At 43.3% G+C, this 144179-nt stretch overlaps 1 protein-coding gene and 1 pseudogene across 1 annotated transcript; one reads left to right on the top strand and one right to left on the bottom strand.

Annotated features, from left to right (window-relative positions):
* Positions 1 to 45316: 45316 nt before the first annotated feature.
* LOC124803397 (facilitated trehalose transporter Tret1-2 homolog) lies at positions 45317 to 130278 on the bottom strand. The gene is made up of 3 exons (XM_047264581.1): positions 130189 to 130278; positions 85060 to 85273; positions 45317 to 46722 (listed from the first exon to the last, which is right to left on the bottom strand). Exons 1-3 carry the CDS (start codon positions 130276 to 130278, stop codon positions 45317 to 45319), a joined length of 1710 nt encoding a protein of 569 aa, XP_047120537.1.
* On the top strand, positions 101295 to 101411 carry LOC124803970 (annotated as a pseudogene).
* Positions 130279 to 144179: the final 13901 nt, after the last annotated feature.

Raw genomic sequence — 144179 nt, 5'->3', positions numbered from 1 at the left:
AGGATACCGAGCAGGATAATGCGAGCCTTAACACAGCTGCTCACAGCAGAAACATTGTTGGGGAATGTAGGTATCTTTGAATGGCGTACCAGGTCCCCTGATTTGTTCCCTAAAGAATATATCTAGCATGCAATGAGATGCAAACATTTAAAGCAGCCTCCAGTCAGCAATCTTAAATCCGGCTAGGTCATTCAAGAACCTGTATACTGCTCACCACGTAAGTGGTTTGAACTGAAATGCTGTGGTGTGAACTGCTAGAAAATGCCATATGTTTCAGGAACAGCGAGAAATTCCTTGAGACGACTTCAGGCGGCTGATTCCTTCCATCCCACAATGAATAGAAGAGTGTATTCCGCTGGTAGTCACACCTCAACACCTGATACTGATCTTGATGGACATCAGTTCCAAGTGGTATGGAAGTTTAATAAACCAATATAATCATGGAATAAACATCACAATGTTTGGTAAATATCGGACTGCTGTAACACTTCAAATTTTCATATGGCAATGTGGAATAAGAGTATGGATTACGAAATAATAGCGATAGCAGTAGCTGCTGCTGACAATAATAATAATAATAAATATGTAATAATAATAATTAATAATAATTATTATTAATATTAATATTCATAATAATAATTATTATCGCTTATGTCACCAGGCTTGCTCGACAGGGAGCTAGAATAAGATGGTGAAAACTTTGCGGTACCTAAGCCTGTCTGTAATCAAAAACAAAGTTATTAGCTTTACTATTGTTATATCTTCATTTTCATAACAAATTTAGTCAATAAGTCTTTAAGAGAGTCGAATAGAATAAAAATAAACTGCCCAGCTTTTGCCTACGATTTTGCAACAATTTCAGAGTATCTGACGGAGGCAATTAGAAAAATAAGTCTGGAAAACATAGCCACTAGAAATGTTCAAATTTTTAGCTGAAAAAATAAAATATATGACGAAAATTAAAAACAAAATGCACCATTATAATAGAAACACAAGTAAGTAAAATAGAATGAGTTCTTGGAAAAACTATAGAGCAGAATGTCTAGAAAGATTTAGAGTAGTCGCAGGAATAAGTACAATGGACAGAGACCATGGGATAAGTAAAAATATCTACGGCAAGAAATTAATCTCTAGAAATACGAAACTAAAGTACTATACAGTAGCAGTAATATCAGAAAAGGCTGGAGAGAGTAGAGATAGTCGATACACAGCTTTTTAAAATACGGGTGCTACACGTACAACAGAAGAGTCAGATTATCGAAACATCTAACGAACTAGAAAGAAACAACAGCGAAGAATTGTAAACAATAGAATACAACTATTGTAATAAAGAAGCCTGCGTAGAAGAAGGGAAGAGATAACATGAGAATATGATGGATGAGTGCCGGAAAACAGGTAACGACAGAGGAATAAGAGGAATTTAAATTGTCCCAGGACCTAAGTGGTGAAACTGTAGTCGGAAAAATAACAGTAAGACGTGAAGATTTCAAAATGAATACATGGCTGTAAAAAGTCGGATGTTATTAAACCGGAAGTTCTAAGACATAAAAATTCGAATGTACTGCACTAACTACGAAATGAAGAAATAGTGGAAAATATGTAACAGAAGCCATGTTCTCTGTGCTACACAGATGAATGTAGAAGCCCAGTATCAAACGTAAACTACCGCAACTGCCAGAGTGGAATCCGCTCACACACAGAGTTCCATTACACAGCCCACGGAATACCTTTGAAACGGTACATATTGTGGCTTCCATTTGATTAAGCAAGCAGCGTCCTATAACTCGTTAGCGGTGCGACGAATTACGCACTACATTGCCCGCGGCGACTCTGCGTCGGCGCAGGCTTTCCGTCGCGCCGCTCACAGTAATTCTAATTACACCGGTACGTTATGACGTCCTTAATTGTAATAAGAAATGACGGCAGTGGGTCTGTCAAAAGTCAGTTTCGCGTTGCCCGGAGCTCAGCACAGACCTGGTTGTGGCTGGAGAGGCTTTGAGATGCATTGTGGCCACCACTCCGGCGACACACAAAGGAGAGGAGCAACAGCCCAGGCGGAGACTACTTTACGGACTGTGGGAAAATTCTGCGGCAGTGTGGAGTGAGCTCTGTTTGCATATTCTCTGCTGTTATGAGCGCTGCGAAATAGCACTGCCAAAGCGAGCTCCCGTCGTAGGAAGGGAACCAAAAATATTTAGAGACTACAGTGAAAGACAGTATGCAATCTAATTAACGAAAGAGAAACTGGCGTTTAAAGGAGAATTTCGTCCTTTTTGTCTTACTTCTGTGTACTTAAATTATATCGCCAGGATCAGATTGCATGACGGCAGAATTAGTTAAAAATGGTGGACGGAAATAGGTGGAAGTAGTTCACAATGTGATAACTAAAGTGTGGAACTCAGAGATGGTACCTGACGAGTGGCAGGAATCGATTCTGCTCCCAATTTTGAAGAAGGGCGACAAAATGGATTTTAGTAATTTTAAAGGGATATCGCTATTACCAGTATGTTCCAAAATTTTCCCGAATATTCTGCTAAGCAGGCTTGCACCATATGCAGATGAAATTGTGGGGGATTACCAAGCTGGCTTTCGGAAGAACAGATCAACTATAGACCAAATATTCACCCCTGCGTCAAATTTTGGAAAAGAAATGGGAACACAATAAACCAGTTCATAATATTTTCACAGATTTTACAAAAGCATATGATTCAGTATTGCAATCAAAATTGTACGGAATTCTTTTGGAACTTCGAATACCAAAGAAGTATGTTAGGCTTATAGAAGCGAGTTTGAAAAACACAAAAGGTAGAGTACGCGTGGGGAAATTGGAGTCAGAAGAATTTGTAATAAAGAACGGACTTAAGCAGGGAGATGCCCTGTCTCCGCTACTTTTTAATTTAGTCCTAGAATATATTGTACGAATGGCAGCAGAAGATTCAGAGGGTGTGGAGTTAAATGGAAATATTACGATATTAGGGTATGGAGATGATCTAAACATCATTAGCGATAGGAAAGAATCTGTAACAGCAAACGCGAATGCGTTAATCAAGGCTAGTGAAGATGTAGGTCTAAGGATAAGTGAATACAAAACTAAATACATGGTTACTACCAGAATGCCAACAGCAGTAGATCAGGAAAGGTTAAGAGTTGGAGACACGCAGTTTGTAAAAGTGAACACATTTAAGTATCTAGGCGTGGACATTACTTCGAGAAATGAGATTGAACCCGAACTGAAGAAGAGATTACGGGCGGGAAATGCGTGCTACTTCCCACGGAATAGATTACTTTCATCACGGCTATTGCCTAGGTATTTAAAGATTAGAATATACAAAACTATTGTTCTACCATTTATGCTGTATGGGTGTGAGACTTGGTCTCTCACTGTGCAAAATAAAAAGCCGTTTCGAGTATTTCAAAACAAAATTTTGAGGGTAATTTTCGGAGCAAAAAGGGATGACATTAGCGGAGAGTGGTGAAAAATGCATAACGACGGGGTTCACGAACTTTATTCAAGCCCTGACATAATCAGTATTATCAAATCACGTAGGCTGCGATGGGCGGGTCACGTAGCTCGAATGAATGAGGGCAGGGCAGCGCGCAGAGTACTGGTAGGGCACTTAGAAGGAAAACGTCCTGTGGGGAGACCGAGGCGTAGATGGGAGGACAATGTGAAGGCTGATTTGAGGAGCCTAGGTATTGAAGGGGAATGGAAGGAAATAGCCCAAGACAGGGGCAGATGGCGAAAACACGTTGCTGCGGTAATGGACTCTCGAGTCCGGTATGACCAGTGAGTAAGTAAGTAAGTAAGTAAGTATATACACTGGTGAGCCAATACACGCTTAAGCGCTTGTTTGTCCGTCTTTGGAACGAAATACATCACTAATTCTGCGTATCATGGATTCGACAGTTCATTGGTAGATTTGTGGAGGTATGTGGCATTAGATGTCTACGCACAGGTATGGAGATTGCCCAATAGCGACACAGGTAGGTTCCATGGGATTTACACCAGGCGAACTTGGTCGCCGAGATGTCAGCATGAGTTCACTATAACGCTCCCCAAACTATTGTAGCACAGTTCCGGCTCATGACATCAAACATGGAAGGATTTAGGTGGTTCGCAGCTGTCAATACATCTTCGATTACTACCACAGATCCCATGCAAGCGCAGCGGAATGTCTCCAGTAGCATAATACTGCTCGTACCAGCCTGCGTCCGTGGCGCGCTGCACGTTTCGAGCCGCCGTTCACCTCAATGACGGCGCTTGTGGAGACGACCATACACCTAATGGAGCAAAAATGCGATTCACCCGAAGAGCCAACATGTTTTCGTTGATCGCCGGTCGTTTCCTGATGGTCTCGTGCCCACTGCAATCGTAATTGATGATGTCGTAGAGTCAACATGTGAACACGTAGGGGTGGTCCGCTGCAGAGCTCTATGTTCAACAATGAACGATGAACGGTGTGCTCCGAAACATTGGTGCGTGCACCACCATGGTGCTCTTTCGGCAGAGATGCCACAAATCGCCATTTACCCTACTTTAAAGAGCAGATAATCCTCCGAACCCCATGTTCTGGGAATAGTCATGGGCGTCCAACCACTGAGAGCTTGGTGGTAGTTTCACTGTTCTTCTATCTCTTTCCGTAGATGCTCACGATAGTAGCACGTGAACGTTCGATCAGCTTCGCCGTTTTCGAGATACTCGTTCACAGGCTCTGCGTAATAATAATCCGCCGTTAGTTAAAGTCGCTTATCTTAATGGATTTCACTATTCGTTAGGATGATCCTCTGTCCATGTCTGCTCGGCTTACATACTTTTGTTACCGCGTCACGTGCCCGCAAAGCCACCATGCAGCGTCGAACCTCGTGGTGGGCAGTGGTCATAATCATCTTGGGTACAAATAACCGCTTCAACAGTATTTAGTACTTTATTATTAGGCCACTACCGGTTTCGTGGCACCAAAGTCCACATCTGCATCCGAACATACAGTATTACAAAACCATCACAGCGGAAAAGCTCGGAACCTTTTTATCTAACCTTCGTTGTCCCTAAGAATAAAACACCACTAAAAGGCGGTACGTCATAGAATAGAACTGCCGGATTCCATTATAGTGGATGGGTCCATTTCCTCGATCTATACGGAATTGCGAAGAGGTTGAAGGGGTACAGTAGTTTCCGCTCCATAAGCAGCAGGTTTCGCTGCTCGCTCGCAACGAGGAATACAAACAGAGGCGGCTCTGTCGCCAATTTTATTGCACGACGCGGCCGGCCGCGGGTGCAACAGAACCCATGTGGACGGGTGGAAAGAAATGTGTCAGGCGTCATAATACGTATTTATATGTGACGTGTATTATGCATTTCTTGTACGTGAATGTGAATCTGCACATGAACTTTCCTAATCCTCCTCACACCTTTCCGTAAAGCGTGGCCAAATCTTTGTTGGGAAGTAGTTCTGTAGAATAGTAGTGCCAACCTCACTCCTGGCTAGGGGATCAGAGAGATATCACAGGCAGGTAAAAGTCAAAGACGTTCCAGTGTCACAAGATTTGGGGTGGAGAGGTTGGTCACGGCCAAGTGGTTCGACCATCCGCTCCACCGGGGGCCTGGAAGACCTCCGGGTGCCCGCCATATTCGTGGGGTGTGACAGAAGACGGATAAGCAGGCGTGCCCTCAGTGCGTCTGTCTCAATGTTCAAGCACGGAAGAGAGGTATTTGAATATTTGTACTAATTCTTTTATTTCCAGCTTTGGATTGTGTAAGTAAATGATGTTCTCGTTTAATTTCGGAAATTTGAACCCCTGTGTTAATGTATCTGGTCCCCAGTTTGCCCGTTATCCTCCTCACATAGTGGATGTCCTATGTAAAATATTGGGAGACGTTGGTGGTATACATTTGACCAACGCAATTCCGTCTTGCCCGTAGAAATGTGCGTGCAGATTCGTATATAACATACCCGAGATATAAGTTGTAAAATTGTAATATCTGTAAACTGGAACAATTGCTGCAATCGCTGTAAAATTGAGTGATAATGTACAAAATAAATAGATAATCAATTGTCATCAGTCTTTAACATACCTCAAAAATCACAAAGAAGTCATGTTAAAGGAATTCATTTAAAATAAAACATATAGAATGCAGGGACCCACACATCAGCGTGTGAGCCCTCCAGCCCCTTGTCTAGTATCGTACAGAAAGGGCACGCTCTTTAGGTAGCGCTCTCAAGCTCCCCTCCCCAGCTATCCGTTGCGCAATTTTCATTCAGGGCTTCATCTGGCGTCCCTAGGCAAAGGAGGTTAGACGGGATACTTTCAAGGTGACGCGGCCGCGTACTCTGTCCTAGTCTCCACTATACAGGAATGCGTCTGTCTATGACATACCGCCTTTCAGCGGTGTTTTGTTCTGACGGACAACGAATGTAGGGTAAAAGGGTTCCGAGATTTTCCGCTCTAATGTTTCACTCACAGTAGCCGAGTGGGCTAAGGCGCTGCAGTCATGGACTGTGCGGCTGGTCCCAGTGGAGGTTCGAGTCCTCCCGCGGGCATGGATGTGTGTGTTTGTCCTTAGGATAATTTAGGTTAAGTAGTATGTAAGCTTAGGGACTGATGACCTTAGCAGCTAAGTCCCATAAGATTTCACACACAGACACACACACACACACACACACATACACACACATTTTTACTCACATGTGCACCTGAAGCTGTGGCTTCTAGGGACATGAAACCTTGAACCAATAATAATGAACTAAATACAGCTGAAGTGGTTATTAATACCCAAGATGACTACTCATAGTTGCGGTTGCCCTGCCTACAAGGTAGTCTGCGGCGCTCATAACGCTTAGGCTTATCAGTGTATCAAAACACAACCTGAAATTTGGGTGATTAGTGCCGCACAGAACAAAAGGTAACAGATGTTTCACATCGTCATGTATCACACACTTCTTTGTTTTTTGTTTAGTGTTGAAAGACTACTGCACGAAGGTAGATAACCTGTTTATAAATTTCAGCTCATATAAAATGTCCATGATACCATCAATTCACAATCATCAAAATGGCATCATATTGCTTCTACACAAACATTCAATGTAGCCGAGAAAGATCTGTATGTCTTTCCTCTCAGCAATAATTCGCATTGATGTCACAAAAATTATATTAGAGTCTATAATTGTCGTTTTGTTTATTTTTCTTCTACAGATATTTTTGCATACTCATTCTTGTAGAAAATTTCTGACAGTAATTATTTCTGAGAAAACTAAGAAATATGGGCATTGTACTTCATGCTATGTTCTGGGACGTTTGAGTCCCCATTTTATTTAAATATAAGGGACAGTGAAATGAAAGCGAGAGGAAATAAATAAGAGTTTAATATTCCAAATGTAATTGTCATAACTGTTAATAGATCTATCTCGTTGTGAGAAGAGATGGCCAGTGCTTTCATGGAAGAATGTTTACGGTTGCTTCGTCCGAAGCAAACCGACTGCCACGAATGCCTTTCTTCAGGGCTCCAAACATATGTAAATCATCTAGAGACATATCAGGACAATATGGAGGGCGTATAAGAACTTCCCACTGAAAGTTATGTTGTGTACTTGAAACAACCTTGGCAGTATGTGAGTGGGTGGTAATCGAACAGTCGCGGGATCGAATCCTTGTCGGACCATGGCTATTTACCTCTCAATGAGGGGAGATTCGGTGGTTCGGATTACACTTCAAACTGTAGGTCTAGCTGGATAACTGGGACATGTTAGGGACACGCAAGACGCTCAAACAGCATACAAATGAAACACTTGTACATGGACATTGAACCACATGTAATTATTATTACCAGGCTCTACAAGTCTACTCTCCTTCCTCTTCACATATCAGAAATTAAAGACTCTCGGGTACCGCGCGCCGCGGAATTTGGATCCCCGCCAGATGTTATGGACGTCGAAGACCCCAAGAGGTCTCTGCGCCATCAAGCCGTAAGCTGTGGCGGCGCGCGCCTCCTGGACCGCATTTAGTGTGAGGGCGCCACAGGGGAACACGCGGTACCAGCGGTCAATAGCGGCGCCCCCGGTAGCGTACTTAAGCCCCTGTCTCTCTCTCAGCCAGGGGTCTGGACCCCTCCACCATTCTCCACACCTATAAATCCCTCATCCGCCCCATCCTTTGTTATGCCCATCCGGCTTGGATCTCCGCCCCCCCTGTACCTTTTACAAATCCCTCCAAATCCTTGAACGCCATGCTCTCCGCCTCGCCTATCGCATCCGTCTCCCCTCCTCTACGCGGATCCTGTACGATCTCATCCCTTCCCCCACCTCCTCCTTTTCCTTGAAAGGATACGGATCCTGTACACCTCCCGTAAACTCGATCCTCGTCACCCGCTCATCTCCCCGATCCTCTCCCACACCCGGCCGCTGCCGCGCCTGTATTCCCACGTCCCACCCGGTCTCCATCTCTCCACCATCCTTACCCTCTCCCAAGGTGGCTTCCGCTAGCTCCCCCTCCCTGATGATGTCCTCCTCCCCTCCATCTACCCCTCCTATCAACTTTGACCCTGCCCCACCCCCCACTTCCGGTGTCCTTTCCTTTAGGCACCCTCCCTCCCTTCTCTTCCCTTCCCTTCTCTTTCCTTTTCCCCCGTCCCCTCCCTCCACCCCTCTTCCCCCGGGCTTACCCCCCCCCCCCCTTTCCTCCCTCCCCCCTATCTCCCCTGCCCGTGGCATCTCTGCTCTCCCCTCTCGCTCTCCCACTCACCTTCCTCCTCCTCCTCCTCTCTTGGTAGGTCCCCGGACTCGCACACGCATAGTGAACATTCGCGCGCCGGAGATCATCGCCATCAGTGTCTCGTGTGTGTGCTTCGTTTTGTGTTTCGTGTTCTTTCGCAGTTACAACTCCACTGTTCACATGTGCCGTCGCCGTCCTCCGTGTTCTGTGCGCTGTGTCAACAAGTGTTAGTGTTTTTATCGTCCAGCGTGCACCGCTTCATGTTTACTGTTTTTTGTCTCTACTTTTTTTGCCCGCCATTTTCATTGTATTGTCTATGTCGCCTCTTTGTCATATGATTGTACCGCTTAAGGCTGAAGAGCGGCGTACTATACTGCTGACTGCCCGCCTGTATGAGGTGCTAAAATTACAATAAAGAAAAAAAAAAAAAAGCTCAGCCAGCTAGTCTAATCTTGCGTACGTCTCGGACACATCACCTCGGCTTAGGCAGCTTATTTACTTTCTTGTTCTGTGTACAAGTGGACATGGTTGTTACGTTTTCTTGTGACTCCGTTGCTTTGATCTTGTTGTTGTTCGTTCTGTCTTTCGTTGGTCGCGTCCGTCCTCTCCCGTTGTGTTGTTCTTCGCAGGCCTCTCCGCTGGTCCCGCCGCGCTTTCCTTCACTTCAACCCCGCGACCGTTCCAGTCGCCGTTACAACAGACTCGACCACGTTATTCTGTCTGTATGTAAAGGCTAGAGTCAGGAACTACTGTAGAGATTTTGATTCCGTTCTCAATAACATACTTACCGGTACTTACTTTGCGTGCCCACGTCACAAACTCCACTGCATATACTGAGGTGACACAAGTCATGAGACAGCGAATGCACATATACAGATGGCAGTAACTCCGCGTACACGAGGCATAAAAAGGGCTGTGCTCTGTCGGAGATTTGCACTCAGGTGGCCCATGTGAAATTGTTTCCGACGTGATTATTTCGGATAACATTAGGAACTTCAATAATCCGTGATCCACAATGCCGAGAATGTCATATTTCAGATATTATCTCTCGCCACAGGTAAAGCAGTGGCCAACGGCCCTCACTTAGTGACCGAGAGCAGTTAACAGACAAGCAACCCTGCGTGAAATGACCGCAGATATCAGTGTGGGACATACGACGAACGTATCCGTTAGAATGGTGCTGCAAAATTTGGCATTAATCGGCTATAAAGGCAGACGACCCACACAAGTGCCTTTCCTAGCAGCACGACATTGCCCGCAACCCCTCTCCTGGGTTCGTGATCATATCGGTTGCACCCTAGACGACTGGAAAACCGTAGCCTGGTCAGATGAGTCACGATTTCAGTTGGTAAGGATCTGCACCCGTGATCTGGGAGTAGCGTCTTTCATCCATAATCAAAAATAATGAGCATTGGCGGCCGAAGAGTTCCGGTATAAGAAGTCACCCCTCAGTCTACCAACGGCCTTGCAAAAGAGGGCTGAGTAGCGGACAGAGGTTCAGGGCACTCTCTTGTCCTAGGAGTGCGAAACTGCCTCTAAAGACGGAAGAATCAGCAATGATCAAAGGCATGAGGATGCAGAAGGCAATGGAAACGACTGCACTAAAGATACTTAAGTGTATCCACAGGACATGTGGCCTGTAATTGAAGAAGTGTCATGATGATCTCTCCATTGGCAAAAGATTCCGGAATAGTCCCTCCATTCGGATCTCCAGGAGGGGACTGCCAAGGGGGAGGTTACCATGAGAAAAAGATTAAATAATCAACGGAAGGATAACGTTCTACAAGTCTACAAGTGGAAAGAAGACAAGGATTTCTGGTCAGATGAGTATAAGGTAATATTATCACTAGCAGAAAATGGTATAACGGGAATATGATTCGTTTCGAATAGGAAGGTTAGGCAGAGAGTGTGTTATTGTGAACAGTTCAGTGATAGGGTAGTTGTTATTAGAATCGACAACAAACCAACATGACAACGGTAGTTAAGGTATGCATGGTGACGTCGCAAGCTGAAGATGAAGAGATAGAGAAAGTGTACGAGGATATTGAAAGGGTAATATAGTATGAAGTCAGTCATGGGAGACTGCAATGCAGTTGTAGGGGAAGTAGTAGAAGAAAATGTTACAGGAGAATACGAGCTTGGGACAAGGAATGAGGGAGGAGAAAGACTGATTGAGGTCTGTAACAAGTTTCAGCTAGTAATAGCGAATACTTTGTTCACGAATCATAAGAGGAGGAGGTATACTTGGAAAAGGCCAGGTGATATGGGAAGATTTCTCTTAGATTACATCATGGTCAGACAGAGATTCCGAAATCAGATACTGGATTGTAAGGCGTACCCAGGAGCAGACATAGAGTCAGATCACAATATAGTAGTGATGAAGAGTAAGTAGGCTGAAGTTTAAGACATTAGTCAGGAAGAATCAATACGCAAAGTAGCGGGATACGGAAGTCCTAAGAAATGACGAGATACACTTGAAGTTCTCTAAGCCTATAGATACAGCGTTAAGGAATAGCTCAGTATGCATTACAGTTGAATAGGAATGGACATCTGTGAAAAGGGCCATCACAGAAGTTGGGAAGGAAAACATAGTTACAAAGAAGGTAACTGCGGAGAAACCATGGGTCACAGAAGAAATACTTCAAATGATCCATGAAAGGAGGAAGTACAAATATGTTCCGGGAAACTCTTGAATACAGAAATACAAGTCGCTCAGGAATGAAATAAATAGGAAGGGCAGGGAAGCTAAAACTAAATGGCTGCAGGAAAAATGTGAAGACATCGAAAAAGAAATGATTGTCGGAAGGACAGACTCAGCATACAGGAAAGTCAAAACTGCCTTCGGTGACATTAAATGCAAGGGTGATAATATTAAGAGTGCAACGGGAATTCCAATTTCAAATACAGAGCAGAGAGCGGATAGGTGGAAAGAATATATAGATAGCGTCTGTGAGGAGGAAGATATGTCTGATGTGATAGAAGAAGAAACAAGAGTCGATTTAGAAGACATAGGAGATCCATTATTAGAATCAGAATTTAAAAGAGCTTTGGAGGACTTAAGATCAAATAAGGCAGAAGGGATAGATGACATTCCATCAGAATTTCTAAAATCATTGGGGGAACTGGCAAAAAAAAACGACTGCTCACATTGATGTGTAGAATGTATGAGTCCGGCGACATACCATCTGACTTTCGGAAAAGCATCATCAACACAATTCCGGAGACAGCAACAGCTGACAAGTGCGAGAATTATCGTACAATCAGCTTAACAGCTCATGCATCCAAGTTGCTTACAAAAATGATATACAGAAGAATGGAAAAGAAAACTGAGGATGCGCTAGATGACGATCAGTTGGGCTTTAGGAAAGGTAAAGGCACGAGAGAGGCAATTCTGACGTTGCAGTTCATAATGGAAGCAAGACTAAAGAAAAATCAAGACACCTGCATAGGATTTGTCGACATGGAAAAGGCGTTCGACAATGTAAAATGGTGCAAGATGTTCGAAATTCTGAGAAAAGTAAAGAGTAAGCTATAGGAAGAGGCGGGTCATATACAATATGTACAATAGCTAAGAGACAATAATAAGAGACGAGGACCAAGAAGGAAGTGCTCGTATTAAAAAGGGTTTAAGACAAGGATGTAGCCTTTCGCCCCTACTGTTCAATCCGTACATCGAGGAATCAATGATGCAAATAAAAGAAAGGATCGAGAGTGGGATTAAAATTCGAGGTGAAAGGATATCAATGGTACGATTCGCTGATGACATTGCTATCCTGAATGAATGTGAAGAAGAATTACATGATCTCCTTAACGCAATGAACTGTCTAATGAGTACAGAATATGGATTGAGAGTAATTCGAAGAAAGACGAAGGTAATGAGAAGTAGTAGAAATGAGAACAGCGAGAAATTTAACATCAAGATTGATGGTCACGAAGTAGATGAAGTTAAGGAATTCTGCTACCTATGCAGTAAAACAACCAATGACGGACGGAGGAAGGAGGACATCAAAAGCAGACTAAGAGAGGCATTCATCTTCATGGACGACAATTCGCGCCCCTATCGTGCACATCTTGTGAATGACTTCTTTCAGGATAATGTCATCGCTCGACTAGAGTGGCCAGCATGTTCTCCAGACATTAACTCTATCGAACATGCTGGGGATAGATTGAAAAGGGCTGTTTATGGACGACGTGACCCAGCAGCCACTCTGAGGGATCTACGCCGAATCGCTGTTGAGGAATGGGACAATCTGGACGAACAGCGCCTTGACGATCTTGTGGATAGTATGCCACGACGAATACAAGCACGCATCAATGCAAGAGGACGTGCTGCTGGGTATGAGACGTACCAGCGTGTACGCAGTCTGGACTACCACCTCTGAAGGTCTCGCTGTATGGTGCTACAACGTAATGGTTGGTTTTCATTACCAATAAAAAGAGCGGAAATGATGTTTATGTACAGGTTCCGGAACTCTCGGAATCGCGGTGATGCAAAACTCTTTATGAGTATATATATACAATATATGGATTGGTATTTTATTAAATCATCAAATGAGCTGTGTTGTGGCGCCTTTTGGTAAGTTTAATTATTTGATATTTAAATAAATTTGGCCCACTAATCAGAAATTTTGTGTTCGGTACTTGTTGCAGGGAGCAAACATAGCCTGTACTTGCTGAGTTGTTCTTTGGATTTAAGAAAGCAGAAAAGAGAGATTTTGCGTAGCTTATCTTACCAGTACTTTGCACAAGGAAAATATGACAGGTATCATTCAATTTTATAACATTCGACGCGCACCCGTTGTTTGTTGATGGTAACACATGCAGCCGAGAAATCTATAAAAGCGATTTACCAGGCATAAATCCTGCTTGTTCTGGTGTGTTTTTGGTCTCTGCTGTGCCGAAAATGCTGCCAAAAACCATTTTGTCAAGTGCCTTCTAAAGACGATCCAAAAGTGAGACGGGACTGAAGTTTTGTAGATCTCTCGGTTCTTTCCCTGGTTTCAACAGCGCTACCACCTTGGCTTTCCCCCAGAATTTCGGAACGTGCATGACAGTAACACAACTATTGACTGACTGCACAATACACTTTATGGCTGCAGGCCCAAAAGGCTTTATGTATTCACTGCGGACGTCATGTAAGCCAGAATCTTGGTGTTTTTCCATTCGGTGGATGGTCCTTAACTCTTCAAAACTGAATTATGTGGCGAGTGCGTCCACTTTATTACTCATTGGATTTTCACTCTTTTCATTTTACAAGGTATTTTACCATTTAACAGAAGGAGGTGAGTGATTCTGTCGGGCGTTACTCCATTCACATCAGCTGCAGGATGGTTGCATAGACTCTTTATTAACTTCCACGCTCGCCGGCTGCTCCGCAGTATGTCGAGACACATTATTAGTTTGGACTATTGGACTACCTTTCCGTTCGCGCTGCTGATACAGACTAATCAAAAACGATACCCACAGACCATGCGTCAATCATTAGATATGAAATATTTGAAAGTGTATAAAACATAGTTAGTCAGTTCCTTGTTCCACGGGTCATCCATACAATCAATTATATTGACGTGAAATGAGTCAGTTTCCTTGCACATTCTTATGGTACATGTAAATATAGCTTCATCGTGCCCATTAACGACATTTTAACATGTCTGTGAGTTAGTAATTGCTGCCCATCAGCTTTTACACTTTACAAAGAGAGAAATTTTTCTACTGAATAAAAGGAGTTGCCAAACGGAAACTTTTTTCAGATTTAACTTCACTGTGTGTCACACATTTTATGTTATTGGGTAAATGATCAAAAACTTTGTGGCAGCAATGTGCACCCTTGTTTGTGTTAAAGATAATCTTAATGTGAAGTAATGAGTGCTATTTGTTCGTTCTGGTATTTTAATTATGTACAACATAGTTCATTTTGAACTACAACGAATTATCTGCTAAAAACTGTAATCTCCCCCTTCCTAATCGGCCTACTGGACTACAATAAATGACGATGATCGCATATGCCTAATGAAATTTTGCAGTGAGTAAGCATATCGTTACCGTAGGTAAATAACATCGTTTAATTGTAAAAAAGAGTATGAATCTATTTAAGCCGTGTGCAGCTCACGCGATGCCGTTGGTAGGTTGGCGTCTTGTAATAGGGATAGTGGCGTCTTGTTTTCTTCTTCTATTTACTGGCGCCACTACGTTTGCTAGCGTTGTCTGATGGTTCAGATGGCTCTGAGCACTGTGGAACTTAACTTCTGAGGTCATCAGCCCCCTAGAGCTTAGAACTACTTAAACCTAACTAACCTAAGGACATCACACACATCCATGCCCGAGGCAGGATTCGAACCTGCGACCGCTCGGCCACTCTGGCCGGTTAGCGTTGTCTGTCTGCGAGTGGCAGCAGCAGCGTTTATCGATATCTAGTACCCGTACTACCTTTGGAAGGATCTGAAGGGTTTTCAGGGTCGGGTGTGTCGGTAGTTCAGTTGGGACGGAGCAGCAGAGAGGTCCGGCAGCGCGAATACATGCCGGGACCGCTGTCGGCATGCAGGCATTGCCGGATCGAGGGGCTGTAGTTTGGTTACCACACGTTAGGTGGAATTGGTAAGAGGATTGATCAGCATTTAAACTGTTCCTAGTTTGAGTTGGCATCCTTTTAGGTGAACATAGCTCTCGGCTGCCTGTCCCACCGCTTATACAGCTGTAGGGACTTTTCTCTGCTCGATCCTTGGAGCACTGTCTGGGGATTACTCCCTTCTTTGTGACTATGTGGACTTTCCCGGCGTATTAGTACATCAAATTCTTGTCGGGTTTCCAGCTGGCTGGCAACCCGACAAGAATTTGATATACTAATACGCCGGGAAAGTCTACATAGTCACATCAAGTGCCTCTTTGGGGAGCAGATGGTTCAACTCGTCAGTAAGTTTGACAAACTTCTCAAGAAGGAAGGGAAGCTGCTGAGTGCCCTCGCCTTTCTACTGAGATGTGACGAAGGTATTATACCAAAATTTGACAGATTTGTCCATTACATAGATACAAAAGCGGCCAATAGTATTAACAGGCGAGGTAGTTTGGCCTTAGTTAGAGAACGCATCCGTTCTACTCGTAGACGACTGGATATTATATCCAAAGATTTATTTCATCTTCACTTGGAGATTTCATCACTGCTAACTACAATATCTTGGGAGTGGGTTGATCTCTCTTCCTGGGCTTTATCAGATTGGGTGCACAGGAGTGCTTCTAGTAGGCAGTGCTCTAAATTTCAACGTCTTTGTCGTCAACACTTGATGTCGGGAAATGATGCTTGTCGACGGACTGTGATTAATCTTGTAAGTAAGGAACTGGATGATGTCACGGTTTCGGTGTTGGAAAAACGTTTAAACTTTGCACCCACGCCTAGATGCATTCCCGCCATGGAATTAATTTCTTCTGTTGAACAAACTGTGTTTCTCTTCCGGATGAACATACAGAAGAAATTAGGACGTTTCTCACCTTTTGCATCGGGCTCGGCCTCCACAAAGTAACATTTCTTCAGCAGAACAAGCAGCCATTAGGTCTATTAGAGAGGACCCTGAATTGTTAATTTTACCAGCAGACAAAGGTAATGCTATCGCTTTAATGTCAAACGCAGATTATGTGAATAAGATGTATGATTTACGTAAGGATCCATCATATCGTATAGTACAGAAGGATCCCACGGATCGCATAAAACGGACTACGATTTCACGTCTGAAGAAGAGTTCCTTACCTGAGGACACTATCAAAAAACTACGACCTGGTGCGGCGTTTCCACCTAGATATACGATTTCCCAAAGATCCGTAAGGATGGGGTCCCATTGCGCCCTATTGTTTCTAATTTGGGTGCACCAACTTACAACTTGGCAAAATATTTAGCGTCGGTTCTCAGCCCTCGCGCGGGTAAACGTGAACACCATATTTCCAACTCCATGGATTTTATTCAGCGCATAAAGTTGCTTCGTCTTGGTCCCTCTGATTTACTTGTTAGTTTTGATGTGGTGTCACTTTTTACTCGGGGCCCTCTTGAAGAGTCATTGATTTTAATTAATGAAAAACTTGATATAGAAATGACGAAGCTCTGCCATCATGTTCTGACGTCCACCTATTTTTTATTTGATGACAAATATTTTGAACAAACCGACGGCGTGGCTATGGGGAGTCCTTTATCCCCCATAGTTGCTTTTTTATGGAGGAATTTGAGGATATAGCCCTGAAAACTTCTTTTTTGAAGCCTTCGTGTTTTTTAAGATATGTTGACGATATGTTTCTTGTTTGGCCACACGGAATAGACTCTTTGCACCGGTTATTGGAACATTTTAATAGTCTTCATCGGAACATCCAATTCACGATGGAAATTGAAAAGGAGGGAAAGTTACCTTTTTTGGATGTACTAGTTTATAGAAAAGAAGACGCTTCTCTTGGACACAGTGTTTACAGGAAACCGACTCATACCGACAGGTATTTACATGCTACCAGTTGCCATCCACCTTTTAAACGTACAGGAGTCCTTCGGACCTTGGTTAAATGATCATACGCTGTCTCGGATGCTGAAAATTTATCGCAGGAGCTGCAACATCTTAAGGACGTGTACAACAACAACGGCTATACAGACCGACAAATTCGACGTGCTTTTGAGTTTGGACATCTACCTGAACCTTCTGAAGTCTCCTTTAGGTCTGTGGCTTTTCTTCCGTATGCTGGGAATGTGTCCGCCAAGATAGGAAGACTTTTGAAGAAATATGAGATCAGATGTGTTTTTTCGTCCGCCAGCTAAGATTCCAGCATTTCTTGGCTCTGTCAAAGATGATTTAGGTTTAAGGAAGTCTGGCGTTTACAAAATACCGTGTGAGTGCGGGAAAATTTACATTGGCCAAACTATTTGTACCGTCAACAACAGGTGTATAGAACATTATCGCCATACGCGATTATTACAACCAGATAAACCTGCAGTGGCTGAGCATTGCCTTTCAGAGGGACACAGGATGCTATACAATGAGACGCAAGTAGTTGCAAATGCTTCTCAGTATTGGGACTGTGTTTTAAAAGAATCTGTCGAAATCAGACTAGGAGATAATATCATTAATCGTGATAATAGATACCCGGTAAGTAAAACGTGGAATCCTGTTTTATCAGACATGTAGAAACAACGACATCTGAATCGGCCGGCTATGAATAATCATTTGTAACGATATATCGTTTTCAACAGCACTCACCACCAGAGGCGCCAGGGGGCAGCAGGAATGATTGAGTGCGCGCGCTCTGTATCTAGTGCATGCGGCGTTGTACTGCCGATGCATATAAAGGTGCGGTCATTTGCGAGTGGAATCAGTTATCAGTGAGAGCAGCGTAGCTCTTCTCACATGATGATGGCGGCCAGGTGGACCGCTGAAATATTGTGCTCAGATGACAGTTTGATCCGGCTGGAAACCCGACAAGAATTTATACACTTCCTTCTTTATTTGGTTTGATTGTGTCAATTGTTTAAAAATAATATTTTGTTTACATTATTCCTATTGCTTGTGGCGTTCAGCCGACAAGTAATTTGAATTTTTTTATAATAAGGCCTTCAGCCGTCAATGTTGCTGGTGTTACAGACAAATTTTTTAAATAGTTGTTTATAAAATTATATTGGTATTTTTAACGTGTAATTGTCTGCCTCATTTGTGACTCAGGCCTACAGCTGTAATTGTTCTGGAGTATTGCTTGTGGTCTTCAGCCGACAAATAATGTAGAATTCTTTCTTAATAAGGCCTTCAGCCGTCAGGGTAGCTTGTATTAGAGTCAGTTTTTTTTTAAATGATTGCTTTTAAAAAAATATTTCCTTAAATAAAGTGTATGTGTTGACTGTGCATCCAACGATAACGGATTAGGCCCCATCCACACCTTTTCCTCCTTTCCGTAAGTCTCACGTCTCACTATTCTAAACTTAAGCTAAATACCGATGATAATATTGAAATGGGTGGAATATAGTGCAGTTGCACACGAACCGCACAGGGGGAAAAAGGATACCACATAATATTTACTACAAAAATTACTGATAATACAAAGAAAACACTGATTAGCTAAAAAGGGGATAATTAAACAGTCGCCAGCCAACTAGTGCAACCAATCTCCAGAATATTAAGAAAGGCAGTGGCAAAGAAATTTAAGCACATAATCAATGGCGTGGCAACAGAAGGTTGTTACGCTTTTTCCAGGTACAACAGTTCACGAGAAAATAAATGAAGCAGAAAGCACTGAGTTCGCAGTTACTTTTGAAAGTAAAGTTAAATGGAATTGCTGGGTAAATAAATGACTGACTTAACTTAAACTCTGTTATGTAAAAAAGACTTTCAGCAACCTCAGGGTAACGTAATGCAAAATTTAGAAAAACGCAAGCAATTTACTTTTGATTATTGAAAGGTTGAATTGAATTTACTTTAAGGAAATAAGCAATTGATTTTACTTTTAAAATAACAACAATAAAATACTTACCATGCCAGTAGAAGTCACTCGCTAAGCTAAACAGAGAATAAATGAAATTGCGCCCTCTTAATGCGTGCCGTTATTAGTTTTGCTAGTGAAACTTTACGTCACTTTAAGTGAATGAAGTTAATACTCAAAATTGCAAATTATTTAGGCCTGTGTTATGAAATACAAGAATGAATAGTTACTGAGACAGAAATTTTAGACTGAAACTGGTCATTAGCAAACATAAAAATCCGGCAGTAAATAGTTCATCAATTTTCATATTCTTACGACACTCGGTGATTGCATGGACGGGAAGTGAACCCCACCTGGTAATAATGTCTGAAGACAATGACAAGACAGGTTCCCTACAAGTTTTACCTATTGCAGGTTATTATTCAAGTTAGTCATACTTTGGGAAAGAAAATCAACTGGGTAAAGGTACTACATTACTATAACTGTCACTTGACAGTCTTACGATGTTGTAGCTGCGCGGACGACGAAGAATGTAGCCGACGACAGTGCTGCGCTACCGCCGTTGCTGCTGTTTGAGAGCCACGGATAAATATGGGTCAGGCAACAGTTAGAATTCCAGTGTCCTCCACCTTTCCACTCCTGCCATGCTTTCAATATTCGCGGGTTAACAAATCTGGCGCGCCTACACTGGTGCGAGCGTTGCTGCACGCCGCGGCTGTGGGAGCGCCCAACAACCACTTCCGCACTCTCTCATTACTCACACTGCTCTGCTTCCTCTCTGGTCGCACCGTGACAGAGACACCATACGCAAACATAAACAATGGCACAGCTACTGCCATTTCTCCGTTACTATCGATATATTTAAATAAAGTTTCCTTGGCTATTACCCAGCAATTTACAAGATTTTCATTATAATTACAATCAATTATATACAGTCAGAAATAAATAAACTATTACATCGATTACTTATTAAATATAGTTTTTGTAATACAACTTACAGATTCAGAATCAGAAGTACAGAACAAGTTTCCAACGGATATTGAGCGGAAAAAATTTCTGGATGGTGCAGAAGGTACTTTATCTACATTTTCGGTGTTACAGAACGTCGTGAAGCTGTAAATATACTGTGAGCAATAGCCAGATTCCCCACTAAACAAATGTCTGTTAGACGGTCATGGGTGAGCACCATATATTATAGCACATTTCTGAGCCATCAACACACTGTTTCGTAAAGAAGAGTTACCCCAAAACACTGTCTTTATGAAATTACTGAATCAGATACGCAAAGTATTTCAACTTAATAATTTGTTTGTCTCAAAGATTTTCAGTGTTTCTGAACTAAGTTGTTTTTCTAGTTTAAATTCTCATCAGTAGGGACACCAAAAAGTTTGAAGTTTCCATCATAGTTATTTCCTCGCCGTGTGTTACACTTATCATTGGCGTAGTACCTCCACATGTGCAGAACCAATTTTCCAAAACCACTCAACAATGTTTTTTAGAACGTTATTTATCACATCATCCGCAGGTTATGTTGGTTTGGATTGATTACAATATTACTGTCATCTCCAAAAAGAACTAGTTCAGCTTCTTAAGTGTTAGACGATATGTCTCTTACATATATGACGAAATAATAGTGAACCTAAGATTGAGGCTCCTGGAACCCCGTAAGTTCTTTCTTCCCAAACAGAAGAATCTCCCGTGTTTCGGCTAAGTAGAACTTTCTGGACTCTTTCGGTTAGATTTTACATCAGCCGTTGGTTATCTGCACAAGGAGTTACGTAAAACCTCACTTACTCTAGAAGCACATCATGAGTAACACAATCAAATTACTTACATATGTCACAGAAAATACCAGCTGGTGCTATTTTGTTACTTACTGTTTGCAAAATTTGATGACTTAATGTGTAAAGGGCATCCTTAGTTAAGCAGCCCTTCTAAAATCCAAATTGGGTTTACTGAGGATATTATTATTAGTCAGCTGGGATATTCTTCTACAGTGCATGACCTTCTCAAAAATTTGGTTAATGATGTCACTCATGAAACAGGTCAGTAGTTATTGACATTTTTCCTATCACCTTTCGTGTGGAGGAGGTTAACATAAGCCTACTATATATATATATATATATATATATATATATATATATATATATATATATATATATATATATATATATATATATTGGGTGGGTGGGTGTGTGGAGGATAGGTGGCTGCTCATGCGTGTGTGCACATGGAAAATTACCCTGTGATGTTTCATATAGACATTGCTCTTTATTCCGTTGATGTATTTTTTGCAGACATATTTGATCTGGAAAGCACATTGTGACTCATTGCAAGCGTCATAGCCGAGGGAAATAACTCATTTGAGGTTCTGTTGTGCATCACTCTATGGTACATTAATTAGACTATGAGCATTTACAAGTACAGCTGTATGTTGGTGATAACAAGCAACAGGGGCATAAAGCATTTTGTTTCGCGTTCAAGTTTTTCAGAATACTGTTTAATGTAAAACTCTTCAGGAACTAAGTATTTCTAGTTCATTAAATACACTGCATAAGCAAATACTAGTTTTTACGTATTCATGGACAGTATGTATTATAGTTATTCCCATAATCCATGGCAAATGCTGGATAGTTGCGAATAAAATTTAGTAATGCGACTAATGAGGATAGTCCATAAACAATTTTTTGTAGCCAGGAATGAAAACCTAGTTGGCAACAATTTTTTACCTGACATAATTTTAGGCAGTTCAGCAGGAGGTTACACATTTTTTGAAGTGTATGTGTTTTGATAACAAATTTATATTTTACATACTTCAAACGTAATTTTTGCGCAAATTATTCAGGGTTTTCAGATATTTATGAGCAAAACCAATATGAGTACTTTTGGGCTACATTGTTGTTGGCTGTTTCATTTTAATAATGACTAAAATGATGCACTCTTATTTGAGGAGAGAGAAGCGTTTACCAACGAAAGCTGGGCTAGGTCCACGATTTCAAATTTTGGGTGGCTGGAGGTAGGGAAGGATGTGAGTGGGAAGGGGAATATTTGGGGGGGGGGGGGGAGAGGTTGTTACATTATAGATAAGAGGGCATGGTGTATGATGTTGCAGGTAACGGGGCGGTGGGGTGCAAGAGGGGGTGGAGGGGGAAGGCTGCTGCCATTTTGTATAGAAAGTGTACTGGAATCGCCATAGACACACTACCTCTCGTGGTCCGCCTCCTTAGGTCAGAGATCAGCTCGTCTGAGACCGGGTTAGAGATTTTCACTGCTCAAGAACTGTGTGTTGTGTTGTCCTCATTATCATTTCACCATCACCGACACACAAGTCGCCCAATGTGCCGTCGACTGATCGACTAGCAACACGGCGGCCGAACTTCCCCAGGTGGGCTCCCAGCCATCAGTTCCACACGACCACTTCATTTCACCTCTCATGCCACAATATCATGATACCAACGCCCGTCCAGTCATAGCACATGTCACTATGGACTGTCTACATGAAGCTAAGGGGTTCCCAGGGGTAGGAAGACCCCCATATCTGTCCCCGAAAGAACACGTGTGGTGCAGTCTCCGCTCTACTGCCAGCATAGGAAATGTTAATGTCGAGTTATGACAGCTGTTGGTCAGCTTGCTTAAGTAAAGGAAACAAAAGACTTCGTCACCTTTAACCATCGAATTAGTGCCTGTATCCAGACCGGATGGAGCGCAACGTCATTCTGATAAGTAGGCTTGTAACACGAAGATTTTTCTCGGAAGTATATTCCACTTTGCTAACTCTGTGGGTGTACAGTCCAGTCCCAGACAAAGGAAGAGACCACAGTTACATAACCGTCATGTTTCCTACTTTGGATTTAGGCAGCACAGCCAGCCGGGGTGGCCGAGCGGTTCTAGGCGCTACAGTCTGGAAACGCGAGACTGCTATGGCAGCAGGTTCGAATCCTGCCTCGGGCATGAATGTGTGTGATGTCCTTAGGTTATTTAGGTTTAAGTAGTTCTAAGTTATAGGGGACTGATGACCTCAGCAGTTAAGTTCCATAGTGCTCAGAGCCATTTGAACCATTTAGGCAGCGCACATAATCACAATTTCAATAGCAGTAATCATTATTACTTAATCGATTAAAAATGGATTGAACTAGGTCACTTTAGTCTTAATACCAATTTCTCCTAGCCAACGGAAACCTCCTATATTCTGATTAAGTAGTGGAATGTCGAACGTTGAGGGCGGGTCGTTTTTCACGGTCACCGACGAATAAAATTAGAAAAAAACGCATGCCTGCGAAAATCAGTAATGTTGTTTGCCGTGAACTTCAAATTTCGCCTGCAAATAGGCTGATGCATATGGACGCAAGTTTCTCCGTGCACATTGACCTAAGTCGGCCGCTGTGGCCGAGCGGTGTTAGGCACTCAGTCCGGAACCACGCAGCCGCTACGGTCACAGGCTCGAATCCTGCCTCGGGCATGGATGTGTGTGATGTCCTTAGGTTAGTTAGGTTTAAGTAGTTCTAAGTCTAGGGGACTGATGACCTCAGATGTTCAGTCGCATAGTGCTTAGAGCCATTTTGAACTTTGAACTAGCACCACAACAGGTTACCAACCTCACACGCCAGGAAGTCGATCAGTCCTGCAGGCCGGAAGCATCAAGAACAGTCTTCACTCTCACCACCAGTAAAGCTGGCTATGGGAACTTTTTCACTTGGAAGAGCACACTACAGTGCGTCCGCAGCTCGTAATGTAAGTGGCTAGCGTTGCTGCCTCTGGGTCACGGTGTCCCATGCTCGATTCCCTGCCGGGTTGGGGATTTTCTGTTCCCGGGGACTTGGTGTTTTTGTTTTCTTCATGATTTCATCACCATCGTCATCATTCGTGACAGAGGGTAATTGAACTGTGTCAAAACTGGGCCTTCGTACGGCCGCTGATGAACGCGCAGTTGAGCGCCCCACAACCCTAACATCATCATCATCATCATCATCATCCCACTACAGTGCTGCGCTCTCCGACCCCAATTCGTTTGAAGATGTTATAAGGTATCACTCGGTAATTGTACGAGGGCAGTTCAATAAGTAATGCAACACATTTTTTTTCTCGGCCAATTTTGGTTGAAAAAACCGGAAATTTCTTGTGGAATATTTTCAAACATTGCCGCTTCGTCTCGTATAGTTTCATTGACTTCCGACAGGTGGCAGCGCTGTACGGAGCTGTTAAAATGGCGTCTGTAACGGATGTGCGTTGCAAACAACGGGCAGTGATCGAGTTTCTTTTGGCGGCAAACTAGGGCATCTCAGATATTCATAGGCGCTTGCAGAATGTCTACGGTGATCTGGCAGTGGACAAAAGCACGGTGAGTCGTTGGGCAAAGCGTGTGTCATCATCGTCGCAAGGTCAAGCAAGACTGTCTGATCTCCCGCGTGCGGGCCGGCCGTGCACAGCTGTGACTCCTGCAATGGCAGAGCGTGCGAACACACTCGTTCGAGATGATCGACGGATCACCATCAAACAACTCAGTGCTCAACTTGACATCTCTGTTGGTAGTGCTGTCACAATTGTTCACCAGTTGGGATATTCAAAGGTTTGTTCCCGCTGGGTCCCTCGTTGTCTAACCGAACACCATAAAGAGCAAAGGAGAACCATCTGTGCGGAATTGCTTGCTCGTCATGTGGCTGAGGGTGACAATTTCTTGTCAAAGATTGTTACAGGCGATGAAACATGGGTTCATCACTTCGAACCTGAAACAAAACGGCAATCAATGGAGTGGCGCCACACCCACTCCCCTACCAAGAAAAAGTTTAAAGCCATACCCTCAGCCGGTAAAGTCATGGTTACAGTCTTCTGGGACGCTGAAGGGGTTATTCTGTTCGATGTCCTTCCCCATGGTCAAACGATCAACTCTGAAGTGTATTGTGCTACTCTTCAGAAATTGAAGAAACGACTTCAGCGTGTTCGTAGGCACAAAAATCTGAACGAACTTCTCCTTCTTCATGACAGTGCAAGACCTCACACAAGTCTTCGCACCCGAGAGGAGCTCACAAAACTTCAGTGGACTGTTCTTCCTCATGCACCCTACAGCCCCGATGTCACACCGTCGGATTTCCGTATGTTTGGCCCAATGAAGGACGCAATCCGTGGGAGGCACTACGCGGATGATGAAGAAGTTATTGATGCAGTACGACGTTGGCTCCGACATCGACCAGTGGAATGGTACCGTGCAGGCATACAGGCCCTCATTTCAAGGTGGCGTAAGGCCGTAGCATTGAATGGAGATTACGTTGAAAAATAGAATTGTGTAGCTAAAAGATTGGGGAATAACCTGGTGTATTTCAATGCTGAATAAAACAACCCCTGTTTCAGAAAAAAAAATGTGTTGCATTACTTATTGAACTGCCCTCGTAGTAGTGCGGAAGTTTTCGCCATTTTATTGCACGTGAGCTAGCTTGTATCATCTTGAAAGCAGTCCTGTGCGGGTTCACTCTAGGTTGAGTTAGCAAGCTTCGCGATAGAATGCTCGTGGGTACTTCGCTCGTTCTTAATTACGTGATTATGCTTTCTGCACCGTCAGCCGCCGGTACCACTATTTCACCAATACTGACGTGGGAAGCATTGTCACACTGTCCCTGTCGTCGTATTTATACCCGCAAGTCCTCATCATTCACGATCTCTCTTTATCGTTATTTGCCGGCGGGAGCATATCTCAGTTTTCTAAATACCACTTTCTTAGAATTTGTCTCTTATAGCGTTTCCAAGCATTTTTCCTATCGTTCAGCAGCACGACTGTGAAACCCGGAATTGTGCGTTGTTTTCATTTCATTTGTGTAACAAGACCACCTAACATTTATTATGTTTGAGATGAACAATATACTTTGATTTATTTAAAACTGCTGTCTGTTATTGGTCTGTAGTTTTCTCCCTGTCCCCTTCTTCAGTATATTAATTCCGGCAATTTAAACACTTGCAGCGTACAGAAGTGTAGCAGGTGAGAACACATTCATCTGCTAACAGAGAAATGGTGACAGACAGTAACACTAATTTCGTTCATTTATTCATTCAATGTCTACAGTATCTACTCGATCATACTGCGAAGTTCTTTGTAAATGTGACTTGATTTTCTAAAAATTGAAATAACATCACATACCCTCTCAACCCGACAAGTTCCATTTCATTTTCTCCTGCCCTTCTGTATGCTTCACAATTTTTGTCAGGCGCTGTAGATCCCGGAGGCTTACACACAATTTTTCCAAAGCTCACACACAATTTTGCCTGAGTTCGAACTGGTTCCTCTCAACTGGTGCTATGAAATGCTGAAGAAATACGACCGGAGAAATGAGAAAAAGCCATCTCTGTCTTCGTACAGGCATTCGAAGACCCAACGGTACCGACGACCGCCGTGTCATCCTCAGCTGCTAGGTGTCCCTGGATGCCGATACGAAGGGGCGCGTGGTCAGCACACCGCTCTCTTGGCCGTTGTCAGTTTTAGTGAGCCGAGCCGCTAATTCTCAGTCAAGAAACTCCTCTGTTGACCTCACAAGGTCTGAGTGCACCCCGCTTGCCAACAGCGCTCGGCAAGCTCAGACGTTCTCCCATCCAAGATCCCCCGAGCACAACAGTGTTTAACTTCGATTACCTGACGGGGACCTGTGGAACCGCTGCGTCAAGGTCGTTGACCAAAACCCATCCACAACATCGTAAAGAAGTAGACGTAATTTGGACATAGTCGTACAAGATGGAAACTGAGTAATAGTTAACTGTTTGCGTGTTCCAGAAATGGCTCTGAACACTATGGGACTTAACTGCTGAGGTCGTCAGTCCCCTAGAACTTAGAACTACCTAAACCTAACTAACCTAAGGACATCACACGCATCCATGCCCGAGGCAGGATTCGAACCTGCGGCCGTAGCGGTCATGCGGTTCCAGACTGTGGCCCCTAGAACCGCTCGGCCACTCCGGCCGGCTGCATCTTCCAAGATGAACAGACACAAACTAAAGTGATTCGTTCGCCAAGTGTCATCGATGAAATTAGGAAGAAGAACGGTAATCGTCGCATTGTTCTTCGTCAGCACAAAGTCAGCTGTCACACATGACGTCGAAAAACTTATTATTTCACAGGGAAACATATCGAATTACTGTCTAAGTTCTCACGTTCACATTGCTGACCTCTTATGTCAAACAAAAAAATGTGAGAACAGCGATTTACAGTAACACAAGGAAGTGTTGGGTTCTTCCGAACCCGTATTTTAAATGTACCAACTCAGTTAAAAAGTAATCAGATAAAAATAACTAGGAACAAGGAAAACAGAAAGAGAAAGATAAGTAATATTTCAAAGTGGCGACACGCTAAGAATAATAGTGTGTACTTAGTGGATTATATACACTGGACGTATCAAACCGTGTGACAGAAACGTTAGGGATTTATTGTTGACACCTAAACAATACAAAAGGTTCATATGAACATTGGTCCAAAAATCTTCGTCACGGACGTATCAAAGGACTTATTTTTCATGGCTCAAAAATGCTATCCTTGCCAAACACGTTTACATGTAGAGACGATTAATTAACCATTTAGTAATTTATATTTATATAAATTGCTTCCATTCATCCGCTAAGCCTCCTTTCGACTCTTTGCCGTTGTTGTTTCAGTACGAAGACTGATTTGATCCAGCTCTCCATGCTGTTCTATCGTATGCAAGACTCTTCATCGCCGAACAACTACTGCAACCTACATCCTTCTGAATCTGTTTACTGTATTCGTCTTTTGGTCTACCTCTACGATTTTTACTCCCTACGTTTCCCTCCGATGCTAAACTGGTGACCCCATTGTCGTAAGTTGTTGAAAACATCTGGTGTGTTTCGTATTTGGTGAAATTTATTTTGGACATGCTCTCCCGGATCACAGATATTGGGTACAGGAGTTGAGTATATGAAGGATTTGAAATCTCCCTAGCAGGAAAGGAAAGTTCATTGGATTCAAGTCTGACGATCGGGCAGGAAACGCAATGGGCCACCCTCGATCAGTCTACCTGTTCTGAAACTGGTCATCAAGACACTGTCGAATCAACCGAGTAAAGCGAGGTCGAGCACCGTCGTGCGTTAACCAAATTCGTTGGATGACGTCTAGAGGTAAATCACATAAGTGAAGTATGTCTTGTCTTGCGGAAAGTAGTAGATGTCAATGAAATGGTCGTGAATGATTCCACCCCACATGCTGTGGCTGAGCTACAGTTGATGTCTATTTTGTCGCGTGTCATTTTCACAAGCCCAGACGTTATGTTATTCTTGCCAATAATCTGCCTCATTTGATCCTTGCATCCGTGATACGCGTCACTTTTCGCGATTCTCTACGTAGGCCTACTAGTTAATGCAGTTTCATCGACACTACGAAGAACTCGTTCTCAGGCGTTCATACATTCCGTGTTCTCCCACCGGCTGCAACCCCATTCTCAAATGAGCGTGTCTGCTAAAAGCCTTGCGTAAAATAATTGCCTCCCAGAGTGACGTTCAACAAAAGGTTGACGTGCGGTGTTCGCATTCTCATCTGCTAGGCCACACATATACAGGGTGGTCCATTGATCGTGACCGGGCCAAATATCTCACGAAATAAGTATCAAACGAAAAATCTACAAAGAACGAAACGTCTAGCTCGAAGGGGGAAACCAGATGGTGCTATGGTTGGCCCGCTAGATGGCGCTGCCATAGGTCAACTGCGTTTTTTAAAATAGGAACCTCCATTTTTTATTACATATTCGTGTAGTTCGTAAAGAAATATGAATGTTTTAGTTCGACCACTTTTTTTGCTTTGTGATAGATGGCGCTGTAATAGTTATAAACATACGGCTCACAATTTTAGACGAACAGTTGGTAACAGGTAGGTTTTTTAAATTAAAATAAGAACGTAGGTACGTTTGAACTTTTTATTTCGGTTGTTCCAATGTGGTACATGTACCTTTGTGAACTTATCATTTCTGAGAACGCTTGCTGTTACAGCGTGATTGCCTGTAAATACCACATTGATGCAATAAATGCTCAAAATGATGTCCGTCAACCTCAATGGATTTGGCAATAACTGTAACGACATTCCTCTCAACAATGAGTAGTTCGCCTTCCGTAATGTTAGCACATACATTGACAATGGGCTGACTCATGTTGTCAGGTGTTGTCGGTGGGTCACGATAGCAAATATCCTTCAACTTTCCCCACAGAAAGAAATCCGGGTACGTCAGATCCGGTGAACGTGCGGGCCATGGTATGGTGCTTCGACGACCAATCCACCTGTCGTGAAATATGTGATTCAATACCGCTTCAACTGCACGCAAGCTATGTGCCGGACATCCATCATGTTGGAAGTACGCCGCCACTCTGTCATGCAGCGAAACATCTCGTAGTAACATCGGCAGAACATTATGTACGAAATCAGCATACATTGCACCATTCAGACTGCCATCGATAAAATGCGAGCCAATTATCCTTCCTCCCATAATGCCGCACCATACATTAACCCGCCAAGGTCGCTGATGTTCCAATTGTCGCAGCCATCGTGGATTTTCGGTTGCCCAACAGCGTATATTATGCCGGTTTATGTTACCGCTTTTGGTGAATGACGCTTCGTCGCTAAATAGAACCCGTGCAAAAAATCTGTGATCGTCCCGTAATTTCTCTTGTGCTCAGTGGCAGAACTGTGCAAGGCGTTCAAAGTCTTCGCCATGCTATTCCTGGTGCATAGAAATATGGTACGGGTGCAATCTATGTTGATGTGGCATTCTCAACACCGATGTTTTATAGATTCCCGATTCTTGCGCAATTTGTCTGCTACTGATGTGCGGATTAGCCGCGACAGCAGCTAAAATACCTACTTGGCCATCATCCTTTGTTGCAGGTCGTGGTTGACGTTTCACATGTGGTAGAAAACTTCCTGTTTCCTTAAATAACGTAACTATCTGGCGAACGGTCCGGACACTTGGATGATGTCGTCCAGGATATCGAGCAGCATACATAGCACACGCCCGTTGGGCATTTTGATCACAATAGCCATACATCAACACGATATCGATCTTTTCCGCAATTGGTAAACAGTCCATTTTAACACGGGTAATGTATCACGAAGCAAATACCGTCCGCACTGACGGAATGTTACGTGATACCACGTACTTATACGTTTGTGACTATTACAGCGCCATCTATCACAAAGCGAAAAAAGTGGTCCAACTAAAAGATTCATATTTCCTTACGTATTACACGAATATGTAATTAAAAAATGGGGGTTCCTATTTAAAAAAACGCAGTTGATATCCGTTTGACCTATGGCAGCGCCATCTAGCGGGACAACCAAAGCGCCATCTGGTTTCCCCCTTCAAGCTAGACGAGTTTCGTTCTTTGTAGTTTTTTAGTTTGATGCTTATTTCTTGAGATATTTGGCCCGGTCACTATCAATGGACCACCCTGTAGTGAATATGTGTCATTCCTGACACTAAATAAATCGTTGTGGTGTGATGGCAGTTATTCTAAAACGGAATAAGTGACAATCGGACCAAAAGTAAATGCCATGACCAGTTACAAACAGTAATTTGTGTAAAATACGTATTTCAAGTAAATCACACAACCAGGAGTCACTGCAGGCAATTCGTTTCATACGTCCATGGCGAAGGATTTTCGGACCGCTGTTCAAGTGAACTTTTCGTAATGTTTAGATCTCAAGAATAAATCCCTAAAATTCCTGAACTGTTTTTATAAATCTTGTATGGTCCGACCTTTCCTACTTATAGATTTTCATGCACTTTCAACAATATTTGAACAGTTTCATAGTAAGCTATCATCAGTTATAAAACTGTATATAAAAGTCAGATCCCTGGCAAACAGTTCCGTTGAAAAGTATTGCAACCTAAGACGAGCATAGAAACCAAATCCATTACCGCTGTTGTAAACACGCAAATCGATAATTTCCTTACACGAAATCTGCACCAAGCCTTATTTCCACATTTTAATACTTCCATAGTTTAATTTTCAAAACTCTTTACAATATTTCAGAGGTTCACATGCGAAGCGCTGCCTTTATCTTAGGCATTGTTGTGTTGGCGGACACAGAGCGCGTAAATTTTCTGCGTGTGAATTTTAGTTTATTCATTGTGTGCGTGGTAACGCTGAATTGGATACGATGTGTTTTTGAAGTATTTCTTTAATTACCATTTTATTAATGGTCACGAAGTTCACAATCAGATTACTGGAGTGCTGAATAAGTTGAAAATGATTACAATTGCAATAACTGTGTTTACATAAAAAAGTACGTTGCTGAGTTTTTAGCAGTTTTCGACAGCATAAGTCTTGTTTAGAACAGAAGGGTGCTAGAATAGTAAAGTGCTCTCCCATCGCACAGTGTAAATTCTCATTTCCACGCGTGTCGCGAGAGAGACAACAAACACCGCTCGAAGGAAACGCGTATTCGAACACTGCGAAGAAGTGAAAATCATATCGACGAAACAACAGACGTCAAGTAAGGAGAGAAGACCTCAAGAATAATGGCAATTCTGTCAGTAGGAATGCAAGAAGGCTGTGACGGAGTAATAACGAACATGAGTCTAATAAACCAACTGGCCCACGGATGAGTAAGGTAAGGGACCCACAGGAAACTGAGCAGTGCTAGCGGAAGTCCGTCACGGAGGTGGCGATACTATCAGAGGTGGAAGAATTATTGAGCGCGGTAAAGGTACGGGGATACTATTGCGGTGAGGTAAGGTAGGTGTGTATAACTAACGTATGATATTAATGGTGGGATTCCTATGCAGCGTCTGACGCATGCGATGGCCGTTATGTGTCTGCCGTAGTGCGGCATGCTGGCGATTCCTATAGAGCATCAACCTCAGTCAGTTGATCTCCCATGCCTGTACCGAAAGAAAGAGTGAGCGCGATTTGCTGTTTTATCTAATATTTGTAGGACTGAAGGCGAGGAAGTTCTACTACAGTTATTTGGGGGAAATACTACAACATCGCCGATTTTCCGAACAAGAACTAAGGAAGGTTATTTCGAACAACTTGTTAAGTGACCAGAAATTTCGGGAGTAATTCAGGTTGTGCATTGTGCAGCTCAACATGTCCTCGAGCTCGTAAAATAAAATATCAAGGACATGGAAAACATGTGCGATTTTTTCCCCTGCACAATAAGGCTCACTGTATTACAATTATAAACTTTTTTTTTCTCTACCTCCCTTCATTCTGTGACTGACGAGGACTACAGATGCATTTTCTTTGGTGTGGATCATACGGCAAGGAAGGCGTTAGTAAAATTTGTGACATAAGTAATATCGCAAAATTATTTTCATGCGGTAAGATGTTTCCTCCGCCTACTAGTCCGCCCCGATAGCTGAATGGTGCCGGCACGATAGCTCAGCGTGTTCTGTCAGAGAGCTGGTTGGCCTCTGTAATAAAAAACTGAGTGAAAGGATCAACAACGAACTTGAACGGATGTCATGTGACGTCCGAAACGACCAAACACAATGGAAAAAGAAATGGTCAGCGTGACGGACTGATTTCCTAAGGGAACCGGGTTCGATTCCCGGCTGGGTCGGGGATTTTCTCCGCTCAGGGACTGCGTGTTGTGTTGTCTTCATCATCATTTCATCCCTATCCGGCGCGCAGGTCGCCCAATGTGGCGTCGAATGTAATAAGACCTGCACCAAGGCGGCCGGACCTGCCCCGTAAGGGGCCTGCCGGCCAATGACGCCAAACGCTCATTTCCATTTTTTCCGCCTACTAAACTGCCGAATCCGTACATAGTGGTGCCACGTACTTTTTGTAGGCGAATAGGCATTTCGATCACATCCAACCACGAGCAACCCTTCCCCTAGTCAAGCTGCTAGTAACCATGAAAAAAAAACTATTTTTCCCGTCTTTCAAGAGCTGTGAAAATGCCTTCACTCTCTTCGCTGAATTATCTAATGCCCGAAACGACTGATAATTTGATTATTGTTGTTTGTTGTTTACATAGTTCACGTAGAGATGCGTTCATAGAGAAAGCTAACGAGCCTCATTTTGAAGTAAACAGAAATGAACTACCACCAACTGAAAATCTTGACCTGTTAGGTAGGAGTGTCAGATGCTCATGAATTTTCTGCGTGAGATGCATTTACAGAATACTTCAGCAGCCGTGCAGTTGCAGCGGTAACACGCAGGCAAAGTAATCAAGTTAGCAGGACTCGTGGTCTTCGGAGTTCCTAACTTTGCCGACCGGTGTGGCCGTGCGGTTCTAGGCGCTCGAGTCTGGAACCGCGTGACCGCTACAGTCGCAGGATCGAATCCTGCCTCGGGCACGGATGTGTGTGATGTCCTTAGTTTAGTTACGTTTAATTAGTTCTAAGTTCTAGGCGACTGATGACCTCAGAAGTTAAGTCACATAGTGCTCAGAGCCATTCCTAACTTCACTGTTTTTTTTGTTTTGTTTTTTGCACAAATATTCTTATAAACTGAACTGTTAGAAAACACATCAGGTTCTGATATTCCGTTTGCGTGCTCTTCATTATTATAATAGTAAATGAATAATAAGTGGAACAATGCAAAAAATAAACTTATTTTTGGTTATTGGAATAAGTGTCTTTTCTCCGAAAATAAAGTAAGAAACAATATGAATAAACTAAAAGCATGTATTCCTTTTCTTGCTTGTCCTCTTCACGAAATTTGCCATTTCCCTCCAAGCATTATCCTTCACAGTTTTTGATGTTTCTATAGTGCTAAGGAAACGCCGTAGAAGCAAGGAAATTTTGACATCATTTCCATCAGGTTCTGATCTTCCGCCACCGTAAATAGTAGTTTACCCTCCGACATGCTCTCTTGTTCTCTTTGCGGCTGCGTCTGTACCGCTCTCCAACTGGCTCGGCCGCAGCCGCGGGCAGCTGGCACATTATAGGACACAGTCCCACGATAGCTGTACAGCGCGCCCGGCTAGCCGCGCGATCTAACGCGCTTCTCCCCGAGCGGGAAGCCGTGCCGGTCCCCGGTACGAATCCGCCCGACGGTTTATTGTCAAGGTCCGGTGTGCCGGCCAGCCTGTGGATGGTTTTTAAGGCGGTTTTCCATCCACCTCGGCGAATGCGGGCTGGTTCCCCTCTTTACTCCTCAGTTACAGTGTGTTGGCGATTGCTGAGTAAACACCGTCTCCACGTACGTGTACTCCATAATTACTGTGCCACGCAAACATTTGGGGTCACACTCGTCTGGTATGAGACGTTCCCGGCGCGGTCCACTGGAGACCGAGCTGCACAATAAGGCTGGGTTCGGTGTGGGGTGGCGGTGGTGTGAGTGGACTGCTGTGGCCTGTTGTGGGTTGTGAACCACTGAGGGCTACGGCGGGACGAAGCCTCTCGGTTGTTTCTAGGTCCGCAGTTTAATGCATACATACATATATAGCAGTAGAGTGCGCCAGACGCATAGCGCCAGACGCGAGCGTGTAAGTCGCTGCATAGAAATTCCCTCCCCACTCACCTTAAACGACACTGATTTCGTTGCGTTGCGTCTCTACGGCTCTGTTGCCGCTATTGAAGTGCCAACTTCTGAAGGTTGTATTAGCCACAGTAGACATATTCTGCTTATAGGTCTATGTAATACTGGTTGTATTTACGCTTCTGGTCAATTGAGATTATGACCTCAAATGGTAGCGCATTTTTCACCTTGTGATGTACAGGGGATAGGCAAAATAATGTGAACAGCGGTGGTAATGGGGGTGTTGTGTTCGCTGGTCAACAACGCAGGTAAGGCACGTGTCACGCTGGACTGTGCGTGTTCACTACGGACTAGGCATCAGAGCAGGTTGTTTACGAGTAGTGCACACTTCGTACTTGCATTGAGAGGCCGATGTCGACGTGCAATGAAAGACCTAACAAAGTTCCAATGAGGTCAGATTGTGGAGGCCCGATTAGCTGGAGCATCAGTAACCGAGACGGCCAACTTATTGAATGTTTCAAGAGCAACTGTGTCAACAATCATGACAGCCTACACACAACATGGAAAGACACAATCGTGTAAAAGAAATAGTGGGCGCAAATCAAAACTAAACGACAGAGATCGTCGTACGCTGACATGAATTGTGTCAAAATAACACAAAACTACGGCGGCTAAAGTGACTGCAGACCTTAATACCCCTCTTCGAGACGCCGTATCTATTGACACTTTCCACCGAGAACTCCATAAAGCGAATATCCGTGGACGAATTGCTATACTGAAACCATTAGCGACGACAACCAACGCAAAGAAGCGTAAAACATGGTGTCAGAAGCATAAATCCTGCACGGCTGATTAATGGAAACACGTCATATGATGCCACGAGTAAACATTCGCGTTGTTTTCAGCATCGGGCCGAGTTTATGTCGGCAGAACGCCAATAAAAAGCAGCCTAGAATCCTGATTGCTTGAGTCCAACGGTTAAGCATGGAGGTGGAAATGTGACGGTGTTGGCAGCCGTATCATGGTATTCTGCTGGTCCCCTCATTACTCTCAAAGGTCGTGTTACATCCAAACATTATGTGAAGATTTTAGGTGATCAGGCGCACCCCATTATTCAAATGTTCTTCCCCAACAATGATGCCATATTTTAGGACGACAATGCACCCATTCACACAGCCAGGACAGTAAAATCGTCATATGAGGAGCATGCAACTGAACTGCAGCGTCTTGCCTGGCCAGCGCAGTCCCAGGACCTGAAAATTATCGAACCCTTACGGGCAGTATCCTGCCCATGAACCATGGACCTTGCCATTGGTGGGGAGGCTTGCGTGCCTCAGCGATACATATAACCGTACCGTAGGTGCAACCACAGTGGAGGGATATCTGTTGAGAGGCCAGACAAACCTGTGGTTCCTGAAGAGGGGTAGCAGCCTTTTCAGTAGTTGCAAAGGCAACAGTCTGGATGATTGACTGATCTGGCCTTGTAACACTAACCAAAACGGCCTTGCTGTGCTGGTACTGCGGAAGGCTGAAAGCAAGGGGAAACTACGGCCGTAATTTTTCCCGGGGGCATGCAGCTTTACTGTATGGCTAAAGGATGATGGCGTCCTCTTGGGTAAAATATTCTGGAGGTAAAATAGTCTCCCATTCGGATCTCTCCGAAGAGTATGTTGTTATCAGGAGAAAGAAAACTGGCGTTCTACGGATCGGAGCGTGGAGTGATCCCTTACTCGGGCAGGTAGGTTAGAAAATTTAAAAAGGGAATTGGATAGGTTAAAGTCAGATATAGAGGGAATTAGTGAAGTTCGGTGGAAGGAGGAACAAGACCTCTGGTCAGGTGACTACCGGGTTATAAACACAAAATCAAAGAGGGGTAATGCAGGAGTAGGTTTAATAATGAATAGGTTCAAATGGCTCTGAGCACTATGGGACTCAACTGCTGAGGTCATTAGTCCCCTAGAACTTAGAACTAGTTAAACCTAACTAACCTAAGAACATCACAAACATCCATGCCCGAGGCAGGATTCGAACCTGCGACCGTAAGTGAATAGGAAAATAGGAATGCGGGTAAGCTACTACAAACAGCATAGTGAACGCATTATTGTGGTCAAGATAGATATGAAGCCCACGCCGACTATAGTAGTACAAGTTTATATGCCAACTACCTCTGCAGATGACGAAGAAATTGAAGAAATGTGTGATGAAATAAAAGAAATTATTCAGATTGTGAAGGGAAACGAAAATTTAATAGTCATGGGTGACTGGAATTCAGCGGTAGGAAAAGGGAGAGAAGGAAACGTAGTAGGTGAATATGGATTGGGGCTAAGAAATGAAAGAGGAAGCCGCCTGGTAGAATTTTGCACAGAGCACAACTTAATCATAGCTAACACTTGGTTCGAGAACCATGAAAGAAGGTTGTATACATGGAAGAAGCCTGGAGATAATGACAGGTTTCATATAGATTATATAATGGTAAGACAGAGATTTAGGAACCAGGTTTTAAATTGTAAGACATTTCCAGGGGCAGATGTGGATTCTGACCACAATCTATTGGTTACGACCTGTAGATTGAAACTGAAGAAACTGCAAAAAGGTGGGAATTTAAGTAGATGGGACCTGGATAAACTGAAAGAACCAGAGGTTGTACAGAGTTTCAGGGAGAGCATAAGGGAACAATTGACAGGAATGGGGGAAAGAAATACAGTAGAAGGACAATGGGTAGCTTTGAGGGATGAAGTAGTGAAGGCAGCAGAGGATCAAGTAGGTAAAAGGACGAGGGCTAGTAGAAATCCTTGGGTGACAGAAAAAATACTGAATTTAATTGATGAAAGCAGAAAATATAAAAATGTAGTAAGTGAAGCAGGCAAAAAGGAATACAAACGTCTCAAAAATGAGATCGACAGGAAGTGCAAAATGTCTAAGCAGGGATGGCTAGAGGACAAATGTAAGGATGTAGATGCTTATCTCACGAGGGGTAAGGTAGATACTGCCTACAGGAAAATTAAAGAGACCTTAGGAGAAAAGAGAACCACTTGCCAGAATATCAAGAGCTCAGATGGAAATCCAGTTCTAAGCAAAGAAGGGAAAGCAGAGAAGTGGAAAGAGTATATAGAGGGTCTATACAAGGCGATGTACTTGAGGACAATATTATGGAAACGGAAGAGGATGTAGATGAAGATGAAGATGAAATGGGAGATATAATACTGCGTGAAGAGTTTGACAGAGCATTGAAAGACCTGAGTCGAAACAAGGCCCCGGGAGTAGACAACATTCCATTAGAACTACTGACAGCCTTGGGAGAGCCAGTCCTGACGAAACTCTAGCATCTGGTGAGCAAGATGTATGAAACAGGCGAAATACCCTCAGACTTCAAGAAGAATATAATAATTCCAATCCCAAAGAAAGCAGGTGTTGACAAATGTGAAAATTACCGAACTATCAGTTTAATAAGTCACAGCTGCAAAATACGAACGCGAATTCTTTACAGACGAATGGAAAAACTAGTAGAAGCCGACCTCGGGGAAGATCAGTTTGGATTCCGTAGAAATGTTGGAACACGTGAGGCAATACTGACCCTACGACTTATCTTAGAAGAAAGATTAAGGAAAGGCAAACCTACGTTTCTAGCATTTGTACACTTAGAGAAAGCTTTTGAGAATGTTGACTGGAATACGCTCTTTCAAATTCTGAAGGTGGCAGGGGTAAAATACAGGGAGCGAAAAGCTATTTACGATTTGTACAGAAACTAGATGGCAGTTATAAGAGTCGAGGGACATGAAAGGGAAGCTGTGGTTGGGAAGGGAGTGAGACATGGTTGTAGTCTCTCCCCGTTGTTATTCAATCTGTATATTGAGCAAGCAGTGAAGGAAACAAAAGAAAAATTCGGAGTAGGTATTCAAATCCATGGAGAAGAAATAAAAACTTTGAGGATCACCGATGACATTGTAATTCTGTCAGAGACAACAAAGGACTTGGAAGAGCAGTTGAATGGAATGAATAGTGTCTTGAAAGGAGGGTATAAGATGAACATCAACAAAAGCAAAACGAGAATAATGGAATGTAGTCGAATTAAGTCGGGTGATGCAGAGGGAATTAGATTAGGAAATGAGACACTTAAGGAGGAAAGGAATTTTGCTATTTGGGGAGCAAAATAACTGATGATGGTCGAAGTAGAGAAGATGTAGAATGGCAATGGCAAGGAAAGCGTTTCTGAAGAAGAGAAATTTGTTAACATCGAGTATAGATTTAAGTGTCAGGAAGTCTTTTCTGAAAGTATTTGTGTGGAGTGTAGCCATGTATGGAAGTGAAACATGGACGATAAATAGTTTGGACAAGAAGAGAATAGAAGCTTTTGAAATGTGGTGCTACAGAAGAATGCTGAAGATTAGATGGGTAGATCACATAAGTAATGAGGAAGTATTGAATAGAATTGGGGAGAAGAGAAGTTTGTGGCACAACTTGACTAGAAGAAGGGACTGATTGGTAGGACATGTGTTGAGGCATCAAGGGATCACCAATTTAGTATTGGAGGGCAGCGTGGAGGGTAAAAATCGTAGAGGGAGACCAAGAGATGAATATACCAAGCAGATTCTGAAGGATGTAGGTTGCAGTAGGCACTGGGAGATGAAGAAGCTTGCACAGGATAGAGTAGCATGGAGAGCTGCATTAAACCAGTCTCAGGACTGAAGACAACAACAACAACAACAACGGGCGGTATTGGGTTGCAGACTCCGGAGCAGATTTCCTCCTCCGTCGTCACTACCGGAGTTAGAAAAGGTTCTGATTGAAGAGTGGCACAACATTCCACTGGAGACTATACAATCATTATATGCCAGTAATCCAAGAAGAATTGCAGGTGTATTACGGGCAAATGGGGGTCCTATTCCTTATTAATTAAAAATTCCCACGTAAGTACAGGTGTTAACATTATTTTGCCTATCCCCTGTACCTTGCTTAATTAAAAAAGTAAACAAAAACATTAACAGTCATACTGTCAGGAAAGATCTACATCATTTTCGTCTGCCTATTACTCACATATGGCGTTCTGGATGTTGCGAAGTTTCTCATATTCACTTTAGTTACATAAAATGCCTGAGATCTACACTAATGACGTAAAATTCGAAGAGTTTCTCTCCATATTGCTCACTCCCTACCACAGACGTCTTTAATGTACTATATTTGTTGCTGTAACGTGGTAAAATGTTCAGAAAGCCTTTTATTTTCTTAATGATGGTCTCGAATGAGTCCTTTGTGGGCACTTTTCGTAAGGCGATAATTTTTTCAATGTTGTTACGGCAGTCTTAAACATACTGTTCAAAACTACGCAGTATCATTTGTTAGACATTAGTCAGCTGGTACGCATTGGGGTCTTGCTGAGAGTCTGTGTACTTTCTGACCTCCCTGGGACATCTGTCAGCAGTGAGTCGTTCCCCTTAACTACTACAGTGTCAGGGAGAGTAAAAGAATACCTGCTTATCTGTCTGAATTACGACACTACGCTCCTCGTAGCAAGAACAGGGTAATTCATGACGTACCACTGAGTTGAGGTACCATAAATTAGAACAGTGAGAGGATACACTTTTTGTCAGAATGCGTGTACACTTTACATAACAAGACCAGCTCCTACACAATAGTTAAGCGTGGCGTCACTTTTTGTTTACCGGTTGCGCTTACAAAGTTTCTAGCTGAATGTGCTGCGTTACTAGCCGAGTTTCGTGATTATAGTGACTTTTAGGAACTGAGACCATACGACTTTGAATTAAATTTCAGAATAAGTAGCACCTACTGCTGTATTTTTTGGCAGTGTGAGAATTTTTAATCCGACCGCTACGTTTGGTAGAACTTAGTTGCCAAATTGAACACCAAGCCGTTTCAGTGTATCGAAAGCACCGAATCTGTAGCGTTGTTTCATGTGTGGTCTGCATGTGCCACCTAAACTTAGCACAAGACAACATCTTTCAAATAAATCTACTCATTCACTTTTTATATTTAACTTGACAATTCTTTATTACGAACAATACGTACAATGTACAGCACATTACCATCAGCATTTCTGAGTTTGGCAGCTTACTCTTCCTCTCAGATGGATCTTTTGTTTAATCAGTGGCAGCTCTTCCTGTCTTTCTCGTAACAAATATTCAACTGTAGACCTACAGTTCATCAGGAGTTGATGCGGAGCTCCAGAATAGAATATTCGCTTGGTTTGATCTTAATAAAACATTTTTTGGTGTATTGACTGGAAAAAACTAGCTAAAGTAGTCTGTGTATTCAAATCACAATTAGAAAACCTAATGCGAGAGTATCCAGTAGCTACACACATCATTTTGCATGACCTCGGTTGCGAGAGTTCCGGAACCTGTACAGAAAATTGGAATAGAGATCAACATAAACATCATTTCCGCCCTTTTTATTCCTCATGAAAACCACACATTACATGTTCTATCACCATACAGCGAGACCTTCAGAGGTGGTGGTTCAGATTTCTGTACACACTGGTACCTCTAATACCTAATAACATGTCCTCTTGCATTGATGCTTACCTATATTCGTCGTGGCTTACTATCCACAAGTTCATTAAGGTACTGTTGGTCCAGATTCTCCCACTCTTCAACGACGATTCGGCGTAGATCGCTCAGAGTGGTTGCTGGGTCACGTCCATAAACAGCCCTTTTCAATCTATCCCATGCATGTTCGATAAGCTTCATATCTGGAGAACATGCTGGCCACTCTGGTCGAGCGATGTCGTTACCCTGAAAGAAGTCATTCACAAGATGTGCACCATGGGGGCGCGAATTGTCGTTCATGAAGACGAATGCATCGCCAATTTGCAGTCGGTACGGTTGCACTATCGGTCGAAGGATGGCATTCATGTATCGCACAGCCGTTACGGCGCCTTCCATGACCACCAGTGGCGTACTTCGGCCTCACATAATGCCACCCTAAAACAGCAGAGAACCTTCACCTTGCTGCACTCTCTGGAATGTCTCTCTAAGGCGTTCAGCCTTACCGGATTGACTCCAAGCACGTCTCCGACGATTGTCTGGTTGAAGGCATATGCGACGTTCATCGGTGAAGAGAACGTGATGCCAATCCTGAGATATCCATTCGACATGTTGTTGGGCCCAACTGTACCGCGCTGCATGGTGTCGGGGTTGCAAAGATGGACCTCGCCATGGACGACAGGAGTGAAGTTGCACATCATGCAGCCTATTGCGCACAGTTTGACTAGTAACACGACTTCCTGTGGCTGCACGAAAAGCATTAGTCAACATGGTGGCGTTGCTCTCAGGGTTCCTCCGAGCCATAATCCGTAGGTGGTGGTAATCCACTGCAGTAGTAGCTCTTGGGCGGCCTGAGCGAGGCATGTTGTCGACAGTTCCTGTCTCTCTGTGTCTCCTCCATGTCCGAACAACTTCACTTTAATTCACTCCGAGACGCCTGGACACTTCCCTTGTTGAGAGCCCTCCCTGGCACAACGTAACAATGCGGACGCGATCGAATTGCGGTATTCACCGTCTAGTCATGGTTGAACTACAGACAACACGAGCCGTGTACCTCTTTCCTGGTGGAATGACTGGAATTGATCGGCTGTTGGACCCCCTCCGTCTAATAGGCGCTGTTCATGCATTGATGTTTACATCTTTGGGTGGGTTTAGTGACATCTCTGAACAGTCAAAGGGACTGTATCTGTGACGCAGTATCCACAATCAACGTCTATCTTTAGGAGTTCTGGGAACCAGGATGAGGCAAAACTTTTTGTGAAGTGTATATAAAAAATAATAAGTGTGTTAACGTTAATGGCCTAACACTTGCAAACTACTATCTATCCACTGAAAAAGTATAATAAATAGAACAATATATATCAATATAAACAAACAATAATAGTGGAAACATAAATTGCAAAACACTTTGCTAATGACTTTCTGTCCTTGCAGAAAGTCTAATAAACCCAACAACGTAAGTCATATGCTTGGAGGAAGTAGCTAATGAAACATGTTCAGTAATATATTCAGAAAGAAAGCAAATTGACTGTGAATACATCCTCACACGTTTTAGTAAAAGATATAGTTCAAACACACAGGGTGAAAAAAGTCTGTTTTTTTCCTGGAGAATGGGTGATTATGTCATATGCAAGCATATATAAATTACAATACAAGCAATCAGAGGAGGGATGATAATCACTGATCACTTGTAATACACAAAAAATATGAATTCGTCTACTGAGGCAGTCCATTATTATATACTAAATTGTTATGATCAAACAGATTTCCAAATACCTTTTGCAATAGAAGCAGGTAATGAACTGCACTCAAAAACATTAGGAAAGGTAAAAAAATCTTAAGAGTGAATGAAACAAGCAATACTTTGAATAAAACTATTACAGACGGAAGGAGTCTAATGGAGTACGGAAAAGAAAACAGTTTCAAAATGGGTAGGATAAAGAAATACAGTAAAAGGATGGCGGAATACTGGACGGAAAGTTAGAGAGAACGAAAAACATGAAGAAGAAGAAGAAGTGAAATAGGTATGTGGTAGAATGAGATTTTCACTGTGCGGCGGAGTGTGGGCTGATATGAAACTTCCCGGCAGATTAAAACTGTATGCCTGACCGAGACTCGAACTCGGGACCTTTGCATTTCGCGGGCAAGTGGTCCACCAACTGAGCTACCCAAGCACGACTCACGCCTCGTCCTCACAGCTTTTACTTCTGCCAGTACCTCGCCTCCTACCTTCCAAGTTTCAGGTATGTGGTACTCAGACAGCCACAATGAGGAAAGAGTGAGAAGTACAAGGAGACCAGTTTGACTGTATTTTTCTACAACGTGTACAGAAGAGGACAATGTTGAGCGTGACTAATCTAATTCATTACATAAAATTTCACAATAAATGGAAATGAAAGATTGGTTATGACCACAAAATCAGTAGTGAAATGCAAATAAGCGTCCTAGACAATTTATGAGTATTCATTACATATGTGAGTTCATTATCTAGAGCTACTAAATCACTTAGTATAATTTATTAATTTTTCAATGCTCAGTTTTCTGAAAATAGTTGCGTTCCTTATCGTCATTAATACTGTCATGTTTATCCAAATGCCGTGTGTAAAGTTGCACATTGGCACCCTTCATTTTTTAGTCCTCGTCCTGTTCTGAAGATATTTCAAACACAAAGTGTGAGCAGTTATAAGGTAATGCCGCACTGTAGTACAAGGCACTATTCCTGATTCATGTACATTGTTCATCGCTTGACGTGTGGATGATAGCGCACATCGTTTGGATTAATATCCATGTCCATAAAGACATCTTAGCATACCTTCCCTAATACGAGGGTCACTCCAAAAGAAATGCACAATATTTTTGTAAAAATACAGTTTTCATTCTGCATGTGTGAAGGATTTACAGTGTGTAGATACATCCTTCCCGCTTGTTAACAAACTTAGTTCAACCTGTTCCCGTGAGTGGCGTCATCACAGCATGTCTCCAAGATGGCTGCTACACTTGACGTTCGTCAGAAGCAACGTGCTGTTATAGAATTCCTGTGCTGTGAAAACGAGACAGTGGGAAACATCCACAAGAAGTTGAAAAAGGTGTATGGAGATGCTGCTGTCGATCGCAGTACAGTTAGTCGGTGGGCAAGCAGGTTACGTGATGAAAGCGGGCACGGCAATGTTGGAGAGTGTCCTTGCAGCGGCAGGCCTCGTACTGCACACGCTTCAGACAATGTGCAGAGAGTTAACGAATAGGTGACTGCTGACAGACGCATCACAGTGAACGAATTGTCACGCTACGTTGGGATAGGGGAAGGAAGTATTTGCAGAATACTGAAAGTGTTGGCGTTTGTTCCAGGTGGGTTCCCAGAATGTTGACAGTGGCTCATAAAGAAACAAGAAAAACGGTATGCAGCGAACTTTTGGAACAGTACAAACATGGTGGAGATGAATTTCTTGGAAGAATTGTGACAGGTGATGAAACATGGCTCCATCATTTTTCATCAGAGACGGAGAGGCAATCAATGGAGTGGCATCATGCAAATTCACCCAAGAAATAAAATTCAAAATCACACCTTCTGCTGGAAAAGTTATGGCTACGGTGTTTTTCGATTCCGAAGGACTCTTGCTTGTGGACATCATGACAAGTGGAACCACCATAAATTCTGATGCTTATGTGACGACACTGAAGTAACTTGAAGCTCGACTGAGTCGTGTTCGACCACATCGGCAAAAGCAGGATGTTTTACTGTTGCACGACAATGCACGGCCACATGTCAGTCAAAAACCTATGGAAGCGATCACAAAACTCGGATGGACAACACTGAAACGCCTGCCTTACGGTCCTGACCTGGCTCCATGTGACTATCATCTCTTTGGGAAACTGAAAGACTCTCTTCGTGGAAGAAGGTTTGAAGATGATGCACGCTGCCAAACAGTGGCTCCACCAGGCTGGTCCAGAATTTTACCGCGCGGATGTACAGGCGCTGGTTCCAAAATGGCGTAAGGCAGTTGAGAGGGGTGGAAATGATGTGTAGAAACGAAAATATTGTTCCTAAAGGATGTATCTACACACTGTAAAACTTTCAGACATGTCGAATAAAAGATGGATTTTATAAAAAATAGTGTGCATTTCTTTTGGAGTGACCCACGTACGTACAACGAAGACGACTACATCTGTCGCTCAGGTGCACTGGACAGCGGCTTCGACATCCGCTGTGAAACTACTGTTAACTCATTCGCCGCATCTAAATTTCTGATTATTGTCTATTAATATCCTGCTTACGTTTGGCTCTCGACTGCAGCGACCTGATTATATCGATGTTTATGTGCCCTAGTTTTCTTCGATTCACCTCTTAGATCAGAAATAATGTCCTTTATGGGGCGATTTTTAGTTTCTGGCAAAAATAGTAGTATATACACGTTGCTAAGTATGCAGGAGACGGCATAAAACCAGTAACATCCGTAGGGCTGCAGCCAGACGACCAGCACGACATAGAGTTTCAAAACCGCCGTTGTGGCAACAGTCTGCAGGGCGAGTCCGACAGAAATGGCGACGGGTAGCGCGTCCGGAGAGAAGAGTTCGTTCAGAATTACGAAGAGTAGAGACCCGATGCCGATGGCGCCGAGCACGAGCGAGAAGGACATGACAGAGGCGGGCAGCCACCAGACGGGGTCCACGTCGTAGCCGCTGGCTTGGGCAAAGAAGTATCCGCCGAGGGCTGTGAGGCAAGCAGCCATGCCGGCGTTGGTGGCCAAGAGGAGAGGCCGCCTTCCGGCTCGGTCCACCAGCGCCGAAGACAGGAAGGTCGCTGCGAACTGGAGGGTCGCCACCACGACGGCGGACCAGGCGGCGGAGCCTCCGTTGCCCGTCGACGACAGCATCTCGACCACGTAGTTGAGGATGGTCATGCCGCCACTCAGCTGCTGGTTGAGGATGAGCACGACGAGTGCGATTAAGCCGCGGCGGGCGGCGCGATCTTTGAAGAACTCTGGTATGGACAGCCGCTTGTGCCCCTTTTCTACCGTCCCCGAACTCAGAGTGGACTGTAGGGCCTTGAGCTCTGCGTCGACGTCGTGGCCGGCGGCACGGAACCAGCGCAGCGACTCTGCGGCTTCTTCGCTTCTGCCTTTGGAGAGCAGGTACTGAGGAGACTCTGGCAGGAAGAAGAAGGAGCACAAGTAGAGTGCTGGGAGGACTACGGCGCCGGCGCACACGATCCGATAGGGAGCCACGGCGCCGACGATGTAGGCGACCAGCACCCCCGCGTTGAACATCAGGGCGAAGAAGGTGCCGAGCGACCCTCGCACGTGTTCCTGGGCTGCCTCGGAAATGTACGTGGTGGACATCACAGGCGAACAGCCTGCGCCGAACCCGGTGAGCACTCGTCCAAGTAGAAGCACTGGAAAGGACGGAGCAAACATGACGGTGAGGCCGGCCAGAATGTCGAAGGCGCCAAGCAGGTAACCGGCCAGCTTGTAGCCCCAGCGTCGGCTGACAGCGCTGGAAACTGCTGGGCCCGGCATCGAGGCCATTACCATCAGCGAAGCCACCCAGGATGACTCGTCCCTGGTCAGTGGCCGGTCCAGCGGGTTCACGGTCGGCTCCGTCGTGTTGCTCTCCAGCACGGGGAGAGAGACAGCGCTCCATCCGACAATGTATCCAGTGTTCATGGCCACGACGTTCGCTGGAAGAAGCAGATGTCTGTATTTAGTATTACAAAACTGTTGTAATAAGCACTGAAGATAGCACAGTACACTTCAAATGGTTCAGATGGCTGTGAGCACTATGGGACTTAACATCTGAGGTCATCAATCCCCTAGAACTTAGAAGTACTTATACCTAACTAACCTAAGGACATCACACACATCCAGGCAGGATGTCGCGCGTATCGGTAGCGCGGTTCCAGACTGAAGCGCCTAGAACCGCTCGGCCACATCGGCTGGCGCACAGTTTACTTCACAACATACTATTCACTCTAAAACTACATTTCAAAAACACCTCAATCTCTAATTACGTAATCTAGGATCTTTTTGACGATTTAAAAATGGAATAATGCGTGCTAAAAACAGGACATAGAGCCAGTGCATCGAATCGAAAGTCAACCGGCACTCGGAAAACCGTCCGAACTCCCGAGAACTGCTTATCAGTTTACAGGCAAGCCCCCGTCATTCATTAATATAACGTGCCCAAACGCTGAACATGCTACACAAGCAACAATTACTTGTAAATTCTCTGTGAGGAGTTTGGTAACGACATAATTTCCAAAAATGCTTCTGCCGATTGGCCGCCTTGCTCGTCTGATCTGATCGTGCCAGACTTTGACCTACGGGGTTATTTACAGGCGACAATGTACAACAACCGCACGGAAAAAAAAGATTCAAATGGCTCTGAACACTATGAGACTAAACATCTGAAGTCATCAGTCCTCTAGAACTTAGAACTACTTAAACCTAACTAACCTAAAGGCATCACACACATCCATGCCTGAGGCAGGATTCCCACCTGCGTCCATAGCAGTCTGGGGGTTCCGCACTGAAGCGCCTAGAACCGCTCGGCCACGCCGGCCGGCTTCGCACGAAAAGCTTACAACAGTTAAAAGATCGAACTCACGAGGAAATTTCCAGAGTTCCTCCTGCAGTTACCAAACGTGTTCAAAAACTGAGTGAAATGCCTCGAGTATATGAATACAAAAAAAAAAAATGTTGAAATGTGTGTGAAATCTTATGGGACTTAACTGATAAGGTCATCAGTCCCTAAGCTTACATGCTAGTTAACCTAAATTATTCTAAGGACAAACACACACACCCATACCCGAGGGAGGACTCGAACCTCCGCCGGGATCAGCTGCACAGTCGATGACTGCAGCGCCTAGACCGCTCGGCTAATCCCGCGTGGCTACATGAATACCAGGTGTAGAAGTTTAATACCGGAATTTCCATACAGATGGTGCTAGCTGTCAGTGTAGGGCCTGCGAGACCGCGTCTGCAGCGCCATCTGCTTCCTGTAACGGCTGACGACGAATGTCAACACACTAGAAATGGGGGATCTGCTCCTGAACTGATTCATAGAGTTGAATCTTTCAAAGGAGTGAACAATCAGTGATTCAGAAAAAAAGAACGGCAGCTCCAAACGTTTCCCACAGCAGAGAGAGAGAGAGAGAGAGAGAGAGAGAGAGAATCGGAGCAGATCAGCAGGGCCTCTGCTGGTGACAGCACACTGCACGCCACACAACACAGCCAGCGCCAGCCTCTGCCCTGCCTCTGCTTTGGCTGCCTGCATTGTGCAGTGCCCCATTGGATTTCGTGTTTCACATATGCCGTGCCGTCTCTGTGCTTCCTCTGCCGCGTGGAGTGTCTGGCGCACCTTAATTAGCATCGGACTCCGTCGGCGGTCGTTTCAGTCGCACGTCCTGTCCTCTGGGCAGTTGATGCGAGCAACAGGACAGAGGGCCTCCTAACGGAGAACATAAGAACTACTTGCGACAACCTGCTCGCAAGAGAACAGACGATTTGTCTCGGAGCGGGTGATTGGTGACCGTTCACCGCTCCCCCCACCCTCGGAACTAGCCCGCTCAACGCTCACCCCACCGTTCTCGGCTCTAGCCAGAGCGTTGAGCAAAGAAACTCAGGTGTCACTCTGGTCTCTGCAGTCTTAGCTCACGCAGTAATACAGCTCGCGGCTCCACCTGCTTGACTCAGCGCCTCTGCATCGGAGATCGTCTCTACTGGATATTGTTCTTCGTAGTAATACCGGTATGTATATTACATAATTATGTTATGTATACATCGTTTGTTTTTATTTTATTTTTATTTGTTTAAACTGATAAGATTAGGTTCCTGACGACTCCTCTTACTATAGGATTTTTTATTATGGACACTCGAATTTACGCTTTAATTACGAGCGAACCGATAAACCCATCGCAAAATGTGATGCACCAATATTTTCCTTGTTTTATTTTGCGTAAGGCTATATGCAGCACTTTGGTCTTACAGTCAAATTTATATATTTTTTTCTTATTGCAGTACGGATTTTGCGATTTTAGGCGTCTTCAGAAAGCTACATCAGTTCCCTGTGAGCGTATCTTCTCAAAAGCAGGACAAATATGCAATGACAGAAGGAACAGACTCACTTCGAGTAAAACTGAACAAATTTTATTTATAAACCAGAACATTGATTGGTTTTTCCTATAATATATACTCACTGTTTGTGTCGACTATGCATACTAAAATATATTACAGTTTTTGTATGTTACTTTTTATGCAATTAAAGTTTGTTTACATAATATGAATCAGTCTTAGTTTCAAAATTTCCCTACCTGATAAAAATACTTAGAATTTTATTGTAATATTTTTATTTTTTCCACCAGATGAAATGTATAACTTTTCTATCTCAAAGTGACTCAGGATGTAATATAAACTTATCAGTGATTTTTTCCTTCATTGCGGACTGCAGTCATTCTGTACTTTATGAATGAAAATGCAACAATTTGATTAAGTTTCATTATTACTTCATTTCACACTATCACTATTTAGATGTAGAGGTTTGTTTTGCGGGGCACTCAAAAGTGTCGTTATCAGCATGGTGTTTTAGCTTTGTAGCCATTATCATGTGCAAAGGTGAAATATTTACACTCCTGGAAATTGAAATAAGAACACCGTGAATTCATTGTCCCAGGAAGGGGAAACTTTATTTACACATTCCTGGGGTCAGATACATCACATGATCACACTGACAGAACCACAGGCACATAGACACAGGCAACAGAGCATGCACATTGTTGGCACTAGTACAGTGTATATCCACCTTTCGCAGCAATGCAGGCTGCTATTCTCCCATGGAGACGATCGTAGAGATGCTGGATGTAGTCCTGTGGAACGGCTTGCCACGCCATTTCCACCTGGCGCCTCAGTTGGACCAGCGTTCGTGCTGGACGTGCAGACCGCGTGAGACGATGCTTCATCCAGTCCCAAACATGCTCAATGGGGGACAGATCCGGAGATCTTGCTGGCCAGGGTAGTTGACTTACACCTTCTAGAGCACGTTGGGTGGCACGGGATACATGCGGACGTGCATTGTCCTGTTGGAACAGCAAGTTCCCTTGCCGGTCTAGGAATGGTAGAACGATGGGTTCGATGACGGTTTGGATGTACCGTGCACTATTCAGTGTCCCCTCGACGATCACCAGTGGTGTACGGCCAGTGTAGGAGATCGCTCCCCACACCATGACCCGGGTGTTGGCCCTGTGTGCCTCGGTCGTATGCAGTCCTGATTGTGGCGCTCACCTGCACGGCGCCAAACACACATACGACCATCATTGGCACCAAGGCAGAAGCGACTCTCATCGCTGAAGGCGACACGTCTCCATTCGTCCCTCCATTCACGCCTGTCGCGACACCACTGGAGGCGGGCTGCACGATGTTGGGGCGTGAGCGGAAGACGGCCTAACGGTGTGCGGGACCGTAGCCCAGCTTCATGGAGACGGTTTCGAATGGTCCTCGCCGATACCCCAGGAGCAACAGTGTCCCTAATTTGCTGGGAAGTGGCGGTGCGGTCCCCTACGGCACTGCGTAGGATCCTACGGTCTTGGCGTGCATCCGTGCGTCGCTGCGGTCCGGTCCCAGGTCGACGGGCATGTGCACCTTCCGCCGACCACTGGCGACAACATCGATGTACTGTGGAGACCTCGCGCACCATGTGTTGAGCAATTCGGCGGTACGTCCACCCGGCCTCCCGCATGCCCACTATACGCCCTCGCTCAAAGTCCGTCAACTGCACATACGGTTCACGTCCACGCTGTCGCGGCATGCTACCAGTGTTAAAGACTGCGATGGAGCTCCGTATGCCACGGCAAACTGGCTGACACTGACGGCGGCGGTGCACAAATGCTGCGCAGCTAGCGCCATTCGACGGCCAACACCGCGGTTCCTGGTGTGTCCGCTGTGCCGTGCGTGTGATCATTGCTTGTACAGCCCTCTCACAGTGTCCGGAGCAAGTATGGTGGGTCTGACACACCGGTGTCAGTGTGATCTTTTTTCCATTTCCAGGAGTGTATTACATATCTGACATGTCTGAATGATTGTTGTCACGATATTACAATCATTCAGACATGTCAGATATTTTATGACTATTTCACCTTTGACCATGATAATGGCTACAAAGCAAAAACCACGATAGTGCAAAATAAATCAATAATTAAAAACTTTGTCATATCGTGAAAATTTTAATAAACAATACAAAATTCTTACTCATTATCTGTGTTACTTCAAAATAGGATCATATAAGATCAAAATACGGGCCTAGTACTGGAATAAACCAAGTTTAAAGGGCAATGTGCCTTCCATTTATTTTCTATTGTGAATGAGTGGTGAGTCATGAAAAAGAGCTAGTTCATTTCAGGGAGTGAACAGTTCTGATCCAATCTCTGAAAAGAACAGTTTTGCCCATCTCTACAACACACAGTAACCCAAGTTCCATACATCGGTATCTGTTTGAAACCCTCAAACATGTCGAGTTTTGTGCCTGCGAACAACGATGTGCGGACAACATTCGTTTTTTGTTATCATTTGAAGAAAACTGCTGTAGAATCGCATCGGATGCTCGTCGAAGCTTTCAGCGGACATGCTCTTGGGAAAACACCATGTTTCGAATGGTTCAAAAAACTCAAAAGTGGTGACTTTGACGTGGGAAACGACGAGCGCGGGGAACCACCGAAATAGTCCGAAGACAACGAATTGCATGCCTTATTGTATGAAGACGATACTCATACTCAACAGGAACTCGCGGAACAATTGAATGTGATGCAGAAAGCCTCTTCGGTTGAAAGCTATGGGAGAGCTGCAGAAAGTGGGAAAATGGGTACCGTATGAACCGAATGAAAGACAGCAAACAAATCGAAAGACCACTTGTGAAATGCTGCTCGCCAGATACGAAAGAAAGTGGTTTCTCTGTCTAATAGTGACAGGTGATGAAAATGGATATATTTTGAGAATCCCAAGCGTCGTAAATCATGGGTGAATCCAGGCAAACCATCGACATCCACTGCAAGACCAAATCACTTTGGAAAGAAAAGAATGCTCTGTTTTTGGTGGGATCAGAAGGGTGTCATGCATTATGAGCTGCTGAAACCTGGTGATACCGTGAACACTGATCGCTACCAACAGAAAATGATCGATTTAAATCGAGCATTACTTGAAAAACGACCGGAATATGGAAAAAGGCAACGCAAAGTAATTTTGCTCCATGATAACGCCCCATCACACACAGCAAAAGGGCTCAGTCAAACGATCGAGGCGTTCAGTTGGGAAATACTAGGGCATGCGGCTGATTCTTCGGACTTGCCTCCGTCCGATTATCATCTATTTGCAACATTGGGACACACTCTCGCTGAACAACGCTTCAGTTCGTATGATGTACGAAAATGGTTCGCTTCCAAAGAAGAACTTTTTTGGCGTGGAATTCATAGCCTCCTATGGCAAACCGTTCAGAAGTTATGATGATTTTATTTCATATATTCCAATAACGATCACCCTGTATTTACGGTACAAGAAACAACGGTTTACTTGTAGGTAAGCCCAACAGCTAAAATCCACTATTAATAAAATAAACAAAACTTATCCGTTCGCTATCGGCAACAGGTATCTATTTACTGGGTTTCAATATGGAAGACTTCGCTCATGCACACTAAATTTTGGTGTACATATTGCAACCGTCTTTCGATTCTGTATACTGTCTATGCTGTGGTTCCACAATGTTTAAGATCGTCGCAGATGTATAGATTTCCTCTGTGAGCCTCAGTGCCGTTTTGCAACCGACAAAAATGTCACAGTTTAACTGAACATCTTGACTGACGACTGGAATTTGTCTCACTAAAGACGGCAGGATAATAACTTCATCAGAGGGAAACAACCGCACAAAGCAATCTTTGTAATGTGTGCTTAATGTGTGCTTTTTGGAATAGCTTCTTCAATATGGAGCTCTGGTCTTCCACAGTCTGTTATTGCCAATCATGCCTGCAAGACGTGCCATTCGAGAGTAACATTATGATTACATTGTGTTAAAACGATAAATTGGAAGGGATGTTGTCTGCCATACATAGTTATTCTAGCAATGCGTGTTCCGGTCGTCTAGGCGTATTCCCTGTTTACGATTTTCAGCACAATCGCTTTCGTATCATGGAAAATAGTTTGCTATAGCTGAGATCCGTAAGCGTTTGAAATTACAGAAAAGGAATCCCCTGAGTCAACTAGCGCTCGGACAATTTGGCCGTCGGTGATGACGTCACTGAGATGTGTTGACATTTTGTTGACTGTCGTCTATGGAGGATTTGCATCTGTGACGGCCTCGTCTCCACAGATGTACACCTCGTTAATTTTTCCAGAAAATCGCCAGCTACGCGAGCGGCTGCTACCTCTGTACAGCGATGGAAAAGGGCTGTGTGTGTGTGTGTGTGGGGGGGGGGGGGGGGGGGTTGGGTTGATTTGGGGGAGGAGACCAAACTGCGAGATTATCGGTCTTATCGGATTAGGGAAGGATGCGGAAAGAAGGCATCCGTGCCCTTTGAAAGGAACCATCCCGGCATTTGCCTGAAGAGATTTAGGGAAATCACGGGAAACCTGAATCAGGATGGCCGGACGCGGGATTGAACCGTCGTCCTCCCGAATGCGAGTCCAGTGTGCTAACCACTGCGCCACCTCGCTCGGTGAATGGCTGTGTTGTGTGGGGAGCGACTTCGTTCAGGCTTTTGCGATGGGTTTTCGTCCCACACGGCCACTGTAATCGTCTGCAGCTACCTCGCGTGAACAGGACTGTTGTGATTGTTGACGTCAGGCAGGGAACAGTCAACGAAATCATGCCTTCTTTGTCTGCAGTAGCGTACAATCTGTCCAGATGTCTACATTAGAAACACACTGGCGTATTGTCCTCTGTCCTCCAGATGTCTGTCATTTTGTGGGCGTAGTGGTTTGTTGCGCCTGCGTTGGTCGGATGCTGGTTACGATACAGGTCCGAGTTGGCCGAGGTCTCTCTTCAAAGAGCATCTGACAAGTGGCGAAGATTGTTACTAAGGCCTGATATACTTCTTCGACGTTCCGTATTACCTCCTGACATATGGGGTGGAGATTAATAGGTTTTCCCCTTGTGTGCCCGATCCGACGTTCCTGGCCGCCATACACTGCTATATTTCTCTTACTATCCGGCGTATGAGAGAGGCGAATTCATGGTTTTTCGCAATTGCCACAGGGACAACATTCAGGAGTCGTCCATACTTGTTTCGTCTAACTCTACCCTGTCGCATTGCCTTGATGCGTTGGCGCTGATTTATCAATTCCTCTGCCGTTCTGATATCCTTGGCAAAGTCCTTCTACGACTCCTTTCATCAAATGTGAGATTTAGTTGGCTTCTGTCATCCGGATTCACGATGTGGTTTATGGCCGATACATTCTGTTTGTGCGATTATGTCGTTTCTTTATGACGTTGGGCCCTGATCCTCAGTTGTCCGCGTAGTGGACTTGCAGCTGTTCTTTGCCAAACGGTTTGTTACGTTTATCCCAACTGTCAGTTTCTCTTCATTTTTCGAGAAACACTGCCATTCTGTGCCGTTCAATAAAAGTACGTACGTGCCAAACATATCATATCATACCCAACTGCGACTCGTTCGAATCCTTTGGGCCATTTCGTCGGGTCCTGATTAGCGTGTGCAGAAAACGTCGATGGGTGACTGATGTACAGCTGAATTACTGCTGTTTTGGAATCCATCTGCCTCCTGAATATACAGGGTGTTACAAAAAGGTACGGCCAAACTTTCAGGAAACATTCCTCACACACAAAGAAAGAAAATATGTTATGTGCACATGTGTCCGGAAATACTTACTTTCCATGTTAGAGCTCTTTTTATTACTTCTCTTCAGATCACATTAATCATGGAATGCAAACACACAGCAACAGAACGTTCCAGCGTGACTTCAAATACTTTGTTACAGGAAATCTTCAAAATGTCCTCCGTTAGCGAGGATACATGCATCCACCCTCCGTCGCATGGAATCCCTGATGCGCTGATGCAGCCCTGGAGAATGGCGTATTGTATCGTAGCCGTCCACAATACGAGCAGGAAGAGTCTCTACATTTGGTATCGGGGTTGCGTAAACAAGAGCTTTCAAATGCCCCCATAAATGAAAGTCAAGAGGGTTGAGGTCAGGAGAGCGTGGAGGCCATGGAATTGGTCCGCCTCTACCAATCCATCGGTCACCGAATCTGTTGTTGAGAAGCGTACGAACACTTCCACTGAAATGTACAGGTGCTCCATCGTGCATGAACCACATGTTGTGTCGTACTTGTAAAGGCACATGTTCTAGCAGCACAGGTAGAGTATCCCGTATGAAATCATGATAACGTGCTCCATTGAGCGTAGATGGAAGAACATACTGACGAAATTAAAATGAGCTGTAACATGGAAATTAAGCGTTTCCGGCCACATGTCCACATAACATCTTTTCTTTATTTGTGTGTGAGGAATGTTTCCAGAAAGTTTGGCCGTACCTTTTTGTAACACCCTGTATGTATCTTAGGAAGTTTGTATTACTTGTATTTTGACCTGTAGGCGAGGATCTTTACTTGCCTAACCGGAACCACGGCGGTGAAAATGTATTGAAGTACTCTGCAGCTCCGCCAAATAACATTATGTCGAAACCACAGTCAATTCCAAATTCACAGCCAGGGTGTCAATGAAGTACAACTCTTAGAACTTGTGAAGCTGACGACTGACTGTTTGTATTCTTGAAACGTGCTTCACCGTTTCTGTTTGACAGCCATGAATAAAATTTTGTTACTGATACTGATCTTCCGGACAAGGAGTGCAACTACTTATACAAACACTGAATATTCCAGAATGCGTGCGTTTGTACAAACATTGAATATTCCAGAAACCACAAACAAGAGGTATTTCAAGAAACCTCTAGAAATGATAAATAACACATATTTGCGAGCAATGCTAGCCACTACGCCATACAGCATACACCACAGCTCACGACATTGCGTTTGAATAATTAGAAATGACCCAAATCCATGCTACATGAACGGGCTGATTTAGCTAGACATCATTTCTAAATGTAATAGCACGAAGTACAAAGATATAATGTAACCTCAAAACACTTGTCAATTCGAGTGTGCAACATGAGATCGATTAGTAATCTGTCCTTGGCTCTTACTATATCATATCTGCGAACTGTTGTGAGTATTACACCAGATGTACGCCTTTAGCGAAATTGTGCTTTCCTAAAGTGCTATTGTCAGCGTCGAACGCTAATACAGTGTCGAACAATACCACTCCGAATTTCTCTGGAACCTTTATCACACTTCCTCATTTTACCCTTCTTTGATTTCTCGTTTTCTTCGATTTGGAATGTTCAAAAACGTAACACCCAGTGTCATTAACGTCGCCAAAGTAATGTGGATTGGTTGCTATTATTATTGGAGTCAATAGAAAATGCGACTAATCTAACCAGACAGCTCCAGAGACCAGCATCTAAATCAGGATTGGAAGACATCTATCGACAACGCAAAATTCACAAAGAGTTTAAAAACGGCGTCACATGTACCTACAGGTCAAAACTAGAAGAGAAGATCTCATGAAGGAATGTTTCAGAATGTGGTATTGTAAGCTTATTTGTCCGTCGCTGACATAGAAGACCGCAAACCTTCTTTCCTTCCCGTCTGGGCAAGCTGTGCAGTGACTAGAGTACATGTAAAGCTTACTGGGACAGGGTAAATGCTAGCTACAACGAAGTCGATAATTAGATTGTAATATTGGCATTTTAATTTGATATCCCCCACAACTGACAAAATTTACAAAAAGAAAGTGAATTCCGTTGTCTAGCCACACACTCCTGAGAATAGCACATTACCAGTTTGCAATTACGTGCCCCTATTACCGGCAGCTGCGTTGGTAAATACTCGGCACCTCGCAAGGATAACTAGCATATCAAGAATATTAGGTAAGTTGTTGGAAGTGGTTAAGCGTTGGTGAAAATCTCGCTTCTGAGCACACAGAGAGCTCTAACCGCAGAACTCTGCACGGAACACGCGTTGGTGCAGTGCTGCGATACAGACCGTATATCTCCCTTCGAAGACGATGGCCAAGACGCCGTCTCCAAGTCCGTACCGCTCGATGGCTGAAGGCAAAGTCCACTTTCTCCACAACTCTCCCGTCTCCCACGCGTACGAAAATGCGGCGGAAGAATACTCAGTTTCGGCCAATGTCGAACGCTCTATCACCGCCGAAATCCCTCCACTGAGATCTACCCAGTGATCGAGTAGGTCATAATGCCCCTAGGCAAACGAAATTCCCGTCTTCGCCACGTGTTGCCCAGCGCAGGTGGCTCCGGATGCCGGGCTATCCCCAAAAGCGCCGTATTGTCCCGCGTTTCCGGTGACCGCTACCTGCCGCCCACGGCGGCCCGGCGAGCTACGGGCAGCTGCAGACTTTATATTCCACAACTCTCAACTTCCTACACTTTTGACCAACGCTTTAAGTTAGTGACTTAATCATGCAGACATCAGGGAATATTGCTCGAGAGTGCCTCATTAGAAATTTACCAAATCACAGATTCAAGTTACTAAACCCGATATGTAATAACAGCTGCATAAGAGGATAGGATAGCTTCAGCCTTACAGACACTTGGAAAAAGGAATGGGAGAACTCAGTAATTATCACCTTATTATTGACCCCTCAAAAGCACTAAAAGGGATCGACTTTGCTAGGAAAGACTGGGTTAAGCTCAACCGTATCCGAAGTGAGCACTCTAGCTGCAAGGCCACGCTCTATAAATGGGGATTCGTAGACAACCCAAGCTATGACTGTGGAGCACCTGAGTAAACTCTGGACCACATCACAAAAGTGTGTCTTACCAGGAAATTCAGTGGATCAGAAGAGGACTTCATAGAAGCCACACCTCGAGCTATGAAGTGGATCCAAGCCCTGGACATAGATGTGCAACCAACAGTTTTTCGTTCGCATGACATGTCATTTTTCTGTGTATCGTAACACATTGACTACTTACATGTATAAGAAATATTTTATTTATATTCATTTGCTTTGTAATGTCAATTTTTGTGTATATGCTGCTAGCATCTCATACGATAAATAAATAAACACATACAACCAGATGACTTTTTCGATCAAACAATTTGTAATTTACCTTTTGAGAACAGTGCTACTTAGAAGGCTAAAACGTGTGGAAACTATATCTCAGGAATAGATTGAGAACTCGAAGACCGGGAGACAGTTAGTATAAGACGAACAAACAAGACTTATGTAGGACGTCGTGCACCGTTAGGAAGGACTGTTTTTAAGATATATTGCAGCCTCATGTTAGACAATTAGTCTCATTACCATTTCTGAAAACGATAATAGTAACGTTTGTGTGAACTGAGGCTGAAATAATAAAAAAAGAATCAAAAGAATGTCACTGTGTTCCCCTAAAGCATTATGTCTAATCTAAGAAGATCTATAGTCTTCGGCCATATAATTATATTGGGCGAGAAAAGATTGGCATATCGTATATAGTAATTTCTTATGACCTACAAAATTGAGGTACTGTGAAGCCAAGAGATACGAAGGGATTTGGAAGAATGTATAAAAAGAGACTTCCATAGATCTGCTGGACAGAATTAAACTTAGCAGGAAAATGTCATTGAGAGAGGTGCGAATGAGTGTGCAAAGAGTGATGCTCAAAGAGCAGTAGACAAGGACTAGGATAAAAACTGTAAAACCAGAAGATGATCCCAAATAACGTGGTGCACATATGGATTGCTGTAAATCACACCACTCACCTAACCTCCCTAAACGCAGCAATATCCCACCCCAAAGCTAGATATCTTCTGCTGTCCTCATGATGCCCCTGATAGTCGAGCAGATAGACCCAGTGCACTTCACGTAAAGATGTAGCAGCGAAGTTACGTGCAGTGAAGTGTAAAAACGTCAATTCAGTTGCGTCCAGAAATGTTTACACAGGAATCAATGGACACGTGTAAGGTGTAGGGACATATAAAAGTAAAATGTAGATCACGTCTAATAAGCGTAAATAACGTAAATTCTGTGACCTAAGAGTGTTACATATCTAAAAATCAGATGCTTATGTCTTAGGAAACAATCAGTTATTTATTACTAGCCCACTGAAGATACTGAATATAATTAGATGTAACATGTTTGTGGAAAAATAATAGTGAAGAATAGTTGAAAAAGACTATTATCAACAAGATGAAAAGAACCAACAACAGCAGAAGAACACCGATCCACTGATTTTCATGACATTTACTGTCTAGTGAGGAGTCTTTGTGACAAGTCACGTAAAGATTATTTCCAGTAGAGTACTTCATAAAAACTCCGTAAAAATACTAGGAGCATGTGATAATGGAGGCTGTGTTCTGCCTGCGTAGTTTCACTCCCCTTAGGCCATATTTGTCCGTAACTGCATCTCACTTCTTGCAAATTTCTAGCTGCTCTTGCGAAATGCTTTATTGTAAACAATGGCAAGCCTGATATCACTACAATCCTACTTCTATGTGTTTTATGCTAAAAATAAAACAGTGAAACCGTTGTGTCTGCCTGTTTGTTCGAACACGCTACTCTGCAAAACTACTAGACGAATTTTCATGGGGTTTCGACAGGTATCTTGGGCGTAGGCTGGGGCAACATACACACCACATTTTATCAAAATCGGAACACGAAATAAAGACATTGTAATTTAAAGTTATATCTGAAATCGTGTGCTCAGCTTTTTACTTCGGATATTTACCTTAGTGACGGTGCAGTACACCGAAGAACACCTGGTGCTGTTAGTTTCGTGGTACAGAAAGGAAGCAGTAGATTCTGCTGTTGGTTTATTTACCCTAGTGGCAGACGTAATTTCGGAAATTTACGTTAGTGACAGAATTAAGCGCCGCAGTCTTATCTTTACGAACAAAATTGCTTCATACGTTCCCGTTCGGTAGCTCTCGTTTATATTTGACTTCTTGGCTAGGAAAACCGAATTTATTGATGAAGTGATCCTATAAGGGATCAGTCTTTGCCGATTGAGGTACAGAATCCTAATCAGCGACGATATGCGAAGACCCTTCTTTAACTTCCACTACGAAGCATCAGATTATACCTAGTCTACTAATGAGACGCTCTTGTCTGTGCTTGAACGACTGAACTATTTCCGTACTGTATTGTAGTGTCTATGTCATTCCGAATTACGATGCAAAGTTCCTCTGGACATGCTTGCATGTCCTAAGGAAGAGGCACTGAGGCGCCTACAGCCGTTATAAAATGCATTACATGTATTCGCAGTTGTGAATATGGACAACCATTAGCTGTAGAAAAGGGTGACGCCAATGAGAATTTGTGCAGCACCAGGCATCGATCCAGAATTTCCTGTTTACCACGAGCGGTCACCTTACCATTTGGCTATCCGTGCACGACATACGGCCAGATCCAAACAATCTATATGTCGTCAACGACGCGTCTACAACCTGTGTTCGTACATCCATTATGTTGTGGCGTAACAAGACAGCCACGCCACTCGGAAGTAGCCGAAAGGCACGCGCTAACTCACGCAGGCTAGAGATAGGTCTGAAACAGGATACGTAATGAATGCTATAAAGAAAAGTACGTAGCTGCTGGAATACTTAACTTTAATCCATCCTTGTTGTACATCGCTATTGACGATACAAGTGAGACTCTATAGTTTCAGACAATATACTGCTAATGGCGCCTTGCCAGGTCGTAGCTATTGACTTAGCTGAAGGCTATTCTAACTATCTGATCTGCAAATGAGCGAGGCTTCGTCAGTGTGCATCGCTAGCGAAGTCGTCCGTACAACTGGGGCGAGTGCTAGTAAGTCTCTCGAGACCTGCCGTGTGGTGGCGCTCGGTCTGCGATCACTGACAGTGGCGACACGCAGGTCCGACATGTACTAATGGACCGCGGCCGATTTGAAGCTACCACCTAGCAATTGTGGTGTCTGGCGGTGACACCACACATTATGTGTATTCCCGCGCAGGTGAGACGTTTTACTTGCACCTCCGGTGTCGGCGGATAAATAAGATATTGCAGTGCATGTGTTATTTCAAATTAAATACAAAGTTCCTTTGGAATGCATGCATGTACCGGTCCGGCACCAACTTTCATTGACGTTATTCTATTCCACAGCCGATGGTTGTCCATATTCGCAATTGCGAATACATTCAATGGACTTCCAAGTGAACGATGTCTGTAGTTCAGATGTAAGTGGTGATCAAAATGTTTCCGTTCGAGGACTTTGATGCAGCGTATATGCAACGTAGCGCGACTCCAATGTCGTTACACAAGCACTGACATTACAGGGGGTTATTCTTTCCGACTTGCGTGCGGTAAATGCGGAAACGTGAACTTCGGCGACGTTATTACCAAATGCGTCGAAACAAGACCGAAGAGCTGTTATTCTTTCCTTGGCTGCTGAATGGCAAACATAGTTAGCCATCCATAGGAGAAAGAAGAATGTTATGGGACAGCATATCTGTCGAAAACCACTATTGCGGTAAAAAAAAAAAAAAAAAAAAAAAAAAAAAAAACCTTGTAGAGTCGACGATTACTGCAGGACGAAGACGTGCAGGAGGCAGCAGTTAGGGATCACTTCACCCAGAAAACGTTTTACCAAACATGTATCTTGAAACAGGTACTCATAAAGGTTGATTGCCTCAACGCTCACGGCGATTTTGCCTGATTGGCATACCGATTCAGGCTGTACCGCCTTCGAACGGAAATTTTTTGATCACTCTTTGGACAGTATTCATTCTGCCGAAGTGCACGGTTCCGGCTGAACAATAATTAGTAGAATGTGTCGAAATTTTATTTTGTCTCAAGGGTTTTCAGAAATGTTTGATTAATATAATTATCCATAAGACTTACTACTGCAGATGTAAGAACAATTCTGTCTGTTGCTTTGTTGTAAGAGTGTTGCTTAAGTTGTTTTGGTTATCTAATATTCTCCGAAATTCTCGTATAGATATCGATAAGGTTTTTTTAAGGAAAATTTCTTTTTTAAAACTGTGTTTCACGATAACACTAGCGACGAGACAATCCGGACAAGACATCACGGAAGAAAATCAAATTGGAAACCTCCACTTACGTGTCCATCTTGTGCTCTGTTCAGATGTTAGTATTACACTCAACAGAATTATGCGTCGCCAAGGTAGTAAATACAGCAACAATCATCTACTGCCGTTTGAATGATTTGAACGTCGAGCGGAAGAATAACTGTCGAAGTAATTCAAACCAACTGTAAGGTAAGTCGAATTTCTTTGACACTGTTCTTCGAGGAGAAACTGGGCTGCTGGGGAACCCATTGCATTATGACCAATGATCTCAGAAATCAGTTTCGTGTAACATTAATCCAGGGATATAAGAGAAGGGTGATATTTCCATGGAGACGATTTGACTGACTGATTGTAATTTATATTCGTACTGCAGTTGCTGCTACGTTGGTAAGTCTCTCTTTGGGAACATTTTACCAGAAATGGGGTTACGTTTGCTAGGGATCTGTTTTGCAAATACGTATGCTTCTCTTGGTCCGGTTTGATGATGTCTTCCAAGACCGATACTACGCCACAGATTTCTCATCTAAATAATGTACATCCAAAAATTGTTTATGAAATAATAACAATTAGACAATGCAAGTATTTGAAGAAGAACGAGATAGAGCAAAACTTGAGCGTATTACAAAACACACATAGCCTACGTAAATAGTGAAGCCTTAGCGTTTAACCAAATTCTATAAACTGTAGTGCACGACTAAACACCTACTTATAGGTTCTGCTACGTATCTTTTCCTTTGCGAGTGCCATTGGACTCTATAGTGTTGCATTTAAGCCGCTGAGGAGCCGTTAACATAAAAACGCTTTTGCTCTATGGTTCTGTCATAATAAATCTGCGAAATAGTTTACTAAAATGGCCTATCATAGAAAACAGCGTACTTTTAATTGTAGCTTATGCTTAAAAATCTTCTAATCGACTGACAATAATAATGTCTTTATGGAGGTGAATAACAATGCTACAAAAAAGTTCTTGTTACTATTTGGACCTATAGAGTAACTTTTTGGACTTCAGACCTCAAAAAGCAGCATCTCTTTTTTTTAATGCAGGTTAATTCTTACAAAGAAGAAGAAAGCAACCAGCCACTATTAATACTGCTATTTATTTTGGTAAATAGCGCCGTAACCGGTTTCGAACTGGCAAGTTCATCATCAGACGGCTGTTCACATGATTTGCAAGATACACTTTACATAATCGTCAGTTTTCGATTTTTATTCTTCCACTGTGGCGAAATATTTTTGGTGTGTTGGTGCCCTACTGTAGAAAACAGTGTCAGAAGCGTCCTATGCGAAAATAACTAATCTCCAAACGATGAAACAAAGAGTAAATAAATATGTGACGTTAAGTGGTTATGGTACTTACGTCAAAATTCCGTGCGATTTTGTTGCGAAGTTGCAGGATTGTACTTTCCGAATATTCCAAAATATATCCAGCACTTATGTAATTTGTACATCATCATACTGTGTAATGCACCACACACACACCAGAAAGACTTTGGCACATGTGAAATTATCACAAAGATTGAAGCGTTACAAATATAACAGTGTCAGAGACGTTCTCTCTCAGAGACATTGCAATATACAGATTGCTTTGATTTCACAGTATGACTGTTTTTTAAAGAATAACGCAACATAATGAAAATTAAAACACAAAGACAAACCTTACATTATGAGCATATAATATTACAGATGAAGTTGACAGCCGTCCGATGATGAACTTGCCAGTTCGAAACCGGTTACGGTGCTATATAACTAAATAAATAGTAGTATTAACAGTGGCTGGTTGCTGTCTTCTTCTTTGCAAGAATTAACCTACATTAATTGTACACAACCACGGTCTCACCATGTCAGTTTTAGACAAAATAGCATCTCGTTTTTTGATACAATATATTCTTGTTGTATGAGACTACTAACGAATTAGCTATATAAATTACTGCACTTACAATAGGCAATGTTTGTACTGCGTTTTTCCTTTAATTCAGCATGCAAGACACTTTAATTATCACAGTAAGCAGCACTTATTTTAGTCTTTGACCATCGCGAACGAGCCTGCAACAATATATAGCAGTATTTCTAAAGACATACATATAACTCAAGAGAATGATACAGTCAATTAAAGCAGAATGTAACTCGTTTTAAACATGGCTGGATTTATCTTTGGTTGAGATTTCCATTGAGCATACAGTTATGAGAATTTTTAAACCGTGAACTGTGCTAAAGGTATTCGTAGCAACTTACCCCGTGGTTTTTATTCTATTGCATCAATGCTTCACAACCCTACTTCACTGAAAACTTCAGGGCCTGCAGGTCGTTTCCAGAGCTAAATGATTAACTGTGCGGAGCCGCGCGACTGCTACGGTCGCAGGTTCGAATCCTGCCTTGGGCATGGATGTATGTGATGTCCTTAGGTTAGTTAGGTTTAAGTAGTTCTAGGGGACTGATGACCATAGATGTTAAGTCCCATAGTGCTCAAAGCCATTTGAACCATTTGATTAACTGTGAGAGACCGTTTGCAAGACATACGGTTTATTAAAAAAGAAAAGATTTCATTTTTACCCAATGTTTACGACATAAGGGCATTAGTGAGTTGGTTTGGTGCGCAACACACAGCAGCCGACTTGTCTTTGGCTACAGTTCGTGCTAATACCTTACGCTTGCTTTACCAGTTTGTTTTTAAACGCAGAAGTCTGCATCCAGCATAGAGTACAACTGAGTTCATTTTACGTCTGCCTTACCAGGTTGTTTTTAAACGCAGAAGTCTGCATCCAGCTTAGAATACAACTGAGCTCATTAACACGAATATATGTTTCGTTGAAGGTTGGGGTAGAAAAAAAAGAACAGATGCTCCTCACACTTACCAGCGTTAGTATCCTGACTCGAAAAAAATATCTTCTGCTGCATTTTATGAATATTTCCCTGAGTATGTTGATTGTGCAAAGTTGTGTTGAGAAAAGAATGCCAAATTTTGAAGAACGTAGGACAGAGAGGTTTAATTATGCACTTTTAATCAGTACGCACCTGATGCGCCTGGTTCAGATGTGATTTTGAAGGATATTGCGGAGGTGAGGTTTACATTAGACTACGTAAGAATAGTGAGATATTTAGCAAGGAAACGAGAGTCTGGTAAGTGGAGTCTATCGAACGAAACAAGGTTGCTGTTACCGGTAACTGTTTCTTTATTTCGACAAAGCATTTCGAAACTTTAAATCTTTGTCATCAGGTGGCTTTATGAGGATTGGTATGGCAAGCATGTGTCATGTGGAGCAACCTGTGGTACTGTCTAGCAGACGAAAACGAAACGCTATTTTAATGTACGGCTCACAACTTTTTGGAGGTCTGTGATCAAAAAGATGAACGAAAATATAATTGTGAAAGTAAAACAAATATAGTAAAACTACCTTCAGTGTTCACGGGAAAGGAGCCCTAAATTAAAATAAGACACATAACCCCTGCGATTTCATCACATACCACTATGCGTAGGGGCTTCCTTTCAGTGTTACGTGCTTCCCGATTGTGTACACTGCTTTAATTCAACCAATGGAAGTACTGCAGACTAATTTCACCCAGAAAAATGAAGGCCGGCCGGAGTGAGGTTCTAGTTGCTGCAGTCTGGAACCACGCGACCGCTACGGTCGCAGGTTCGAATCCTGCCTCGGGCATGGGTGTGTGTGACGTCCTTAGGTTATTTAGGTTTAAGTAGTTCTAGGTTCTAGGGGACTGATGACCTCAGAAGTTATGTCTCATACTGCTCAGAGCCAAAAATGGACAACTCATCTAAAACACTAAAAGATAGTGATTTTAGTTGAAAGAACGAAACGGCAGACTGGCTCCACTTGAAAAGAAAGAATAAATACTTCTGTCAATATACAAAAGTACAAAGGACCTTATCGATCATTTTCATTCTGTCGTTCCCACTGGCTGGTTTCACTAGAAAGAGATCAACAATAGTCCAATAGATACGTTTTACTGCATCGAAGAGGCAAAGAAACGGGTACATTTGCCTAATATCGTGTATGGCCACCGCGTGCATGCAGAAATGCCGCAACAAGACGTGGCATGGACTCGCGTAATATGGAAGTAGTGCTGGAAAGAAATGTGGACTCCTGCAGGGCTGTCCACGAATCCGTAAGAATACGAGCGGGTGGACATCTCCAGTGAACAGCACGTTGCAAAGGATCCCAGATATGTTCAATATGTTCGTGTCTGGAGAGTTAAGTGGCCAGCGGAAGTGTTTAAACTCAGAAGAGTGTTCCTGGAGCGACACTGTAGCAATTCTGGATGTGTGGGGTGTCGCATTGTCCTGCTGGAATTGACTAAGTCCGTCGGAATGCACAATGGACATGAACGTATGCAGGTATCAGAGTCGTATCTAGACGTATAAGAGGTCCCATATCACTCCAATTGCACAGAGCCTCAAAAAATGGTTCAAATGGCTCTGAGCACTATGGGACTCAACAGCTGTGGTCATTAGTCCCCTAGAACTTAGAACTACTTAAACCTAACTAACCTAAGGACGTCACACACACCCATGCCCGAGGCAGGATTCGAACCTGCGACCGTAGCAGCAGCGCGGCTCCGGACTGGAGCGCCTAGAACCGCACGGCCGGCGCACAGAGCCTCAACCAGCTTGAATAGTCCCCTGCTGACATGCAGGGTCCATGGATTCATGAGGTTGTCTCGACATCCATACACGCCCATCCGCTCGTTACAATTTGAAACGAGACTCATCCGACCAGGCAACAAGTTTACAATCATCAACAGTCCAATGTCAGTGTTAACGGGCCCAGGCGAGGCGTAAAGCTTTCTGTCGTGCAGTTTTCAAAGGTACACGAGTGGGCCTTCGACTGCGAAAGCCCTTATCGATGATGTTTCGTTGAATGGTTCGCACGCTGACACTTGTTGCTGGCCCAGTATTGAAATATGCAGCAGTTTGCGATAGAGTTTCAATTCTGTCACGTTGAAAGATTCTCTTCAGCTGTCGTTTGTCCCGTTCTTGCAGGATCTTTTTCCAGCCGCAGCGATGTCGGAGATTTGATGTTTTACCGGATTCCTGATATTCGAGGTACTGGAAAATCCCCACTTTATCGCTATCTTGGATATGCTGTTCCCATCGCTTGTGCGCCGACTATAACACCAAGTTCAAACTCACTTAAATGCCATTGTAGCAGCAGTAACAGATCTAACAACTGCGCCAGACCCTTGTTGTCTTATATAGGCGTTGCCAACTGCAGCGCCGTATGCTGCCTGTATCTGAATACGCATGCCTATACCAGTTTCTTTGGCGCTACAATGTGTAATCGACTTCCAACTATCATTTTCAATCAGATGTTCCCAACAATGGTTTCACTCAAAGGAAAGGATAAATAACTAAACAGAAACTTAAAAGTACAACCAAACGAGTCGACTATTTTCCATCACTAACAGAGCGAACTGGTATCAGGAGAGCGTTCTTAATATTTTCCTTTTTCTAGTAAGTAACGCCAAAGCAGGTGAGTTCAAAAATAAATAGATAAATAAATTAATAAAACTCCGCCAAAGCCGGTCCCAAGCCCGGTTGAGAAAGGAGGAGGGGGAGGAGTAACACCTCATGAAAAAGTCTTGATCCAGATGGCCCGGTTCGTAGTATCTTGTAGAGGCCCCTTACCAGGTGCAGGTGAAGAGGATCACGGGCTCTGATGGCGAATGAAGATGAAGATATCAACGGCAGAGAAGGCGGAAGAATTCTCTTCTTAAAACCCAAGGGCGTTTGTTGTGGAAACTACCGGCAACTTGGTCAGCGACTGTTCATCCAGAGGGTGCGGCTGTAGCAACTGCTCCAGGAACTAACAATCGCTGGTTCTACACAACCAGCCTAGCTGGAAAAAAATTAATAACAAGCACTATGGTTCGTGGGAGCAACAACAATGTTACCCCAGGTGGTAAACAATCCACTCTTTGGCAGGCGGCAACCGAGCATTCGGATTCTGGGGGATCCGGGTAACCACGTACTCAGAGAAAGTCGGAGTTCTCTGGCAAACTACCCACTAAAACATCAACATTCATTGGCACGCTAAATATCAATACACTAATACAACCTGGAAAGCTATTCAGTCTTACTACAGAACTCGACAGACAAAAAAATCCTCACTTCAGGAAACACGATATACTGACGATGATACCACAGATTATGGTAACTACCGCATATTCAAGAGCAAAACTGATAGACAGATTGGCAAAGGTGCCCCCCTTGCTGGGAATGGCGATACTTGCACACAAGAAGATCAAAAACTCCGTCAAGGAAGTCACTCCCATCAACAACACTCATGATGGCATTTATACAGTGCGCCAACAGAAATTGTACACTTGTCAACACTCACGCTCCAACCAACATAGACAACAAGAAAAACCCTTCGGAAGTGGAGAATTTTTGGAACGAGCTGGAGGAGACTATTATGGCGAAGACCCCCAAGATGGACACCATCTTACTCCTTGGTGACTTTAATGCACAACTGAGCAGAGAAAAGAACACAGAAAGACTATAGGCAGATATCCTGCGCACAAATTTACTAACAGAAATGGAAGGCGACTAGTTGATCTCTGCCAAAATTTCAACCTGAAGGTAATGTTCACATCTTTATGAAAGCACCCCAGAAAGCAAGAAATTTGGCGCTCTCCTATTCAAGAACTTGGGGAATTCCAGACTGACCATAAACCCACATACACCAACGAGAAATTCATGATGTACATGTCCGAAGAGGTGCCAATATTGACTCAGACTACTACCTTACACGAGTCAAAGTAAAATGCACTCCACTCCAAGTACAATCCCAAGAAATCGCACTTGCAGAGATTCGACTTAAACATTCTCCACAAAACAAACATAAAGGACGAATGAGAGAAAGAAGAAGCAAACACATAGGAAGAGTTCATAAACAAGATTATATGTAAAGCGCAGGAACTACTGCTGCTGAGAAAAAAGAAACAAGAGAAAAACATGCACGGTGGAACGACAACTGTGAAAATACCCTTAAAGCACGCAAATTGACCTTCCAGAAATACAGCAGCAAGAAAACGTCAGAAACACAACAAAATTTCTTCAAAGTACGGAAATAAATACCGATAACCATCAGACAAACCAAGAGAAGAAACCTAATCGAACAACTGGAACATCTAGAGAGTGACTTCACGAATTACAATATAAAAGATTTCTACAGCATATTTGCAAATGGGATACGAGGATACACATCACACTATCTCTGCTTTAAAAAACAAAATGGAAAATTAGCGCTCACTAATGAAGAAAACTGCAAAGAACTCGCAGTTTACTTCACTAATTTACTAAATTGTCCAGAACCCACAGAAAGATTCCCAATTATTGAATCCGCACCACCAGTCAAGACTCAATACCACCCTCAACAGCAGAAATCCTCAAGCACATCCACCATCTCAAAAACAACAAAGCGGCTGGTGATGGCAACATTGTAGCAGAAATACTGAAACATTTAGGCCCTAAATTACCTTAGGAGCTCACGGAAATTATCAAAGAAATTTGGACAACAGAAGAACTACCTGCCGGTTGGAAGTGTGCACATATCCACCCCCTGCACAAAAAAGGCGACAGAACGGGTGTTAACAATTACCGAGGCATTTCACTACTACCAATCACCTACAAGATCTTCTCTTCATGCCTGCTGCAGAGAACACAGGAACAAATTGACCACAAGACTGGAGAGTATCAAGCAGGTTTCCGACTCAGGTGTTTCAGCCCTGAACAAATTTTTAATCTAAAAACAACGTTGAAATTCAGCGCTATTGGGCATAAGCCCGCCATATGTACATTCGTCGACTTCAAGAAGGTGTAAATCCCTTGTCAACACTCTAATAGAACTCGTACTTGATCAGAAAACACGTAACCTCATTGAAGAGACACTCTCCAACATAACCTCTAAAGTAAATTCATGGGGGAAATCTCGGGACGTTTTAAGATCAGAACTGGAGTAAGACAAGTAGACGGACTATCTCCAACTCTGTTGAATATCATTTCGGACAAGGTCATAAGGGAATGGGAGAGTGAGCTTAGAAAACGTGACCTGTGGAAAACAGTGAAGATTGGCAGGAAAACTGAAGTCATCTGCGTAGCCTTTGCCGATGCTCTTGCAATTTTGACAGACAATAAACCAAATGCTATACATCAAATAGAAATACTCAAGGAATGCGCCGAGAAGGTTGGCTTGCAAATTTCTTTTGAGAAAGCCGAATTCATGTGTACACTCTTAAACACAGAGAATCTCACCACAAAATATGGGTGGACAAACAGTACCTGGGAGGTCTCCCTGAGTGGTAACGTGTTTGCCTCCAGTGCGGTGGGCCTGGGTTCGATTACCCGCTGGGTTGCATTTTTTTTCAGCTCGTGGACTGGGTGTTCTATTGTCCACATTATCATTCCATTCTGATCACCAGCACACAAGTCGCCCAGTGTGACGTCGACTGAAATAAGACTTGCATTTGGCGGCCGACCTTCCTCGAATGGGTCCTCCTGGCCAACAATGCGATACAATCATTTCATTTGATTTCAATACTTGACAGAAATTTTGGAACCCACTGGACTAGAAAAGAAAAGAAATTCGAGCACATAAACTAAAGAGAGCCTACGGTCGAACACACCAACTTTACAACAAAAAGTGCATGTCCATGCATGCAAAAATCAGGCACTACAGCACTGTCATTAAACCCGAGTTGCTATACGCAGCAGAAACATTATCAATCCATAACAAGATGTTACTGCAATATCTACAATAAGAAGAACGAAAGATCACTAGAAAAATCCTTGGACCACGAAAAACTGAAGCTGGATGTAGACTGCAAACCAACGAAAATACAGAGGAAATTTCAAATATTGCTGCTGACATTAGAAAAAGACACCTTAAATTCTATGGACGCATACACAGACTTCCTGAGTATAGATTCACCCGCCAGATACTAACAACCGCTGAAAATCTTAGAGGTATGACATGGGCCGAACAAGTACGAAGAGGCCTTACTGATGCTCAACTCACCATTCAGGACACTGCAGGCCGTAACATCTACAGAAGCAAAATAGACAAGTGGGGAATCTAGCCAGAGACAAGAGCCAAAAAGATCGGTACAAAGTGGATGGATGAAAGAAAGCCATGAGCGAGAAAATGAAGGTCTCATGGAAAAACCTCAGGAAGAACTGTAGAAGCTTCACGTGATCCATAAAGGATCTACTACGTGTATAATAAATAAATAAATAAAAACCGTCATACGCAATATGGAATTATTATTGTCGTATACTACTTCAATCGTCAATCTACAACGTCAGTTATAGCAACCCATTCCCCAAAAACGTGGTTAAGCTTGGTGGATGGCCTATCACGAGATGTGGATTGTGCCAAAATTTGGTCTGGAAGTTATACAGGGTGATTAAAAAAGAATACCACAACTTTAGGAATTTAAAACTCTGCAACGACAAAAGGCAGAGCTAAGCACTATCTGTCGGCGAATTAAGGGAGCTATAAAGTTTCATTTAGTTGTACATTTGTTCGCTTGAGGCGCTGTTGACTAGGCTCAGCGTCAGTTGATGCTAAGATGGCGACCGCTCAACAGAAAGCTTTTTGTGTTATTGAGTACGGCAGAAGTGAATCGACGACAGTTGTTCAGCGTGCATTTCGAACGAAGTATGGTGTTAAACCTCCTGATAGGTGGTGTATTAAACGTTGGTATAAACAGTTTACAGAGAATGGGTGTTTGAGCAAAGGGAAAAGTTCTGGACGGCCGAGAACGAGTGATGAAAATGTAGCACGCATCCAGCAAGCATTTGTTCGCAGCCCAGGAAAATCGACTCGCAGAGCTAGTAGAGAGCTCGAACAAGAAGCACAACAATTCATATTTCAGCAGGATGGAGCGCCACCACATTGGCACTTACCTGTCCGTAACTACCTGAACGTCAACTACCCGAGGCGATGGATCGGCCGCCAGACAGAGCACTTCATCACTGGCCTCCAAGAAGCCCTGATCTTACCCCCTGCGATTTTTTCTTATGGGGGTATGTTAAGGATATGGTGTTTCGGCCACCTCTCCCAGCCACCATTGATGATTTGAAACGAGAAATAACAGCAACTATCCAAACTGTTTCGCCTGATATGCTACAGAGAGTGTGGAACGAGTTGGAGTATCGGGTTGATATTGCTCGAGTGTCTGGAGGGGGCCATATTGAACATCTCTGAACTTGTTTTTGAGTGAAAAAAAACCTTTTTAAATGCTCTTTGTAATGATGTACAACAGATGGTTATATTATGTTTCTTTCATTAAATACACATTTTTAAAGTTGTGGTATTCTTTTTGAATCACCCTGTATATTTCCGGTAGGCACATTGTGGATGAGGCAATGCCTTCATTCTTGGGGTGTTCAAAATACGCCATCATTCCGAGCTGTAGTCTGAAGTTTCTGTTATCTTAACTGAAAGTTTCCTACAAGGGATCAACAGTGCATATTAGTGAAGGCACCTCAACTAATCGCTTCATATAATTAGTAGCGATGCATCTTGTCATATCCTGAAATACACTGCTGGAAAAAAATCGCAACACCAAGAAGGAGTTGTGCGAAAGAAAAGGAAATTGATATGCGTTTTTCCGTGTCTGAAGGACGATGTCTAATGAGATTTCGCACCAGTCGCTTAAGACTGGCGCTAGTAGCGTCCCTACGAGAATGCAAATCATGTTTGCTTTGAACAGAAACTGTAACGGTCGTGAGAGTTATGTTTGGTGGTGAGTTGAGTTAGTCAAGAATGCCCTAAGGCGACAAAGACGCCACTATCAACCCCTCACTGAGCTTCAACGATGTCGTGGCTGTTGCTTCTGCAATACTGCAGGAAGACATGGCAGTAATGTAACCACTATACGTGACTGGTGGTAGCGGTGGTCACTCGAATGTACACTACTGGCCATTAAAATTGCTACACCAAGAAGAAATGCAGATGACAAACGGGTACTCATTGGACAAATATATTATACCAGAACTGACATGTGATTACATTTTCACGCAATTTAGGTCCATAAATCCTGAGAAATCAGTACCCAGAACAACCACCTCTGGTCGTCATAACGGCCTTGATGCGCCTGGGCATTGAGTCAAACAGAGCTTGGATGGCGTGTACAGGTACAGCTGCCCATGCAGCTTCAACACGATACCACAGTTCTCCAAGAGTAGTGACTGGCGTATTGTGACGAGCCAGTTGCTCCGCCACTATTGAACAGACGTTTTCAATTGGTGAGAGATCTGGACAATGTGATGGCCAGGGCAACAGTCGAACATTTTCTGTATCCAGAAAGGTCCGTACAGGACATGCAACATGCGGTCGTGCATTATTCTGCTGAAATGTAGGGTTTCGCAGGGATCGAATGAAGGGTAGAGCCACGGGTCGTAACACATCTGAAATGTAATGTTCACTGTTCAAAGTGGCGTCAATGAGAACAAGAGACGGCCGAGACGTGTAACCAATGGCACCCCATTTCATCACGCCGGGTGATGCGCCAGTATGGCGATGACGAATACACGCTTCCAATGTGCGTTCACCGCGATGTCGCCAAACACGGGTGCGACCGTCACCATGCTGTAAACAGAACCTGGATTCATCCGAAAAAATGACGTTTTGCCATTCGTGCACCCAGGTTCTTAGTTGAGTACACCATCGCAGGCGCTCCTGTCTGTGATGCAGCGTCAAGGGTAACCGCACCCATGATCTTCGAGCTGCAAACTTCGTCGAACTGTTCGTGGAGATGGTTGTTGTCTAGCAAACGTCCCCATCTGTTAACTCAGGGATCGAGACGTGGCTGCACGATCCGTTATAGCCATGCGGATAAGATGCCTGTCATCTCGACTGCTAGTGATACAAGGCCGTTGGGATCCAGCACGGCGTTCCGTATTATCCTCCTGAACCCACCGATTCCATATTCTGCTAACAGTCATTGGATCTCGACCAACGCGAACAGCAATGTCGCGATACGATAAACCGCAATTGCGATAGTCTACAATCCGACCTTTATCAAAGTCGGAAACGTGATGGTACGCATTTCTGCTCCTTACACGAGGCATCACAACAACGTTTCACCAGGCAACGCCGGTCAACAGCTGTTTGTGTACGAGAAATCGGTTGGAAGCTTTCCTCATGCCAGCACGTTGTAGGTGTCGCCACCGGCGCCACCCTTGTGTGAATGCTCTGAAAAGCTAATCATATGCATATCACAGCATCTTCTTCCTGTCGGTTAAATTTCGCGTCTGTAGCACGTCATCTTCGTGGTGTAGCAATTTTAATGGGCAGTAGAGTATCAAGAATACCGGATTCCGGAAGGCTACGTGGCACTACCGAAAGTCCATCATGTTCGGCATACGTGACGCATCCTACTGCATCTGCAGCATTAATTTGAGCAGCAGCTGGCACCGCAGTGACACAACGGACTTCTACAAATCGGTTACTTCAAGGACAGCTGCAAGCCAGATGCCCTGTATCATGCATTCCACTGACTCCAGACCACCGCCATCTGCGACTTCAATGGTGTCAAGCAAGGTCTCATTGTAAGACTATTGTGTTTTCTGATGAAAGGTGCATCTGCCTCGGTGCCAGTGAGTGGCAGTGTGTGACTCAGCAGGAGGCCAATTGAAAGCCTGGAAACCAACCTGTCTTCTTCATAGACACACTGGACCTGCACCTGGAGTTATGGTCTGGGGCCCGATTTCGTATGACAACAGAAGCACTCTCGTTATTATCCCACGCACCCCTGACTGCACATTTGTACAATTAAGTGATTCGACCCGTTGTGCTGTCACTCATCAACAGTACTCATGGGGTGTTTTCCAGCACGACAACTCTCGCCCACGTAACACTGTTGTAACCCAACAAGCTGTGCATGGTGTCGACAAGTTGTCTTGGCCTGTTGGTCACCAGATCTGTCTCCAGTTTGCTTGCTTACTTGAGAGACAACAAAATTAACATTAAGCTATAATCAGGAACGGAGAACCAACGGGTGAATCGATTGTTTTGTGAAATCAAAGGTAAAGGCGAAAGTTAAAACTGTTCTCAACACGAAGGCTGTAAGTAGGCTGTTTAGGTTTTTATGTTGGTAACGCCACGTAGCGCTCTGTATGAAAATCACTGACTGTGCTGTGTGCAGTCTGTGGCTGGTTGGCATTGTTGGAATATTCGCTATTGCACTGTTGGACTGTTGGATGTGAACAGCACGTAGCGTTGTGCAGTTGCAGGTGAGCCGCCAGTAGTTGTGGATGTGGGGAGAGAGATGGCGGAATTTTGAGACCGGACGATCTTGACGTGTGTCCATCAGAATGAGCAAATTTGTAATACTGGATATCATGAACTGCTGTATATATATGATGACTTTTGAACATTATCAAGGTAAATACATTGTTTGTTCTCTATCAAAATCTTTCATTTGCTAACTATGCCTATCAGTAGTTAGTGCCTTCCATAGTTAGAATCTCTTATTTAGCTGGCAGTATTGACGCTCGCTATATTGCAGTAGTTCGAGTAACGAAGATTTTTGTGAGGTGAGTGATTCATGAAAGGTATAGGTTATTGTTAGTCAGTGCAATTCTTCCGTAGGGATTATTGAAAGTCAGATTACGTTGCGTTGAAATATTGTGTGTCAGTTTAGTGATGATCAGAATGAGTAAAGAGAAAACTGTCTGAGTACGTTGAGTTTGGCTCAGCTTTTGTGAATCAAATAAGGTAAGAGGTTTACCAGCACAGTAATTCATAATTTTTCTAAGGGGGCGTTTCATAAGGCTACTCTGAAAGCGACAGTGCTTTACTAAACCTAGATGTATTAGGAGGTGGCATTCCAGTGCCTTTATCAGGGCTTTGAACTCATGTAGCCAGTCAGTTACAGAGAGCTACAGTTAGGCCTAGAATCTGAAGCACGGTGCACTTTTTAGATTAACCAATGGTGTCTCGAGAGTTAAGAAGTAATATAAAACATCCTAGTAGCATGTAACGACTGAACGTATGGCCTTTACACGTTTATTCTGATCGACCGAGACATACGGGAGAAAATTAGAAAAGAGAGAAAAAATTTACTTGACTTATTTGATTCTTTGATCAAGATCAAAACATGGTGCAAATGTCAAACCAGTCATCAGCTTGAAACTCTGACAGATGGAAACCGTGTACCGAACCGGCATTCTCAACCGGTAGGAGGAAGAATATGAGTCGTGCTTGCATCATCCGGTCGGTACCTGCAATGCCTGCGACTGGCGATGTACGGGATACGAACCCCTACGGTGCGCAGCTATCAAGAAGTTTCAAACCACACTTTGCTGCAAGGCGAAAGGTTTATTCTGGCCCCTACAATTTATATCCCAAAGTTTAGGCTATTCTAGTCCACAGATAGAACACAGCATTATAGCCAGAGTATAACAAATATATGGAATGCTGGTGACCAAATGAGGCAGACAGCTTTTATAGCATATCTTCGGAATTTTTGAAATCATTGGGGATAAGTGACAACCAGGCGACTAATGAAATTGGTATGTAGAATGTTTAAGCCAGCAGACTTTCCATCACACTTCAGAGAAATACCATGCGCACAGTCGAGAAGATAGCAACATCCAACAAGTACAAGAATTATCCATCGCACAATCAGTTTAATGGCTCATGCATCCAAAGTGCTCACAAGAGTAATATACAGAAAAATGGAAAACAAAATTGTGAATCTGTAACATACAGAAAAGGACGGGTGAGGTACAATATGTACAAGAACCACGAGGGGACAATAAGAATGAAACACCAAGAACGAAGTGCTCAGATTAAAAATTCTCTAAGAAGGGGATGTAGCTTTTCGCCCCTACTGTTCGATCTATACGTCGGAGAGCAAATGATGGAAATAAAAGATAGCTATCCTCAGTGAATGTGAAGAAGAATTGTAGGACCTACTGAATTGAGTGAACGGTCCAATGAGTACATAAAAATACGGGTTGAGAATAAACCGAAGAAAAATGGAAATCACGCGGAACAGCAGAAATGAGATTAACGATAAACTTAACATCAAACCTAGGGTCCATGCAATAGATGAAGTTAAGGAATAATGCTACCTTAGAAGCTAATTTACTCACGACAGAAGAAGCAAGGAGGATATAAAAAGCTTATTAGCACAGGCAACGAGGGAATTCGTGGTCAAGCGAACGGCAGTTGTCACAGAGATCTGTCTTAAACTCAGGCAGAAATTTCTGAGAATGTACGTCTGGAGTAGAGCACTGTATGGTACTGCATAATGGACAGTGGGAAAACCGGAACAGAAGAGATCGACGCGTTTGAGACACCCTGCTCCAGGATAATGTTGAAAATTAGGTGGGCTGATAAGATACGAAATGGTTAGGTTCTCAGAAAAACAAGCGAAGAAAGGAACATGTGAAAAACACTGAGAAAAGGAAGGGGGGGAATGATAGGACATGTATTAAGACACAGGGAATAGCTTTCATTTTACTACCGCCGTGGTTCCGAATATGGGGATAAGTACCTCCGACGAGTAAATTGTAATTTTATGAGGGGTAAGAACAAAGGGGTTGAATTGTGTTTCGCTCAAGACAAAAATTATTTTTAAAATATCCTTGCTTATTGGCACTATTCCCTAAGAAATTTCTACTGACTGCATAGCTTACCAATAATAACTTATTTTTCGAGTACTACCATTAACGCTAGACGCAATGCGGTTACAGCTTTTGAAATGAATGTATGGATAGTATCTTCCTTACGTACTCCAACCATACACACATTCTTTGTACTTTGTACCATGCTTCTATGGCAATAAACTTGAGACATACACATCACATGTGTTCCAAGAAAACGTCTTCTCCGGCTTGTAGCCACATAAAACAATACAGCGGAAATAGTTTCATTATTAACTACACAACAGTAAACGAACTATTTGACAGCACAACACAAGAGTATCTATACAATAGCTACAACACTGTAGTAGGACATAAACTGTTATTACTGTTATAGATAAAAACTTTCTATAGCCGAGATCGCTTAAATCCTTCTTTATTTTCGACAATCGGTTTCGACAGACTTTGTTGTTATTCTCTGATCTGTAACATAGAGTATATACAGTCAGTTCCATAAGAAAGTGTTCACCGTTATCTGTATGAAATAAAAGACACTATTACAAGTATAAATTAAAGCTCTAAAGAAACTAGTATAGGCATGCGTATTTAAATACAGAGATACATAACCGGGCAGAATATGGCGCTGCTGTCGGCAACGCCTATATAAGACAACAAGTGCCTGGCGCAGTTGTTGGATCGGTTACTGTTGCTACAATGGCAGATTATCAAGATTTAAGTAAGTTTGAACGTAGTGATAAGGTCGGCGCACGAGCAATGGGACACAGCATGTACCCCCGTACGACCATTTCACGAGTGTACCGTGAATATCAGGAATCCGGTAAAACATCAAATCTCCGACATCGCTGCGGCCGGAAAAAGAACGGGACCAACGACGATTGAAGAAAATCGTGCAACGTGACAGAAGTGCAGCCCTTCCGTAAATTGCTGCAGGTTTCAATGCTGGACCATCAATAAGTGTCAGCTTGAGAACTATTCAACGAAACGTCGTCGATATGGGCTCTCGGAGCCGAAGACCCACTCGTGTACCCTTGATGACTGCACGACACAAACCTTTACGCCTCGCCTGGGCCCGTCAGCACCAACATTGGACTGTTAATGACGAAACATGATGCATGGTCGTACGAGTCTCGTTTCAAATCGTGTTGAGCGGATAAATGTGTGCGGCTATGGAGACAACCTCATGAATCAATGGGCGCTGCATGTCAGCAGGAAACTGTTCAAGCTGGTGGAGGCTCTGTAATGGTGTGGGGCGTGTGCAGTTGGTGTGATATGGGACCACTGATACGTCTAGATGGATGAGATGTACGTACGCATCCTGTTGATCACCGGCATCCATTCATGTCCATTGTGCATTCCGACGAACTTCGGCAATTCCAGCAGGACAATGCGACACCACGTTCAGAATTGCTAGAGAATGGCTCCAGGAACAGTTTTATCAGTTTAAACACTTCCGCTGGTCACCAAACCCTCCCACACATGAACATTATTGAGCATACCTGGGATGCCTTGCAACGTGCAATTCAGAAGAGCTCGCGGGGTCCCTACATGATATTAGGCAGTTGTACCAGTGCCTTTGGCTCTCCAGTGTATGTTTACATAAAATAAATGTCATTATTAATTGCACAGTTACCTAACAGTTAATCCCATCGTCGCCATCATCGATACAGCTTGGCACGTTTGCCCATCCACGTTTCCAGCCTCTAAATATCGTCTGATACACTTCGAAACGAATGTCTTTGACTTTCTAAGAATTTTAGCACCAGATCCATATGAAAGCTTTGGTCCCTGTGGATGATTTACGTGGAACACTGCCTCATGGCACTTCAGATATTTTGCACCCATTTTAAACTGCAGCCGACTAATCAAAACATTCAGCTGCCACACTGTTTATCTATACACTGTACAAAAGCGCACTGAGTACAGATTTGAGACCACTGCGGGCGTTACATTTAAAATTATGGCGCACACTTTCTTGTGGAACTGACTGCACATGGACCATATATCCACCATGATTTATCACGTGATATTTTAGAAAAAAATTTTTGATAGACATTACAAGAAGCAGAAATAGAAACTGTACATTTACATAACTTCTAAATTTTTTGTTACAGAACGTGTTTATCGTGAGTTATGAACTCACTCTATGTTGCATATTAGTGGATAAAATGTAGCACATGTTTTATAGGACTGTCAGAAACAAAATACTTACAATTAAAAAGGACCTTGTGCACATGGCCTTGTCCATATATTTAGAGCTCACAGATGATTATTAAGTCCTAAAAACCACAATATACAGTAAAATGCACATTTACGGATCTGTTTACGTTTGTTTGACGTGTTCCATTCATTGATGATCTACCTTAAACAAAGTGTATGGTACAACTGGACGGCAGTGTTGCAAATATTATACGTGTATAAACTGTTACAGCCACTAGCCCTTACATAGGTATCGTAAAACTAGAGCTTAAATCAGAGCTTAAATTATTCCCTTCTTCCAGTTTAAAATTGCATATTTTTGTGAGTGGTCTTTAAACACTGTAATAGTTACAAAAGTGTACTATATTTGTACACGAAACATCTTCAAACCTTCTTATTACTACATGCATTATAGGTAAGTTTTGGTATTTACTCTTGTACAGCTTAATTTTGTATTGTCGTGGCGTGCACGTGCCAATGACAACAAAGCAGCATCTCACACCACACAAGACGCCCGACGCCCGAAGTATGACTCCTTCCAGCCAACAAACACGACGGGCAACATAAAAGAAACGGTTGATGATGCGGGGGAGGTGGGGGGGTGTAAGGGGGGGGGGGGGGAATGACGTAAAAGTGCCAGGAGCACAGGCAACTGGATATTGTAGCGTACAGGGTTAGCTGGGAAGGTAATGGGAAAGCAGTGGAGAAGGGGGGGGGGGGGGGAGGAGAGGGGAGTATGCCGCCTCAAATTACAATATCTAGAGATTATTTACATACAATATAATTTTAGAAATAAAGAGAGGGGAGTAAGCCGCTTCAAATTACAATATCTAGAGATTATTTACATACAATATAATTTTAGAAATAAAGAGAGGGGAGTATGCCGCTTCAAATTACAATATCTAGAGATTATTTACATACAATATAATTTTAGAAATAATAAAGCGTTGAAGTATGGGAGGGTGAGGAGTGGGATGGGGATAGGGCGGAGACAGATTGGCTACACGTACCGTGGACACAGACAAACTGGAATGCGCAGTATATAGATTTTTATTATTGTTATTGTTATTATTAGTGACAGCGGTCATGCACAGAGGACTGGCTGCCTGAGGTCTCCCAGTTCAAATTGTAAGGGGTCAACAACTATGTGATTTGCGAAGAGTAGGCCTGAGTCTATTTTGGATATGTGTGATCAGTTCTTTGAGACTGCTAAGGTCATCGGTCCCTAAGCTTATACAGTACTTTATGTAACTTAAACTAACTTACGCTAAGGGCGACACACACAGCCATGCTCGAGGGAGGACTCGATCCTCCGACGGAGGGAGCCGCTCGGCTAGGCCTGAGTGTAGTGCACAAATACTAACACGACTGATTATTATTAATAGGGCTGCAGAGTGTGGGTGAAGCAAGTGTCGCTAGGGATAGGAGGGTGCACCATATTTTATAACAAGTGTATACCCTCAATGTGGGTAGCTATCTTTGTTTTCCGAGAAGAAGTGAATGAGCTAGGAATTGCTTCACCATTTTATCATCATCATCATCATCATTTAAGACTGATTATGCCTTTCAGAGTTCAGTCTGGAGCATAGTCCCCCTTATAAAATACCTCCATGATCCCCTATTCAGTGCTAACATTGGTGCCTCTTCTGATGTTAAGACTATTACTTCAAAGTTTCTCTTAACCGAATCCAGGTACCTTCTCCTTGGTCTACCCCGACAACTCCTATCCTCTACTGCTGAACCCTCTACTGCTGAACCCATGAGTCGCTTTGGTAACCTAGCTTCTCCCATGCGTGTAACATGACCCCACCATCTAAGCCTGTTCGCCCTGACTGCTACACCTATAGACCTCTTTCCCAGTTGTTCTTTGATTTCCTCATTGTGGACACCGTCCTGCCATTGTTCCCATCTACTAGTACTTGCAATCATCCTAGCTACCTTGCTGCTTTCGTATCCGTAACCTCAACCTAATTGATAAGGTAACCTGAATCCACCCAGTTTTCGCTCCCATTCAACAAAGTTAGTCGAAAGATTGAACGGTGCACAGATATCTTAGTCTTGGTACTGACTTCCTTCTTGCAGAAGAGAGTGGATCGTAGCTGAGCGCTCACTGCATTAGTTTGGATACACCTCGCTTCCAGTTCTTTCACTATGTTGCCATCCTGTGGCAATATGGATCCTAAGTACTTGAAACCGTCCACCTGTTCTAACTTTGTTCCTCCTATTTGGCACTCAATCCGTTTATATCTCTTTCCCACTGACATTACTTTCGTTTTGAAGATGCTAATCTTCATACCACAGTTATTACATTTCTGATCTAGCTTTGAAATATTACTTTGCAAACTTTCAATCGAATCTGCCATCACAACTAAGTCATTCGCATATGCGAGACTGCTTATTCTGTGTTCACATATCTTAATCTCACCCAGCCAGTCTATTGTTTTCAACATATGATCCATAAATAATATGACAACAGTGGAGACAGGTTGCAGCCTTGTCTTGCCCCTGAAACTACTCTGAACCATGAACTCAATTTACCGTCAACTCTAACTGCTGCCTGACTATCTATGTAAAGACCTTTAATTGCTTGCAAACGTTTGCCTCCTATTCCATAATCTCGTAGAACAGACAATAACCTCCTCCTAGGAACCCGGTCATACGCCTTTTCTAGATCTATAAAGCATAGATACAATTTCCTGTTCCACTCGTAACATTTTATATGCATTAAAAAAAGCTGAAAGAAATGGGCTGTAGATATTGTCTGGATTCATCAGAAATCACTTGTTTTTCGTCATTTCAAAAATGAAACTGTTCACACAAAATTCTTTTCCATTCTGAAGTTTACTCAGGCGCTAATGTTGACGATGGCTGAGGAAGGAGTTACTACCTAATATCCAACTGCAGTCATGGATGTAAGGCAGGGGTGTAGTCTTTCGCCCCTGATGAACAGTCTACACGCCAAAGAAGCAATGACAGAAATAAAAGAAAGGTTTAAGAGCGCGATTAAAATTCAGCGTGAAAGGATATCGATGGTAAGATTCGCTGATGACATTGCTATCTTAATTGAAAGTGAAGAAGAATTACAGAATCTGTTGAAGTGAACTACAGGACTACAGAATATGGATTGAGTAATACGAAGAAAGACTGAAGTAATGAGAAGCAACAGAAATGAGAACAGCGAGAAACTAAACATCATAATGTGAGACCACGAAGTAGACGAAGTTGAGAAATTTTGACTCCTAGGCTGCAAAATAACCCATGACGGACAGAGCAAGGAGGCTATAAAAAGCAGACTAGCACTGGCAGAAAGGAAATTCCTGGCCCACAGATATCTAGCAGCGTCAAACACAGGCCTTAATTTGAAGAAGAAATTTTTGAGAATGTACGTTTGAAGCACCGCATTGTATGCTACTGAGACACTGACTGTCGGAAAACCGGAACAGAACAGAAATGAAGCATATGAGATTTGGTCCCACAGAAGAATGTTTAAAATTAAGTCGACAGGTAATGCAAAGAATCAGGAGGTTCTCTTTAAATGTGGACATTTTAGGTTAGGCCTTACAGTGACTGTTATTGACATTAAATGAAACAACAAGTTTACTGTTACCAGTCACAGTTTTATTTATTTCCACGACGCATTTCAAAGGTTTAAACCTTTTATAGCATTAACCAATGTATTACCCCAGCCAATATATGTAACATGTAATCTTAGGACCCCTTGCCATGTAAATGTTTGCTCTCATATAATCACTCTATCCACCCTCTCTCTCTCTCTCACACACACACACACACACACACACGCACACACACACACACACACACACACTTTCTCTCTCTCTTCCCCTACTTCTGCCTCCAGCCTCTCACATCTGTCTATTAATTCCAATCAAATAGTATCATCTATGTATGATTCTACTGCTGTAGCCAATATGATTATTGTACTTCAAATCTGTAACATTACACTTGATTGTTATTAACACGTATGAAGTTTAAGCCATTTTAACATTTCACCCGACTGTATAAACGAGTACGAATGTTAAGCTGTTTTAACTTGTCAAAATTAGATTCATATGCCACCTGAAGTACACACACAGATATTCGACACTTCAAAACAAACACCCCCAAATGCTTTAAACAATTATACTGTAATAAAGTTGTTACGATGTATATTCTTTGCACTTTGCGATTATGTCTTCTCTCCTGCTACGAACCTTGTACCCAGCAGCTTCCAGACGCCATATTTGTTTATAAATGTGACAGTATACATGTGATGTGTTACGACAGCGAAAGGAACCTGTGACCACTGGAGGTACTCTGGTTTACTTATTTTATGTTTACCATTAGATCAGTTTAATTTTTTGTCAGAAGAGATCCAAAACCATGTTCTGAAATAGTGTCTTGTTTCTCCACTAGGCAGTGCCGCAAGTTCCTCCAAAAAATCGTAACACAACATACACAAAAATGTCATACTAACTAATGTAAATCCACCCGATGATGGAGGTTTAAACCTCTGAAACACGTCGTGGAAATAAATAAAACGGTGACTGGTAACAGTAAACACGTTGTTTCAGGAGGTTCTCCGCAGAATCGGCGAAGAAAGGAATATATGGGAAACACTGACAAGAAGAACTCAGAGTGTGCGGAATAGATTCGATGGTAGTAGAGGGAGCTGTAGAAGGTAACAACTGCAGAGGAAGACAGTGATTGGGATACAACCAGCAAACATTGAGGAAGTAGGTTGGAAGTGCTACTCTAAGATGAAAATGTTCGCACAGGAAATTGGTCGCAAGAAACCAGTCAGAATACACGACTTACTTAAAAAACGACGGATGTGCAGAGGGTTACAAAGTTTAGAGGAAGATGATAAAGTTTGGAGCACACTAAACAAATAATTGGGGACGTTGTACTCTCGGATAAAGAGGTTGGGACAGGAGAGGTAACCGTGGGACTGGTGAATCATGAGAATGTACACATGTGCTTCCGAAAACTGAAAGGACACAATGAGAAAGTCATCTACTGTTTGTCATAGGTAGAAGCTGATGCGCCACAGACATTGGCCTGTGGCGTGCCGTGGTTGCTCACCGAGGAACGCTGCGAGGAACTGCATGGCCACGGCCCTGGGCCCTTTGGCGCCCGCCATGCTGCCAGAGCTGAGCTGTCGGTGCTCGCAGGTGTGGCCAGGTGACTGACACCCCAGCGTCGCCGACCCTGCACACGCACGCAACCGCCCATATATATGCCCGTGCCGTATCTCACACTGCTCGCGCTCATCTAAATCACGCCTGCCAGCTGTCAGCTGACGCAGAATATCTTACTTCCGAAATCACGTGCTACTCCTCACACCTAACATTTCACATCGTCATAAAATATTCAAAAAAACATTTTTTGCCTAGTTGCGAAACTGTGTGGTCTTTGATCCAAGTGGATCAGGGAATCAAACACATTTTCCGGCTATATATCCAGGCAGGACTGACGTTCCTTCGTTAAGCTTGTGATAGGACATACTATGGGGACCCTTATATGAAGTATTCGATACCACAGTCTCACATATTATACGATACGCATATCACAGTATAGCAAATGGTAAAATACAACTTTCGGTGCTTTTTAGTGTATCATTTAGGATTGTACACGAGATATGTTAAAAGAAACACACCCATTAGTGAACTACATCTCATTTAAATATTATTAACAGAGATCTTTAGTTAGTGGAAAATATCTTACTGTAATCACCAATTTTACGAAATTTATAGAAAAACTAATTGTTTGACTTGTGGAACTATCAGACAATAATCATGTAGAAACGTCAGTGTTAAAATTAGTTCAGTTATTAAATGGGAAATTAGTTGTCCAGATTCGATTATTTCGTTAAACGTGGAAATTAATGTTTTGGGTAGATTTCTGTCTAATTGATGCACTGACAGCTACGTTCGCTCTCAAGAGATTATGTTTCTATAAAAACTCAAATCAGTTTCAATGCAATTAATTTTGAAATTACGAATTCTAGAAATTTCTGTCATAAAAAAAACTATTATTTCGATCATTTGGTCAACAAGAGATTATCATGTAAAATTTGAACCTCAAAATCTGTTTCTGCATTACGTAAAGTACTCCAAAATACGTTACCATCAAAATTCCTATGGTAATTAACGAGATATCAATTATTATGTATCAGGTATTGTTAGTCACATTTCTCAAGCAGAATTTCGATACTATATTTGGAAAGAGATTTTAGAAATTTCGTTTGTTACAGTCAGTCGTTTATTATCTTCAAAATTGTAGCTGCAGTTTCTTATGAAACAACCGATTTTAATTGTAACTGAATTAATGTGACTTTGTTAAACAGTATTTTCAGAGAACTTGTGTTGTTTAGGAACTATGTAAGCAGTGAGCCGAAGAGCTCGGGGGTGCCCGTAGATTGACGTTTGTTTCCGATTAATTCGAGTACATGACCCGTAAAGTCAGTTTCTTTCAGCAGTGCACTGTGCGAATATTTTGGAAGAAAATAAACATCAACACAAAATTCGAACTGTGTATTGGTGTAAATTATTTAATATCATCGACTTTTCACATTGACTCCTGAGATATCTGCAGTGAAGCAATTAATATTATGCACCCCAGTTAACAATGAATAGCTGGAGAAAGGTTTTCAAAACCAGCAGACCTCCAAGAGTTACACTGAACTTAACACTGACTCGTAGTCTACGCGCATGTTAATCCAACATTTCTCGCTAGAACCTGGCAAACAGTGTGTTTGAAACTTTGCTTCTGCCGGAAACTCACGGTTTGCTCAGACGGTAACTCCATTGGCCTCCAAAAGGCAAAGTTCGCTATTCGATTCTCGATCTGCAACACAGCTTTAATCTGCCAGGGAGTTTCAAAAAACGGTGCACCCACTGTTGAACGGTGAAAAAGTCACCTACCTATGCCTATGTCATTTCCTCGTAATACCTTTTCTTATAGCAGTATCAACCCAATATGCCTTCTGTGAGTTTTTTGCGAAAATAGGAGAGAGTTCTGGCTGAAATAAATCTACGAGGGTGGGTCGGCAGTAAACTGGACTGGTATCCGGCGCAACTTCAGTCTTGGTCAGTATCCTGGCATGGTAACGACTTGGTACAAATCAGTCAGTAACATAGTTGGTACCAACGAACGACTGTACTAAATCCGATTGTGTCAAACGAACCTTCTCCTACGTTGCAATCTATTTGCACAGCTGTATACACATATATATGTGGATGGAATGTCAATAGTTCGCAGTGGGTAAGAGGGCAAATATCATTCATTACAATGTCTTCAGCAGCGAACATAACATCATCAATGCTGTGCTGACCATAGACACTATACTTTCCAGAGAAAACGAACAATGATAGGTGCCGCTTGACGAGAAAATACGTGCTTTACCTAATCAACAACTATGGACTTGACACAAAGGTATATTTCAATATGTGAATACTCCAAAATCTGTAAGTACAGTATATGGAGCACAAGAGAAAATATGGTAACATGCTGAAAACTGTACTACAAGGAATGAGGGTAGGATGAAATAATGAAACGACAGTAATAATAATAATAATAATAAAAGGAGTTATCACACCCAACTTATCTCCAGCACATTTTCCTGATATATCTATCTTGAAAAGAAGATATTAAAACTGGTGTTTCTTTTCTAAGTGATTTCCAATTCCATGTCTCAAGAAGAACTATTTGAGATAATACGAAGAAGAAATATTTTCAGTTTCACAACGAAGAAGTGACTTTAATTTGTATTATTATTTTCCTTGGGACCGATGACCTCAGCAGTTTGGTCCCTTAGGAATTCACACACACTGTTTTCCTTTCGTAGGAGCAGATAAGAAAATCCGGTTTACTTCTCTTTTTGCAATAAAGAATTTCTTCTGTTATAAAAGAAAAGCACAGCATTGAAGCTAGCCGGAGGTGGCAAAGCTGGCAAACAGAAGTGCAAGATATTAAAGAAATTTGGAAAATGGATCTAAGGTTAACAAAAAAACAAAAAGTCAATAGAGCAAGGTTTTGGGTTCGACTTCCAGTGTGGCACACAATTTTATTCTACTAGGAATTTTTTGGAAAAGCTCACACTCCGTTGCAGGGTGAAACACTTATTCTGTTCAACGGCAACTGCTGGAATTTTTATGCAAGCAAGGTATTGTCTAGTAGGAACCGCTGCCCTATCTTCCTTCGATAATTATATTTGATGTAATTGCTGTAGTGAATGATTTCACATGATAGTTCTTAGTGATGTCGTCAGTTTTCCCTATCGGTTTCAGCAGAACATCTTTTATCCGCTAGGATGACTAACACAAATCTTGCTTTCTCCAGTTACGCTGTATTCTGTAAACTAGTTTCAGATATTCAGAAGCGTTTCGTACATCATATTATCTGAAACATAAAAGCGTTGGGATGCTTCAAACACAGATGGTGTAGATAACTATGTATATGCGGAAATTTATGGGCTTTGATCCAGGAGAATCAGGGAATAAAACAAGCAAAACAATGAAAACAACAATGAAAATTAAGGAGGCCTATTCGAAAGCATACATCTTACCTGTGAAATTAGAGCTTGTTGCTGGGTAACATTCAGCATTGTGTTCCTCCATCCGATGAGCTGTAACATGCCTGGTGCCTCCTTGGCAGGCTGACCACAATGTGGTCGAGATGTTGCCGGTCAGGTCTCATCTGCTCTTCGGAAAGCTGGTGCAGACTGCAGATTTATCTAATATGGTGGCTGTAATTTACTACTTAATTATTATAATTTATGACCTGTCACTTTAAGCCACATCCTAAGCTCTCATTGCTATAATTTATTACCCAGAAAGTATAATTTATGATGAAAAAAATGGTATATGACATCACATTTAAAAATTTAAAAAAAGCCTGGGACAATTTATTTAGGACAGTTATAAATAGGAGTCACAGTTAAAGCCACACTAGAGGTCACACTGAATTTATTAGTATGATTTATGGACACAGTATCTCTTTACAATCAAACATGGCTGTGTCTATATTTGTGCCAATTTGTGCCACCCTTATGTTTATCACTACAATTTATGATGCAATATGCCAAATGTTTTACCAATATAGATTTATCTTCGTTTGCATAATTTATAAGCCAATATGACATCACAAGAAACATGGCTGGGAAATGTAAAATGGGCAAGAAATTAACTAAATTCACTTGCTCTAAGTTTAAAAGCGATGGGTAGACGTCTGTTGGAATCTACATAGTTGTTACAAGAGTCAGCTAAGAAGTAATGCTTCATAATTTTTATTTGTCAATAATTTCGAATGCAACTACATCGGTAGAAAACCACAACACAGACGATTAATATATGACCTCGATATAATCCATGTCCATTTCCACAGTTTTGATCTATATATCAACAAGGGCATGTATCCCAGTGTGGTAAAAAGCATGGTCCTGCTTCTGAATCCACTGACACATAAACATTTACTCACCTTCAAACTGCATCCCACGATGACTACTGATGTGTGCCCTTGCATTATCATGCAAATCAAGAACGTCCACCACAGGTTTTGTTGGGCAAACTCGCTGAAGACGTGCTTTGAGCTGTTTTACTTTTCTAACGTATTGGACAGAATTTATTGTGCATCACTGCTCCAAAAAATCAACCATAATCGCACATTTTGCACAAGCCTGCCACTCGCTGTTTCATTGGCCAACGGTGTTTGTCCTTCAGCTTTGTCACAGTGACGAACCAATCGTCTAACATTACTGACATCCACTGTTGCAGCAAAATCCACATTTTTCAGTCTTCCATGAATGCAAATGAGCATTTCATCCTTCTACACTCAAGAATTCCATCACAGAACGCTATCTGATATGAATATCAACGTCGGTCATTTTGTAAGCGACTGCAGTACTCACAGTACTGTAGAAACAGAATGTTACTTCTTCAACAGGCTGGAGAACAAGCTTTGCTGGTAGCTCCAAATTCAATTTTCTCTTAACTAACATTATTTAAGGGGGAAAGAATAGGAGACATTACTCTTTGACTGATCCTCGTAGAGACAGACCACCTGACCTAGGTTTGAACCTGTATAGTTCACTGGTGCAACCTGTGTGGTTCTCAGATAATTGCCACTGCTGTGTGTATGTAGGATAAGATAGGTAATGGTACAGATATGAACTTAACATATTTTATTTGTTTAAACACTGCAGTTCCTGCCAGGCCATGCTACTCAGTGATCCACAACCATTGGGCTTGTAAGCAGTTGGTAGGGAATCGTGGTGTTGCTTGGAGATGTTGTGCACTCCACAAGGCACTGCAGTTGCCTTACTCAGACACAGAGGTGAGCCGCTAAATGATCTCCTGCTCCTCCATGCTAGGAGGCTAACATCGTCTCGCAAAGTGCTCCTGCTAACTCCTATCATCTTGCAATATGCTCAAAACAGTCCGCTGGCTTCAACCACAACACCACCGCTGACCCATGACTCCACCCATGCCTGCAGACATGTCCAGCGTAAACCACACCCACTTGTGTGCATAGAGTATCCTCCCACAAGATGGGAGCACAATGCAGAGATAGCCTCTTCAATTTCCATTCGATAGAGCAGTCCCAGTTTATTCTACTGCGATAGTCCTTTACTTAGTGCGTATTTAAGTCCATTATTGAGGTCTGTTGTGGTAATTCCCTTAATTATCCAGATTTTTCTATACCTTTAGGAAAGGGATATGCATCTCTCACTGTTCTACTCTTTAAGGAGCAATAATTATTTCCTTTCCCAGACGATGCTATTGTGGTATCCCACTTAGCTATTTCTGAAAGAATTTTAAGCTACTCTGCTTCTTATAGCGCTGAACAAGACTATTTTTTAGTTTGTTGAATGTAAGCATTTTCCCTGATCACCCATAATACCTAAAAAATGCCTTTGCTTGCCTCTCACTTGTAGCTATACTTTTCCATATATGCAAGGGCTATTCAGAAAGTAAGGTCAGATAGATCATGAAATGGAAACCACTCTGAAAATCTGAAGAAGATTTGCACATATGTGTGGGGGCAGTGTCTCTAATGCGCCAGTAGATCTCATCACGTCGCTATTTTCTGTTCTGTGTGCACAGTGAGCACTTAAAGATGCCAAGGAAATAGTCACCCGCCAAGTATGAGAGCCTGGTGAGAGATTTCGCCTGATGTCATGTAGCCCACATAACACAACTATCATGCGGTTTCTTGTTCGTTACAATTCTGTACCGCATTCTGCAGGGGCAATGAAGATTCTACTACAGAGTTTTCGATGGGAAATGTTTGACCACCCACAATATAGCCTGTAACTGGCTGCCCCTGAGTTCCAACTCTTCTCACATTAACAGCTGTCTATGAAGACAAAATTTTGGCACAGAGAACGAGCTGTAGAGCAGCGTAGAGAACTGGTGGATAGCACAGGCGGTTGCCTTCTATGACGAGGGTGTTGGAAAGTTGGTACAACACTACGACAAACGTCTAAGCCGGAGCGACGACTATGTAGAGAAGTAGCTGGAAGGTGTAGCTAACAGTTGCATATGAGATATTTCTGAATAGCCCTCGTATACACACAGGGTACTCATTTTAACTGAAGACAGTTATAGCTCCAATTCGTTCATTTCGGAGAGGACATCCAATTATGCTACACAAGGCCCCCTACCCCAACCTGTGTGTGGGTGCTGGGGGGGGGGGGGGGGGGCAACTTTAAAATATTGAATGGGAGCCCTCGTCTTTCATTGCAGATTACGATTCCGCAGAAAAGTCTACGAACGATAATTGATTGAACCCTCAGATGCCGACAGGTGTTGTTGATATACCTCGATGGGGGCAGCTAAAAACGTGTGCCGCGACCGGAACTCGAACCCGGGATCTCCTGCTTACATGGCCGACGCTCTATCCATTTGAGCCATCGAGGACACAGATGAATAGCGCGACTGCAGGGACTTACCCCTTGCACGCTTCCCGTGAGACCCACATTCCCAACTGTCCACAATCTACATACGTAATGTACCTAATAGATATTTGCCCATCCACCGATTACTCGCGCACACTACGGTGACGATTCCCGTAAGAGTTCGGACAACCTGTGGACATTCGCACAGACGAAGGTCAGTGGCTGGGTAGCCTTTAACTATATATATGAAGATAGTAATTGTTCTCGACAGAACAGATACCACTGATGACCGTGCAGCTTCTCTAGAATAAATGATGATTAATTGAAACCTTCAGCTGCCGACAGGTGTTGTTGATATACCTCGATGGGGACAGCTAAAAATGTATGCCCCGACCGGGGATCTCCTGCTTACATGGCCGACGCTCTATCCATCTGAGCCATCGAGGACACAGATGAATAGCGCGACTGCAGGGACTTACCCCTTGCACGCTTCCCGTGAGACCCACATTCCCAACTGTCCACAATCTACATAAGTAAAGTACCTAATAGATATTTGCCCATCCACTCATTACTCGCGCACACTAAGGTGACGATTCCCGTAAAAGTTCGGACAACCTGTGCACTTTCACACAGACGTTGGTCAATGGTTGGGTAGCCTTTAACTACATACACTCCTGGAAATGGAAAAAAGAACACATTGACACCGGTGTGTCAGACCCACCATACTTGCTCCGGACACTGCGAGAGGGCTGTACAAGCAATGATCACACGCACGGCACAGCGGACACACCAGGAACCGCGGTGTTGGCCGTCGAATGGAGCTAGCTGCGCAGCATTTGTGCACCGCCGCCGTCAGTGTCAGCCAGTTTGCCGTGGCATACGGAGCTCCATCGCAGTCTTTAACACTGGTAGCATGCCGCGACAGCGTGGACGTGAACCGTATGTGCAGTTGACGGACTTTGAGCGAGGGCGTATAGTGGGCATGCGGGAGGCCGGGCGGACGTACCGCCGAATTGCTCAACACGTGGGGCGTGAGGTCTCCACAGTACATCGATGTTGTCGCCAGTGGTCGGCGGAAGGTGGATGTGCCCGTCGACCTGGGACCGGACCGCAGCGACGCACGGATGCACGCCAAGACCGTAGGATCCTACGCAGTGCCGTAGGGGACCGCACCGCCACTTCCCAGCAAATTAGGGACACTGTTGCTCCTGGGGTATCGGCGAGGACCATTCTCAACTATCTCCATGAAGCTGGGCTACGGTCCCGCACACCGTTAGCCCGTCTTCCGCTCACGCCCCAACATCGTGCAGCCCGCCTCCAGTGGTGTCGCGACAGGCGTGAATGGAGGGACGAATGGAGACGTGTCGTCTTCAGCGATGAGAGTCGCTTCTGCCTTGGTGCCAATGATGGTCGTATGCGTGTTTGGCGCCGTGCAGGTGAGCGCCACAATCAGGACTGCATACGACCGAGGCACACAGGGCCAACACCCGGCATCATGGTGTGGGGAGCGATCTCCTACACTGGCCGTACACCACTGGTGATCGTCGAGGGGACACTGAATAGTGCACGGTACATCCAAACCGTCATCGAACCCATCGTTCTACCATTCCTAGACCGGCACGGGAACTTGCTGTTCCAACAGGACAATGCACGTCCGCATGTATCCTGTGCCACCCAACGTGCTCTAGAAGGTGTAAGTCAACTACCCTGGCCAGCAAGATCTCCGGACCTGTCCCCCATTGAGCATGTTTGGGACTGGATGAAGCGTCGTCTCACGCAGTCTGCACGTCCAGCACGAACGCTGGTCCAACTGAGGCGCCAGGTGGAAATGGCATGGCAAGCCGTTCCACAGGACTACATCCAGCATCTCTACGATCGTCTCCATGGGAGAATAGCAGCCTGCATTGCTGCGAAAGGTGGATATACACTGTACTAGTGCCGACATTGTGCATGCTCTGTTGCCTGTGTCTATGTGCCTGTGGTTCTGTCAGTGTGATCATGTGATGTATCTGACCCCAGGAATGTGTCAATAAAGTTTCCCCTTCCTGGGACAATGAATTCACGGTGTTCTTATTTCAATTTCCAGGAGTGTTTATATAAAGATAGTAACTGTTTCGAAACAACAGATACCATTGATGACCGTGCAGCTTCTTTAGAATAAATGATAATTAATTGAATGGTCATCAATGGGATCTGTTCATTCAAGAACAGTTAATATCTTTGAATAATTCTACAAACTTTTTGTCTGGAGCATTTTCTTCGTTTCGCCACATATGGCGCTGTTATCAAGGGAATAGAAATGGTACACAGTCGTAATGTACGATATGCTACTCAACGGCTCTCGTTAAAGTGGGAATGTCATTTTGATTTTTGTAAGTTATCACTGTGCACTTCAGAGAGAGAAAGTAAGTTATGTCACTGTTAAACAATCTCTGATCGTGTTGTGGCACAGTTTTTTTTTTTTTTTCCTCTGCGCAGTCTGATACATTCTTAGTGGAAGTATTGTAGGTCACGGACGTATTCAGTATTGCTGTGTTGACTCGTGATTGTATCTGTTAGATGAAAAGAGGTTTACTGTAAAGGACGGCAAGGATGAATATGACGTATGTATTTAAAGTCTAAAAGACTATAAATTTTGAATAATGTTATTTTTTTAAGAGAAGAATTTGAGGCAGGACAGCAGCACTGCGCAGCTAGCTTGGGGGAATGTTTATTGTCAGCTATGTAACTTCGTCCACTTACTCAGAGCTGAGAGAAAGACCACCCTACTTTTTTGAGTGTTGCCTTAACATATCAACTAATTAAGCCGTTTGGTACTTCTAGAAATTCTCTATTAACATTGTACCCTTTTTAAATCATTGTTCACTTTGTTAAACATAGTACTGTTCAGACCGATGTTATGTGTGAAGATCACTCGAAGTTTTAGCCTGTCCTTTTGAATACATCCCTAATTCTCAAATCGTTGTCTTGGAATATCATTTCATAGGAACAGTTGCTCTCCCCACTATCCATTTAAAGAAAGTTTATTATTATGCATTACCACATTGCACCATACGGCATGCAACAGTTTGAATGTTGTTTAGAAATTTTATTTAAAAACAGAAATCTGGCTTAGCCGTTACCTACTTGCTGTTTGCTGCTGTGCTTTCGAGAAAGCTGCAACAATTTTGTTAAGACGCGAGGTACGTGGAAATTTTTATTAGGGCCAGATAATTGTCTTACTTCACCTGCACATTTAATATAAAGACCAGACCATTTGCAGTTCAGTTCAAATTAGTTTCTGTTTAGTCAAAGATTAGCACAGGAGTTTAAGTTGGATAACAGTTTGTGGATACATCGTTTTGGTAATACGTAGATTTTTTATAGAGTAGGGGGGGTAAATTTGGGATAAATATCATGTAGAAACACTTAGTGGGGAACCTGCAACCTGAAAATCCAATTGCACATGGGACCCAACCTCCATGCTGAGAGGGTAAGACAGGCCAGTATTTCATAACTTCAATTGGGAATCGCATTCGCAACGTTGTATTCCTCCGACATATCGAACAGGGGACTACGCGACGCGTCGTTGTGGCCGTGGCTCGAGGCGATTTTTTGCAATTAGAGTAAGTGTTCTAAAGTAGTACCGCCAACTTCAAGACAGTGGTCCGCTTTTCATACAACCACACACAGGACAGAAGCATATTTGCGGGAACATCCCACGCGCTTCTGTTGCGGTCGACCAAGTATTCACAGCCTGTTGCCACTTGCTGGTAGACCTTATCTTTTAAATATCCCCACAGAAAGAAACCCGGCGACGTCAAATCCTGCCATCTAGCGGGCCAGTTAATAGGGCCACCTCTGCCGATGTACCGACCGTGGGTCAGTTGCGTAATGCACTGGGCAGCCGTCATGCTGAAGCTACATACTTTGTCGAACGTCCAGGGCAACATCCTGCAGGATTACGGGTAATTCCTGGTCCAAAAAGTTTGATACGAGGGTCACTCCAAAAGAAATGCACACTATTTTTTTAAAAAATCCATCTCTTATTCTACATGTTTGAAAGTTTTACAGTGAGTAGATACATCTTTTAGGGACAATATTTTCATTTCTCCACATAATTTCCATCCCTCTCAACTGCCTCACGCCATCTTGGAACCAGCACCTGTATACCCGCACGATACAATTCTGGACCAACCTGTTGGAGCCACTGTTTGGCAAGGTGCACAAGGGAGTCATCATCTTAAAACCTTGTTCCACGAAGAGAGTCTTTCAGTTTCCCAAAGAGATGATAGTCACATGGAGCCAGGTCAGGACTGCAAGGCGGATGTTTCAGTGTTGTCCATCCGAGTTTTGTGATCGCTTCCTTGGTTTTTTGACTGGCTTGTGGCCGTGCATTGTCGTGCAACAGCAAAACATCCTGAGTTGAACACGACTCAGTCGAGCTTGAAGTTTCATCAGTGTCGTCACATATGCGTCTGTCAGCAGTCACCAACTCGTTAACTGTCTGCACATTGTCTGGAGTGTGTGCAGTACGGGGCCTGCCGCTGCGAGAACAATCCTCAATACTGTCGTGCTCGCTTTCATCACGTAATTGGCTTGCCCACCGACTAACTGTACTGCGATCGACAGCAGCATCTCCATACACCTTTTTCAACCTCTTGTGGATGTTTCCCACTGTCTCGTTTTCGCAGCACAGGAATTCTATGACAGCACGTTGCTTCTGAAGAACACCAAGTATAGCAGCCATCTTGAAGACATGCTGTGACGGCGCCACTCACGGGAACAGGTTGAACTAAGTTTGAAAACAAGCGTGAAGTATGTATCTACATACTGTCAAACTTTCACACACGCAGAATGAAAACTGTATTTTTACAAAAATAGTGTGCATTTCTTTTGGAGTAACCCTCGTATTTGCGTCAATTCAATGTGTCGTCTATAAAATACTGATCAAAATACAGGTTTTAGCACGTCTTCGAAGAAACTGACCAGTACTAAGAAATCATGATTTTAGCGTCAAAATGTAGAATTGTCTGACACCAATTTACACAACACCACTACTTGTCCTCAAGATCTAAAACATCATTTCATTCCATGCATAGTACTATAGTTTAGACATTTAGACCTGAACTAGCCAGTTTAATTCATGTTGTCCTCTACCATGTGCTTTGCATTGTTGTAATAGCATGCCAGAAGCAACTTGTTCACTATGATAAACTCGTAACAACTTGATGTTGAACTAGGATGAATAATATGGAAAACATATGATTCCCTTACCACACAACCACTCTGTAACAGAAAAGTTGTATAATTCATTGGCTACAACACCAGTATATCAGACTCCACTACAATTCTTAATATGATAATATTACGCTGATTTATAGTTACGCATAGAAAAAGTTGTAGACAGAGAAAGTAATAGGAATTTGCATGAGAAGCTGTGGGACGTTAATGTAAACACTCAAAGTAAAATGGTTGCTTAAATTCCCGTCTTAATACACACAACAGGGGTATCACTGTAACTAAATGTTTACGTAGAAACGACATGACACAGACACCTACAACTAGGTAACCATCTTACTGAGCTTAAAAAAGATATCCTGATATCCTGATATCCATGCACACTGATCAGCCAGAACATTATGATCAATAACCTACTATCGATATAAACCCGTCCAGGCGATAATGACTGCTTGTCAGACATACTCACGCTGCATTTGGTATCAGTGAGCGTGCTGTCCATGTGTAGAAAGGGGAAGGCGAGCGATGTATCTGGGTCTGACAGAGGGCGGATTGTGACGGGTCTGAGGCTCGGTGCGAGCATTTCGGAAGCTGCACGACTCGATTGGCGTTGAGTTCTGTGGTGAGTGTCTTCAACACGTGTCGAAGCCAAGGTGAAACCATGTTCAGACGTCATGGGGTTTGGCGGCCACCCCTCATCGTAGGTTGGGCAGATTGGTAAAACAGGACAGGTGACGAACTGTGAAAGAGCTAACATCATGCTGGGCAGAGTAGAAGTGTGTCTGAACAATCAGTGCACCGAACACACCTAACGATGGACCTTCACAGCCGATGACCCACACATGTGCCAATGTTAGCACTACGACATCGGCAACTACGACTGAAATGGGCACGCGAAAACGGCACTGGCTGGATGTTGGCGCACTGGAAGAGCGTTGCCTTCTCCATCATGCCGATGAGAGGGCGTGAATCTTTCTTTTTCCAGGTGAACAGCCCTTTGACACCTCTACTGTGGGATGGAGACGAGCTGACGGTGGCTCCATATTATGTCCTGGGGAACATTCATTGGGCATCCATAGGTCCAGTGGAGCTCGTGCAAGTCAACATCACCGCCAGGGAGTATCGTACCTTGGATGCAGACCACACACACCCCTTCATGACGATCATGTTTCCCTACGGCAGTGGCATTTTTCAACAAGATATTGCTCCATATCACAGAGCCAGGAGGGTTCGTGGAAAACAGAGTTCCAATTGATGCGCTTGTCTTGCCCCCCAGCTGGCCAGATTTGAGCCCGATCGAACACATCTGGGACGTGACTGAACGAGGTGTCAGAGCTCATAGCCCTCGTCCCAGGAATTTACGGGAATGACGAGACCTTTGTGTTCAGTTGTGGTGCCAACACCCTCTAGCGACCTACTAATGTCTAGTTGCTTTCAAACCACGACGCGTCTCCGCTGTTATCCACGCAGAATGTGGACATATCGACTAATAGGTATGTGATCATAATGTTCTGGATGGTCAGTACATGTGTGCTTTAATAGACACACTAAAAAATATCTTCCATAACCTATAAAAGAATGTGACAGAAGTTGCAGTGAGAGACTATGAGTATTGAAACGTCAGAATTATGTGTGAAAAGAAACAGAGCGGATCTGTCATATATTCTGTCATCTTGCAGCTCATGATCACTAAGGGAGATATTTTTAAGTGTTTTAGTGTCACATTCCTGTTTTGGTCGGGATTTCCAAATCTCAGTTGCGTGGTTGTTTGCTACATGCAAACTACGTAGCAATGGCATATGCATTATTTTTTTAAAAAAAAGACAACCTCACGCTTTTTCTTTAGAAAATACAGTTATTACTACATTTACAAGCAAAAGGAACCAGTGGAAATAATAAAGTGGCAGTGGTTTACTTCCCCTGTTTAATTACTGTGTTTTAAATGCGTTACACAGTCCGAAACACTGATCTCTGGCCCAATATTCCACACAGGATGGGTTTCGTAATGACAGCGACGTCCTGGGAGGCTTCGCCTCCGACTAAACGATTCCTATATGGAAGAGACATGTTATGTATTCGTTATCAGACGTTTTGTTAAGCATTATGGATTGTTCTAGAAGTACTGGCGTTCGTTTACCCTCTATTTATAAGGACAGTAAGATGGTTGCCAAGTCGTAAACTGCGCATGAGCCTGCTTGGTCTTCAAATGGCTCTTAGCACTATGGGACTTAACATCTAAGGTCATTAGTCCCCTAGACTTACAACTACTTAAACCTAACTAACCTAAGGACATCACAGAAATCCATGCCGGAGGCAGGATTCGAACCTGCGACCGTAGCAGCTGCGCGGTTCCAGACTGAAGCGCCTCGAACCGTTCGGTCACCGCAGCCGGCGTGCCTGCGTAGTCTATTTTCTACATAGTTTAGATGCAAATCACAACTTTAGCATGAACAAATGGTTCTTCAATACAGTAATTCGCATTTTTTTAAACTTGGGAAACTGATTTCCAGCTTCTAGAAGCGTACAGTGCAAAACACAGCACAACTTGATAGTATGAGAAAAACCCAGCACCACCTCTGAGCTATAAATCTCACGTTAATGCCATTTTCTCTAGTGGAAATAATGGACATCAAGAAACTTTTCTGAAGTTCAGTAAGATGGTTACCTAATTGTAGATGTCTGTGTCGTGTCGTTTCTACGTAAACATTTAGCTGCAGTGATACGGCTGTTGTGTGTATTAAGATGGGGATGTAAGCTACCATTTCATTCTAAGATTAAAGTACTGTTTTATTTATTTTCGTGGTTTACGTTCATGTTCAGAAAAAATAGAAAACCTTGAATGACTAGAAATAGGACGTTGAAATTCACAGGACATGTACATTAGTGTGTTCTGCCGTAATTATTAGCACTTCATTCACCTTGGTTCAGCATGTGTCCTGTTGCCTAGTAAGCACAGGGTCCGCCATGGGCCCTGATAACTTATTCCTTGCGTGATGGCATCGACGCGGATAAGGCGCAAATGGCGTCTTGTGGTACAGCCATCCATGCTACATTCATCTGATGCCAAAGTTCATCTGTGGTGGTTGGCACTGGGTCACAGCACTGCACCTGTCGTTTCACCATATCCCACACATTTTCGATTGGTGACAAGTCTGGTGATCTGGTGGGACTGGGCAAAAGGCTGACATCCTGTGACACTAACGTATGGTCGTGCATTGTCTTGCTGAAAACTGGCGAGTAGTGTGTTGTGCAGAAATGGTATGGCTACGGGTCGCAGGATATCATTAACGTAGTTCACACTGGTCACAGTGCCCTGGACAGACACCAGCTGTGATTTGTGGTTGAACCCAGTAGCACCCCACGCCATGAGGCCTTGAGTTGGTGCTGTATGTCTTCTGCGACGGCAGGCACTGTGATGCCAATCCCCTGTCTGCTGCGAACCGAAATGCAGCCACCATTTTCAGGCAAACAGAACCTGGATTCATCCGAAAACGCTCTGTGATTCTTTTCTTGCCCCCAGTGACGTCGTTCCATACACCTTTGCCGCCTAGCAGGTTTCTGAACATTCATCAAAGGCGGACGACGCGCACGGAACCCATGCCGTAATAAACGGTGACCCCTGATAGTGTACGGCGTGTTACACTCTTCCACTGTTGCGCCAGAGCTGAGGAGGACGCAGCTGTGTCCTGAAATGCCGTTTGGATGAGGTTTCGATCTTCTTAGTGGGTGTTTGGGTGGTGCCATGTGACCCGTCTCGTAGTGTTCTACGGCCTTCCGTGAACTCATTCTGCACACACCCGTTGCGCTGTCAAAATACATCATCCCACACGAACAGAGAAGTATTTTGAAAGCAATAGGTGTTTTAAATTGTAAGAAATATTGAGGGAATTGTGCATCGAAGTCAATGACTTCGTACCGAAAACAAAGAATTTCGTGTGAAAATAGTTCTTTTGGGGTATACGACAGTATTATTGGTAACAAAAATGTAAACCAGTTTCTGATAATCTGCTCCATATACCGCTACATTACAATAAAACAAATGTAGTAAACAACTCTCTTTCACTTCCAAGTGCATCTCATTCCACATGTATCACGTGAATGTGACAGCAAGGTGTTTAATAAACGACTGCAACCGGCCAGACACAACAGAGTAATAAAAACAATTAGTTGTTTGAGATTTTGATATACTACATAATTGTTGGGCAACGGCCTTGCCGCAGTGGATACACAGGTTCCCGTCAGATTACCGAAGTTAAGCGCTGTCGGGCATGGCCAGCACTTGGATGGTTGACCATCCGGTCACCATGCGCTGTTGCCATTTTTCTGGGTGCCCTCAGCCTTGTGATGCCAATTGAGGAGCTATTCGAGAGAATAGTAGCAGCTCCGGTCAAAGAGAACCATCATAACGACGGGAGAGCGGTGTGCTGACCACATGCCCCTCCTATCCGCATCCTCCACTGAGGATGATACGGAGGTCGGATGGTCCCGTTGGGCCGCTTGTGGCCTGAAGAAGGAGTGCTTGAGTACATAATCGTTGATTGTAAAGTTGATCCGATCGTTCGAGGCAATAGGGTGTAGAGAATGCATGACGTCTGCGCCGGCCGGTGTGGCCGAGCGGTTCTAGGCGCTTCAGTCTGGCGCTACGGTCGCTGGTTCGAATCCTGCCTCGGGCATGGATGGTGTGATGTCCTTACGTTAGTTAAGTTTAAGTAGTTCTTAGTTCTAGGGGACTGATGACCTCAGATGTTAAGTCCCATAGTGCATTTGAATCATGACGTCTGCTCTGACAGATTCATAGTGACAATAGGATTTATTGAAGACATGACGTTTGCTCTGACAGGTTCATAGTAATAAAGATAATAAATTTACCGACAAAATTAACAACCTTTAAACGAAAAGCGCCGACCAATTTCAAGTCACATCTGCCGTAAGAGGTGGACCACAGGCTGCTAGGACTTGATATTGAAACCGAGTGGAAAGATTTCCAAAAGAGCAACAGAAAAGACGGGCAAGACGAACTAGTCACACGGCACAACAGGCAAAGGAAAAAAGATCTGTCAGCTGGGAATCAGGAAATCGCCATACTGCTGGGCGAAAAAGAGCGAGCATGTTGAATGGAACAATGGAGCGGATGAAGTAGAGTACAGAAGGAACTGAATGGTTGTCAAGAGGAAAACTGAAAAACTACCCAAAAATTGTTAGGACCGTTACGTGAGCAACACAGATTATGACGTATATTGAAAGCAGCCTAACGCAGACAAATCGAAAAATATGCGGTACGCATAAATTTAAAACATGAAAACAGATGGTTGGAATATTGCAAAGAATTCTGGATCAGCTATAAATCAACCAGTTCTCTGAACTAACGGACAACAGAATCGAATGCATAGATGTTCTGGTGCCGCTTAAACTGACGTCAGAATGAAATCCTATGAAAAACAAGAACCGGTCGCTGTGACCGAACGGTTCTAGGCGCTTCAGTCCGGCACCGCGCTGCTGCTGCGGTCACAGGTTCGAATCCTGCATCGGGCATGGATGTGTGATATCTCCTTAGGTTAGTTAGGTTTAAGTAGTTCTCAGTTCTAGGGGACTGCTAACCTCAGATGTTAAGTCCCATAGTGCTTAGAGCCATTTGAACCATTTTTTTGAAAAAACAAGAAAGCCTCCAGGTAGTGCAAGACCCAGATTTTTAAGCATCCTTGATGTATGACAGGGTATGGCTAAGATCCCCGAATAACGCATCTGTGATACCCATTTACAAGAAACGTAATGAGTTTTGCAATTATAATGGGATAAGTGTATCAGTAGCACCTGATAATATCTATGCTGAAATTATTACAAGGCACCTTACAACAATCAGATTCTCCTATTTATCAGAAGAACAGCATGGTTTCAGTAAAATACATTCTTCAAGCTATTGTGAATTCATATTGAAGATTCCAGTAGACGTATAGCACGATAAACACAACGCCACCCACCAAAGAACAATGGACAGACAAAGTAAATTTTAAAAAGCGCTGGCAATGTCTGTGCTGTTGTATACTTGCGAGAATTCGGCTCTAAAAGTAAAATGGAACGTTGGCTGAGAAACGTTTATGAAATTCATAACAAGGACGGCTAAATATACCCTCAGAGGCTAAATAAGAAAAGAAAACTTTAGACAGGAACTAAAGAAAATTAATGTAGATGGAAAGATACAAAGAAATATACGCAACCGGCTCGAGCGCCCCCTGTGAATGGAAGACAAAAGGCCCGCGAAAAATTCTTTGCTTTACAAACCGGCTGGTCGATGAGATGTTGGACTCCTGTGAAAGAGATGGGAGGAAGACTGTGAACTACATTTTGAAAAGAACGGCCTGTAGAGTCCTCCATGAAAATAACGGTGATAATATATTTTCGTAGTTATAAATTACACACGCTGACGAAATGTAAAGCGTTGCACTGTGAAGCAATGTCTGATGTTTATCAAAATATGTGATACTCATTTTATAACGGATATTACGTTAAATTTTCAACTTGTTCGTCCAGCGTAATGTGCAGAGCGAGTGGAAGAGGTGAGCCACACCCGGATAGGATCCGAGTATTGAAGACCGTGGACTGGTTCAAAAAAATGGCTCTGAGCACTATGGGACTCAACTGCTGAGGTCATTAGTCCCCTAGAACTTAGAACTAGTTAAACCTAACTAACCTAAGGACATCACAAATATCCATGCCCGAGGCAGGATTCGAACCTGCGACCGTAGCGGTCTTGCGGTTCCAGACTGCAGCGCCTTTAACCGCACGGCCACTTCGGCCGGCCGGCTGGACTGGTTCACCGGGCACCATTAATGTGGTTTTCAGGTGGTTTGTTAAAAATCATAGCGTTTGTCACAAAAAAAACAACAGAGTTTAAAAGCACTTTGTGTCACTAGGGCTGTCCGCACGCACAAACATTCCACTGATGCTTGTTTAGATGTTGAATGTTTTTATTTGTGACAAACCTGTTTTTATTTTTAACAAACCTGTGTGGAATGTGCAGCAAACTATCCACTGTAAAGTAAACATGGCAAGTGTGATACACTCATGATGGTACAGGGCGTATAACAATAGTAATTTTTTTAAGGTCAGAAGATGCCAGTCTTAAGTATTCAAACAGGTCGTCAGGAATAAATAGTATTGGATGCGATCTTAAGGTGTTAAGAGTTACTTGAAATCCGACTGGGGTTTGGCAATCGTGTGATCTAGCAATTACGGGTTTCTCAGCCTATTTATGCGCAACACTTTGCATTTGTTTATTTTGAGTCCCAATTGCCAATGAAGCAACCGTCGAAAGCAAGCGTGGATAATTTGGGAGTTTTCTGCGTTCCACTACAGTTTACTAGCTTTGCGATTTTCCTACAGGCCTATGCAACAGTATAGTCCAGTGTTTGTGTACCATTACAATGTGAACAGTGATGGTTCAATAACGCTCCTCTGGCGTACGCCCGAAGCTAGTCCGATCTACCTCAGTGAAACCATTTTTGAAAAAAGGATTTCCTATTGCGTCATTTCTCGCTCATACTCTGTTTCAAGGCTTGATCTGTCGCTAAGTAGCTGATCAAGTATCTTGGTCCGTTTACTGACTACACGCAGGACCAAATAGTCTTACCACCTATTGTAAAACTCGTACAGGGTATTCTCTATCGAATTCGTTGGATTCTTCATGTATGGCACTCCTATTATCTTCGTCAGTTTTTGTTTGTCAACAAGACTTTGTCAAATATCACTCTAGATCTCAATGTTAAAACAACTAATTAGGTACCAACTAACAAAGGCTACGAGAAGGCTGCTGCATCTCTCCAACTTCGTTCAACATCTACATTAATGAAATAATACATACATGGAAATCAGAATTTCAGAAAGGCATCTACCTAGATAGGAACATTCTTTCAAACAATTTACTATATGCCGATGATGCAGTGATCCTAGCAGATAAGGAAGATGACTTTCAGAAAGGAATCTACTTCCTAAAACAAATAAGTGCAAAATTTAACATGGAAATTTCAAAATAAAAAAACTAAGACAATGGCCTTCATTGGGAAAGAACAAGTCAGAACCAAAATAGTGATAGATCAGAGGATTTTAGAGCAAGTAAACCATTTCAGTTACCTCGGATGTGAAATGACATATGGCTACAGCAGACATATTGAAATTAAGGTTAGTGAATTCAGTGGGGTATGTGGAACAATCAACAGGAACCTAAAAGAACAAAACCAGGAAAGACACTCAAACAAGACTTTGTTACGTTAAATCCATGGCGATGTCCTCTTTGCCTTCAGGGAAATTTTATAATACAGATGTTTAGCCACGACGAATCTATCTCATATCTCAGACTTCTAATGAACGTCGTATAATAGTAATGAATTTTGCCTATTTGTGTTAAATTTACTTATGGAAAAAATCGCAATACAAAAAATAAAATAATGTAGAATAATAAAATTTTTGAAATACATTTGCCTAGGTAATATATCGGGTGATCAAAAAGTCAGTATAAATTTGAAAACTGAATAAATCACGGAATAATGTAGATAGAGAGGTACAAATTGACACACATGCTTGGAATGACATGGGGTTTTATTAGAACCAAAAAAATACAAACGTTCAAAAAATGTCCGACAGATGGCGCTTCATCTGATCAGAATAGCAATAATTAGTATAACAAAGTAAGACAAAGCAAAGATGATGTTCTTTACAGGAAATGCTCAATATGTCCACCATCATTCCTCAACAATAGCTGTAGTCGAGAAATAATGTTGTGAACAGCACTGTAAAGCATGTCCGGAGTTATGGTGAGGCATTGGCGTCGGATGTTGTCTTTCAGCATCCCTAGAGATATCGGTCGATCACGATACACTTGCGACTTCAGATAACCCCAAAGCCAATAATCGCACGGACTGAGGTCTTGGGACCTGGGAGGCCAAGCATGACGAAAGTGGCGGCTGAGCATACTATCATCACCAAACGACGCGTGCAAGAGATCTTTCACGCGTCTAGCAATATGAGGTGTTTTTTTGGTTGTAATAAAACTCCATGTCATTCCAAGCATGTGTGTCAATTTTTACCTCTCTATCTACATTATTCCGTGGTTTATTACGTTTTCAAAATTATACTGACTTTTTGATCACCGGGTATTTACGTGATTAACATCTGCAGCATTTGTAGTCCTGTCTTCCTCAGTTGCGTTTAATATTGCAGTATATTGATAATTTTTATTTTTGAACCGTCTAACTACAGTTGAAAGAAACGCAATTTTCGTGCCACACGCGTTTCGCCTTTAATCTCTGCAAGGCATCTTCAGTGGCCGGTTGCGTGGACGATGTTCTACGTGTTATGTTTCTGTTCCATTTTTGGTGCTGTTCCTCTTCTTATACTTGCCATTTGAGGTTTTTGTTTTCCATATTTCACAGCACTCAGTTCTCGTAGCTTTAATATGCATCGTTGAAACTCAGTGAGGTGTTGATAACGGCAATTTTATAGCCTTAAACGCATTATTGACTAATATCAACTCACCACGTTTAATCTCAAAGGTAACTAACGCTCATTACTGTTACAGCTTGTATTTAAAGCAAACCCGATCCAGCTTCATAGTGGCGCTACAAGCACCTCTTTGATGTGACGTGTGAAATGTGAAAAGACGTCATCTTTCGGATCAAGAAACATGCGTACCAACTTGGGTTTATGTCTCGCAACTCCTTCTTGGTGTAGCGATTGTTTGCATCAGTGTATTTTGTCGCGTAGAGATGAAAGTTTGGTTGTGGTTGAGATAATCTGCAGTTAGCTTCTTGTCGTACATACTAAGCAGAAATATTTCCCTACCTTAACATTTACATACGCCGTTGATACTATAATGGTATTAAGACCTTATTCTCTTGTTGTACTTTACCTGAATCGGAAAGTTCCAACCTGGTTCTGGCCAGATTACATTGCTCTCACCATTCGGTTGTCTATGTTTGAAGGAGGTAACTCGAGTACGGGATCTAGAACAATATACCAGATACCTCCCCGTCCTAACTGCCCCCCCTCTCCCATTCTTCAAAGAATCGAACAGCCATGTACTAAACTGCTTCAAACCTCAGATTACTTGACAAGTGAGTTAATGTGTTAAATATTTCATGTTAAGTACATAAAACAATTATGGCTGAACAGGAATAAACCTAACTAAGTTAGTTGTATTTGTATCGGATTATATCCCTGGGGAGTACAGTCGGAGTGACTGGCGTTATGTTTTTTAAAAAAATCCTAATTTTTCAGGTATCCTGATATTTACGGCGTCATATCTCCTGAACTCTGAGTCGTGTAATGATACAATTATGCAGGTACATTCAGCTGTATATGTGGACACTTTCTTCAAAGCCGACCTGAGTGGCCGTGCGGTTCTAGGCGCTACAGTCTGGAACCGAGCAACCGCTACGGTCGCAGGTTCGAATCCTGCCTCGGGCATGGATGTGTGTGATGTCCTTAGGTTAGTTAAGTTTAATTAGTTCTGCGTTCTAGGCGACTGATGACCTCCGAAGTTCAGTCGCATAGTGCTCAGAGCCATTTGAACCATTTGAACTTTCTTCAAATCTCGTTGTGAACAGACTTAGTAGTAAGGAAATAAATTAAAACGCCCTGCTCGATGCTTAAGTGATATTGGATGAACAGTGACAATGTATTAAGTGATAAACTTTTTTCCTTTCATTATTTTGTAAAGGCTGTCGGCGATAAAAAGTTTACAAATGCTTAATATTGTGTATAAGCCCTGGATGAATATAGTTTTTGTGATTTGCGTGCCATGAGTTAAGCTGCTAGAAGAGATATGCACGCCGGCCACTGTGGACGAACGTTTCTAGGCGCTTCAGACCGGAACCGCGCTGCTGCTACGGTCGCAGGTTCGAATCCTGCCTCGGGCATGGATGTGTGTGATGTCCTTAGGTTAGTTAGGTTTAAGTAGTTCTAAGTCTAGGGGACTGATGACCTCAAATGTTCAGTGCCATAGTGCTTAGAGCCATTTGAACCATTTGAAATATGCACTGTTTCTAACTTTAATAATTGACTTGTACCCTAAGATCTATTAATCAGCAGATTTTGACAGTATTTTAAATTTTTAAATTCGGTCAACACTGACGTCTACACTGCCGAAAAAAAGAAAACTATTCCAGGAAAGGTGACGTGCACTCTGATCCGATGACGCCGAACGCCACCTGTGGGACTGTGACTGTCCTTTAACAAGGACTGCTCACAGTCAAACATGTGAAGCAAGCAGGTAACCATGCTACGGAGACACACTCCTGCTTCCTACAGCCAAATGAACGAGTTCAGAGAAATGCCACACAAGTTGTATATGCGTGTCAATTGTGCAACGATGCTAGTATTAGTGGTCTTGTGAACATTCTCACACCCGAAGACGAGATTCTGAACGTCCACGCAGCAAAGATGCCCTCTAGGACCGTCGTATCGTAAAGGCAGCAGTGGCAGATCTTGTAGCTACTAGAGGACAGATAAGAGGGCTTGAGAGCCCAGACGTGTCAGTGCGAAGTGTTGTGAGCCGTTTATTAACGATGGGAATACGAGCGCGCTCACCTCTCGCTCATCTTCCACAAGCGCCACAGCATCGACGTGCACGGCTCGACTCGTGCAGTCAGAGGATCATTTGGAAGATGGAATGGCACGCCATGGTCTTCAGCAATGAAAGCAGATTCTGCCTGCACCCAAGTGTTGGTTGTTTGCTCCTACGATGTAGACCTGGTGAGCACTGTGTCGTAGAATGCATTAGTCTAAGACACATTGGCCCCACCCAGACCTTATGGTCTGGAGTACGATAAGCTACAACTCTGGTTCATCTTTCGTGTTTCTGTAGGGTACGCTAACTAGGAATCGATACGTGCTGAGTGTTGTTAGTCCCGCTTTTTTGGCATTCTCGAACAGGAATATGATGTGCTGTTCCAGCAGGATAACGCTCGAACACACACTGCCCGTGAGACTCAGCGTGCTCTGAAAAACGTGCAAAAACTTCTCTGGTGTGACGCATCCTCTCCGCCGCGTGCTGGTGTTACTGCTACAGCTCGGTCGGTGGAGTGGAGATGTGATGCGCGATGATGGATGTCTCCGTCGTTAACGAGAGACAAGATCTGAAAAAGCTCTTAAGAAATCGTTCCTCGCGTGATGATTAAAGTTTGACTGCGAGTCCGCACAGTTTCCTTATTAATGCGAACTGCGCACTGTGATTGCCTCTTTTGGTTTGAAGTTGAATTATTATGTGCCCGGTTAACACATTATTGCAGTAGTTGATGAATCTTTCCTCATGCGCATCGTCCACATCACCAAAAGCGAGGAAAAAGTTCAATTTCAGATCGTATTGGTCGTTGTTTGTTCGTCGCTAAGTAAAATTGTTCGCTCTATATGACGCGAGATCCACAGATACTCTTTAAGAATGTCTTAATTATCTTGCGTCGTAATATTATGCATGTCAAAACCTTCCTTGTCACAACTAACAGTCCACGAATTTATTTCACTGTTCATTAACTTTTGATGAGCAATTACCAAATACTCATAGAATGATGGAGGTGACACTTTTGATGAACAATTTCATTGTTCCTTTTCGCTAAATGCTTTATAAACGTCACGCCACACGCACACACGATTAATTAGCATTGGCAGTTCTGTTAGTTTCAAGTATCGTGACAATTACGACAGCTTTAACCCTCGGCGTGATTGTATCTTCTTCATGTATTCGTGTCAATGTCTCCTACTCGAGACTAAACGTGTATTATACTCTTTTGAAAGTTTGTCAATTCCTTTCTATAAGTTCACTTATATGAATGTTGAGTCCAATATTGTCTACTTCCGTTAATAAAGTCCAACACCTCGGTATACACAGTCAGCATGCTATCTCGGTTCAAGTCTCTAGTCTGAATATCAGTTCACAGCATCCGTGCGTCTACGTCACGCAACAACGACTCTTGAAAATAAAACAATCTCGTCGCGCTCCGTTCGCTCAGCTATGGCAAGAGCTTCTCTCGTATGACTTGACAGCACGATAGCTAGCAAGCGACTTACTTTTTCCGTGAATGAGTATTGTAGACGCATTGAATTTCTTCGTTGAGTTTACAGCTCTGTTCCACATAAAAGTTATATCTGACCGACATTTCTTTGGACTTAACTTTCATGGTATTAATTTGCAATTATTACTTAGCTGTTACGCAAATAACTATAGATGACCTTTCTTTCTTCTTCCTTTCTACTAAAACACACTCTGTAATGCTTAATGTTGGTGTTTATCAAGACTTTCTGGTGTTATATCATCGGCAAAGTTGTCGTACCTGTCAGGATAACTTTTCCCTACTTTACATCATGATGGTCTTTCTTAATTGGGTTTTAGGTTTAATTAGGGTGTTACACTGGTCAGTACGATCTCCAGACATGTCTGTAATCGAACACGTGTGGAATATAATGGGACGAGGAGTGACTCGCGCGAAGCGTCAACCAACAACTCTTGTACAGGCTGTTACAAAAAGGTACGGCCAAACTTTCAGGAAACATTCCTCACACACAAAGAAAGAAAATATGTTATGTGGACATGTGTCCGGACACGCTTACTTTCCATGTTAGAGCTCATTTTATTACTTCTCTTCCAATCACATTAATCACGGAATGGAAACACACAGCAACAGAACGGTACCAGCGTGACTTCAAACACTTTGTTACAGGAAATGTTCAAAATGTCCTCCGTTAGCGAGGATACATGCATCCACCCTCCGTCGCATGGAATCCCTGATGCGCTGATGCAGCACTGGAGAATGGCGTATTGTATCACAGCCGTCCACAATACGAGCAGGAAGAGTCTCTACATTTGGTACCGGGGTTGCATAGACAAGAGCTTTAAAATGCCCCCATAAATGAAAGTCAAGAGGGTTGAGGTCAGGAGTGCGTGGAGGCCATGGAATTGGTCCGCCTCTACCAATCCATCGGTCACCGAATCTGTTGTTGAGAAGCGTACGAACACTTCGACTGAAATGTGCAGGAGCTCCATCGTGCATGAATCACATGTTGTGTCGTACTTGTAAAGGCACATGTTCTAGCAGCACAGGTAGAGTATCCCGTATGAAATCATGATAACGTGCTCCATTGACCGTAGGTGGAAGAACATGGGGCCCAATCAAGACATCACCAACAATGCCTGCCTGTGAACGCACAGAAAATCTGTGTTGATGACGTGATTGCACAATTGCGTGCGGATTCTCGTCAGCCCACACATGTTGATTGTGAAAATTTACAATTTGATCACGTTGGAATGAAGCCTCATCCGTAAAGAGAACATTTGCACTGAAATGAGGATTGACACATTGTTGGATGAACCATTCGCAGAAGTGTACCCGTGGAGGCCAATCAGCTGCTGATAGTGCCTGCACACGCTGTACATGGTACGGAAACAACTGGTTCTCCCGTAGCACTCTCCATACAGTGACGTGGTCAACGTTACCTTGTACAGTAGCAACTTCTCTGACGCCGTCATTAGGGTTATCGTCAACTGCACGAAGAATTGCCTCGTCCATTGCTGGTGTCCTCGTCGTTCTAGGTCTTCCCCAGTCGCGAGTCATAGGCTGGAATGTTCCGTGCTCTCTAAGATGCCGATCAACTGCTTTGAACGTCTTCGTGTCGGGGCACCTTCGTTCTGGAAATCTGTCTCGATACAAACGTACCGCGCCACGGCTGTTACCCCGTGCTAATCCATACATCAAATGGGCATCTGCCAACTCCGCATTTGTAAACATTGCACTGACTCCAAAACCACGCTCGTGATGAACACTAACCTGTTGATGCTACGTATTGATGTGCTTGATGATAGTACTGTAGAGCAATGAGTCGCATGTCAACACAAGCACCGAAGTCAACATTATCTTCCTTCAATTGGGCCAACTGGCGGTGAATCGAGGAAGTACAGTACAGACTGACGAAACTAAAATGAGCTCTAACATGGAAATTAAGCGTTTCCGGAAACATGTCCACATAACATCTTTTCTTTATTTGAGTGTGAGGAATGTTTCCTGAAAGTTTGGCCGAACCTTTTTGTAACACCCTGTATAGCTACGTGAACAGGTCGATCAGGCGTGCATAACGTATCCCAGGACAGCATTCACCACCTGTACGATCGACTGGTTGCCAGAGTCAGCTCTTCCATTGCTGTGAGTGGAATATATATCACTTACTAATATGGATGTTTCAGCATGGGTTGTTAACTGTTACCTCAGGTCCGCTTGCTCTACTGTAGGTGTAATCATTTCATATACTGTTGCAACAATAAATAGTGAGTGAAATTGAATGTCTAAAATGGTGTACTATTTCTTTTTTGCATGACATTAAAAATCAAAATTTTATTCTCCCTGGATACCGTTAGATGACGACTTGGAACCAGGGACAGGTGACTGGGTGACCATTTGGTAATACAGATTACTCGAAATCGTGTCTCGCCCATGAACATAAATTTTAGGCGTGCTGACAACGGCGTCAGCATCAGCCAGCTGCGTCAGGTGCGTAGGATGTTGCGGGACGTGTGTGTGTGTGTGTGTGTGTGTGTGTGTATGTGTGTGTGTGTGTGTGTGTGTGGATACATCAGAAAGTTCCGCGCCCGCGGAGGGCTTTTAACCCATGACAGAGAGGCGGACAACGGCAGCTGACACTTTGTGAGAGGGCTAAAGCTGACGGATAACTTCGAGCCTGCTGTGTGTACCTTAAGGAGGCAGTCCCAAATCGTTCATAACCTATCGGGCGTAGCGACGTCCAAACGGCAGGACAGTAATAAATAATTGAAGGACCAAAGAGCACAGGAAAAAGGTTAAACAGCACAATTTAAAGCCACGGAAATAAAAGGAAAGGGCAGCATTAGATAAAATATGAATCTTCTAAAACGTAAAAGTAACTAACGCCATTCGCAGAAGGTAAATTTCTTTTTTTCCTCACCAGGTACGGAATGCCTGTTCAGTCGGATCGTTGTCTACTTTCTGCAGAAGACACCTACACAGGGCTGGTTCCAGAGACAGAAGAAAAACCTAAGACGCCGTGGGGATCTCGCATGAAGTCTCTAAGAGTGCGATGCTTTAAATAAAGGCGAACAAAAAGAATGAAATATAAATGTTACCGCAGAATGAAATTTATGTGTTCATGGCAAATCTATTATACATGGTGAGTCACAATGGACGTAACACCCCTTTTATTTCGTGAATGGTTACACATAATGGAAAGCAGTTTTCGGCAAATGTTAGAACGTCTAGGGGAACGTGTATTTTTGTTTGGTTAATGTTTGTTGCACTGGACTTCTTTTAAATGGAATCGTATACGTTTTATAACTGCATTCGGTATGTCTTGAGAAGACAATTACGTTGATATACATCTTGTTAATGTTGACGTCGAAACCTTTCGTAAATTAATTCGAGAAATTTCCTAGAATGTGAGGGCACCGTGGCAGCAACGGAAATTGCGGTGCAAACATTGTCATGCAGGCATCTCGGACCAGGCTGTATTGTTGTATACCGTAAGGTATGCCTTTGGTAAGAGAATGAAGCCTGATTTTCCCTTCTACCGACTTAGGACCTAGATGCAGGTTCACCTACTGATGTTGTACACGGAAGTATGACAAACACGACATAGGTTAGACTCTAGCTTATCACAAAGGGCTTAGGAAAACTGTTTCTCATTTATGTATCTCTCAGACTTACGCGAGCCGTAACAGAGAAATCAACTGTTCATTCTTCAAAAATAAAGAGGTGTTACACGCTCCAAAAAGCACCTACTGTATTAAATATCAAAATGTTAAAAGGAAAATTTGACCCATCTCTTCCTCTACGTGGCTGGGTGCTTCTTCGAAGTAGAATACATGCTGTCGGACAACTGTCTCTACCTACACTGCTCTAAATTATGTCATATGGGATACATCCTTTGAACTAAACATCGTATTAAAAATGCTTTGGTGAGCAACTGTATCCCGTAAAACAATTACCATTCTTAATGAAACGACGTTTCATGCTGAACGTAAACGTGTAATTACAGTGTTCCCAGTTACGTTCAGTATACGCTGTCGACTTATTTGTCATTGCAATGCTATTTCGTACACACGTAAATGAAATAAACCATTTACTAACAATAGTTTGATAACTACCCAAGTAACATAGCATAAATTTTGTCTTCAAAAAATCACCGTTCGTAAGGACGGTGAACTCATATAAATGCAGTGGATGATATGGTAAAGCATGTGCTGGCGATTCGACGACATATATCGCCTAGCGTAGTTGGTGCTTCGTCATAGACTGCATCTTTGAGTGCTCCCCAAAACAATAAATCAAGAGGAGCCAAACTGAGTGACCTCGCAGCTCATTCGACAACGGAATTTCGTCCTAACCGACGTCCAGGAAAGATCTCATTCAGAATTTGCGTTGCATCGCGGGACGAGTCAGCTGGAAAACCGTCGTGTTGCAGCCACATACGCTATCGAGTATCCAGTGGTGCCTCTTCTAGAAGAACCGGCATAATATTCGTCAGAAAGTGTGGGTGCGAATGTCCATTTAGAACGCATAAGGTAAATAAGGTCCCACAAGGTAATTTCCTATGATGCCGCACCATACGTTTACGCTTCATGGCCAAGATAAAATATACACCAATGTTAATTTTACAATTTGTAACTGCTCGACTGAGCTTGTCGTGTAATAAGCCCATTCTATGAAGATAAAAAAAGACGAATGTGGTAAATCATTTCTGGAGTCGCAAATTTTTGTACGGTGATAGGATACAGCACTTTGAACAACAGTCTAGAAATCCTGACCTTTTAGTGCTGAGAGTGGGAGTGTTGGTGCATTTGAAGGTCACTTTTGTATGTTTTTCTTGAATAACTCAGAAATTACGGGCTCGTGCGGTAACAGTACTAGTACACAATTTAACTGTACTTTATTTCCTACATAAAGGGCCTCGTTCATTATCTTTGTATTCGTCAGACCTCCTGCCTACGAAATTGCTGTGCTTATGATCGTTACGTTCTGGTCGAATTAGCAACAAAAGTAGTTTTACTGAAACGTTTTTCTTTCATTACCGTGACGAGCAAGTTTAAATTAATGATGTTAACGAAATAACCGACTAGGTTGGTGGCGGCAATAGTTCGCATAGTCAGAAAATTTTGCACAGTGGTAGAAGGGAGTGCCAGAACAACATACTAGAAATTCTGAGTGGTGAGTGGTGAGTGTGGTGGTGGAGGTTCTTTTGAAGATCACTTCCATTTTCTTAAATAATTCGAAAACTGTGGCGTCCAGCGAAAACGTATTGCAGCATAAACTACGTTAAACTTTCTACGGAAAGATTCTGTTCATTTTTTCCTGTTGGACCAACACTTTGCATGTGGCGAGCGAAAGAACGTGAACATCTTGCACGTGGTTTCAGAAGGCCAGATATAACATCGCGGGTTGCATAAAACGACATCGGTAACGGCAGCTGAATCACCTTTCATGAAGCCTGTCGCGGGGACACGGCATACAGTGAAGCCGTTCTCGAATTAGGGCTCTCATAATGTCGGCGTTGACCGCCCGTCAGCTTCAAATACACACACACACACACACACACACATACACACAGAACGTCGTTCTCGTTCTTCGGAAACAGAGCGATTTATCTGACGTCCGAAAGGGCATTATCCTTGGATTTCGGGCTAAGGGTGGAAGCATTTGCGATACAGCTAAGTTTTCAAACTGCTCGCGTGCCACTGTGGTTAAAATTTTGCTGTACTAATCCGTCGTTGAGGGAACTCTGGTGCACCACACGTGTAAGGTGGCTATAGGCTCAAATGGCTCTGAGCACCATGGGACTCAACTGCTGATGTCATTAGTCCCCTAGAACTTAGAACTAGTTAAACCTAACTAACCTAAGGACATCACAAACATCCATGCCCGAGGCAGGATTCGAACCTGCGACCGTAGCGGTCTTGCGGTTCCAGACAGCAGCGCCTTTAACCGCACGGCCACTTCGGCCGGCTAAGGTGGCTATAATTTCGCCCCTTACGAGAACTCATCCACATACTTTGCCGTTATCTACAAACACAATTAGGTATTATGTGATAGGTTGTAGATCGTATATATGAATAGATAAAGGAGACTGACATTGTCACGTACGTCTTGTAAATAATTGTTAACGCTTATTGCATGGAAGGCGACGGAGTGTCTTTATTATAAAAACGGCGTAATGAATGATTGCCTATACTAGAAGAGGTTGGAACGCCAGTGGAGATGAACCGGCAGGCAGAACTCAAGCTCTGGGTGGAAGGCCCGCACAGGTTTTGTTCCTGCTTAAACACAGGAAGTAGCTTGACGGACGTCGTGGCATCTGAGTTCTGGTGCGCAATAGGGTGACGGCCGGCCGCTATTGTAATAGAGGCCGGAAGGATAACCGGATAATACTTCCGAACGCCGGAAATCCTGGACGAAGGTGAGAGGGACGAAGAAGCGGCACCTCGGAAACCACGCAGGCTGGGTTATTTCCAAGGATTTATAAGCGGAAGCGTACCATTGTACGAGTACAGGTTTTTCCTCGCAAACTTTCCGCGCTGGACGACAAGAGACTAAAATATGGTTGGTCATCCAGAATGAGATTTTCACTCTGCAGCGGAGTGTGCGCTGATATGAAACTTTATGGCAGATTAAAACTATGTGCTCGACCGCGACTCGAACTCGGGACCTTTGCCTTTCGCCCGCGAAAGGCAAAGGTCCAGAGTTCGAGTCTCGGTCGGGTACACAGTTTTAATCTGCCAGAAAGTTTCATGACTGGTCATCGTTCAGAAGAATCTGTAGAGAGAGAATATTCCGTGGTTTCGGTAATATGATTCGTTTCTGGACTTACGATGGTGGGGAACCTAGCCTTGCTGGGAAGCCAGCGCTGGAGAGACGTGATCTTCCGTTGTGAGGGCTCGTGTGTGACGGTCGCTCGATATCAGCTTAGTTGAGACAGACGGACGTGCTGTCTTTGCTCTCAGGAGACCTTATAGTTAGAACAGGTACTGTACTGTTGCGAACCTATACAATTGTGGTTTTCACCTCCGGGTTGGAAGTCGTCGTTGAGTACGAGAACCATCACTTCGACGCACCCGACGTCGTACATACGGTGATATCGCAAATGGCTTCGGATTATTAGGGCTTTAAAAGCTAAACAGCTGTGATGACGTTGGTTTATTTCTACTGTGGTTCCACACCACCATAGATCATCTTGGAAAGTAGTGTCTTCTAGTGTTAGGTACGCAGACGATGTCAGTCAAACCGCGTTATTGAAATTACATCACGCAGTCATAATAAGGGCAATTGATTAGTAATTTACCTAGGAAATGTAAACTTTGTAACATAAAGGTTTCTAATCTACAATAAATATATAAGCAGGAACAACGTTTATCATTTAGTAGTATCAGTTGCCTTAATCATTCATTTATGTTTAGGTTCTAATTCATACACTACTGGCCGTTAAAGTTGCTGCACCAAGAAGAAATGCAGATGATAAACGGGTACCCACTGGACAAATATATTATACTAGAACTGACATGTGATTACATTTTCACGCAATTTGGGTGCATAGATCCTGAGAAATCAGTACCCAGAACAACCACCTCTGGTCATAATAACGGCCTTAATGCTCCTGGGCATTGAGTCAAACAGAGATTGGATGGCGTGTACAGGCACAGCTGCCCATGCAGCTTCAACACGATGCCACAGTTCATCAAGAGTAGTGACTGAAGTATTGTGACGAGCCAGTTGCTCGGCCACCATTGAGCAGACGTTTTCAATTGGTGAGAGATCTGGAGAATATGCTGGTCAGGGCAGCAGTCGAACATTTTCTGCATCCAGAAAGGCCCGTACAGGACCTGCAACATGCGGTGGTGCATTATCCTGCTGAAATGTAGGGTTTCGCAGGGATCGAATGAAGGGTAGAGCCACGGGTCGTAACACACGTGAAATGTAACGTCCACCGTTCACAGTGCCGTCAATGCGAACAAGAGGTGACCGAGACGTGTAACCAATGGCACCCCATATCATCACGCCGGGTGATGCGCCAGAATGGCGATGACGAATACACGCTTCCAATGTGCGTTCACTGCGATGTCGCCAAACACGGATGCGACCATCATGAGGCTGTAAACAGAACCTGGATTCATCCGAAAAAATGACGTTTTGCCATTCGTGCACCCAGGTTCGTCGTTGAGTACACCATCGCAGGCGCTCCTGTCTGTGATGCAGCGTCAAGGGTAACCGCAGCCATGGTCTCCGAGCTGATAGTCGATGCTGCTGCAAACGTCGTCGAACTGTTCGTGCAGATGGTTGTTGTCTTGCGAACGTCCCATTCTGTTGACTCAGGGATCGAGACGTGGCTGCATGATCCGTTACAGCCATGCGGATAAGATGCTTGTCATCTCGACTGCTAGTGATACGAGGCTCTTGGGATCCAGCATGGCGTTCCGTATTACCCTCCTGAAGCCACCGATTCAATATTTTGCTAACAGTCATTGGATCTCGACCAACGAGAGCAGCAATGTCGCGATACGATAAACCGCAATCGCGGTAGGCTACAATCCGACCTTTATCAAAGTCGAAAACGTGATGGTACGCATTTCTCCTCCTTACACGAGGCATCACAACAACGTTTCACCAGGCAACGCCGGTCGACTGCTGTTTGTGTATGAGAAATCGGTTTGAAACTTTTCTCATGTCAGCACATTGTAGGTGTCGCCACCGACGCCAACCTTGTGTTAATGCTCTGAAAAGATAATGATTTGCATATCACAACATCTTCTTCCTGTCGGTTCAATTTCGCGTCTGTAGCACGTCGTCTTCGTGGTGTAGCAGTTTTAATGGCCAGTAGTGTGTGTTAAAGTCCGTTAAGAGATCCTAAGATGTGCTTCAGGGGGTAGTAAGACAGGGTCAAATCTTCATTTAGCGTTTATTATGTTCCGTTGCTCACATTTATTTTTAAACCCGCCTGGTGTAACATGTTGGACACGCCATAGATGACAGGTTGAACGACGGACGCGGAGATGCGTACAGACGAATAGACGTGCAACTACTCAACAATTGGCAAGGGGCTAGCAACAGTGCCTCTTCAACAACAGTTCGCCGAACATTGCTGCGTAAGGACCTCCTTATGCAGCAACACTGAATGCTGTTCATCGGCGACGAAGGCTGGAATTTGCACGCCAGTACCATAGTGTGACTTACATGTTATTTTCAGACTTAAACACAGCAGAGATGGGGATCTGCGCGATCTATATGGACGTCTTCTGATTGCCGAGAGGTGGACTTTTCAGATGAACCACGTTTTCTGCCCCATCAGGAAGGAAGCAAATACCATGCAGGAGAGCTTCTGTAAAGTTTGGAAGGTAGGAGACGAGGTACTGGCAGAAGTAAAGCTGGAGGACGGGGCGTGAGTCGTGTTTGGGTAGCTCAGTTGGTAGAGCACTTGCCCGCGAAAGGCAAAGGTCCCGAGTTCGAGTCTCGGTCCGGCACACAGTTTTAATCTGCCAGGAAGTTTCAGTAACAAAGGAGGTGGCTTACAAAACACTCGTTCGACCTATACTTGGGTATTGCTCGTCAGTGTGGGATCCGTACCAGGTCGGGTGGACGGAGGAGATAGAGAAGATCCAAAGAAGAGCGGTGCGTTTCGTCACACGGTTATTTGGTAAGCGTGGTACCGTTACGGAGATGTTTAGCAAACTCAAGTGGCAGACTCTTCAAGAGAGGCGCTCTGCATCGTGGTGCAGCTTGCTGTCCAGGTTTCGAGAGGGTGCGTTTCTGGATGACGCATCGAATATATTGTTTCCCCCTTACTTATACCTCCCGAGGAGATCACGAATGTAAAATTAGAGAGATTCGAGCGCTCATGGAGGCTTTCCGGCAGTCGTTCTTCCTCCGAACAATACGCGAGTGGAACAGGAAAGGGAGTTAATGACAGTGGCACGTAAAGTGCCCTCCGCCACACACCGTTGGGTGGCTTGCGGAGTATAAATGTAGATGTAGATGTAGATTCAGATGTAGATCCACATCTCACAAACCGCAGTGACTCTCTGCTTGCACGTCTCACAACGGGCCGCGCTGCGAAAGGCGATTATTCGGGCTTCTGACAGGTGCTCACATTAATGTGATTGGACAGGCGCAATACCCTCAGACTTCAAGAAGAATATAATAATTCCAATCCCAAAGAAAGCAGGTGTTGAAAATTACCGAACTATCAGTTTAATAATCCACGGCTGCAAAATACTAACACGAATTCTTTACAGACCAATTGAAAAGCTGATAGAAGCCGACCTCGGGGAAGAATAGTTTGGATTCCGTAGAAATGTTGGAACACGTAAGGCAATACTGACCCTACGACTTACCTTAGAAAATAGATTAAAGAAAGGCAAACCGATGTTTCTAGCATTTGTGGACTTAGAGAAAGCTTTTGACAATGTTGACTGCAATACTCTCTTTCAAATTCTGAAGGTTGCAGGAGCAAAATACAGGGAGCGAAAGGCTATTTACAATTTGTACAGAAAGCGGAAGGCAGTTATAAGAGTCGAGGGGTATGAAAGGGAAGCAGTGGTTGGGAAGGGAGTGAGACAGGGTTGTAGCCCATCCCCGACGTTATTCAAATGGTTCAAATGGCTCTGAGCACTATGGGACTCAACCTCTGAGGTCATTAGTCCCCCAGAACTTAGAACTAGTTAAACCTAACTAACCTAAGGACATCACACACATCCATGCCCGAGGCAGGATTCGAACCTGCGAGCGTAGCGGTCTCGCGGTTCCAGACTGCAGCGCCTAGAACCGCACGGCCACTTCAGCCGGCCCCGATGTTATTCAATCTGTATATTCAGCAAACAGTAAAGGAAACAAAAGAAAAATTTGGAGTAGGAATTAAAATCCATGGAGAAGAAATAAAAACTTTGAGGTTCGCCTATGACACTGTAATTCTGTCAGAGATAGCAAAGCACCTGGAAGAAAAGCTAAACGGAATGGGCAGTGTCTTGAAAGGAGGACATGAGATGAAGATCAACAGAAGCAAAACGAGGAAAATGGAATGTAGTCGAATTAAATCGGGTGATGCTGCGGGAATTAGAGTAGGAAATGAGAGGCTTAAAGTAGTAAATGAGTTTTGCTATTTGGGGAGCAAAATAACTGATGATGGTCGAAGTAGAGAGAATATAAAATGTAGACTGTCAATGGCAAGGAAAGCGTTTCTGAAGAAGAGAAATTTGTTAACATCGAGTACAGATTTAAGTGTGAGGAAGTCGTTTCTGAAAGTATTTGTATGGAGTGTAGCCATGTATGGAAGTGAAACGTGGACGATAAATAGTTTAGACAAGAAGAGAATAGAAACTTTCGAAGAGTGCTGAAGATTAGATGGGTAGATCACGTAACTAATGAGGAGGTATTGAATAGAATTGGAGACAAGAGAAATTTGTGGAACAACTTGACTAGGAGAAGGGACCGGTTGGTGGGTTATATTCTGAGGCATCAAGGGATCACTAGTTTACTATTGGAGGGCAGCGTGAGGGTAAAAATCGTAGAGGGAGACCAAGAGATGAATACACTAAACAGATTCAGAAGGATGTAGGTTGCAGTAGGTACTGGGAGATGAAGAAGCTTGCGCAGGATAGAGTAGCATGGAGAGCTGCATCAAACCAGTCTCAGGACTGAAGATCACAACAACAACAACAGTGTGTAAACGATAAACATCGCACTGATGGCACGAATTTCAGAGAAATTTGGTTAGCTGTAGTTCAAAAAATGTTCAAATGTGTGTCAAATATTATTGGACTTAACTTGCAAGGTCATGAGCCCCTAAGCTTACACACTACTTAACCTAAATTATCCTAAGGACAAACACACACACCCATGCCCGAGGGATGGCTCGAACCTCCACCGGGACCAGCCGCACAGTCCTTGACGGCAGCGCCTTAGCTGTATTTCTTAGTGTGTTATGCTAATATAAAAAGTTGTTCAAATTTTAAAATCGGGACTTGATTTCGACTGTAAATGAGTAAACATAAACTCTGCTTTTCGCAATCCATCGTGGGACTTAGATGTTGGTTTCAAATCGTAACACAGCAGAGATGGAGATGTGCGTGGTCTATAGTGTCTGTACTATGGGTAGATCCATCACATAGACGTTGATGCGGGACCGCGGCTAATCAACAGCTAGTAGACAAAGAATACCAATAGCCGTAATTCTTCCCAAAAATTTTTGAGATTTAAGCAAAAAATTGCGGCTTTTCCTTATCGTCACGTTCCGTGCCGTGAAGATAACACTAATTGCACGTCGAAACTGGTTCTTTAAATAGCAAGAAGTGCTTAGGAAGAATTACAGCTTCCCCTTTTCTGCGAGATACGTATCCACCGCTTGCAACACATGAAAAACGAGTGTGGTGAGAGTTCTTAGCAAATCGGCAATGAGTGTCATCCAGAAACTACCAGTCACTTAGTGGCTTGGTCTAATAGAACATCTAAGGATTACAACCCTGAAGAGCCTAAACTTTACTCCTTGACCTAGAGGAGGTATTACGTTCACTAAACACTTGCGCAAAAAACTAACCATTTCTCAAGGTAATGTGATTGTGTAAGTGCGAAACAGTAATTATCTGTTTGTATGAGTATTAGGTGCGTGCGCAGTGGATGTAAGACCTTCCTGATAATTTCTTGACGATGATGCAATTTTTTTTCAAGTGTAACGTCTTTCGCATCCTAATTAGTAAATTACGCACACAAATGTAAAATACCCGCTTTACATTTGTGTTAGTAAATTCATGTATAGTATGTTGAAAACAATAATTTCAATTAACCCCTTTGACAGATCGTTCACGGAGAGAATCATACGTGCTGCCTTTGACACTTGTTCTTGGCGCTTGTGGTGCAATGTTGCGAAGTCTCTCCCAGCAGCAGGCTTGACCTTCACAGTACAGATAGTACAGTCTCTAGTAATATCAAGTATATGAAATTCTAAACAATTTATTTGCAATTATTGGTGATTAAATTTCCCCTCTGTTTTAATATGTAAATATAAAACCTTTGAACTATGTAGAGAATACCATGCTAAAATATGAAAATATTCGCAATCAACTGTTATCGTTTTCCGACCGTGAAACTTAATTTGGAGCACTGTGGTGCACATCAAGGTCAGCCTGTGCGAGAAAAGGGTAACAACTAACAACGGGAAGATCAGACCAACAAAAATGATAAAATGAAATATATTATACAGGGTGGTCCATTGATCGTAACCGGGCCAAATATCTCACGAAATAAGCGTCAAAGGAATAACGTAGAATGCACGAAACTTGTCTAGGTTGAAGGAGGAAACCAGATGGCACTATGGTTGACGTGCTAGATGGCGCTGCCATAGGTCAAACGGATATCAACTGCGTTTTATTTAAATAGGAACCCCCATTTTTTTTGTTACATATGCGTGTAGAACGTAAAGAAATGTGAATGTTTTAGTTAGATCACTTTTTTCGCTTTGTGATAGATGGCGCTGTAATAGTCACAATTTTAGAGGAACTGTTGGTAACAGGTAGGTTTTTAAAATTAAAACACAGAACGTAGGTACGTTTGAACATTTTATTTCGGTTCTTCCAATGTGATACATGTACCTTTGTGAACTTATCATTTCTGAGAACGCATGCTGTTACAGCGTGATTACCTGTAAATATCACATTAGTACAATAAATGCTCAAAATGATGTGCTTCAACCTCAATGCATTTGGCAATACATGTAACGACATTCCACTCAACAGCGAGTAGTTGGTTCCGTAATGTTCGCACATGCATTGACAGTGCGCTGATGTATGTTGACAGGCGTTGTCGGTGGATCACGACAGCAAATATCCACAGAAACAAATCCGGGAAAGTCACATCCGGTGAACGTGCGGGCCATGGTATGGTGCTTCGAAGACCAATCCACCTGTCAAGAAATATGCTATTAAATACCGCTTCAACTACACGCGAGCTATGTGCCGGACGTCCATCATGTTGGAAGTACACTGCCAACCTGTCATGCAGTGAAACATCTTGTAGTAACATCGGTAGAACATTATGTAGGAAATCACCATACATTGCACCACTTAGACTGTCATCCATAAAATGGGGCCCAATTATCCACCCTCTCATAATGCAGCACAATACATTAACCCACCAAGGTCGCTGATGTTCCACTTATCGCAGCCATTGTGGATTTTCCGTTGCTCAATAGTGCGTATTGTGTCGGTTTACCTTACCGCTGTTGGTGAATGACGCTTCGTCGCTAAATAGAACGCGTGCAAAGCATCTGTCATCGTCCCGTAATTTCTCTTGTGTCCAGTGGCAGAACTGTACACGACGTTCATAGTCGTCGCCATACAATTCCTGGTGCATAGAAATGCGGTACGGGTGCAATCGATGTTGATGTAGCATTCTCAACACCGACGTTTTTGAGATTCCCTATTCTCGCGCAATTTGTCTGCTACTGATGTGCGGCTTAGCCGCGACAGCAGCTAAAACACCTACTTCGGCATCATCATTTGTTGCAGGTCGTGGTTGACGTTGCATATGTGCCTGACCACTTCCTAATTCCTTAAATAACGTAAGTATCCGGCGAACGGTCCGGACACTTGGATGGTGTCGTCCTGGATACCGAGCAGCATACATAGCACGCCCGTTGGGCATTTTGATCAGAATAGCCATACATCAACACGATATCGTCCTTTTCCGCAATTGGTAAACGGTCCATTTTAACACGGGTAATGTATCACGAAGCAAATACCGTCCGCACTGGCGGAATGTTAGGTATGAAATGATAATTAAATGGGCACCCTAGCTGCAAACAGGCGTTGATGTACTTCATTGGGGACATGTTGAATGAAGTACATCAACGCCTGTTTGGAGCTAGGGTGTCCATTTAATTATCATTTCATTTCTAGCAAAGCTGCATGGTCATCCACGGTAACTGTTCTTTCGGGAACAGATACTACCCTCATATATAGGAATGTTAGGTGACTTATATGTTTGTGGCTATTACAGCACCATCTAAACAAAACGAAAAAAGTTGTCCAACTAAAACATTCATATTTCTTTACGTACTAGACGAATATGTAATAAAAAAAGGGGTTCCTATTTAAAAAAACGTAGTTGATATCCGTTTGACCTATGGCAGCGCCATCTAGCAGGCCAACCATATCGCCATCTGGTTTCCCCCTTCAAACTAGACGAGTTTCGTTCTTTGTAGTTTTTTCGTTTGATGCTTATTTCTTGAGACATTTGGCCTGGTCACTATCAATGGACCACCCTGTATAATCACCGTAAGGCGTTACCTGGCGCTCCTAAATGGAATGTTAATGGTACTATGTGCCCAGGAGGACTCATGAGTATTAAGGAACGCAAAGTATTTTTGGGCCAGCCGTTGCGATTGAGTGTGCTATTCATTCGCATGCAAGTACGATGTGAAAATACTCTTCCTGACAAAGAAAAGTGAAGCTTTCAGAAGCGGAATTGGATACTGGCTAAGAGGGTATGTAACGTTATTTTAGTGACTGCAAAATAGAGTCAAGTATTTGAAGACACGATTTTACTTATCAGCATGATGTTGCACCTCTTTCTGTCCTGGATACATGCACTGATACTGTATGGAAGGGTGTCAAAAAGCCGTTGTATCCTCTCGTGAGGCAGTCTGACCCACTACTGATGTAGTTGGTCCTTGGTATCCCGGATCCTGGCGCTGGGACATTCCTGACGGCCGAACTGGTACAACATATCAACTATCGGGTGCAGATCTGGTGATCTTGATGGTCAGTGGAGTACCTCAGCATCGCACAGTTCGTTGAGACACGTGCGATGCGTGGACGAGTGTTTTCCCACTAAAAAGTGGTACCATGATACTGTAGAGGTAACACTTGTGGGCACAGGAAGTCTGTACAGTCAGAGATCCCCCAGTGGTGGTCTGAAGTCATACCACATGGCTCTCTATACCATGGTGCCACGAGGAACAACCCTGCATCCCTCCAAAACATTATAAGAACTGGACCTCTCTCCATGTCGATGTCTAACTCATCAACGATGACCATCCGAGGACGTGCAGAACAACTACTGGTCACTGAACACAATGCGACATCATTCGGAAGTCCATACTCCGCGGTTACGGTTACAGTCCAAAAGCAACTGTTTGTGTTCTGGAGTTAACGGCAGCCTCCTCATGGAACGGTAATTCCCTAGGCTGCTAATCTAAGACCAATGGTTCGGGATGACACAGAATGTTTTAGTAGCTCCATTAGGCCTACATGTTCTTGGATGGCAGTTGTAGATGTGATGAGGTTGGGATGTGCTTCAATCACAATACGGCGATCTTCCCTTTGTGTGTCAAACACGCCCAACCAGACCCTTGACGACGAGTATGCCTGCCATCACATTCACATTCAGTGAAACATTGGGACGCTGTCACATCCGAATGCTCCACAAATCTGGATACTGCACGATGTGACCAGGCTGCCAAATGGAGACCCACGATCAGACCTTTTTCTAACGCTGTCAGGTGCCAAATCGCTGTCTCATACGAGAACACAACATCTCCGATTCCTTCATAGTCATCACTCAACAAGTTGGTTCAAATGGCTCAGAGCACTATGGGACTTAACTGCTGTGGTCATCAGTCCCCTAGAACTTAGAACTACTTAAAGCTAACTAACGTAAGGACATCACACACAACCTTGCCCGAGGCAGGATTCGAACCTGAGACCGTAGCGGTCGCGCGGTTCCAGACTGTAGCGCCTAGAACCGCTCTGTCACCCCGGCCGGCTCACTCAACAAGTGACACCCTACTTGGTCTGGTAAGAACACTAAACACAATCAACTTTACTGAGCTCTATGAGCGTGCCTACATTTTACAAAGAACTGCAGCTTTAATCGTTTACAAGCCCACCGACTGTGTGCATCTGTACGAAGTTACACTGATATACACCCATGTCTTCTGCGTGCTTCACTCCGTGTCAGACAGCGTATATATGTCTGGCAGTGTAATACGGTTTCTTTCCAGCTAAAATGAATTTATATTTGACGTGGCTTTCAGTAAGAATCATTTACTGATTCTTTCGCGCCCAGGAAGTTGAACGGTAGCGAGAGAACATTTTTGGGGTAAGTGTGAAAGGGAAAACAGTGCATATGTGAATACGTCGCATCTCCTTTATACACTTATCGCTCCCCACACCACTTTCACACTAGCCGGCTGCACGCAATGTCGGATGAAATTGTGGGGGGGGCACGCGATGGCATAATCCCTTAAGGGAACTGGTTCGTGAACACAAGGGCCAGTCTTGAAAAATTTGTCAGTTTTCTAAATAGTGTAGGGTTGTCATCCTGTGCAATGCTTACCATCTTTTAACAGATCTTTTGGGAACAATTTGATGTAGCAACCCAGCTTTTGATCTCGCACATTTTTCTCAATTGTGTTCTGCGTTGCATGTGAAATAGGGCATGTTAATTATTTATGTACAGCGTATGATATTTACACATATCTCAAAAAAAAAACAAATACAGAAGTTTGATGGTTTTCTGGAAGTTCTTCACACTATTATGTTTAAAGAAGACTTTTAAAAAGATGTTTTTGTCACAAATTATGGTTGGAAAAATTATTTAGTACTGATTATCGTATTTTCAATTAATAACTTATTGTTGCCCTTTAAAAAGGTCTTTAATTTTCCATTTGAGTAATAAGAATAGTCCGCTTTTTAGTTAAGTAAGTGTTAACACATTTCAGCTCTCTGTCTTCAACAGTTTTTGATCAGTGTGTTTCAGAACATTAAAATTGTGAACTTGTGGGACATTAAAAAAAATGGTTCAAATGGCTCTGAGCACTATGGGACTTAACATCTGAGGTCATCAGTCCCCTAGAACTTAGAACTACTTAAACCTAACTAACCTAAGGACATCCCACACATCCATGCCCGAGGCAGGATTGGAACCTGCGACCATAGCGGTCGCGAGGTTCCAGACTGAAGCGCCTAGAACCACTCGGCCACCCCGGCTGGCCTGGCAAATTGAACTCAACGTAATAGCTTGTTGCTCTACCTACCCGGCACAAAACTAATGCACGTCCAGGTCCATATTCATCTTGGTTCAGGTATTGTTCCCCCTCCCGGTTCTTGCTTTCTTCTTCTTGCTTCTTTGGTGGCTTCTGACAATGATTTCTCTGCTTCTAAGTGTGTGTTGTGATCGGTGGAAATTTAAATCTTGACGCTACTCAATCACTTAAACATAATAGAGCATTCAGCACACTTATTTTCGAAGTATTTAGTCCTACGAGAATAGTTTTTGGTGTCCATACCCACACAAAGTAGTTAAAACTCTCATTTGGGTTTTGAGTCTTACGGTGTAATTTCTTCTCTGATAATTTTGTGTCAATAAAACAATAGAAACTTAGAAGATATACACTACTGGCCATTAAAATTGCTACAACAAGAAGAAATACAGATGATAAACGGGCATTCATTGGACAAATATATTATACTAGAACTGACATCTGATTACATTTTCACGCAATTTGGGTGCATAGATCCTGAGAAATCAGTACCCAGAACAACCGCCTCCGGCCGTAATAACGGCCTTGATACGCCTGGGCATTGAGTCAAACAGACCTTGGATGGCGTGTACAGGTACAGGTGCTCATGCACGATACCACAGTTCGTCAAGAGTAGTGACGGGCGTATTGTGACGAGCCAGTTACTCGGGCACCATCGACCAGACGTTTTCAGTTGGTGAGAGATCTGGAGAATGTGCTGACCAGGACAGCAGTCGAACATTTTCTGTATCCAGAAAGGCCCGTACAGGACCTGCAAATGCGGTCGTGCATTATCCTGCTGAAATGTAGGGTCTTGCAGGGATCGAATGAAGGGTAAAGCCACGGGTCGTAACACATCTGAAATGTAACGTCCACTGTTCAAAGTGCCGTCAATGCGAACAAGAGGTCACCGAGACATGTAACCACTTGCACCCCATAACATCACGCTGGGTGATACACCAGTATCGCGATGACGAATATACTCTTCCAATGTGCGTTCATCGCGACGTCGCCAAACACGGATGCGACCATCATGAGGCCGTAAACAGAACCGGGATTCATCCGAAAAAATGACGTTTTGCTATTCGTGCAACCAAGTTCGTCGTTGAGTACACCATCGCGGGCGCTCCTGTCTGTGATGCAGCGTCAAGGGTAACCGCAGCCATGGTCTCCGAGCTGATAGTCGATGCTGCTGCAAACGTTGTCGAACTGTTCGTGCAGATGGTTGTTGTCTTGCAAACGTCCTCATCTGTTGACTCAGGGATCGAGACGTGGCTGCACGATCCGTTACAGCAATGCGGATAAGATGCCTGTCATGTCGAATGCTAGTGATACGAGGCCGTTGGGATGCAGCACGGCGTTCCGTATTACCCTCCTGAACCCACCGATTCCATATTCTGCTAACAGTCATTGGACCCCGACCAACGCGAGCAGCAATGTCGCGATACGATAAATCACAATCGCGATAGGCTACAATCCGACCTTTATCAAAGTCGGAAACTTGATGGTACGCATTTCTCCTCCCTACACGAGGCATCACAACAACGTTTCACGAGGCAACGCCGGTCAACTGCAGTTGGTGTATGAGAAATCGGTTGGAAACTTTCCTCATGTAAGCACGTTGTAGGTGTCTCCATTGCCGCCAACCTTGTGTGAATGCTCTGAAAAGCTAATCATTTGCATATCACTGCATCTTCTTCCTGTCGGTTAAATTTCGCGTCTGTAGCACGTCATCTTCGTGGTGTAGCAATTTTAATGACCAGTAGTGTAGCTCCAACTACTATTCCGCGTTCAGAGTCTGTCAATTCTCGTCGTGCGGCCATAATGACGTCGAGAACCTTTCCATATGAGTCACCTACGTACAAATGACAGCTCCAGCAATGCGTTGCCCTTTTTATACCTTGTGTACGCGATGCTACCGCCATTTGTGTAAGTGCATATCACTGTCCCGTGACTTTTGTGCCTCACTGTAAACACACGGTAGGAAAGGCAGGGCGCTATGTAGACTGTTGTCCAGACCATGACTAACTGACCTGAATCTTCTTGAATGTCACGGGGCCGTCCTTCACCCAGTCCACAGAGGTCGCCTTTGTCGGCAGCCGGACCGTGCAGGCGGGCACCATTGGTAGCGGCGTTGTCTTGTGCGACCACTTTTACCGTCCGCCGAAATCTTGCAGACTATCGCAACGTTTAAAAATTTCCATGCGGCTTTTCGCGGATGATGCTGTAGTATACAGAGAAGTTGCAGCTTTAGAGAGGGTGCGTTTCTGGATGATGTATCGAATATATTGCTTCCCCCTACTTATACCTCACGAGGAGACCACGAATGTAAAATTAGAGAGATTCGAGCGCGCACGGAGGCTTTCCGGCAGTCGTTCTTCCCGCGAACCATACGCGACTGGAACGGGAAAGGGAGGTAATGACAGTGGCACGTAAAGTGCCCAACGCCACACACCGTGGGGTGGTTTGCGGAGTATAAATGTAGATGTAGATGTAGACACCGACTTCAGTGGTATCGGTTGTAAGGACACCACGCTAAGGACGTACAACAACGCTTAACGTGAGACACATGTATACATATCTGTCATAACAAATGTGGCCTTGGCCCACAGATGATAACCTTGCAAGTGACTAAACGGGAACATTGCGCGTCATAAAATACAGACCCAACTACAACCAACAGTTTAATTACACATCGGAGTGACAACACATACAACTACACCGACAAAACAGGATAACATACAATCAAGCGCAAACCAGTGAAAGAATTACATGACTGATCTCTATATCACAGTTAGGCACACTACTGGCTCTCCAAGCAATTTCGATTCAATTACAGTTATAATACAATCAGTAGACACCATTGTCTTGCTGTACCTTTTCAGTTCAAGTACCATTACGTAAGCACTGCTCTAACAATACTGACGCAGCACCGCCCCACTGTGTTTTGATAGTCCAAATCCTTTTCACACACTAATGCTGTCACACATGCAGTTGTGGGCATACTCATCAGGACATATCATTCTGATGCCCTGCCTTAGAATCGTCGTAACAGAAATTCTCTCCCACAATTGCTTCCTGGCTGGCAGGTGTCACATCTTCTGGACATATGGGGAAAACACTGTCTGCTGCCCCAGCCAAACAATGTCCATGTGGCAGGCGGCCTCATTCCTGAGCACCGCTGCACAGTGCCACGGCTCTGTTGCCTACCGAGCGAGTTGACACAGTGTTTAGCACGTTGGACTCGCATTCAGGACGACGACGGCTTCTAGCAAAAGCCGGGATGGTTGCTTTGAAAGGGCTCAACCGACTTCCTTCCCCATTCCTCTCTAACCCGATGGGAGCGATGACCTCGCTGTTTACCCCCCCCCCCCCCACGCAAATCAACCTACCAACCAGCCTCTGTTGCCTCCACGGGTGTCTCTGACTCTACAACTCTCTCTGCTTCTGAAGGATCCGTCTCGTTGTGCTCACATAAACCTAGTTGACGGCGGCACCCTGTAACGGATCTTCGGTCTTGGCTAACACTCAGCGGTAGAGCAATGAGATTGTTATTTCTTATGTATCGGTATCGACGTTACAAACAGAACATTGATGAACTGAACTCGCGTCTTGTGCGAGATATTTACTTCACCAAATGTCATAATTAAATCGTTTATAGTCGATCGTTTATCAGTTGCTATTTAAATATTAATGACAAGTTCAAATTAGTTCCAGCGACACCAATTTCCCTATAGACTGGTTCTAGTCTCAAATCTATAATCAGTCTTAACAATGTTATTAATTCCTAACGTCAAAGAGTTTCTATATAAGCGCCGAGCGCTTCAGTCAAATAATATAGCAGCACGTTATCTCTATAAAGAATATTGTAAAACTTGAATGATAAATGCGTAAGTTGACACGATATGCGGGTTTATTACACAATATTAGTCACTTCCGAACAGAGCCGTGAGGAAGAAGCTTTCCCAGCTGTTGGGGGGGGAATTATATGCTTCGTAACTATCGCTAAGTTCCATAGTCCATTAGTTATTACGAATGAAATTGTCTATCTGTGTTCACTACTAAATAGTGTAAACTTCAGGTTATCTCATTAAACGTCACTTCTGTCTAATACATGCAAGTCCTCTATCTGAATTCTAAATAACGTAATATTTGAAGTCAAAGATCGTTTCACTGCTTCATAATAGATCGCAATAATTTATTCTGAAGAAAAACAATCTAATTGCGCCTACATATACGAGCATTCAAAAGGACCTGCTTCGGCTAACTCTCGTAACGTAGTGACAATGGATTGAATTATCCTTAGTCATTACTCACCACTCCCAAAGAGTACTCACACGGAGTATTCTTTCGGAACGTTGGTTCTACTTTGCGAATTTTAATTATAATGAATTTGCGATTTAGTATGATTTTCAATTTTGAGTCTGATTTTACTGGAATCCAATATTTCTTTCGTATGTTAATAAATTACTAAGTATTACATTCCTGATTCAGTTACTGGTTAACATCCAAATAATAGTGTTAACTGGAAATTTGTTTGCTTGTTCATTTTCATGGAATTTGAAACTTGTTTTGGGGAAATCTTTGGCAATTTTGGAGCTAATTTTTGATTTTCATTTCTCGTCCGAGGAAGTGGCATTACAACCCTCAGCTGATGACTGCGACCACAATTCTTGGCCAGCCATGCTGACGGCAACGACAAGCAATACCAAAAAGCCGTGCCAGGACCGGCATACATGTCTTTGTTTCTCATGGAAGGAAGCCCATAGAACTGAAAGGAGATTACATGGGAAAATAGGATGTTTGGATAAAACGTCATTCTTTCATGTGCGTAATTTTTATTAAGTGGAATAAATAACTGTTGAATAAAGAACAGGAGAACATTACTTTCTGGACGGCCCTTACATTCTGAGCCTTCCTAATCCAACATCAGTAGTTGGTGGCTCAAGGAGATGAGTGAGAGCTGCAATCTAGCAGAGCACATCTCGCCCAATGGTATACCAGACAGGATAAATGAGGGGCTTATTTCAATAGTGGTAGAAGTCCATTTTTGTTCATTGTGAGATACAGAGTCCTAAAGTTAAATGAGCGTTGAAAAATCTACAGTTGAGATACCAGAAATATTCAAGCATATGGCTTCCTGCTAGAGGTGGACCTTTCTTTCTGTTTGTTTGGATCATTAATTACAGAAGCATTATAGGCACAAAAGTGGAGGTAATGGACTTGTACCACTATTGAAATAAGCCCTTCAATTAAGGCCTAGATAGCCAAATAAACACCCCCTGTAGAGTTGGTCACATAATTCTGATACGTACTGGGAGTGGTGTATTGTCTCTCTGAAGTCTAGTATCATCTATGACGTCCTGTAGATCAAAGGTCATCCAATTTCTGTGTCATTTTTATACAGGTAGACCCCAATGTTTTTATACAAGTTGTACAACTTTGCTTCCGCTGTTTGCTGATAACTTGCGAAAACGATATGTAGCGGTCGAAAGAAACAGATCGTAGACGTCAAGCAGTTAGCTTGTACCTCGGTCAACATAACCTCATTCAAACATTAGTCGATTTGTGTCTGCATCATAAGGTTGTTCTTGATTGAAAATGTTAGTTTATGAGCCTAATTCCCGTCATTTGCGGGAGGTGTTACTGTTTTGTTTCAATGTGAAGAAAACAGCCGCTGAGTCTCATCGAATCTCTCAAGTACGTATGGTAAGGACGCTATTAGTGAAAGAACGTGTCGTGAATGGTTTCAACGCCTCAAGAACGGTGATTTTAACGTCGTAGACCGGCATAGTGATGGAAGAGAGAATGTTTTCGAAGATGCAGAACTGGAGACAGTGCTGAGTGAAGACTTGCGTCAAACTCAAGAAGAATTGGCACGATTAGTGTAAGTGACGCAGCAAGCCATTTCCAAACGTCTCAAAGCTATGGCCATGATTCAGAAAGAAGGAACTAGGGTTCCGTGTGTGCTGAAACCAAGAGATGTTGAACGGCGTTTGTGTGTTTGTGACAGTTGCTTCAGAGGCAAAAACGGAAGGGATATCTGCATCGCATTGTGACCAGGGACGAAAAATGGGTTCATTACGATAACCCTAAACTCAAAATATCTTACGGATATCCCAGCCATGCTTTCACGTCGACGGCCAAACCGAATATTCACGGCTCCAAGATCATTCGCTGCATTTGGTGGGACCAGCTCGGCGTCGTGTACTATGAGGTGTTAAAACCAAGTGAAACTATCACAGGTGCTCGTTATCGAACGCAATTAATGGATTTGAGCAGAGCATTGAAAGACAAACGGCCGCAATACAGCGAGAGGCACGATAAAGTGATTTTGCAGCACGCCAACGCTCGACCCCACGTTGCAAAAGAAGTCAAAATGTATTTGAAAACGTTAAAATGGGAAGTCTTACCCCACCCGCAGTATTCTCGAGACATTGTTCCCTCTGACTATCATCACAAATTGGGTCGATTCGTGGATCGCTTCAAGAGATGAACAATTTTTTCGACACGGGATTCGTACACTGCCCGAAAGATGGGAGAAAGTAGTGGCCAGTGATGGAAAATATTTTGAATGATACATATGTAGCCAATTTGTCTCATTAACGCCTCAAATTCTGGGGAAAAAACGGCGGAAGCAAAGTTGTACATCTTGTATATTGATTCATCAACGTCAAATTGTCTTTGACAGCTGCCAGTAAATTTGGTAGGTTTAATTACAGAACTGTCGAAAGAAAAACTTAAGAAAAACGTTTTGAGTTTTATACATATAGTTTAGACAAGAAGAGAATAGAAGCTTTCGAAATGTGGTGCTACAGAAGAACGCTGAAGATTAGATGGGTAGATCACATAACTAATGAGGAGGTGTTGAATAGGATTGGGGAGAAGAGAAGTTGGTGGCACAACTTGACTAGAAGAAGGGATCGGTTGGTAGGACATGTTCTGAGGCATCAATGGATCACCAATTTAGTATTGGAGGGCAGCGTGGAGGGTAAAAATTGTAGAGGGAGACCAAGAGATGAATACACCAAGCAGATTCAGAAGGATGTAGGTTGCAGTAGGTACTGGGAGATGAAGAAGCTTGCACAGGATAGAGTAGCATGGAGAGCTGCATCAAACCAGTCTCAGGACTGAAGACCACAACAACAACAACAACAACATTTATAAATTTAAACGCCACCATATGGAAATCTAGTATCTTATACCATATACATGGCATTCAGAATGTCTGAAAAGCTTGCAAAGGTGTTGGAGGGTTGGTGATGAGACATAACTCTTAAGAAGGAAATTCAGTACGTTGCGCGGTTTCCGAGTTAATTAGCACTGAAGTTAGGCAATCAGGCCGTTGCGCGTACAAATTCAAGCGGCCCGCTAGAGACAGCGTAGCAAAATGTGTTATTCATATGGTAACAGGAGAGAGAGATTAAATTTAGTCATAGGGCGGTAGCAAGGATAGAACTCCAGCCAAAGGCTGAGGAGTTTGGTACGCTATTATTGAGTCTATGAGAACAACTGACAGTATTGTATCTGACTTCAATTTGCGCGTGCAAGGGCATGACTAGCTATCTTCAATGCTAATTAACTCGGAAATGGGGCAAGTTATCGAATTTTTCTTCTTAACAGTTATTTCTCAGCGCACCTACCCTGCAACGCCCTTGCTTTTCAGACTGACCATCCTGTATAGTTTCAATTTGAAATGTTTAATATTTGGCTTCAGTTTAGCAGTTTTATCTTTAAACTTCCTTGGTTAGTGATTTCCAACGTATTTTTCTCCCTCCCTCACTGCCCCCCCCGCCCCCCCCCCCCCCCACCCCTCTCTCTCTCTCTCTCTCTCTCTGTCTCTGTCTGTCTTTCTGTCTGTCTCTCTCTCTCTCTCTCTCTCTCTCTCTCTCCACACACACACACACACACACACACACACACATTCACACACAAACTTTTTTTGTGTTAAAACTGGCAAGCGAGCAGATAAGACTCCACCGCAACGTCAGAGAAGCCAAACTGATCGTTATATAATAGATCCTCCATTTCTGTTTTTCATTCTTCTGTATATTATTCTTGTCAGCAGCTTGGATGCATGAGCTGTTGAGCTGATTGTACAATAATTCTCGCACTTGTCAGCTGTTGCAGTCTTTGGAATTGTGTGGATGCTGTTTTTCCTAAAATCTAACGGTAGATCGCCAGTGTCAAACATTCTACACACCATTGTCAACAGACGTTTTGTTGCCACTTCCACCAATGATTTTAGAAATTCCGATGGAATGTTATTTATCCCTACTGTCTTATTTGATTTTAAGTCTTCAAAAGGTCTTCTAAATTCTGATTCTAATACTGGATCCCACATCTCTTCCCTGTCGACTCCTGTTTCTTCTTCTATCACGTCATCAGACAAAGCTTTCCCTCGTAGACGCCTTCAATGCAATCTCTCCACCTATCCGCTCTCTCCTTCGCATTTAACAGTAGAATTTCCATTGCGTTTTCTATGTTACTGCCTTTGCTTTTAGTTTCACCGAAGGTTGTTTTGGCTTCCCTGTATGCTGAGTCAGTCCATCCGTCAATCATTCCGTTCTCGATTTCTTCATGTTCCTGCAGCCATTTTGCCCCAGCTTCCCTATACTTGCTATTTATTTCATTCGTAAGTCACTTTTGTATATGTATACTTGAATTTCCCAGAACATTTTTGTACTTCCACCTTTCGTCGATCAATTGACGTATTTCCTCTGTTAGCCATCCTTACCATAGACATGTCACCAAATTTTTTCTTCGGATGGTTCCTAAAACTGATCGAAAGGGCGATACAAAAATTGCACATGGTATGGCAGTAACGATCGAAATGCAGCTGGAGACGGAGCGGTCTTGGACGCTACCATTTACGTTGTAAGAACAAATGATACTACGCGTTCTTGGGGAGCCCCTTGAATTTGAATGTGTAAAGGCCTGATTGGCTAACTTAAAGGCTAATTAACTCGGAAATGGCGCAGGTTATCGAATTTCTCTCTTAACAACTTTTACTCGGCACAACCTTCTCTCCAACACTCCTACAAGTTCTGTGATCACCTTGTATGAAAAATTAGAAATTTTAATTCATAGTACAGTACATGATAATATGTTGCTAAATGATAAGCTAGCGTTAAATTCTTCTCCAATGTTGAATGCTTATTTTAGTGAAAACATTGTCTTTAACAATAAAAAATTGCCTATACCAAGTAATCATATTATCTAACACGTGCCATGAGATAAATTCATCTACGAGAATTGCCCAGAAAGTAATGCACCTCATTTTTTTCTTTAACAATTCTTTACGTAATCTCCTTCCTGTTCTATGGCCTTTCGCCAGCGCGAAACAAGGGCGTGTATGCCCTGTCGGTACCAATCCTTGTCCTGGTGGCGGAGCCAGTGCTTCACTGTGTGAATCACTTCCTCATCGTCCTCAAAATGTCGTCCACAACTCGCATCCTTAAAGGCCCAAACAAGTGGAAGTCCGAGGGTGTTAGGTCAGGGCTGTAGGGTGGATGGTCTCCCCGAACGCTGCAAATCGTGATCTCCGCTGAACGGCCTCACCATCCGTGCCCAGCGTCTGACTGTACTTCTGTCGACAGCAGATGCTTCATAGACTTTGCACAAGCGTTTGCGAATATTCGCCACAGTTTCTTTCTCTGCAGTGAGAAATTCAATGCCGACAAGTTGCTTGTAACGTACATCACCTGCAGACGCCATTTTGAAAGTGTACTGCAGCTACGCTATCTGTCGGAAGTGACGGAAACTCAGAATACATCAAATAATACATATGCGTATGTAGCGTTTCGCATTCGAAGTATTGTTTTCGCTGCGAAAAAAAAAAAAATGCGGTGCATCACTTTCTGGGCAGCCCTTGTAGATAGAAAAGATTTCATATTCTCTGTATGTTGCTACCTCAAGAAGGGAAACTAATTTGTTTTAGCGATAAAGAGGCTTTGGAATGATGTAATAAACATCTCTCTGTGAAAGTGTTAAGCTGTGACGTGTTTCTCATTGTGCTCTGTGTGCTAGACAACTAAACTACCAACAAAAATATAAGTAAATGCACTAATTAAATGATCTAAACAAGCAAATCACTTAATGCACACTCTAATCTATATATATATATATATATAACGTACTAGCTGTTAAATATCTGTCTGACATATTATCCACTATGGTGAATTTTATGAAAGTAATGTTTATTCAGTTTTTTTCCAGCCTTTTAATTCATTGGTGGTTTTGGCATTTCATTAGAACAGTGTGCTTGCCGAATTGGCTTATTTCGTTGGCGTACTGTTTAAAGCTTTCATTGCCCTTTTAACGTGTTTTACGCAATGTTAAGCTAGAATGATGTTTAATTCTGGCTATAAGTGCGAGTTACAGGACAGATTAGCCACTATTTAAAACTTTATTTATCAAGGGCCTCACTGTATGCTTTCGTCGGTCTGATGGCATTTACCAAACGATTTTGTAAATTTCTCATACATCTGTGGAAAAGGTATCTACTTTGGTAAGCGAGCTGGCCAGCTGAATATAACAAGTATGTGTTATTCGTAATTTGCTTATTTCGGAATTTGCCGTCGGTGCGACAACTACCTTCCGTTTGTTTACTTACCGTTTCTGCGCATCGAGCTGAGTTGGTTCTCTCCGTATTGTCACTCGGGTTTTGCCACTGTTTCCTTTCCAGCAACGTCTGAAATAAAGATCTTGCCTCGCTTTGGTGTTCCATATGTCAATTGTGTATGACTTAATGCAACTGATTTCTTCTAACTCTAGTGTAAGTTCAATCTAATGTTTTGCTTAGCCATTGCGCAGTGAAGCTTTCTGTTTAAACTTAAGGTTCTCCGAAATAGTAATTTCAAGAAATCCTGAAGCACCTTCAACGACTGTAAGTTTGTTGCACGGTCGCCGGCCGTTAATTCTGTTACTCTGTATCTCACGTAAATGATGTTGAGATTTCTTGTAGTGTAGTTCTGTCCACTTTACGTTTTGTCGGTGTTGCTGGTAAAGTGGTGTCTATGGCCGAAGAATCGTGTTATTTGATAAAAATTGCTTGTAAAATTGTATTACTTGAAATGGCTTCATCGTGGGAGACACTCAGCGTTGGTGCTTGTGCAGTTGTAAATTTTTTTTTCCTTTATTGATTTTCAATTCCCCCCGAAGGGGGCGGGCTGGCAGCAGCTTAGTACGCTGCTTGTCAGCCTACAGACTTTTATTTAAAAAGAAACGGAAGAAGAAAAGAAACAAGAAAAACAGGCGATAAAACGGTGACGTCGAGTGTAAAATGGCGGAAAAATGCGTAAAGTTAAAACAGAAAGCAAAAGGGGTTGGCAACGTTAATAAAAGACACAGTAATCGGACAAGTAACATAGTACACACACAATTAAAAAACACGGCGACAGTCTGGTTTCTGTTCGCAAGAGATAAAAGGCACACCCAGCGACAGTATGATGGCCGTTCGCAACACTTCCCAAAAAACACAACACGGAACACTCACTGTAAAACACTCACTGTAGAACACTACACGAAAGTGGCGGCACAAAGATGACACTCCCGAGCCAAAGGCAAATGGGGGGGGGGGGGGAGGGGGAAGACCTGGAGAAGGGGGAAGAACAAGGAGGGAGGAAGGAAAAAAACGAAAAAGGGGGGGGGGGGGGAACCAAGGAGGGAGAGGACTAATAAAGGGGGAGAAGCGCAGCAATTGCTAAGAATAATTATTTGAGTGGTTTTACCCCGTAATTCTTTTTTAACCACTTTTAGTGCAACTACTTAAAACTCTAAATTATTTTGGCTTCACCGTTGAAGACACTTATTTGGGCTTTAAGCCGTTTTTGCAGTTGCAAACTACACTGGGGTAAGGGAACTAGTGGGACAACGATACGTACAAACACAGATGGCGTGCCACCATCGCATATCGCTTACACAAGGCATGAAAGCACGGCGCATTGACAGAGCTGCCATCTGTACTCTGGTAGTACATGTGAAAAAGTTTCCGACGTGATTATGGCTGCACCACGGGAATCAACAAATTTGAACGTGTACTGGTAGATGGAGCTAGACGCACGAGGCATTCCATTTCGGAAATAGTTGGGGAATTCAGTATTTCGAGAGCCACAGAATATCAGGCATTACCGGTTTCAACGAACAACGCAGTATCCGACACCTTGCACTTCACATCTGAGAATAACGGCGCCTGCGTAGAATTTTCAGTGCTAACAGACAAGCAACAGTGCGTGAAATAACCGCAGAAATCAATGTGGGACCTTCGACGAACTTATCCATGGGACAGTGCGGCGTAATTTGGCGTTAATGGACTATGGCAGCAGACGACCGACGGGAGCCTTTGCAAAACATCGCCTGCAGTGCCTCCGCTGTTGAACCCTCGAAGACTGGAAAACTGTAGCCTGGCCAGCAGAGTCCCGATTTTGGTTGGTAAAAAGTGGTGGTAATATTCGACTGTGTCGCAGATCCCACGAAACCATGGACCTAGGTTGCCAATAAGGCACGTACAACCTCGTGGTGGCTGCATAACGGAATGGGCTGCGTTTACATGCAATGGACAGCGTCCTCTGGTCCAGGTGAAACTATCATTGACTATAAATTGTTATGATCGGCTAAGTGGAGATCATCTGCAACCATGCATGAATTTCATGTTCCCAAATAACGATGACTTTTTTTGGATGACATTGCGCCATCTCACTAGGCGACAAGAGTTCGCTATTGGTTGCAAAAAAATTCTGGACAACTCCGGAAAATGATTTGGCTGCCCAGTTCGCCCGACATGAGTTCCACTGAATATTTATGAGACATAATCGAGGAGTCAGTTCGTACACAAAGTTGGTATTTCGTTGGAAAGGAACCCAAGGAATTTCGCAGAGTGAGAAAGAACTGTCAGATGAAATATTAGCGCCACTGCATGATGAGTCAGTGGGATTTGTGGTGTCTTATACGGCTCGACTTTTCAGACAATGTACGTGAGGAGTGAATTGATAACGACACGAGCTTAACAGGTGAAAGTGATATTGAACCAAGTAGTTCAGCATCCTTGTCGGACAGGGAATCACAAATCCCGTCTCCAGGGAAACGCGGTAAAGGACAATCGTTGTCCAAGAAGCGGATAATAGTTCAAATGGCTCTGAGCACTATGGGACTGAACATCTGAGGTCATCAGTCCCCTAGACCTTAGACTACTTAAACCTAACTAAGCTAAGGACATCACACACATCCATGCCAGAGGCAGGATTCGAAACTGCGACCGTAGCGGTCGCGCGGTTCCAGACTGAAGCGCCTAGAACCGCTAGGCCACTCTGGCAGGCAAGAAGCGGATACTAAATATAATTACATACATGGAAAATCATCAGCAGCATAGCACATTCCGAATGAGTCCGCAGCAATACGATCTTGTGTTGCATAAAAAAACTACAGATATTCAAAGGAGGACAAGGTGCACTTGTTACAAAAACTGGTTTGTAAATGAACGCACCGCCATTTGACTGTATTGTTGTTTATTTGATTACGACCCAGGTTTCGGCCTTTTATGCCATTTTCAAGTGATTGAGTTTATGTCATTAACATATATTGCAGGATACCAAGTTCATGAAGCTCAAAATTGGCCACGAATTAAGAAAAAAAGGATTAGTAATATGTAAAATCATCATCTTAAGAAAACATCAGTAAGATGTTGATTTTACATCTAACATTTCGTGGTGAGCGTATATCTTTCTTAATTTATGGCTAATTTTGAGCTTGATGTCCCGCAGTACTGCTACGGTCGCAGGTTCGAATCCTGCCTCGGGCATGGATGTGTGTGACGTCCTTATGTTAGTTAGGTTTAAGTAGTTCTAAGTTCTAGGGGACTGATGACCTCAGCTGTTTAAGTCCCATAGTGCTCAGAGCCATTTGAACCATTTGTCCCGCAGTATATGTTAATGACATAAACTCAGTCACTTGAAAATGGCATAAAGGCCGGAACCTGGGTCGCAGTTAACATACTACGATATGCACATCAAACTGTGCACAGTATAGATCGGAGTGATTTCAAGGGGGGCAGTGGATGGGTGCATAGCTTCAGACAGTGCTACAGAGCTGGAAGGCGTGAGATAACGAAGTTTCAAACAAAATGTCAACTGACGATGCACAGCAAACTACAGAATAGACGGGAAAATTTTGAGATGAGATAAACAAACTTACCCATTCATTCAGTAAGGAATTTGTTTTCAAATCCGACCAATCGGGACATCAAGAGGAAATGCATATGAAAGAAACCCTGGTAATTAACGGTACCAAGACAGTTGTATCAAGATCAACTAACATAAACGCCTTAATACATTCGTATACAATTATTACGCCGACTGTCAATTGGCTGGAATGTTATTTATTGTGCTGCGTGAAGTTGGAGGTGTTCCGCCCTTCCGATGCTTTCTCATGTGCATGATCTTGCAAGGACAGTAGAAATTATTTGTGTCACAACAAGCAAGTGTGGGAAAATGGGTCTAAGAGAACAACAACTATGGCATAAGCACTGCTTTTGGGCAATAGGTGCTCAAAATAACTTGCTTTTGCTTGATCCCTGGTCTGTGTATAAAAATCGTACTCTCACAGAGCAAATTATGTTTCTGTTGGCACAAAGAAGGTAAATGTGAAGAAAAAATAGTTCAGTTGATGGACGGAAGAAGGAAGTACAAAAATGTCCCGGGAAATTCAGCAATACAGAAATTCAAGTCCATTAGTAATGAAATAAACAGGAAAAGTAGGAGAGTTAAGGCGAAATGGCTCAACAAAAGATGTGAGGAAATCGAAAAAGAACTGATTGTCGGAAGGACTGACCCAGCATGTAGAAAAGTCAAAAAAACCTTCCGTGAAATGAAAAAAAAGGTGGATAAAGTACATTGAAGACCTCTTTGAGGGGGAAGATTTGTCTGATGTGACAGAAGAAGGAACAGGAGTCGACTTAGACGAGATAGGTGATCCAGTATTAGAAACAGAGTTTAAGAGAGCTTTGGAGGATTTAAGACCAAATAATGCATTCCAACAGAATTTCTAAAATCACTGTGGAAGGTGGCAACAAAGCGACTATTCACTTTCGTGTGTAGAATGTATGAGTCTGGCGATATACCACACAATTTTCGGAAAAACAATATCCACACAGTTCCGAAGATTGCAAGAACAGACAAGTGCGAGAATTATCGCACAATCAACTTAACAGCTCATGCATCCAAGTTGCTGACCAGAATAACATACAGAAAAATGGAAAATATAGTTGAGAATATGATAGATGATGATCAGTTTGGCTTTAGGAAAGGTAAAGGCACCGAAGGGTCAGTTCTGAGACTGCAGTCGATAATGAAAGCAAGACTAAAGAAAAAATCGAGACACGTACATAGCATTTGTCAGCCTTAAAAAAGACGTTCGAAATTCTAAGAAATATAAGTGTAAGCTATAGAGTAAGTCGGGTAATATATAATACGTACCAGAACCAAGAGGGAACAATAAGAGTGCAAGACCAAGATTGAAGTGCTCGAGTTAAAAAGGGTGTAACGCAGGGATGTAGTCTTTCGACCCAACTGTTCAATCTCTACATTGAAGAAGCAATGACGGAAATCAATGAAAGGTTCAAAAGTGGGATTTAAGTTCAAGGTGAAAGGATATCAATCATAAGGTTTTCTGATGACTGCTATCCCCAGTGAAAGTGAAGACCAGTGATCTGTTGAATGGTATGTAGAATTTAATGGCTTCAGAATATGGACTGAGAGTAAATCGAAGAAAGTAAAGAGAAGTATCAGAAATGGGAACAGCAAGAAACTTAATATCAGGATTGGTTCAAAAAAATGGTTCAAATGGCTCCAAGCACTATGGGACTCAAAATCTGGGGTCATCAGTCCCCTAGACTTAGAACTACTTAAATCTAACTAACCTAAGTACATCACACACACCCATGCCTGAGGCAGGATTCGAACCTGCGACCGTAGCAGCAGCGCGGTTCCGGATTGAAGCGCCTAGATCCGCTCGGCCACAGCGGCCGGCT

Source organism: Schistocerca piceifrons, chromosome 6, assembly GCF_021461385.2.
Source record: "Schistocerca piceifrons isolate TAMUIC-IGC-003096 chromosome 6, iqSchPice1.1, whole genome shotgun sequence".
Taxonomy (NCBI): Eukaryota; Metazoa; Arthropoda; class Insecta; order Orthoptera; family Acrididae; genus Schistocerca; species Schistocerca piceifrons.
Note: the sequence above shows the minus strand (reverse complement) of the source record. Positions and strands in the feature narration are given on the sequence as shown.

Bases quoted from the DNA above. Each gene is read 5' to 3' on its own strand.
- LOC124803397 (XM_047264581.1), bottom strand. From the start codon at position 130,278: ATGGTGCCCGCCTGCACGGTCCGGCTGCCGACAAAGGCGACCTCTGTG. The intron at 85,274-130,188 runs GTCAGTTAGTCA...ATTCTGCGTCAG, and splicing joins TGACATTCAAGAAGATTCAG to CTGACAGCTGGCAGGCGTGA. The intron at 46,723-85,059 runs GTGAGCAACCAC...TGCTTCTTCCAG, and splicing joins GTTCCTCGCAGCGTTCCTCG to CGAACGTCGTGGCCATGAAC.